Source organism: Hermetia illucens, chromosome 1, assembly GCF_905115235.1.
Source record: "Hermetia illucens chromosome 1, iHerIll2.2.curated.20191125, whole genome shotgun sequence".
In the NCBI taxonomy this organism is placed as follows: Eukaryota; Metazoa; Arthropoda; class Insecta; order Diptera; family Stratiomyidae; genus Hermetia; species Hermetia illucens.
The window spans coordinates 91,986,544-92,130,722 of NC_051849.1; the positions used below are offsets into that span (position 1 = coordinate 91,986,544).

Here is a 144,179-nt window from a genome sequence, read left to right on the forward strand (position 1 = left end):
TCAAATTCAGGCCTGTTAATATGCCTGAAACGATAATGGCGACCCACAAGTATTCCGGTACCACCTCCCCCATCACAATTTCGTCTATCGTTCCTCACGAATTCAAAATCCTTGAATGTTATCGAATGCCTCGGATTGAGGTGGGTTTCTGAAATCAAGACTATGTCAGGCTGTTGTCTGGCAGCGAAATCAAGGAGCTGCGCTCTTCGATGGATTCCTACGATGGAATTCACATTAATCGCGATGATCCGGAGACCATCCAGTGGTACCGCTGTGACTGCAGACCTAGCAGCGGGCATGCTGTTTGTGTAAATATTCTGTTATGCTATTTATTTTTGTATTGTGTACGTGTAGCGTATGCTGCATGTTTTCACACATGGTTAGTATTTTATTGAGGATAGTGTTCATCCCGCCACTTGCATCTTGTTGGGGCTTCTTAGCTCCCCCTTGTCGAACTACTTCTGCAAATGGGATCCCCGAGACGATTGGTGCCGAAGGGACGGTACCATCCAACGCCGCTGACACCTTCGTTTTTTGGGCCGATCTCGGTGCTTGCTGCCTTGTGACGTTAACATTGCGGTATGCAGGACATCCACGGTACGAAGCCGGATGCCCTCCGCTTCCGCAGTTAACACAGAAAGTTTTTTCCTTGCCATCTGCTTCAGTCAGCGAACATTCAGCTGCGGTATGGTCTTTCCCGCACTTTACACATCGTAAGGTCATTTGACAGTTCACTGCCGAGTGACCATAGCGCTGGCATCTTCGACACTGGACTATTTCGCCCCTTAGCAGGCGCTCAAAACGAATGGCCTGATCAGATCGCTTCCCCGGCTCTCCGGGCTTATCTGCACGAGGAAGTGCGGCAGGATTTGTTTTTCCAAAACGGACCTCCTCGTACTAAACCGTGACACTGAGAGGAACTTAACCTCAGTTCCCGTCTCCCGGAGCATTTTGAGCACCTCATCGGGCTCTTCCTCCGCATCCAAGCCTTTCAGAAGGAAGGTTTGCACCTTCTCTTCCTTTGGAGTGTAGGTGAAGTGAGGAGCCTTCACTCGCTCGAGGACCTCCCGTGCTTTTTTGTAATCTGCAATTTTATTGCATTTGACTTGGGCTCTCTCGGCCCCCGTCTTTTTAATAACAAAATTTGAGAGCCCCGCGCTCCTATTAAGTAGAGTGGCTAAATCTCTACCACCTAATTTATAAACATTAATGGGGGGCACCCTTTCCCCCTTTTCTTTATTTCGGGTGCTAATTGTATCCCCAGTCGGACCATTTTTGAAAATTTCACTCGTACTTGCATTATTTTTTAAATTTTCACTCGTACTTGCATTATTTTTAACATTATTTAATATTTTTTCTTGAGTTTTGTTTTTTTTTCTTTAATTTTTTGGAAACATAGACCAAAAACTCACCCAATTTTCCATCTTCACTATTACAACTCGCCTGGTTAGCATCCTCTTCTGGGACATTTCCATCGCCACCGTTGTCGCCGACTCTCGTATCGTCTGCTTTACTGCTCTCTATGTCCTCCATACGGACAGATTCGCTGTCGAGAACTTGTTCGCCCTCAAGGCAGCCCGGTTCCTCCATGATTGCAAAAGTAGTCGAAGATAGCTTAACCTTTTTTCTGGCTACCTTTGGAGACGGCGGGCCCGCCTCCCCAGCTATTAGCTGCTCTGTAAGCTTTTCATTTTTTTTTATCAATGTTGTCATTTGCTTTTTGAAATCTTCGAGTGTCTTCGCCAGCTCGCCATTTCTCCTTTCAAGATTGGCTATCCTCACTTTGGCTATTTTCAAGTCTGGATCCTCCTCGTTGCGGACTCCACGACCAATCCGAGTGCCCCTAGGCCTTATGGTGGGGGGCCGGTCTAGTCGGCCACCCGCCGGCGGCTCGCCGCTCATTCCCGCCAAGCCAAAAAAAACGAATTTTTTCTCAAAACTTTTCAAGGAAAAGTAACTTAGATAATAACTCAAAAGTAAATTAGTTTCAATTAAGTTTTAAATTATATATTATTAATTAAGTAATATAAATATCTTTTTATATTCTTGATAAAAGTTAATTTAATTTCAATTTTAAATTATTTTTATTAATAATATCAATTTGTAGACACGTCCGTTCTCTACAAATGTCAGCCTACTACTCAGATTTAAGGGTTAATAATAACAAATTGTTAAATTTATAAGCGAAATGTTTTTAAAGTGTTAAAAAAGGAGAATTATTTAAATATAAAGGTGTTTGGCCCTTATATGTAAGGGAAAAACCAGGCACGTAAATGTTTTTTTACATGCCACTTAATTCCACAGGAATCGCGCCGTCAGATCGTCAGGAGCAACCATTAATCGTCTCCTGAAATAGGCGAACTAGTGGATCAAACTAGCGGGAATTCAAAAACATCCCTTAAGAGTGAGTTCTCACTCGTGTACAAAGTGGTCCGATAAGCCGGATTCAACACTTGGAAATCATGGCTATTGTCGACGACCGGATATAAGGGAAGATTGTTTAGTATGACTTCCTAAGCGCACCGCAGTGTGAAATTCCTCATATGCAAAATGTGAAACATGAGGCATCTGCTTAATGTAGCGTTAGGCATCCTAAATAAAAGATTATATTTTTGTAGACAACGGGTAGCTTCCTCCAATTACAACTTTTGGTGTTAAACGTAAATACATATTCACTGCTTTCAGATACGGCGCACTGCTTTAGTGAACATACAGATAAAAACAACTATGTAAGCCTTCATCGGCTTAGCGGTTCATAATTTGGGCGACTTAATTGTAAATCCTTGCCAATATTATCAGATGACTCCGCGGGATTCAGTCGTCACGGTACGATTGGATTTAGATTTCACAAAATGTACATTCTGTGGGTAAATCATTTTCCGAATGTTTGCTAACCGTCTTCGAACCCATTTCTAATCAAGGTCTCTACTTCTAAATTCGTAAAGTGAATAGGTATTTTCCCAAGAGTCTTAGGTACGTCTCGATACAGCTCTGATAGAAGCTAACATTTTAGAGCTCCGGCTTGGGGGTTGTGCCAGCTTGTGGCATTTGATTGATTCGTGTTTTAAGACGAGCTACTCGGTCTCTTGCGGGTATTACCCGAATTCTGTAACCGCTCTCACTTTTCATTTGATACAGAAAGCAGTACTCTTGGGAATTGTAGTGTATCCCGGAATTTTTAATGTCAGTCTCAGCTTTTTGCACTTCAATGAGCGAGTCAATCCTATGAGACTGATCTATATTTATAAGAGTTTTCTTCTCCTTTAAGGCCCACTTGAGCAAAGAAAGCTTTCCTTCCTCCAAGGTTGCCGAAAGTGTTCGGATAGAATTTTGTGCTTCCACTAGGCTGGAGGCACCATATAGTATGTACAACGCATTATCCAGTTCATTTTAGCTCCGAGAGAAATATCATCGATTACTTGATGCAATCGCCTCTCTCTAGCAACAACTTGGGCAAAATACCTGACCAGAGCAGGATTGTGACATGGGTGGCGGAATCCATGATTGGCTCCGCCGGTTTTTGTCTCCTAACAGTCATTTCCCTGCCGATACGCCCCCTACTCCGGAGAATTCATTGTCGATCCTTTTTTGATTAACCTCAACTTCTGAACCAAGTCCTCCGCAATGTAGCTACTTGGAATTCCTTGGTCAATAAGACAGCTAACTGCAACCTTACGACCATCTTGTGCCCCTATCTGAACCGCAGCTGTGTGAAGAACAACTTTGCTTAAGCCAACATTGTTGAATCGTAAATTAAATTAAAGATACTCTTGACGGAATTTTATTCGCTAAGATTTCCTTGAAAAGTGTTAATATCAGGTGCCCGAGGATAAGGTCTAGGAAGACCATTCCTCTCTGCAACTAATTCTAGACAGAAATTAATCATGCGTAAAATGTGGGTTATTTTCCCTATTTGAGTAATCTGGATGTTGACTAACTCGGGAGCTCCAAGGTGGTTGATTTGCAAGCTGATCTCTTTGGTTTTGATGAGAAAGGGTGGCAGCTGCTCATTTGCTCTCTAAGCCAATAGTTGAAACGCCCGTCGTGTGATCGCTCTTCCTTACGCTGATTTGGCAACCCCATTGGAGCTGCTCCATTGCGATCATTCGAAGGAGGTTTTCAATTCTCAGCCACGGCATTACCACTGAAACCAAGTGAATTGTTTCCAGCCGCCAGTTCAAAATTCGGAATCGTCTGCTCACCCGATGAATCTTCTGTAATAATACCGGAATGCACTCGTTCTATAAAGGTCCTTCGCTCTCTCATAAGCTCCAACCATAACAACTAGTTTATTCCCTCGCTGGTATATCAGGTCTGGATTCTGGGCGAGAATAACTCTGTGGTCGGACAGAAAATCCTAATAAATCCTTTGAATCCTTTGAATATTCCCCAATATCGTTAATTTTTTTGCAGACGTTTCTGCTGTTTATCGATGATTGTCTGAGCGATCCCCGTAATTTGGGGCTCTATCGCCTCGAGCATGCACCAATTTTGGAGTCTTATTGACTCCTAGCACACGCAGATAATCGAGTTTTATTTGGCCCGAGCGCACACAACCTTTGGAAATTACTTCATTCCGCACGTACTGCACTTATGTAGGCTGGTAGGGTTTGCTGAAGTCGCTATTAATTGCCCCTTCTGCGCACAATATTGAGTTGCAATTTGGCCATCATTGTATTAATGGCCAAACAACTGGTTTAGACTGGTATCGATTCCGAGAGGACTACTCAGTAGGAGCGGCTGGCCCTGCTACTGTTGGAACGAAGAAACAAAGATACTAAATCAATCAATGACCGACAGAAAGACTGAATTTCCAAGAACAGCTTTTTAAGTTTAGATAATTAACGCACAGTGTCCGGATAGCTGAGCGGTTAGAGCACAAGGCTGTCGTACGGAAGGTCGCGATTCAAATCTCACTGGTGGCAGTAGGATTTGTATCGTGATTTGACATTGAATACCAGTAGACTCAGCTGTGAATGAGTACCTGAGTCATATCATGGTAATAATGCCTCCTACAGTACTGCAATCCTGCAGTGTATCGTTACCGTTTTGAATGAAGTACTCTAACACACTTCAAGGCTCTGATCCAATATGGATTGCTGCGCCAATGATTATCATTATTATTAATTAAGGGGCAACCTGTAAAAAGCAATCAAAGGAAGTAGATGCTTTGAAAACCTCTGTAAGGAAGCTGACATTGTAGTGATGTCTAAAATGAAGGAAAAGAAGACACCACAGTTAACCTGTCCTATAATGCTGAAATTAATAGCAAAGACACTGTTCCCGGAAAAATCTAACACCACGATTGAAGCAATCGAGGCAGAGATCATTACTCATATCACGCCAAAAAAACGTTGAAACGGGAAATAGTGAAAGCTGTCATCCACACGTGACCAAACAATTCATCTCGTCCTAAATGCCTTCTGGCTACGATAGGAAAAAATCTAGAGGAAATAACTGCCAATAGATTTCTAGAGGCAGCTGAAAACGAAAGAGCTCTACTTGATATATCGTTCCAGTTTTGATTCAGGAAAAGCCGCTCCACTGTCGTCGCTGCAATAAAAGTGCTGATGGACATAGCAACTGCTTCCGATGGACACATAAGCTGATTCCAATCATTGATAGGTGGATTAATCGTCACCTTGGGGACTGCAGTTACCAGTTATAGCAGTTACTATTTGGGCACGGTGACTACCGCAGATACCGAGGTTTAGCCATGACTAGTCTCCGGTATGTCCTGCTTGTCCAAACGAAGAAGAAGACACTGAACATGCAATATACTTTTGCAGACGCTTCATGACGTGGCGGACCATCACTCCCAGTGTGTGTTTTCTGGTAGATCATTTGCTGTAGTCGGAGGCAGAATGGGAGCATGCAGTGGCATTTGTAAGAGCGCCGTAACGCGGAAAGGGAAAGGGGAGTGAAAGTCACACAAGAATAAGAACATAATTGCCAGCCAGCCCAACCAGGCAATATCTAACGAGGTACAGGTAGATACTAGACAGCTACCACACTCCCCATTGCCCCTCAAGAAGAAAACCGGATCAGCTGTGTTTGACATGCCGGCCGGACTTGCCAATGTGTTGGTAGGATTGGTACGTTTTTGTCTATGTATAAGTGAATACGTGAAACTACTTTTGGTTACATGGGTGAGCACGCATTAATGCCATGGCTGACATGTTCCTTTCATTTCTCTCTTACCAATACGATTTTACGAATGTTATGGTTTGTCCTTCTTTAGCGCCAATCATGTGTACGGATAAGTTTCCGCAATACATTTGCAAGTCGGGGCATTTTAGTGTGGGTACTGCCTAGTAGATATACTGTGCCCGTGGAGCACAGTATATCTAATTAACGTTAATACGTAGGCACAAACCTTGGGTCCGCGAACCGTACACGCAGCGATTTCTACTGATGCCTTTCGAAGTCATGGATGTGTATCCATGGCTGACCAAGAAAAGGACGAGCCATCACTAGATAAAGCAGTGGCATGTATGGGAAGCGTTGCGAACCCCAAAATGGGACAGGGCGAGGGATAAATGTAGATAAGAATGTGACTAGTCCGTGGAAGTGGCTCGCGCTTTGGAAAAGCTTCAGATGTTTAAATTAATTTTTGCAAAAAGTTGTTCTGTATCCGAAATGTAGAGCGCACAAACATATACTATACATACATAACTTATGTATGCTTCTTATCATAATATGAAAACATTCTCCTTCAGCACCGCATAACTACCTTCCTACCCACATCCGTCGTTGAATTTCCATCTATAGCATTTCCATTACTTTCAACCGATTTCATTTATTGTCAGCTCATTACCAATGAGACATTTCCCATTGCATGTTTTCCGTATTCCCATCCGCACGGAAACTCCTCTATTGTCGGAGGTAGATACATAGAGTGAGTGGAACGTTCAATATGCAAATGTGGTGTTATATGCCTAACCTCTCTGACGCTGGCTACATAATCCGTCCGCTCCGTAATTTACATTCATTGGTACACACGAATGCCGTTTCTGCATAATCTCAAGTTGGCTTTAACGACACCAGTGGGTCTTCTCATTGTTCGGCACATTCGTCCCCCTTTCGCACTCTGATCTCTTCTGACGGCGGGTATTGAATTGGATATTTAATTTCGTTGGAAGATTTCTGGTTCAATAAATAATAGGGTTTCTATTTACATTAGCATTCGAGTGATGAAGAAGCTTCCCAGACGGTATTGAGGGAGCTTCGGGCCGGATATAGTACAGCAAGAAAAGAAGTTATTAAGGGGCCATGTACCGGACCAGTTTGTTACCTTGCTGGCAAACCTTTCTTTGCTATGTGTGAAACTTGGTGGATTATATATCTACGCACATATATGTATATATGCACATATTGATGTGTTATGTGCGCGATGTTATGAATGAGTAATCGTTTCGCTTTCTTCGACTGTCCTCACTCCGTTTCTCCTGCTCTGGACCTTTCCCTGTTGTTATTGCTACGCTCTGCTTGTCAAACCTTCGAGTATTCATTTGGCCTTGTTTATCGCCGTCTGCTACTTCGTATGCCTGACCACACTTCCACGCTATGTATCTGCTCTGCCGGATTAGTTGCCGTTGAACTGGTCTGGTCGCCGTCGTTTCGGAGAATTCAAATTATACAATTCCCCTATTCACCCGACCAGCATCAGGGTCTCTCCTGTGCTCTGTGTAGATAATGATAAATCTCCTGCTAATGTACGCTGGCTGGCCAAAGCGATGCTAATGCATGTTCGTTGAGCGCAATCTTGGAAATAATAGGAATTGTTGGTGTTCTTGTTTTCCATATGCACAGGGAGGAAGTCGAGGAGACAGGGGCCTCCAGTCCTATGTATCGCTTGTGAAGGGCAACGGCAAACAAGAGCGAAACCCTGCAGGGAATTCGATATGTTTTCCAAAAGGGCTCACCATTGACTGCTTTATACAAAGCCTCTCGTTGGACCGCGCCACGTCCCTCGACCGTCTACCACGGTTCAATTGCGCCAACCTTTCCCGGAGTTTTTGTTGCCGTTGTTGGTCTTCCACGCTCAAGTAAAACTCATGCACACTTTCCCCTGTTGTCGTTGGTAGTTTGCTATTTCATATTCTCTGCCTTCCCGTGGCTATTGTTGTTGTACACATTCGGCTTCTAACATTTCATTAGGGGCCTCTTCGAGTCTGCGTCACGTACAAAACCTCGTGTTTTCTTTGAACGGGAACAAGGCTTCTATGTACAGAAGTGTATTTACAATACATAAGCCCCTTCGGAGCGGGGGCGAGAGCTCCACGCGGTTACGGCAAAAGCGTTCAAAAGCAGAACATCATAAGCGAACGCACCGTGTTTATTTGAGTATCTTCATTGGGAAAAGACCCTGCTCGCCTTCACCCGTCACCCCGAGACCTGATCGGGTGATAATAATAGAGGTAAGAGGCCGAGTGAACGACGGGTTGTTTTCAAATCTTTTTACACGTTGGAGGTTTCTTTCGTCCTACAGTTTGAAGGGCGACAGCACCCTAAGTTAGCAAATTGATATTGCGTTCATGTAAATGATAATTCCAAGGAAATTCATTAGAAAACAATTAGCGGAGTCCCTTGAGCAAGTTTTTCTCTCCAAATGAAGGGATGGCGTCAGGTATTCCTATGTACGTATGAACGCATGATAGTGTGCAACAAAATAGGTACTCGCTCCCGACCAAGAATGCCAGATGAAGTCGGGGGGAAGAAAGATATTTTCCCCAGAGCTTGCAACTCAATTCCATTCCTGCTTCCGATTGCCTGACTAGCACCATGCAAAGCCAAAACCCGCTTCCCTGTCGCATCGACACTAAGCGTGATAGCGAATTCGGTTGAAATCTGCACGAAGATAAATGTCTCCTTTGCCAATTCCTCCATCCACGCTCAATCCATTTGCGTACGTCAAATACATTAAACAGCTGATACCGCGTCTGTTCAAAACATATTCCATGAATGTCCTCGAGACGCATCAACTTAAATTATATGGCAATATAAAGAGGCCGGTGAAATACTTATTAACCCTGGGTCGCCCACTGGTGTACAGTGACACATTCCACTTTAAATTTATAGTCGGCCAAGATGAATTCTGTATTGTGGAGTTGGATATTTACATGAATGACATTCAATAGAAGAGTATTAGGCGGGTGCTTATATGGGGGGAAGGCAACTTAAGGAAAATGGGTTGGCTGTACGCCACTCATATTTTAATTGCTATGGGGAATTCGTGTGCCAAAATATAATTTGGCAGCAACTGCATAACCTCCGACCATATAATGGCTTGGTGCGGTACATGTCAACAAATTGTAAACGTTTTACCTGTCCGGCAACTCACAAAATCAGAAAAAATTATGATCGCCAGCAGTTTCTTGTATGCGCATAATTAAGCAGAGGCTAACTTAGTATCGAAGGAAACGTTTCAAAATCTCGGTTTATTGCTCTATATGAAATTATATCACGTTCGAAAGCAGTTCAACAGCGGGTGGAGATACTTCGCACATCCTATCATGAATAATAATCTCTAAGATATCCGGGCTGTCCGTTGTTTAAGTACAGATGTAGACATAATTTTTTTTCAGTAAACAAAGTACGGTTAGTTATTGTTGACGTGGCCATCTAGTCCCCACTCTGACAAAGCAAAACTCCAAAATTAACAACTGTACTTCGATTATCGAATTAATTAGCTTCTGTACAAATTTATTATGACAAATTATTATTTAGAATCTTTGATTTATTTTTCAGGTTTTTTAAAAATTTAATTTTGTTCAGTTGAAAAATCTCATTTTCCAGTTTAGGTAGCTTGTGAGAGTACATGCATTTTAAATTTAGATCACATTTACCATCACTGCTCTGCAGGCTGACGGTTTCCACGAGGTCCTAAAAAGTTGTTTAAATGTAATTAATTACATAATTTTGTCTCTTCTTCGTAGTGCTGTAGTCTGCTTCGAGCCTTAACTTACATTTCCTCTAGTTGCTTACACTTCAAAATCAAATATTGTCGGCGTCGACTGAGTTTTCGTATCGTTTGCTCGTCCCCGCGACTGGGCTGCAGCTACCGCTTATCCTCTTAAATTCCCTTTTACGTATTCTCAAGTCGCTGACCGTCGCCATCCCATTGAAACTTTCATAATTTCATTAATACCGTACAACTATCTATTGTACCAGATCCTCCATTCATTTAACTGTCGAACTGCTCCAAGAGTTTCTTTTAACACCTTTTCTCAAATGGCTGAGTCAAAGTCCAATTTCATATTCCTAGGATAACACAAATCTGATTATGGCTTCATAGACCCCAAGCTCCATCTTCCTGTGTGTGTATTTCTAGTTTATGATGGCGAGGACCGAATAATAAGACCTGTTTTGTCGAACTGGCATCTGTCTTCTAGGTTGCCCATGGCGTGGGGTTTTTATTCGTTGAAACTTAATCCTACCTGCATTGTTGAATTTCACAAAGCTTTCGTTGGAGCCGAGAGCACACTACCTCTCGCGGTGTTTTAAAAAGAGAAGTTTCTAATTGCTTACTCAGAGAGAAAGCTGAAGAACATTTTTTATTATTCTGTTAAGGGAAGTTCCACTGCGACCTAAAAATAATATTGGACTTCTTTTACTGGTTATAACATAGTGACCTGCTCCCCGTTTCCATGTATTTTAACTAGCCGTCTGGTAGTAAGTGTTCTCCCAGGTGCCTCGGCCTACTGTGCACAAATGCCAGACACTGTCCCAAAATGTGTATGGAAGTTTCATCACACACCGCATAGAACCTGCAATCAGTTTCGGTAAACGTCCCTAGCTTCCTCCAGGTGGTAGTTTAGTTGGCAGTGACCAGTGAGTATTTTCACTATAATCCGCATGTTCCTCTTGGTGCGGTTTAAATAGTCCTTTGTATGGTTGAGTTCATATCTCCGCATGAGTACCCTGTACTACGCCATTCCTGGTAGGTTCGCCTATTATAATTATTTTTCTGGGCTGTGTGGAGGTGCTCCTGCTTCTAATCCAACATGGCCTGGAACTCAGCCTATCCAGACCTTATTATACGAGCTGGCCGTATTCAGTCTCTCAAGGCATTCTCACGCCAGTTTACAAGTAACCTGGTTCGACCTAAGTGCCTTAATCAGTGCTTTGCTGCCGATCAGGATAGCAATGCTCTGCCCCCTATAGTTCCTTAAAAGAAGGCACATCTGTCTACAGTGTATATTTCCGCCTCGAATATCCTACTGCGCTGACCCATTGGATCAAAGTATGTTTTCCTTGGAACATTGACCCCGGCGCACGCTCCCTCTGCTGTGAAGGAACCGTTAGTGTACCAGGCTATCAGTTGCTGGTTTAAGGCATATTATCCCAACGTAATTCAAACTTCCTGTCGAAATGAAACCTGGTTGTCATGTTATCCTTTGGTATCAATAATTCGGGGTAGCGCCTAGAATACCAATCTTCCTTTAATTTATTCAGCTCTCCGCGTTACTGATACTCCTAGCCATTCTCCCTTTCAGACCTCCAGGGATTCCGATGGACGTGTCCTCATTGCCCCATTGATATACACGCAAGCCAATCTTTGGAGTCTTTACAACTCCCTGACTATTGTGCTGAATTCAGTTCTTTCTACACAGACTACCGCCCCATAGGTAATCATAGACCTTGCTGTTGCTATTGCTATTCCATATCCAAAGTAGTATCTTCGGGGTGCAACCCCATTTTTTCCTGCTATGACCTGCAAGTCATCAGAGCCTTCGTACCTTTCCAACAGCGTCTTTCAAAGCAATTTTGGCATTGTGTAATTCCCAAATATTTGGCCTTTATTACTCGTTTCCCCTCCATGCCATGCAATCTAATGGCTGTCAGGTGATCAAGTTTACGCTTGCTATTGGATGGTACTATGGTAGTTATGACTGGATTGGTGCGAAACCCCGGCTTCCTGCACCAGGCACTAGTAACTCTTAGTCCAGTTTAGATTCTATCACATAGGGTGTTCTCATATTTGCCTCCAGGATTTATTAACTCTTCTCGGAGTTTATATACTACCATACTCCACATAAGCTGCGATAGTACGCGCCCTGTGAAAAATCTTAAGTAGTATTCGTAACAATAGAATTTGGGCTTGTTGGTACTTCTATTTGCCTACTCTCTAGCATTCTACCCTGGTTGATAACCTTCCGAATTAAAAACAGATCGGTCGACTATTTTAAACTCGCATCCGCCAAGTTAAGCCTGTCATGGTTGCTTCTGTAAGTAGTTTTCCCGGCATGTGAAACTGAGGCATCGCTTCATATAGTACACTGAGATCGATAATGCTGTACGTTTCTTTGACGTCGACGAATATTCGGTAGATTTCTTTGCCTTCGCCTTAATCCAAATTGGATTGTTGTCCCATCGTGTTGTTTGTTAGCACTCCTCGATAAATCAATCTCTCCTTTTTCAAAGTCCTCCGCAATGGTAGTAATAGCGCACTATATGCCAATGAATATTCAATTCTTTTTCAGAATAGAAATATATGCAACCCCAGTCAGTTCAGTCTGGTGTCTAACGGTGTTCTATCTTTTAATTGGCACTGTTTTCGTATAGTAGAGATGTGCGACACCAACAGATGGTTTTCTTCTTCCTTGATATGTTTGATCATCGAGAATGCTAAACACTTATTTTTTCTTAATAATGAATAAGGACAGGATCAACTTTCTTGTAAATTCGGCCATCTAAAGATGCCCAGTTTTTTCCCTTTATGGTATTGTGCAGGAAGCATATGGAACTTACTATCATATTGCTACTAGAGGCACATACATTTTTGGCCCCGTGGAGGGTGTGTCCTCGTGCCGTACCTCGGTGTACTTCCTCATTTTCAACGTTGGCATTATCAACACCCCTCCTTTTCCTTCTGCAGTAGTTAATGGTACAAAGTTTCAAGACGACTGCAGTTAGTTAACTCACCTTTTGGGAACATGCACCTTGACTAGCGTTTAAAAAAATTTCCTCCGCACTCTCCTTATACAGTTTTCTTGGGTTCGAAGTCTAAAGCAAGGAGCTTGTGGGATTTATATAGTTTGAAAGTTACTGCAAGCTTTCTCGAGAGGCCGCAAAATCGATTGATTTCACATATTTCATATTTGCAGAATCTCATTGAAAGGATTAATATACAGGGAAGTAAATGATAATGACACTTGAGGATACAATAGTTCTTTAAGGACGCGGTGTGACTTCACCTTAACATAATAATAATGACTCTTTCTATGAAAAACCGACCACAGTGCTAAGTATTAAAGTCAAACTAGACTTTTTCTTTAAATTAGCACATTACATTTTCTTTAAGTTACCCACTATAATTTCTACTCAAATATTTTTTCTAAGAGGGAACCGTAGTTAAAGAACTCAGCCCCTTGGAGCCCCTTATACTATATGTCTATCCTCGTTAGACAGTCAGAAACATTTGTGACCATGGTCGAAATTTGATCTCGCCATCACACCATTTTTATCACAGTATAGTAATTATTGTGTCCAACGGTGAAGTGGCAGCCATTATTTTTTTGAAATGATAGATTTAATCAATGCCGAAATTTCGTCAGGGATTTGAATTTCCCTGGTGTATCATGTAACAGAATTGTACCTAACCAATACTATTTTTCCTTAGTTAGATGCCTAATGTTCAAGAGAAAAAGTTTTTAATCTTCCAGTACAAGAAATGGGTAGCACCTTTACTCACAAACTAGATATATAGTCCGTCAGAACATTTGATATGATATGATGTAATTGGTGATTGTAAAAAAGAGAAGCGATGACTCCAAAACTGTAACCTTAAAGTATAATAAGGCTCAACTACTCACTCGAAATAAACGAACGACTTCTGTCCAAGTTGACCTATCATAGTAATTACAACTTTAGGCAATGACTAAAACTGAATATTATGCAATGACCTATCTACCACCAGCAGAAAGATTGGTCGTCGAGTTTAAATGTGGGAGTTCAAATTTTGAAAGCAATCGACGTGAAAGACGTTCGAGAAATGCACTGACACCTGAAATCGTAGCAAAAATATAGCTCTTCCTAGGGGTCTTAATGCCAGCAATATTTTGCTTTAAGTTTTGTGTTTTGGTGGATACCACATTCGCTAATAATTGAATGAAAACGTCAAACACGGATTTCGCACGTCGTTTCATCAGTATGGGGTGTGGGTCCCTGAGTCTACAATCACTTCAGTTGCGAAGCAAGTCAGCGCCCAAGAATCGGACAAGAAGGAGTTTTGGAACGCAAAAGTAACTTCGTTTATAAATTACTTCAAACCACTTGAATTTAAAAATTCATGAAAAAAGAAAAAGTGAAATTATTTTTCAAAAAGAGAACGCATTCACTCACACAGCTCAAAAGGACAATCGCGAAAATCAATGGCTTGATGTACGAACTGTTGCAAGATCCACCTTATTTGTTAGGTGTAGCTCCCTCTAAATTCTGGTTATTACCACGTCTCAAAAATCCCCGTATACTTGCAAACCTTACTATCATAAATTCGCCAAAATTATTTCACCTAAAAAAGTGCACATGCCTGTCCATGCGAACTGCTAAGGGTTAAATCGTTCGCAAGCCGTGTAAAGCGACGCTACTTCAAGACTTGATAGCAAACTCGAAAGACGAGGCACAACAACAACGCCCCAGGAAGGCTTCAAGTTCCAATCCGTCATGACTTGTTTTTCATTTCATTGCACACACACGGTCTATCTCGTCTTCTTCCTGGTCCCCTTCGTTCTTCTTTTACACTCGCCTCTTCCTTGGTCTCTTGCCTGTTCTCCTTCTTCGCCTGCGAGTCCGTTGGGTTGCCTGAGGAAATGTGGTGTAGTTTTGCCTGTTTCACACTCCTTCCCTCCGCTTTTCCCTGCCGCCCTTTGTCGAGTTGTCCTCATTTCGCCTTTCGGCGAGCGCGTTACATAGGCCCCGCACACGGCACGCCGAAGAGAAGAGAGAATAAGCGTCGACTGCCGTTATATACTTGCTTTCAGTTCATTTCTCCGCAACGACAATAAGTGCATCTTAAAGCGGAAAGCGGGGGGAAGCAGCGGATAGCAAACCAACAATCGACTGGCCCGCTTGGCTGCATAGATGGCACAGGGCGCGCGAAAGACTGTGAAAGAGGAACAACAACAACCGCGCCGAGCAGAGCGTGCATGGCTCGGCATCAGGCGAATTGCGAGTACATTAGAACAGATGATTCTCTGCTTTCCTATTTTTTGCTGGCGGCAGTCTCGAATACATAAGCCGCCAAAACGGAATGTTGGATGAAATGCGAGAGGAAAGCAGATACCGTAGGAGAGGAAAATTTACGAAAGCGCGGCAGATTTGTTGTACTGAATAGCCCGCCAGGGAGAGAGAACTGGAAGGGGACATAACTAAACTTGAGTTGAGATTTTTGTAAAAGATACTTTTCAGATTTGCATTTCTTTCCATTCATTCTAAATAAAAATTGAAACTGGATTTGTTATTCAGATTATGTGTATGGTGCACACATATGTATTCCCGCCTGGACAGGAGAAAGGGCGCATATCGCAAGATTAGAATGCGCTTCTTGTTCCCAAAAATGTTCTCCGCTGCCAGAAATCCTCTAGATTGAGGGGTTTAGATGCTCAGGGCATGATAAAAGAGAGACAAAGAGGTTTCGAATTTTTTAAGGAATTGCCCATCTTCGTATAAAATCAAAATCCACTTCGTGTTAATTGAGGACCACATTGAACTTTGCTCAGCCAAGCAGATTCATCCAGGAGCTTCAACGAAGAAAAGATAAAGGTACAACCAGACATCGATATTGCTAAAAATACGTGATAAATTGGTCTTTATATTAATTCGTTTATTGAAAATGACATTGGCTGGTAATGAGAACTCCGCCATGCTACTAACATAGTATGCTGGTCCCAAGCCCAGGTAAAGGAGGAGGGTTGAGGCAACGCACTCTGTACTATCCTCAGTAAACCAAAAATAAAATCCTGAGATCAGGGAAAGAGATAAATAGAGTATAGTTGCAGTTATTCCACTATGCTTAATCCTGCCTGATCTCTCTTGGTGACAGGTCCCGCGACAGGTCGACCAAGAAAATGCATACAATGTCGTTACAAACATGATCGGATTGAGTCACAAGCCTCGGAGAAATGCTAGGGCGTCCACCTCAGTCGACACGGCAGGACGGGCCCCGGTCCTGTCGAGAAATGGGCATGGGCGGCGTCAGGACGTAAGGAAGTTAGTCCGAACACAACGAACAAAACAAATACGTGCCTGCACGCTAAATGTTGGTACTCTAACTGGAAAGACCGAGGAACTCGCAAGAGCCCTTCGAAAAAGGCGTATTAATATCTGCGCTCTGCAAGAAACCCGATGGTCTGGTGCCAAAAGCTACCACATTGAACGCGAACGCGGTAAAAATAGCTATAAACTTCTCTATTTTGGTAACCCACACACTCAATATGGTGTTGGAATTGCCATCTCAGAGGGTTTCCGTGATGCCATTAAAGAAGTCGAACGATTTGATGATAGGCTGATGAAGCTCACCATTATATCAGATGATCGCACTATTCACTTCTTCACCGCGTATGCAAAACAGACAGGTCGACCTGATGCCGAGGAAGATGCCTTCTGGCAACTTCTCGGTGAAAAGACTTGTCACGTGCCTGCTGATGACTATATAATCATTACCGGCGACCTTATTGGTCATGTGAGTGAAAACGCAGACGGTAACAGGTGTCACGGGGAAAGGGGTTCGGAGCGCGCAATGAGCGTATGATCGATTTTGCGGCCATCCATGACCTTGTACTTACGAATACATGGTTCATCAAACGATTGTCTCGTATTCCTACATTTTATAGTGGGAACAGTAAATTGCAAATCGACTATATTCTCATAAGACGCCAACACTTTACCATTGTCACTAAATGCAAAGTCGTTCCCTATGAGACCATCGCACTTCAACATCGGCCGTTGATTGCCGTCCTGCGAGTTAAGCCACCGATAAAGCAGCATGATGAACGCACTGGCCCGCGACGCATTAAATGGTGGCGATTTGGTGAGAAGAAACGATCTCACTCATACGATTGCCGACTATTACGAATGTGGAAGAATCATGGAACCAAATGAAAGACACGATCCACAAAATGGCCTCTGGAACCCTCGGGGCCACCAGGCCGGATAAGCGGTACATCAACCGAGATACTTGGCTTTGGAATGACGATGTTAAAATGAAGGTCCGTGAAAAGAAACGCCTCTATCACAAATTTCTCGACGATAAAACGCCTGCTAATTTGCAAATTTATAAGAATACCAACCGCGAAGCAAAGGAAGCGGTCGCTGTCACCCGAGCGAACCATTTCAAAAAACTTTACGATAAACTGGACACTCGGGATGGCGAGAGAGATCTGTATCGACTTGCTAAAAGCCGTGATGAACGCACACAGGATATCGAACACTTCTGTTGTGTTAATGACAAGAACGGTACTTTGCTTACTAACCGTCGAGTCGCAACGGGTAAATGGAGAGAATACTTCGAGCAGATTTCAACTGAAGAATTAGCTCATCCTCCACTTCCACAATCATTGCCGATATTTGGACCAGTTCCACCTATCAGCGCAACTGGTGCTCAGAGGTGGCGGTAAGGAAGACGGGGCGGCAACCCTGTCGGCCAAACCAAAACCAAGTGGCCGAGGAGAAACTCCATAGTGGTGACACCGGGAGACGCTGTACTCACTTTGGTTTGCCGTCCGTGATGCAGTAGGCGGATGCTCCAAAGGCCTAATTAGGGCGATCAGACCCGAGTCTGCACGGGGACTCATCTGAACTGGCCAATTGGTCACGAAACCTTACCAGGGGTATACTGGTACCAGGGGAACCGGGATAGGCCCTGGACTCTCATACTTCGGGTGAACTCCTGTTGTATTTGACGATAGCTCGGTTATTTGCGGTAGGCCACCTAGTGGGAGTTTCATGGTGGTTGTGGTTATGCTCAAGCGAGAAGAGACCTTGGGGCCTCGGCGTGGTATTGCGTTTAAACACGGGTGCCGGTCTCCTTAGTTCGGTAGAAATTAGGTAATTCTTGCATCCACCAGTATGAATGCTAAGCCATGCACTTGGTATAGACTGGTACCGTTGTTGCTTGTCTCAGCGGGGCTCTGATTGTGGTCATAAAATCAATCCGTGTCTGAAGAGGACCGTAGGATTAAGTCTCCACGACAGGTACCTACGTAAAACACTCAGCTTAACTGTCAGCGCAACTGAAGTTGAGGAGGCAATAAAACAAACAAAACGACATCGCATCTGAGCTCTGGAAAGCGAAGAGCTGGGGTCCAACACTGTGGCTCAGTAAATTCTTTAATCGGGTTATTCAGGGAGGACGAACACCATCTGACTTGCCAGAAAGTACCACTGTTCCAATATGGAAAAAGAAAAGTAGTCCAGCAGAATGTTCAAATTACCGTCCGATCCAATTACTTTCCCATACCATGAAGATTTTCGAACGCACTCTTGACAACCGTATTTGCGAAATCGTTGAAATAACCGTGAATCAAGCCGGATTCGTCAAGAACTGCGGAACTACTGACGCAATACACGCTGCGCGGTTACTCATGGAGAAACACCGTGAGAAGCATCGCCCTCTTTACATTGCCTTTCTGGATCTAGAGAAAGCGTTTGACCGTGTACCACCGAACTTATCTGGTATGCTTTACGACAACACTTCGTGCCAGAAGAACTCGTGCGCTGGGTTCAATTGCTCTACCACGATCCGAAAAGTAAAGTTCGTTTCGATCCCCATGAAGCAGGCACAATCACTGTCAGCGGCAATGATCTGCCCAGAACTGAGCGATTTAAATATCTCGGGTCAATGCTATCAGCCAATGGAGAACTGCGTTATGAAATTGCTTCACGCATTAACGCAACCTGGAAGAAGTGGCGTTCTTTGTGATCGACGTATCAACGAACGTCTCAAATGTAAAATTTACCACAATGTCGTCCGTCCAGTCGCTCTCTATGGTTCTGAGTGTTGGCCAACTATAAAAGACAATGAACGGCGTCTTGCGGTAATGGAGACGAAGATGTTACGTTGGACTAGTGGCCTGACACGTTTAGATCATATCCAGAATGAGGACATCCGCGATCGTTATTGGGTTGCACCGATCGTGTAAAAGCTGCGAGAGAGGCGTCTTCGATGGTATGGTCACACAATTCGTGCCAACGAGAATTCACTTGCCAAGATTGGTCTGAACATCGAAGTCGGTGGTAAACGATCAAAAGGCAGACCTAAACAACGGTGGCTTGACACGCTAGATGGGGATTTGAAAAGCTCGAGATTGCACCCAGATCAGATATTCGATAGAGCCAAATGACGAAGTCGATCACGACGAGCCGACCCCGCTTGTGAACGGGCCAAAGGCTGAAGGAAAAGAAAAGTTTGGCTTGTAATGAGCACACCGACGTCGTGGTCGTGCGGATAGCGAATGGTCATTTTCTCAATATAGTCCTCGTGTCTTTAAGGTGCCGTCCATTTACTGACTTGGATGACAAATTGAATTGAAGGATGACCTCATAGAAAAAAAATGAGAGGAAACAAAAAATACTGCGAACATAGGAGGAGAGCCAGTCGGAAGATGCGACTTCATCAGCAAAGCCAGTAAGTAAGGACTTCCAAACAGAATAACTATAGTCCCCCACACCCGGGTACAACTTCAATCGTTCACCCCGCGGAATCGTCATCAGATATTACGTCGCGGGGCGGTGAACAAATTTGGTACAATGCTTGTGTAGTTATCACTCGCCTCTCGCTTTCCACAGTACAGAAAGCTTTGTGGACCTTTGTTACCAATGCCACTACATACTGCTTTAGTATTTTATACTGTGAAATAAATGCTCAATATGCTACAATGCATTAACTTACACTTAACTGTAAGGTAGGCCCCCAACGGCATACAACTGGCCTCCACGCCTTTCTTGCTAGCACCAACAGGTCTTATGAACAGTTTGACGCTACCACACTTAGTATCCACTCCAATATAGCACTAATTAAAATGTTTTCTATTCTACTTTTATTTTAAATTATTTCAATTAGAAAACGTGGTCAGTAGGCGTGTGTACTCGGTTTTCCACGCGGGCCCTCTATCTCCAGCCAACTGCACCGCTCGCATTCGCAACGTTCGAATTATATTTCGAATGTTAACAATTCTGCTGCGCCACATCACTACGCCCCCAGATGAACCCTAGGGGTTTCAGCGACCGAACCCGGAGACCCGATTTCTTGTCAAAGACCGGATCACTAGGGAGCCTTGGGTTCTCCCCGTATACTAGCTTCGCGGGGCTGGCAGCAAATTATTCAAGGCGAGTTGCTCGTAGGCCGAGTAGGACGAGAGGCAAGACTTGAGTCCAGGACGGATAGTCGCGTGCCATAATGGCGGCTTCCAGCGTCCTGTGCCAACGTTCTAGCATCTCATTGGATTGCGGGTGGTATGCCGTAGTCCGCTAGTGTTTAAAACCCAGGAGTTTGCCTAACTCCGAGAAAAGGGTGGACTCAAATTGCACTTCCTGGTCAGTGGTGATCACTGTAGGGACGCCAAAGCGAGGGATCCACTCTCGACAGAGGACTTCGGCACAACATTGCGCCGTAATGTCCTTCAGAGGTATTGCCTCAGGCCACCGCGTAAACCCGTCGATGATTGTAAAGCAATACTTGAAACCGTGCGAGTCTCGCAAAGGGCCAACGATGTCGAGGTGTAAGGTGTGGAGCCGCTTGGTAGTGCGTGGGAATGAGCCCACTTCTCTGCCTGGTGACCTTACCCTTCTGGTATGCGATGCACTCTCTGGCCCAGGAGTTGATGTCCTTATTCATGGAGGGCCAGAAATATTTCTCGGCGACTAACCGATTTGTCGTCCTGATGCCGGGATGCGCTAAGTCGTGAACTGCGTGGAACACTTCCTTGCGAAAGGTAACCAGAATGTATGGCCGGGGTCCCTTTTTCGAGTATTCACAACAGAGCCGAAGATGGGCGACCTCCGAAATTTGTATTTGGAGTTGGATTTGAGGCTCTGAAGTACTCCGTCATCCTCCTGTGCCTTGGCAATAACCGAGAAGTCGAGTGAGGCGGGGATGTTAACCTCGGAGACACGAGACAAAGCGTCAGCAACTATCTTGTCCTTGCCGGACACGTGCTGGATGTCTGACGTAAATTAGCTTGTAAACCTCAGGTGTCGAAGCTGACGTGGGGACGCTTTGTCGGACTTTTGTTTCAAAGCATACGTGAGGGGTTTATGGTCCGTGAACACTGTGAACATACCTGCCTTCTAGGGAGAAGCGGAAGTATTTGATGGTCAAGTATGCGGCGAGCAGTTCGCGATCGTAGGTACTGTAGTTCCGCTGAGCAGGTTTCAACTGCTTAGAGAAGAAGCTCAACGGCTGCCATACCTGATTCACCTTTTGGTGAAGAGCAGCACCTACTGCGATGTCAGAGGCATCAACAAAAATGGCTAGGGTGCATCTTGCAGAGAAATTGCTAAGAGTGTAGCGTGGACCAGTTGTTGACGAGATTTGTCGAACACGGGGACAGCCTCTTCAGACCACACAATCTCTCGTGTGTCCTTTGTTTTGGGGCAGACAAGTACGCGTTCAAAACGGACGGGGGTTGGGCGACCTTGGGCAGGAAAAGACGATAGAAGTTTAGCATGCCCAAGAACCTTCTCAACTCCTTCACTGTCTTCGGACGCGGGAAGCTTGTAATTGCTTGCACCTCGTCTGGGTCCGACTGTATTCCCTTAGGGGAAATGGAGTGGCCGAGGAATCTCACCGGTTTTTGAAGGAATTTGCATTTCTCATCGTTTAGGACTAACCTGGCCTCAAGGAGACGTTGAAAAATGCACTCGAGATGGGCTAAGTGTTCAGACTCACTGGAAGAAGCGACCAAAACATCATCCTAGTACACGAAATAGAAATCGAGGTTTCGCAGGAGTGAGTGAATGAACCTTTGAAAGGTTTGCACCGCATTGCACAATCCGAAAATCATCCGCGTGAACTCGAAGAGTCCAAAGGGTGTCCATATTGCCGTCTTTGGTATGTCTTCTGGAGCTACAGGGATTTGATGATATGTCTTGGCTAAGTCCAAGGTCGAAAAGATGCGGCAATTTGCAAGATTATGCGCAAAGTCTTTTAGAGAGACTACACTTTGTAGTAATCTGGCTGAACTTTTGGAGAAGTGCCTGAACAGTCGGTAATGTCTTCTAAAAGTACGGAAAGATTGTTGTCTGGGTGAGATGCCATTTGGCCCGACGAATTAAAGTTGGTCATGGGATCTATAAGAGACTTGTTTTGCAAGTCCACCAGCGACCCATAGTGACACAAAAAGTCTGCGCCTAGTATGGGGAAGCTGACATCCGCCAGGATGAATCGCCACGAAAACGTCCTACGCAAGCCAAGACTCACGTCCACTTGCCTATACCCGTAGGTTGATTTGGGAGGAATTTGTTGCCAGTTTCAAAGGTTGCGGAAATAGCACATGGTGTCGGGGTACGGGAAGAACCGAAACCTCCACACCAGTATCTACGAAGTAGTTGCGCCTGCTGAAGGTGTCAAAAATCGTTAGACGACGTGGTGCTGCGTTCTGGGTGGCCGTCGCCAGGACCCCCTGCGGAGCTAGTTTTTTGTGTGCGAGGCGCGAATTTACACGGGAGCGTACATCTGGTAGCTTTATCGCCGAATCTACGATGGTACCAGCAAATGCTGTCCGTAGGCTACCCCGACGACCTGCTACCCGATCGCCCTTTTCAAGCGACAGATCGCTCGCGATCTGGCGCCCGAACGCTGAGCGTCCAGCGTCGCCCGCATTTAAACCATACTGGCTGCTAAAGCGGCTGTCTCGTGCTTTAGCTCGCCTACCTCGTCCGACGGCTGTTTAACGGCCGCTATGGTCGGGCGCGCGTGCACCTCGTGCACCTTATTGACCGAAGCTGCCAGTGCCACGAAAAAACCGGAAACGCACGCGAGGACAGCCTGGGTGCTCTCCGGGAGCCGACGCAGCCAGAGCGACTTAATCAGGTCATCGTCGATCTTGCCACCCACCCAATTGCCTCATTTCGCGAAGCAATTGGCTGGGAGTTCGATCACCCAATGCCAGCAAATGATCCAGTTTTGCTAACTCGCTTACCGACAGGCGCTTGATTAACTCGGTTTTTAGGAGCGTATAGGCTGATTTTATCACGTCCGACACCAGTAGGATGGACTCCTCATCCAGACCGACCACCGCGTAATTGAAGCGGGTCGAATGTTGCCAATCCTGCTGCGCGGATGGCACCGTCCTCCGATTATAGCATGTGGCGAACCAGGCGAGAGGTGGGACGGTTTTCGGCTTTATGCAGACACGGGGGAGCTCTCTCCAGACAACATTGTCAGAAAGATGTTGAAGAGCACTGCGAGCTGGAATCGTATTGCGCATTATGTTCGGGCTCCTCTTATTGCGAGGAAGATTGAACTCGGCTGGCGGAGGGATCAGACGGTAAGGGGTTCCCTGAACTAACAACAACTTCCTTCCTCCCCTCCCCTCCCGTTGGTGAAAGGAATTCCCTGACTTGAAGGCTCCCAAAGCGGAGAGCGAGAGGGCTAGCCCGAAGTAATGTGTCAAACGGTTCCAGGCTAGTTATCTGATGACAGGGAGGTGTTTGGTTGGTAGTCCGACAGCGTGCTGTTGCGGGAGTCCAATACTCTAAGCGTAAACGCTATCACCTACCCTACTTCCAAAAAAAAAAAAACCAGTAAGTGACCTGGTCGAAGTGTATCCCGGTCAACACAAGTTTCGCAGTCCATCCCTTGGACATCTACCTGATGACAAGGTCTTCGATATTTCTCTGCTCCTCACAAGTGAGTATTTGCTCAGGGAACATTTTTGGCAGCATGGCCAGTCGAATGCCTTTGAGTGCACTAGCATAGCTAATGATGGGCTTCCTGATTCCTGCCTTCACCCCTGACTTACTCGGGTTTTCTCCCCCCTTGGGCTTAGGGTTTGTATTTTTTTGGGAGAGTTCCCGTCATCCGGGCTGATCTCCGCTGCTTCCCGCTTTCTTGGCTCCGAAAAAGACAGTTTATGGCTGTCCTGAACCTTCTTAAGAACACCTTCTGGTTTCTGACCTTCTTTCAGATGACGCAAGTACCATGTAGCACCTGCCCCACTGAGACCTGTCTCCTTCATGATGCCTGATATATTGATTTCGTGCTTTTGCTTGTCCCTACTTTTTGAGCAGTAGTCTTTTTGTGGGTATGTTGCTTGCAGTATACCAATGTTGATCTTGGATCCACTGCTTGACATCCCAACTTCTCCCTTCTTGGGTGTAATAATCTAGCTCTCAGTATTTTGAAGATGGGCCTACCACTTACTAACGATCTTGGTAGAAGAGAAGCTTGGTCCCTGGAAAGCCACATATCATCCTAGAGGAGAGGCAGCTCCCTTTCAGAGAGAGATAGGTTGGCCCCAGGGAGCTATATTCCGCGTCAGTCTATCCTATAGTGGACGGCTTGACTCCGCCGTGAACGTTAATGGAGCCCATATTTCTAAATTTACCTTGCGAACGAAGAGTGCATAGCCGATAATAGCAGGTTTCATTTTTTTGGGTAAGTAAGAAGCCTACTCCGAGCACATGGTTTACTGATCTCATTGAACGTGCGATCCCTGTACAGAAAAGAAGTTGCGAATAAGCAATACCCTTTCCCAATATGCTGGACAAGGACCGGTTTCCTCTATATATTATAGTGGCAAACTAGTAAACCATGTGCTCGGAGTAGGCTTCTTATTTACCCAAAAAAATGAAACCTGCTATTATCGGCTATGCACTCTGCGTAATTTGGAAATTTTGGTTTTTCACAAGAAGACTCCCAAATTACCTCCTTGCCTTCCGCGAATCTGCCCCCGATACATCCTAGGTTCTTAAGCCAGCACTATTCCAATGTTACCCTTAGAACTTCACCTTGCAATTACTGCAGATATTACCCTTGCAATTAGTGCAGTACTGTCCATCAGCTCCGTTAGTGTTTGGCGCTCTTCTATAATGTCGGAGCATTACCCTCCTCCTCCGACATGGCACTTCCTTGCATTTCCTTGTCCGACTTGAGCTCTAGAAAGCGTAGATCAAGGTCGTTCAGCTTATCCTCTTCTATAGGCAGCAGGTCCATTTCCCTGCTTGTCCTCCCCTTTCAGCCTCAAGGGCTTCCGCGGTACTTTCGGGTCCTGGGTAGGATTTTCACCCGATGTGTTCTCAGAAATATCCTTCCTTGGTGCACGTCCACAAATATGCTACCAGAACTTTGATTGACAAAGCAATTACGACGTTTCATTGCCTCCAGGGATTGGTCGTTTACCCTGATCGTTAGGACTTTGGCTTTGTCTTCCTCATTGCTTCTAACAACTCGCCCTAACCGCGTGTGGAGACCCATGTTTTGAGTGATGAGGAGGCGTAAAAGCTTCCCCATTTCAATCGTTGCGGCTTTGGGAAGGTAAACCGTCTCTATATGTGCCCCTGGCATATCACCTCCAACACATGTCGACAGCTCCGTTCTCTTCCATCCTGCCAGTTTGGAGGCTATAGTCCTAAGTCAGTCCGCCGTGACCTTCATCGCGCAGTCTATCAGTATAGAACCTGGTCGAAACCCCGTATTCCAATTCCGACACATTTTCATGACGATGAGGTCCTCAATTATTTCCTACTTCTCACGAGTGAGTATTTGCTTCGGAAATACTTTCGGCATTACGGCCAGTCGAATGCTCTTTACCGCGTTAGCATAGCTAACGACGGGTCTCCTGGCTCCTGCGTTCACCCTCACCGCCTCGAGATTTTCCCTCTCTTGGGCCCGAGCTTAGATCACTGCCTCCACGAACCTGTCGATATCAAAAACAACTCAGCTGTTTTGCGCGACATCGATTACTTTTGGGGCAAACGAGCCTTTCCACCGGGTGGATCCCTCTCGTGTTCTTTTCTAGTTAATGGTATTCTACTTAGGAGTTATTTAATTTGCAACCCTTAGCGAATCGTTGCGTTAAGCCCAAAGGCATTGGATAAACAAAGTGAATTCACTTCCTTAGCGGCCCCAACCGAATTCCTCCAATCGCCCTTGTTTGTACGTCGCAACGCTAAGTCTCATGTAAGCGGGAACTCGTTAATAAGCCAGACCGGCGTGAACCCGAGTTCACATAAGAAGGAAAGTGGACGAAATCGCATTGAAACGAGGAAATTTTAAGAAAAAATTCTCAGAAGCGCCCGAAAGCTCCCGGCCGCTGTGCATACATTGTCGCCTGCTGCCCAGGCAACCCAATTCGTTCGAGTGATTTCTCATCGAAGCTTTCATTTCCGAACTGTTGGAAACTTTCTTTTTGCTTTAGTTCACGCTTCTCCCCGCAACTCCTCCCGCGGCGATTCAAATGACATTTCTGGCCGTTTCTTGCACTCGCATATTTCGCGTCAGATTTGCATGCGGGGGAGAAATTGAGAAAGGCCACCCCGCGAGAAAAGCTTCCGCGCCACAGTGGAGTCGAATTCGTTGCGTGGAATTTGAGCTTTCGAACTTCGCCCTTCGTTTCGTTGGGGAGTGCGCGCTTATTTACTGCCCGTTTGGGTTTATTTGTTCTCGCGCGTTTCCTGAGGCTTTTCTGTTCTCCGTCACCGTCGCGGCGTATGTACTTGGCCGACCATTATATATGCATGACGAGTAAAAGGCACATACGCAAGTCTGCATGTTTCTTTGTGCCTTCGCTTTTATGTGCTCATTGGGCTCTTGTTTCGCCTTCCTTCCGCCCCGCTCTCGCTCCACTTTCCCCTGCCCGATCCCCCGCTCCAGAACCCACATTTGGTCTATTTATGGCAGTTAGGCAAGCGGCGAGTACATAAACGTCGTTTTTTTCGTTCGCCATCCGTCTTAGGTTGCTCGGTAAATAAAGGCGAAACGCAAACGACCGATGACGACGGCGTGCACGCTGTCAGCTGTTATGTATAGTGCCACCTATGTACTAATTCGAAGGACTATTTATCGCAGATTACCGTGTCGCCGTCTCGTGCGCGGCATTGGCCCGAGCAGGACGGGCAATTCGAAAGAAAACATTTGCCTTTGGATGGACTTGGCTGGGAATTACGGCGACTTTTATTTACCCGAGCGGCTGGTATTTGGTTCTTTGGGTTTCAGTAGAAAATTGACGTTGGCCGGGAGAGGATGTGAGTGCGTGCAGGTCTGTGCAGTTCATCTAAGCTTTGAGTTGTTATGTACTTGGTGAACAGTGGCAAGCTTGGCAGTGAGCTTTGTGTTGAGCGGTTTTCTGGCGATCAGCGGATTTCGGAAAAGTTGTATTCGCTCGCAACGGAAGGTGTTCGTGGCGTTCGTTACTCATTATATAAACCAATTAAAAGCGCATTAGCGAAGCTCAGGCGTCGTTATCGCTTCCAGGAGAGTGAAAGAGCGAACAATAGTGCTAGCCGTCCCGCTCTGGCTGATACCTGCGATCGGGTCGTTATATATCGATCTTGGCTTCGCTGTGCCTTCGCATTTGGCGGTTTTTTTTAAATTTCCTCAGTTTTCGGTACATACGCGCGCCGCGGGTAATCAGTTGTAAATAGGCCCCCTGCATATGTACATAGTGCGATAGGAGCAAGCGGCCGTCCCCGGACAGATCGCGTGGAAGCCGCTTTATTTACGAGATCAACGGACGCGGGTGCAGCTCGCAGTGAACTGTTTGATTTCACCCGTGGATTAGCAAAGTGGAAGTTGGTTGGTGAATTTATTTTTGGGTTCGGAGAATTTTTGGAATATTAGAAAGTGGCAGATGCTGCCGTAAGTGGAAAAGTGCAACGTTTGCTGCTAATCGGAGCGATCTTGAGTTTCCTGTGCGTTGGGGAAACGACTTACTGAACTATGAATTAGTGAGTTCGCCTGAAATTTTGTGGTTATTCAGTGCAAATTGGAGGGACTCCCCTGCATTCACCAGGATGTGCCCAATAATGGATAGTATTCCGAATTGTCCTTATCCCAACCACTGTGGATTAGGTTGTCGCTAGGATTTAATTCGGAGTACAAAAGCGGAACTTCCGCAGAAGGATTTACATTTCTATAGGTAAGGTCGTCTCTAATTTGATGAATTGTGCAATTTAACGATAAATCTTGAAACATTAGGAAATTGTCTTTAAGACAAAACATTGAAAATTCCCTTTCCGGGTATTTGCTTTCCTAGCTGTTCCGCGGTATGTACATTACCTACAAGAGCGTCAACGGGCATAGATGTTGCCAGCAGCAACGATAGACTGTTAGTCTCTTGTACACTATATACGTATGTATACGCTGCACGGGGTCTGTGGGTATGTATAGGGGTCACCATCCCCTTACATGTATTAAAATTTCCCCTAAGTTTATGATCTGATGGCAAAGATCATTTCCCGTAATTCTTGTTCTGAAACACAGGATTCATCGTCTATAGCTCTTTTGGGCATATATTTAGTTGTGGTGTTAGTTCATGTATACATAGCTTAGTTACAAACATGTGCATATGTTACGGTCATGTATAGGCTTTATATGCCTAGGTCCGCTTATGTTTATATAGACGGAATAAAATTTATACCCATAATACCTCATGGCTGATATTTTTTTCAGATTTTTATTTACCTAGATATGTACCGTTTACAGGTAGTCAAGGTGAAAATCCTAAAACGTGGCTCGCATTTTTGTTTTATTCAGAATTTTTTTCTTGAGCTCTAGCTTTCCAAGAAGAAGTAAACAATACAACGGACTGAATAGGGGTAAATTTTTAGGTCTCACTAATTAATTATATTTCTACAAAAATAGTATTAACATGTTCGCTAATCTGCGCAGTGTGAGCGCTACAAATATTGCATCGTAAAGTTAGGCAGATTTTCTAAGATTCAGAAAGGACATAAACGCAGATATCCCATTGAAGATAAATATTGAACCCAATGTTTGTGCCATTTCATTCTTAGAAAAATTAGTATAGATTGAATGTGTAAAATTGGCAAAAGTCACCCGCGATTGGTAGTTATAATTTTATCTGTTTCTTATTTTTCCTTTAGAGCAAGAGTGCGTAGTGATCAGAAAAGTTTTACTAAGGTATTATACTTATGCCGATTTTGCATTTTTGTTGAGCTTCTTTTATCTAATTGACCATGTCAAGTAGGTAGAACAACATACGAGGCACATTCAAAAAGTAAATGTAGGCAATTGGTGTAGATTCAACAAAAAAATACAAGATTACACATGTAGGTTATGTTTTGATGACTTTTCGAAGAAGTCTCCCGCCAGCTTCTTCACGCGTCATACGGATGATGGTGCGAATTTCTCATTTGGCCGAAGATTGGATCAACATTATTCGCAAGAGGTGATCCTGAGTAAAGAGTTTTCAACAAACTTCCCAAGATGGTGAAAACCCATCTCTTATGGCCATGAAAGTCCCAGTATAATTACTTTCTGGACATGACCCGTATTTTAATTAAAATCTATGTCACCTCTGCCTTTTGCGAGAAACATTACTTTTTCTTGAAGGAATCTGCGATAGAAAGCCTTCAATTGCTTATAGAAGTATACGGGCAGCATGCTCTATCGAAAATACAAGTTTCCGAATGGTTCCAACGTTTCAAAAGCGGTGATTTTGACATCAGTGACTAAGGGCGCCCCGGGCAGCTAGTTTGAAGATGCCAAGTTAGAGGAAGCGCTAAAAGAAAACTCGTGTCAAACTCAAGGAATTGACGGAACAACCATTTCCAAGCGTTTACATGCACTTGGAATGATCCAGAAGGAAAAATATTAGGTTCCGTCCGAAAGATGTGGAAAGACGACTTTGTATGTGTGAACAGCTGTTCGTTCGGAAACAATGAAAAGGTTTCTTGCATCGTATAGTGACTCGTGACGAAAAATGAATCTTGCGCGATAACTCTAAGCATAGAAAGTCGTCGGTAAAGCCCAGCCAACCACTCCACGGCCGAATATTCACGCATCCAAGTTCATGCTCTGCTCTGGGGTTAGCTAGGCGTAGTTTACTATGAACTGCTAAAATCGGAAGAGAAGATGTCAGCCGATCGTTATAAACTTCAATTGATTTGTTTGAGACAAGTAATAACGAAAAGATGGCTACAATTTGAGCAAAGAAATGATAAAGTTATTCTTCAACATGGCAATGCTCGGCCACAGGTTGCGAAACCGGTACGCTCAAATGGAAAGTTCTACCCCACCCACCATATTCGTCTGACATCGCTCCGTGCGACTACTACCTGTTCCGATCGATGGCCTATGCCCTGGCAAATGACCACTTCATGGATTGCATCCAGAGATGACTAGTTTTTTCGCAAATCCATGAGCTGCCCGAAAGATGGACAAAAGTTGTTGCTAGCGACGACCAATATTTAACATGAAATTGTTTTGATAGTTTCTTTATACCATGAACCATCAAAATTTACCAAAAAATTCCGATTTTTAATTCACACACACCTAATAAATGATTCACTTTTTTACTCGATTTGTTGCAGTCATTTTTTTTTCTTTTTTTGATTTTATAAGATAACGCGTAATTAGATAACATTAGTATGCTAGTGTATTGACTCGTTTCACAATTTGCTTTTAACAGGTGAAACTAATTTTGTTCCATGCCAGGGTCATAGGGAAGAAAAACCAAGTACGGGGATGAAAATCGTGGGTCGGACCCACTGAATGAGTCTTATTTTGCAAAACTTCTCTATTTCATGCCTCTGAGAAAGTTTCGTCTGTCCTTTTCGACGAGCTTTCGTCGTTCTGGCTAGACGATTCAAAACGTGAGATGCTATTAATTAACACGTTCAATCCGGCTTGTAAATAGAACACCATTCCAAGTTTTTAAGGTTTACTGTCTGTCTGCCACATTCATTTTTCTCAGAAGTGATTACACTTGTTGACCTGAAATTTGGTGGAAACGTGACAACTGTGAGCGTCTGCGGATGCAATGCGTGAATGGTAACTCTACGTTGAATTAAAGGGGAGTTCCCATACGTTACAAATTTCATTTCATCGAATATAGTAGAATGAAAGTTCCTGATTAGTACTGTACACTAGTAATCGAATCAGGCATTCGTTTTGGGGTTGGTTGAGAGACGAGAAATTTTGGTGTAAATATAAACATTATTAAGAAAGTTGGTACTCCCTGAGAGACAAAATGTCGGTAACACATCGACTTGAATATCGGGTATATTCAATGGGTATGCGCTACGAGTTATGTATAAATGGAACCATCGTGAACCCAAATATTATTATGTAAAAGGTCAACGAAACCGTTCATACCTGAAGCACCGAGCTTCCTGTTTCCGACTTGTTTGGTGTTGTGTGCATGTATAAAACAAAAAATTTAATAAGGTTCATTGTCCTTCTATCTGTCACACTTTTTGCAGAAACAATTAGACCTATTGGCACATGGTGCATTGCCAGCAATATGCTCTGACCGATTTCACGCATCGGAGAGTAATCGGACCAGTCCCAGCACTCAAGCATTTAGGCCCATTGTGCTGCATATCTACTCCCTTTAGACAATAACCGTCGAAATTGCGGAGTTGACGCGCTAACAATTTTGGCTATCGTACCGTCGAGAGAGTAGTTGAAGAGTAATATAAAGACCTAGTCACAAACCAGAAACCTCAATCGAAAAATCATGGTTGAATGAAGTAGTAGAAGTGGTTGAATTGTAGCCATTGAAGTAGAAATGATTAGTACAACTTCAGACTAGCAACGCTTTATCCACTTGAATAAAACACAATCAAAGTGACTTCAATATCGCGAAATTCAAGACGTATAGATTCTTTCTGTTAATAATAGTATGCTTTTTTTGAGAATTCGTAGTTATGTCGTGTTCTGCGAATTATATAAAGGGACACTCAACATCTGCGAGCCGCTTCGGTCACACTGCTTCCAGGGCAGAGGTGAGGCAGCGTCTGACGATTTGCCGTAAAGCCGTCATCGCCTGACATTTTTGTAATAGTATGTTACTATAATTGTTAGTAATTGATTGTAAAACTCTCCTTAAGTTTATCCTAATCATGAAATTGTATAGGGTATAACATAAAGTATGATCCGTCCAGCTTGTGGACATGTTTGTGGATAGAAAACGCTTCCTTCACAATAGACATTTATGTTTTTTGTCCCTGATAGGGATTTGCAGAATTATAAACCAGCTATCCAAGTTTTCTTTTCATTGAAAAATATTCAAGTAATAAATATGTGATAATACATTTATACCAACTTGAAACTCATTAATAAATTAAAATCTTACACAAAGAAGGGTTACGCTTATCTCCGCCCGCAGTCAACGTGGTAGAAACAAAAAAATACAAGCAATCAAAGACAGACTCAAGTTTGTTTGTAAATGGTCGAAGAGAATATTTGTAAAGTCTGAATGGCTAAATAATCTCTTGGTGTCTCAGGGGAACCTGTTGTTCCCAATCTACCATCGATGGCAGTATTTGGTAAGTATTCGGTGTCATATTCATATGTAAGCTTCGTATTGTCCCTGCGAGGTTCTAACCCAGACTTCGAAGCCAAAGTGCAGTGTAGTATGGGACGTATATTATATAAAGGGGATGAATGACATGCAGAAGTAACATCATGGGATGTGGAAACAATCTTGATAACTGTCACAATAAAGCAGAAAGGTTCATGGACCTCTATAATTTTCACCGCAATGCCGGGACATTGCTCGACCACAGAACGGCGTGTCATAGGTTTCCATTTACTCCTTAAGAACCACTTGCAGTCAATACTAGATTTCGGGGCTGACATCGACGCAGAGGAACCCCAACAATTAATGCTCATTTGTTTTCATTTACGTGTTGTGTCCGCGTCAATTTCAAGGCGCTTCCACAATTTGACTGTCACCTAGCAGCGGGAACGACGACATACATCTTGCATAGACCGCCAGAGAATATTGATGAGTACTGGTCAGCTATGGAAACCGGTTTTATTTCTGACGGAAGTCAACTGATCGGTTACGCCCTGCAAGGACGCCAACTTTTATTGGTAGCTGTAGAAACTCGGGAGAATGATTGGGGATTTCGGCTTCGGGCTGATTATTAATTTTTTGATGTTCCGGTGAAGGACGCTAACAGTAGGTTTCTCACATTTGGTTGGGGAAAAAGTAATGTCGTATTTTGTCAATAGATGGCAACACTTAAACATATCTTGTGTTGTACTTATCGCATTTTTTGACAGTTTTATGATCGTACTCAAGTTATAGCGCGTCAAAGAAAGTCCACCGAGGAAGAAATTCGTCATATTTTACATTTTTACTACCTGAGAGGTAAAAATGCAACGAAGGCGGCCAAAAAAATTTGTGGAGTTTATGGCTCCGATACTGTAACGATTAGCATAGCACAGCGTTGTTTCGATCGATTTCGTTCTGGTCTAGTGGATGTCGAAGATACTGCAACGATTCGCATAGCACGGCGTTGGTTCGATCGATTTCGTTCTGGTCTAGTGGATGTCGAAGATACACCCCGTACTGGTAGGCCAATCGTCGTAGAAAATCATCCAAGTAGACCGGCATGCTCACAGCATTCACTCGATTGGACAGGAACTGGGTATAGATCATAAAACCGTTTGGAACCATTTGCAGAAGATTGGATTCCAAAAAAACTCGGGTTGGGAGCTGCTCAACTATGGCCAGACCCTCAATTCGGTCCTCCACTGTAAGCAACTTGACTGTTTAAAGCAGGCGATTGACCAGAAGCGGCCAGAATTGGTCAATAGGAATGGTGTTGTGTTCCACCAGGACAACGCTCGGCCTCACACATCTTTGATGACCCGCCAGAAGCTACGGGAGCTCGGATGGAATGTCCTATCGCACCCACCGTATAGTCCGGACCCGGCACCAAGTGATTATCATCTCTTCCGGTCCATGCAAAACGCTCTTGGTGCTACTAAGTTGGCCTCAAAAGAGGCTTGCGAAAACTGGCTGTCTGAGTTTTCTGCAAATAAGGAGGGTGGTTTTATAAGAGGGGGTTAATGGACTTGCCTTCTAAATGGCAACAAGTTTGCGAACAAAACGGCGCATATTTGGCTTAAATCGGATAATTCTAAGTATGTTAAATAAAGCGTTAAAATTCGATCACAAATACGTCATTACTTTTCCCCCAACCCAATATAGCCGTCGAAGTTTTATCTTTGCGGATGAAGTGGGAAGTTAGCGAGGCATGTGGACATGAATTGTTCCTCCAAGCAAGAAAGAAATCATCTATGCCGTTGTCATACTAGTAAATCTGCAACTGGGTGTCCTTGGTTCCTCAACTAGAAGGAGTAGACCTGTTGTAGTAACAAGGCATCCCAAGGATAAGAATAACTCTGGCGAATGAAAAGACAAAGATAGTTTTGATAACCATGTTGTCTCAACAAAAACATCGTAAATAGTCAGACTTCCAGTGAGAATTAGTGCCTGTAGGAAATGATTGGCTTAGATTTACACAAGTTGCAAAAGATTCATATCTTGGCAAGGTCGTCATGTTTAGCTTTTTCACATTTTTAGTAAACCAAACGGGGAGCACGTATTCTTTACAACCCCAGCCAAGCATTTTAACTTTATGGAGGAGTGTGCGAAAAAGCGAATGACCTTATTTGCTGTCAGTATAGTCAGTGTGTGTCCAGATAGCTGAGTGATTAGAGCACAAGGCTATCGTACGGAAGGTCGCGGTACAAATCTCACTGGTGGCAGCGGGATTTGTATCGTGATTTGACGTCGGATACCAGTTGACTCAGCTGTGAAGTCAAATCAGGGTAATAATCTAGGCGATCACATTGCCTCCTATAGGATACAGTAATCCTATAGTGTACCGCTACGCTCTTGAATGAAGTGCTCTAACATACTTCAAGGCCCTGATCCAATTGGATTGTTGCGCCAACGCTTATTGTTATATAGTCAGGAGGGTGTTGCTGAGTTCTGAAAAAGGATGCTTTACAAACATTAAGCTGTCCTGTAAATGCGCATGGCAATGAGATCTAAGCATAAACATTTAAAAAAGCCAGCAAAAAGGGATAAATAAGCGAACAGTCCTACAATAATTACTATTCAAGCACTAACCCTAGCTTTAGTACTACTGTATAATGAACTGTTATGAATTTAACCTAACAGTGGAGGGTAGAACATTTTAACTATTAAGATTTAGGAAGACTCGAGGGATCTTTGTCATCAATGAAATGGGTCCTTACAGCTCGCGAGCATAGGGATATCATTGAAGTAAGTGGGGTTGCTGGCAAGATCAATGCTAATGTAAATCGTGGCGTCTACAGACAGAATTCCGAATGAAACGGCAACGCAATTTTGGTTTTTCAAACTTTAGTCAATATTGCAATGCTATTTTCTGTTGTAATCTTTTGCTGCAATATATACTTTTGTATGTATGTATATACATATGTAGATCCTCTTGGCTTCTTCGTTACTGAACGAGGGGTATTTTTGCCACAACATTGTGCACTGGGCTTGGATGCATGCTACCAGTGCGTTCCGATGACGAATCCGTATTGACGTGGGCGCTAAAGCTAACGACATAAATATCCCATGAAGACGGCGCCTAGCAACGTGGTTTTTAAAACCGATGATTGGATGGACAATAATCTAGACAAGCTTGCATGTTTTTGCCACCTGATTTTATTCGAAATAACAAGGCTATCACCTGAGCTTGGTTGAATTATTAACCGAGAAGGACCTGCTTTGATTTCCTCCCCTCTTAGCTCATTATAGATTTTCTTATAACTGTTTCTGAAGATGCACTTCAACTCACGCTAGGGAATGGACATTATGACGAGCCAATTCCATTTGGTTGCACTCATATAATTAAGCGCAGAAGAAAGTTGTTGAATGCCTTCAATATGGGTCTCCAAGCGTCCTTGAATGTAGCAATTTCTGCTGGAAATGTAATATTGCATAATGTAGGGCTTTTCTTTCCATATCAAATTGGTATATAATTGGGAGTTGAAGCGATGATTATTTTCGCAAGCACTTCAAAGCAATTCATCTTGGCAAAAAGACTGCGTACCCCTAATATTATATACCAGGTTACAATATGTTTGTACGTATGTATGCTTCATATCCGGTTACAAGGGGATTGAATGTAAGTAAATAACAGAATCCACGAGGACTGTTCCATACATCCTAAACCGCGACAGCCAAGCTCTTAGAAACAGGAACAACAACAGAGTAAACGGCGTTGTAGCAACAACACTACCGTGCTCTCCTCTACCTGCACCATATGATTATATGGTCGGAATTGCAACCCCTCAGCCTCAGCATGTGACCGAATTTCCTTTTCTCGTTTGTGTTCCTTTTTCTCGCACGTTATACCACCGTGCACCCGGCTTGGCTTAGTCATGTCCGTGTATATTTATATCCGTGGCTATATACTGCGGTGGATGGCTGAGTCCGCTTTGGGAAATCATCTGTTCTCCTCGTTTCTATTATACAACTTCTGTTGTCGCTCCCCGCACCACATTGCGCCCCTCTTCCATCCTTTATTTTTTCACTTTGTTGTTCGCCCTCTTTTTCGGATCTTTCTTGGATTCTGTTCTGTTGCTTTCCAATCATTTTGGGAATTTTTCATGTCGGTGGCGGCTTCTATCGCATTTCATTTCGTTTCGTTGCTCGGGTCTCCCTGAGTTTTTTTCCTGTTCGGGTTGTGTAGCTGCTGCTGTGTTGTTTCTGTCCGTAATGCTGTATTGCATTCCTAGTGTTTTTTTGTTGCTGCTTCGTTGATGCCTCAGCTGATGATAATGGGCTTATCCCTTGTGTGTTTAATGAGAAATGCTGATGCATGGGTCCGATGAATAGAAAATTTGTCGCTATGGATCGGGTTTTCGTGTGCGGGAAATGTATAAATGTTCAAAATTAAAAAGGCGGTAAAATAAGTCCGGTTTCTGGAAAATTACAGAAGTTAGTATTTAGGGACTTTCAGGGAATCTTGTTTGAGAATCATTCGCGAATGAGAGATTCTCCTGAAATCGAAAAGTATAACAGCTTAGCTTGAGGTTTGAATTTGTGAACAGGATCATATATGTACGTATTCCGTGGATTCTATAGCGAAACATATGTGATGCATACCTGGTTTTCAAAAGGATCCAAGGAAGTGGAACTCACATTGCTGAGGATTTCAAGGGAAAATATGGTTGTCAAGCACTTATGGGCAATCCTTTACGTGTTGTCGGTGTGTTAGCGAATAGCAGGAAAAGGGTTCATGTAACTATGCTCAAATTAACCCTTAACCCACCAAGGGGATAGCTGAAAGATCCCAGAGGGTGGTTCTAGGTCATTCTGCCGTCATTACAACAAACCCATCATGACATGTGACCCAGATTAGTTGAAAATTCATATCGTATCAATATACCTATAATGCCTGCTTCCAAAAATATAAAAAAAGTTGTTTGGTACTTTGTGCAACAAATAAACCTTACAAAAATTTATTTTTAATTATTACTTTTTTTGTACAGTTATATTTTTAATTTAATAACATTCCAATACAAACGATTGAAAAAAAATTAAAACAGGATGAGGTTTTCAAAGAAACCTTGGTTGATAAAAAAATAAGGAATTTGTTAACATGTTAAGGGTTAAACTAAATGAAATTCACATAACAATCAGAGGCTTGTAATGCTTTTTCTAATAAGGCAATCTTTCGAGGAAACTGCTACTGGGCATGTTCGTAACCGGAAATGATATTGCATTCTATTTTTCGTATGTCATCATGCCTCCTTTACCACAGCACAATCATCTTGCGATGTTTAAGAATCGAATAATTTGCCGGTGTCAATACAACTGATTCACTGTGGTTTGCTGGTTCAATATATACAGGGTGTCCTGTTTATGATGGTACAAATTTTAGTAGGGGATAGTCCCACTTGTTTGAGGAAAATTTTTCCATGGCATGGGCACATTTATTACCGTTACATGGCTATAGGGTTTTTCTTGAATAGTAACAAAAAGCTTGACCTTCCTGAAGAAATCACAATTTTCCACTCCCTCAATTATTTAATCCCAGATTTGATACCATTTTCGGACATGTCATTTATATTGACTTTTTTCGTGGATAACGTTATCTTCTTCCTGTGTCGCAGGGGCCATGCCATTCTTGTTTGTATACTGTAAGCTTTGCCTCTTGACTTGATGCTGGTGAGGCAGTTGCAACAACACCCTCAAGGTAAGTGTGGGCGTTGTTGCTTTTGATCCGATGTCAGCAAGCGGGGCATCCATTTTGAAAGCACCTTCATCATAAATAAATGTTCATGTTCAATAGTAAACACTGCCTTCTTATATGACTTAAAGTCAGTAAGAGTCAACTATATCTTGTTATTTCAGTTTTTATTCGGATACCAGTCGACTCAGCTGCGAATGAGTACCTGAGTCAAATCAGGGTAATAATCTCGGACGAGCGCACTGCTGACCACATTGCATCCTACAGAGTACTGTAATCCTGTAGTGTATTGTTACGGTCTTGAATGAAGTGCTCTAATACACTTCAAGGCTCTGATCCAATTGATTGTTACGCCAACGATTATTATTATTATTAAAAATCATTTGCATAATGTGCGCTATTTTGACTATTTGACGGCCAGATCACTTCGCATCATTGGTGCTTTTATAGCCACACTTAAATTCGCGAAACCACTATTCAACCGCTGATTTTAATGAGGCAAAGTCCGGATAATACCACCAATGATAAATCAAGACACGAAATTGCTTCGAATCCATTTGTTTAATAATAACGAAAATAGCGCTAAAAAAACAAGATAGGTAGAATAATTTGGCAGGAATCGTTGTCGTTGGTATCAATTTGATAGTTCTTTTGTCAGTAGAAAACAGTGTTGAATGAAAATTCAACACTGTGTAATTCTGAAAGAGACGAAATCATAGAAGTGATTGTGATTTCAGAGAATCTCAATCCGAAACTTCCTCTGCAACTGAGTTCGCTAAAAGCATTTCGAACATACTATGACAGTTAAACGCCCGCCGTGAAATCTGTTCCAATGTGATTTAGAACGTGTGAGTTCAATGCGGTCGTGAGTGCGAAGTGTGCGCGCTTTATCAAATAAAATAAAAATGCTGATATTATCAACCTGTCTAAGTTTATAGTACTCTGCCTTGTTTAGTAAGACCTGCAGGTCATCTAGTATAAAACTCTCGTAAAGTTTAGACAAGGCCACTTAGAGTTTGGTTCCTCTCTTTGCTAGGAAGATTACTCCTCCATGTGGTCGGTACATCACCGAGTCCAACATTGTTTATTAGTTGCTGCTCCATGAGTCCTCTGCTGAACACAGGGTGAAATTCCTTTTGGTTCCGTTATAATTTTTTTATTTCATCTTTGTTTTATTTGTTAATGTGATTCAGTCTCTCTTCCTGATAACCTTTTTTAAGAGGAACGTTGACTATTCTCCTCGACTGTAAACTATCAATCTGTCAAAAACTTTCCTTACTCAGGTTATCATGGAGTTTGATCTTTTCCTAAACAGTTGTCGGTATTTAGAAATGTCCGAAATATTGGATGGTTTTCACATCCTCTAGAATATTTACATACATGTGCACTTTTACGTCAAAGTGGGAAGGTATTGATGGGCGTCATTTTCATATTTTTGCCTTTTCTGTGGACGATGAATGAAACGATTGAATCCTGGGGTTCATTTTATTTTTTACTGATTGGAAGATTTCACAGGCCCCCTTAAGTCGGCCAGGCAAGTCTGTGAGTTACACCTAAATATTTCAGCCGCCTGTTGGACAGAAAATATCACCCACGCAGCAAGCCGGACGACACCATTTGTTCAATTTGGCCAAGCGAAAGCGTTGAGACCTAAATTAAAGATATTTCTGTGTTGAGCATGTAATAAAAAATTTTTACTAGCGATGAAGATGCCAATAAAATTCTCGCTCACCCGCCTAAATACACTGTGTGCAACGGCCGTCAACAGGACGCATCAACGCACATACATACCGGTTTTCTGTATCTCCTTTCTGTCTAGCCCGTTGGCCGAATCGTTTTTTATTCGATTACTGGCCGCCTAAACTGTCCAACTGCGAACTGTTCAGGCGTAACTGACAGGCCGGACTGAATGTGGATGGCGGCCTTAATAGATAATCGTCAAAATTGTTGCACCAGGAGATGAAATACCAAAAACGCCCATCGGGAGGTGGCACAGCGAAATCTAGCAATCTAGCGTTTACTATGAGCGACCGTCGTATGCCACTTTTTCCAAGGACTTCTCTTGGGAATTGTTGGACAATTGGAATGTGCATGGAGGTTTGAACTTTTCATTTTTGTTTCATTAAGATGGTTTCGCTGCGTATTAATGGCAAGTGTTGGTTTCGAACTGCCTTAAGGTGTTTAGGTGAGACAGGATTTGTTTTTCCGTTTAAATTTGGAAAGTGTTGCTCGCCGTTCCGTGCAGGGAACTGTTGGTGCGGACGAAGTAAGTGATATATCTTTTGGTAAATATTCGTATTGAATAAGGCGCAAATCAATATTGAATAGCCGTTCATTTGTCATTGAGATGCCAATGCCAAAAAAAATATGATTTTTCGCTCTGAAAAAAATATTAAACAAGTCATTACATACAAACTTAAAGGCAAAGAGAACGAAGAAGCACTTAGACAGTGCAATCACACACGAAAAATATAAATGCGTTTAACACAGGTCTATCTATCTATTTATATCTGAAAGGGAGAGGGGAGAGGGGGTTGCAATTGTTCGATTTGTTAGTTCGGTTCTTAATTGCTCTTTAGTATCATATTTATTTGTTATTCATTTCTTTCTTAGCGAATTTATTATTTTATTATCGTTTATTATTTCCTTTTATTCTCTTATTATTTTCTTTTTATTCCAATATTCTTTATATTATTAAATTTGTTTTTGCTTGTCAACATTGATTTCTTTGAATTGGTCTAGTATTTTTTTTCATTTGGGGAAATTTCAAAATGTTGCTATTTTTTACTTTGGTAAAATGTTCACCTGTTCAAAGAATTTAAATTTGGACCCCTGGATTCCGTTCTAACATATTTTCATAGTTCTCTTCATATTGAATACAATTTTAAACCCACTATTATATGCACTAGTCAGTTCCGATACAACAAGCAGCTCCTGAATTCACATTAGATTCAATTTAAACCGAGCGATTAATTTCTATAAGCTCAACGCACATACAAAATTTTTATCAGTGGCGTCATGGCAAAGCCCCAAACCCTTTCATATCTGAAGCGCCGAGTTCCCAGGGTCTAACTTGTTGTGAATGGATGAAAGATTTTTTAAACACGCGGACTTACCATCCCCTTATAATTATACGATCCTTATAAGAGAAAAATGTAGAAAAGGGCAACCCTTCACCAATATTAGATTCTATCATTTTTGAATAAAATTTGTGTGCGCGATGAAAGGGCAAAGGATCGACCTACAACTTTTATTGTTTCTTATACATAAACGTATATCAACCTAAGTGTCTTTAAGAGTCAGCCACGAATTTCGCCAATTCACATTTCCCAACGATACAATCGGATTACAAGTGCATACATATACAGTCTGTCAAGTAAGAGCGTTGTCATGTTAATTTATAAAAAAATTTATTTGATGAAACTTTCATATTCATATATTCATTGTTCACATTACAAACAATGATGCAATTCGGTCAGTAATGTGTCCAGTCACCATCGGCGCCGATAATTGCCTGGCATCTCCGAGGCATACTTTCTACTAATTTGACGGCGTATTCTAGTGGCAAGGATCTCCAGATCCGACGAATTTCGTAAGACAACTGCTTGAAAGTGTATGTGCGTCTTCCACGAAGCTTCCGTTTAATATATACCCACACATTTTCAATAGGGTTTGCATCGGGCGACTGCGACGGCCAATCCAATGTAACGATGCCAGATTGAGTCTTCCACTGAGTACAGACCTTGCTGCGGTGTTTAGGATCGTTGTCCTCCTGCAGAATCCAATCTTCATTTCTTGTGATGAACCATCGTTTGGCAGATGGCAGTAAAGCCTTTTTGTAGATTTTTATCATTTTCCCGGCATTTAGGTTGCCAGTAAAGAGGTGCAAAGTGCCGAATCCCTGCTTTGAGAAGCAGCCCCAAAGATGATGAGATTATTCCTTGTTTTACGGTCCGCTGAACAAGCCTATTTGTGGAAGTTGACCAGGCTCGCGTGAGGACAGAACGTGAACATTCATCAGTAAAAATGACATTTTCAAAATCTCTATCAATATTCTCATGCGCCCAAGCGAGTCGCTTTGTCACATGTTTTTCAGTCAACAGAGGCTTCGTCATTATGTTGCGCCAGATCATGACAACAAAGATGGGTTCGGATAGTTTCGTAAGATATATCTAAACCTATTGCCATTAATTTTGCTTGCCCTTGCCGCAGTGTTAAAGCAGGATTCCGCGAAAACAGATTCACTATTCTTTTTTCATCTTTTTAGGTCACTTTTCCTATCGAGCCACGTTGTGATAAATCATCGACATTTTTAGTCATTTTATATCACATGCCTTCGACTTTCTCATATATTTAGTAGCCGCTGATTGCGACATTTTGGGACCTTTCGGGTGGATGCAAAGGAACATAGCCTCGTAGCGCGACGCGTTTAACGTGATTCTCTTTCAAAAGATCAACGACGCTCTTACTTGACAGACTGTATATGCACATGTATAAAATAAACCAAGAGAAAAATTCAAATCATCCAGGTTGCACTGTGTAACATGATATTTATAGGAGCCAATGGTGCGAATTTTCGCAGTGTATATAATTAAGTTCGGTAAGTTTGAATGGCAAATTCGTAAGCGATTTGGTGAAAAATTGTTATATTTAAATTCGGCGACAAATATCTCACTATACACCGCCTGATGCAACGTTCACGATATATGTTGACCCCTTTTTATATTTCATGTCTTAACTTTACAACCCCCTGTACGCGGGAGCATATAAATTCTGCGACGCACAAACGTGTGTTAGCTTCAGATAGAGAACCCTTCCCCAGTGGTGTAGACTTCCACTGCCTCTCGTTCCCTCCCTGAATGAGTGCGTTCTGCGTAAATCTATCTTCAATGCCTGCATGAATCCAATGGTTTGAGAATTCCACATTCGAGTATTGTACATGCAGCTCAGAGTAATTTGTAGTTTGTCTGCAACAACGGGCTGTATATAACACGCAATCTATTCATTGGGGGAAATAGAAGTACGGACGGCGATAAACTTGGGATAATGAAGGAAATGATAAGAATTAGTATCTATTCCTTGGGTGTGTAATTTTTGTGTTTTGTTTGATTATGATTTAACAGCCGGAGAAACTGTTGTGTTGCAGTAAAGGGCAACAAAAGCCGGAGGGAAGAGCAGCGCACAGAATGCTTGCAAGAAACATTGATTTCACATTATCAATCATCTGTGAAAGAAAAATTTCCTTGGTTGCTTTCTGTAGAGAGTGTATACAATAGATGTAATTTCTTGCTCCCCCATTACTTTGATTTGGCTTCCTGGGTGATACTCCCCTTAACGCATTCATAGTTTGATTTTCTTTTAATCTACGTAAAAACCGCTTCACATAATATCGTATACATAGTTTTTTTTAAGGGAGCTAATTTTATTTTCTTTTTCTCTTTCAGATTCCTCTCAAATAATGCCACCGTTACCGGGCGTTTTGGCAATGCTTTCGCCGTCGCAGTCCGTATCAAAGTCGTTTAGTTCGGCCGTAGCCTCATCGAGTGGGCCAAGTTATACTGCGGAAATGTCTGCCGCAAGAACTGATCTCGTAGCAACGAATAGATTGAGTAATGACAATAAAGTCAATCAGACGTCGCCTATTGCATTAGCAATGACGACCTCGACATTGCCTTCCAGCAGTACTGCCAGCATGATGCCATCAAAAAGTAATACTGCCAATTCTAGCAATTTAAATAGTGCGGCTACCCCCACTGGGGGCAGCATTACAAACGAAAGTTCTAGCAGCTGTAGTGAATCCCACTCAACATCTGTTTCGGACAATTCGAAAGCCAGTTCAAGTAGCGATAGTAGTAGTGATAGTAAGTCTAGCTGTAATAGTGATAGCACTAAGGCAAAAGAAAATGAAAACGGCAGTTCTGCGAACAATGAGACCTGTGATACTAAGGATAATGAAAACGCGCTAGTGGAATCGTCCGGCACCAATTCCGCGGATGCTGATTCGGACCTTAGTTCTTCGAGTATGTTCGGCCGGCCGCGACAGATTTTACTCAAGAATGTTAACGCGCATATTACGTGTAGCCTGTGTACAGGATATTTAATTGATGCAACTACAATTGTTGAATGTTTGCATTCATGTAAGTATTTTGTATTTTATTATACCAATTGCATTTAATATTATTTACAATTCTGGATTCAAGTCGAAAATATGAAAATAAATTTTAAGGTTTCCCAGGATATGAGCAATTGAAGAAGGATCTTTTTCTAAGTGAAATATTTTTCCTGTGAGTGGGGCAGTTTAATAGGTTTTCATTCCTTTTTCATATGAAGGTGTCGTATGTTTAGCTGAACTCAATTTGGTAAGCTACCTGACATCCTCGAAGCGAAATATAATTTAGATCGTGCCGCAGTAAAACGGCTATCTACTTTTTTGATTCCAAATTTCTTTTGGGTTGTTTTTCCTTTTTAAAGTTTTGTGTAAACACAAAACCTTATTAAAATCGGTTTACTGTCTGTCTGTCTGTCCGTCACACGCATTTTTCTCGGAGACGGTTACAGCGATTGACACCAAATTTGGTAGAAAGCTGGGAACTGTGAACGCTCACGCATACAGTGAGATACATCCTTTTACGACGAATTTAAGGGGGGTCCCCATACATGCAAAAGGGGGGTGTAAATTTTTTTTTATCAAATATAGTCATGTGGGGTATCAAATTAAAGGGTAATACTTTTTGAAGCCGGTCTTAGTTTTGACATTTATTAGAAAGGTGGGGAGTGAGGGGGGGTTGGAAGTGATAATTTCTTTAAGGGGTCATTCTCAGAAACTACCCAAGCGAAAAATCTGAAAAAAATCAGGAGGCTGCCACTATGTGGTGCCTGGGCTCCGAAATACCTTCCATACTGATATCTGTCCAAATAAAGTTAATAATAGTATATTACTATAATTTTTAGTAATTGGCTACGAAACCCCCCTTAAGTTCATGCTAGCACCACGCAACGTAACAATAAAGGGTATAGCATAGAGCATGATCTCACCAAGTTTGGTGAAAATCGCACTATTACTAACAAAGTTATAGTACGTTATAATACGTCGCTTCTTTGCAAATGAAAGTGGATATTCTCACATAATATATGCATATATTACGTACTACGTACTAAGAAATACACAAAACTTTTCGTACCTGAAGCGTCCAGCTTCCGGTTTCCCGACTTGTTTTTTGGATGAGATTAGTGGGTAATCAGTTTTGCCTTTCCAGTTGAAGCTAAAGGTAGGTTAAATATCATATTCTGAGTGAATTTCAAATAAGTCTTTGTCATGTTGTGATGTAGCGGTGAAAAACATGTGCTGAAAAATTGTTTCACTTTTCATACTTGTTTTCTTCTTGGTTCCTTCGTATTTAGAAAATTTAACTGGACATGTTTTTGTCACATGAACTAATGAAATATTTCTTTTCAAAGACAAAATATGTTTTGTTCTCCGAAAATGTGATCAAAAGTTCTCGGAATTTATTCAGAAAATTTAAAATACAAGATCATCATCATTATTGTCCTATTCAAAGTAATAAACATCGACGGCAACGCACTTATGTCACGTTATGCCACATGTCACATTTCGTCACCAGTAAACACCATCGTTGCATGAATGAAATCTTTTTTAACGAACTATAGAATCCTTTTGTCGTTTTTGTTTCTTGCTCATTTGCCTACTTGTCCAGTTACTTTGGACACACTGGAACTAAACTAATGTTTTCAGAATACTACGACAAATATCTCCGCGAAATTATTGAAATAACCGTGAATCAAGCAGGATTTGTCAAAAACTGCGGAACTACTGACGCAATACACGCTGCGCGGTTACTTATGGAGGAACACTGTGAGAAGCATCGCCCTCTTTACATTGCATTTCTGGATCTAGAGAAAGCGTTTGACCGTGCGCCACACTAAATCACCTGGTATGCCTTACGACAACTCTGGTGCGCTGGGTTCAATTGCTCTACCACGATCCGAAAAGTAAAGTTCGAAGTATGGTGGGTGTATCAAAACCGCTTCGTGTCTCCGTTGGTGTTCATCAAGGAAGGCGCCCTCTTACCCCTCCTCTTTGTTTTTGTGATGGACACCGTTACACGGGATATCCAAAGTCCAGCGCCTTACACACTGCTTTATACAGATGATGTTTTCCTAGCATCTGATAGCAAAAATGATTTCGAGCAACTTATCCAAAAATGGAATGATCGCTTCATACAGCACGGTCTCCGATTGAATCTAAACTAAAGTTTTTGACAACCGATCCCCATGAAACAGGCACAATGACTGATTTGCACAGAACTGAGCGATTTAAATACCTCGGGCCAACGCTATCAGCCAATGGAGAAGTGAGTTATGAAATTGCTTCACGCATCAACGCAACCTGGTGTTCTTTGTGATCGATGTATCAACGAACATCTCAAATTTAAAATTTATCGCAATATCGTCCGTCCTGTCGCTCTCTATGGTTCTGAGTGTTGGCTGACTATAAAAGACAATGAACGGCGTCTTGCGGTAATGGAGACGAAGATGTTAATTTGAACTAGTAGCGCCACACGTTTGATCACATCTGAAATGAGGATATCCGCGATCGTTATGGGGTTCGAATCGATCGTGGAAAAATTGCGAGAGAGGCGTCTTCGATGGTATGGTCACGTAATTCGTGCTAACGAGAGTTCACTTGCAAGATTGGTCTGAACATCGAAGTCTATGGTAAGCGACCAAAAGCCAGGCCGAAACACCAGTGGCTTGATACGCTGGATGGGGATTTAAAAGCCTCGAGATTGCACCCATATCAGGCATTTGATAGAGCCAAATGACGAAACCGATCACGACGAGCCGACCTCGCTTGTGAACGAGACAAAGGCTGAAGAAAAAGAAGACAAATATCTCCAAGGCCGATTGTATATAAATCGGCCTCAATAACCTACCTCTTAGTCGTGAATAGAGAGGTTATCTAGCAGCTAATAATATTAATCATGGAGGAGGGCTGGGGCTCTTCTCCAAATGATCTGGCATGGAGTTTGGTCTGAGAGCGATTTATCCGGCAAACGGAAACGACAGCTCTGGAAGTCTTGCAAAGAACTCTATTTTCAGCCTAGGTCATAACTTTTGATGTACATCGTTTACGTTTAGGCTTGCTGTTTCATATCACGGCCGGTCAGTAGACTATATCAAGTTGGTGATAGCATCAAAAGCATAATTAATCATATATATTGTTTAAGCCAAATTCGTACTTTTTACATTCAATTTCAAAGTTTCTTCAAGTAATTTTGAGCTTTTTGCAAGCAAACCCTTACAAAAGTCAAACGTAATTTCGTGTCTTCCCGAATATGGGAAACGGTGTCGCAATTGGATTGTGATACTTCGTCTGACGGAGTTTTATTTCGTATGAAAGCTATTAAAATTGTTGGAAAATTGTCCAAATTGCAATGCATTTTGAGGACTAATTTGGATTTGTGGATTTTAGGCGGAGAACTGCTACTGAAAATGAAGTGGAAAATGATTTTTCGCATGTATAGAGTAGTGTGTGTCCGGATAGCTGAGTGGTTAGAGCGCAAGGCTGACGTACGGAAGGTCGCGGTTCAAATCTCGCTGGTGGCAGTGGGATTTGTATCGTGATTTGACGTCGGGTATCAGTCGACTCAGGTACCTGAGTCAAATCAGGGTAATAATCTCGGTCGAGCGCAATGCTGACCACATTGCCTCCTACAGTGTACTGTAGTGTGCCGTTACGGTCTCGAATGAAGTGCTCTAACACACTTCAAGGCCCTGATCCAACATGGATTGTTGCGCCAACGATTATTATTATTATTATTATTATAGAGTAGTTTCGGAGGTAGTAAAAGTGGATTTTTGAATATACGTCTTGAATGCTGTTGTGTTGGATGGCAGAGGGGATAGGGATAGTTTAAACGTTAAATGTGGAAAATTGTAACCGCTTCTTATGAAAGAGTATTTTCAATGGAGTTTCTGCCAAATAAAGACACATTTTAGGCATGTTCTCATTGGACTCTCAAAAATTACAAAATTCTTCGAAAATCGACCTTTATCATCTCATCAACATCAACATCGATGTCAATAGCCCAGCCCGAAAAGTACTCTTCCCCCTGATTAAAGTCCTTGTGTAGCAATGCTTCGAATTCATGTGTGTGTATATTCAGTTTCATTTGGTACAGCTGATTAGTGGCACGTCTGTAGCACGATACACGTCGGAAAGTTTCCTCTAAAGTCCTAGGTAGTGCATTATTTTTTTAGTAGTGATTCTGGTGACGAATTCAGCATTATCCCACCGAACACTGTCTTGTAAGGAGTTGTATGTGATCTTGGGATGCAATCAAGCCAGTCGCTATATGAATAACGGCATTCTGACAGGTCTGAGTGTTCGTTCATGGGGCGGCACGTAAGTTAGCAGACCAAATGGGAACTATTTAAATTTTAAATTTACTGATCACTTTGTAGGTTGTCAGTAGGCCACGTATCTTTTTCCCAGGAACATCTAGTTGAAATTTTGAGGATCCAGTTTCCCAGATATGGTACAGGTATGTGTCAATGCTTTTGAGGCTTTTAGGGTATTTAGTGATGTGGACAAGTTGATTGCTTACGGATATATCCAACAGTATCTTTACCTCCTTGGTCCGTATGATGAAAACAGGTGCTATGTATTTGAGAACCGATAGTTTCAAGTATCGGTCGAAAGTATCAGGTGGAGCAGTGCTTCGAAGGCAGGCAGAAGGCAGGAACATGGGATAATCCGCTGGGTGATAGCTGCTTTAAGGTCGAAATTATTTTTCTTTCGACCCAGATTTTAGGAATGATCAGGAACGGCATTGAGAAGTTTAAGGACATAGTTAAATCCTCAATGACTGTCATCTGGTCAGCTGTTCAGTTGCAAATCCTCTTGATTTTTTCGAATTTCCTAATGCGGGGGGTGTTCGATGAACAACTGGCTATTAAATTAGCAGATGCATTTGATGAAGTAGCTAGCAGTGTTAGTGATGAATTTTGCTGCAATATTCTCTCCATGTTGAGCACAACTGATGTGTACTCTAATAGTGAAACAGTACTCACTGATGCTTTTATTTAGATCTTCAATGCCCACCTATATACCACCTATAGATCGTCATTTCTTTCGTATGTCAGTGGCGGTAGAAGTGGAAAAAATTTGGCCGGGAATTCGTTGCATCTTGCAGCCGCTCTTAGTGAGACTTGTCTAGAGGTAATTTCAATATTGCCGTTCCAATAGCTGTTTTTGGATCAAAGAACGCGAATGAGCATGTTTTTTAAATTTGTCGTAGTCTTGGTTTTATTATCATTAATTATTATAGTTAATGAAGATGATATGCTTAGCTGCTTATAGATTTGGAGGCCTGTTTAGTGTTAAAATGATTGGTAGATGAGAAGAGCGTCAAGGCGGGTTGCTAATAACCTTCATTAATCGGGCCATTGCCAGCAATTTTAATGTCAAGGGGGTGGTACGTATATTGGCAATAAAGTTTGGGGTGTCGTCGTTCTAAACCGACTTCCTGTCTTCGTTGGAACGCCGTAGCTCAGGGTGGTCGTTGAAATCATCAAACACAAGATGATATTCACTATTTGTGAAGGAAAAAAAGTTGAGTTTCTATCCAGCTGGCCAGCTGCGTGTGTCAAAGTTAAAAATGACGATCTCGACATTCCTGGATTGAATAGATATGCAATAGTATCTATCGGCATTGGAAATTAGGACTTTTACGAGAACGTGAGAGCTAACTGCTCGCAGTTGGTGGTGAATTTCTTCTTCTGGTGGTTCTGGGTTGAATACGTTTATGAAGAATGCTTGTTGGCAACTACTTTTCCATTGATTGCCGGTGACAAAAAGATTCTATGACTTATGTTGATAGAGCCCGGAGCAGCTTTTAAGGTAACACAATCCCCCATAACATTTGCATTGCACAGAAGAAAATTTGTCAGATTTTGGTTGTTCTGGAAAGGGTCGCATTGGTGTGAATAAATGGCTACTAGCAAGAGCGAAAGGCGTCAAATATGTTGTAGCTAGAATTTGATTCCCGCTTTTATCAATGTTAAATATAGTGTTTTGCCTGTCATCATGGTAATCTTTGTATGCTATCTCCTGACTTCTCCTAACATTCACATTCTACTTACCCATTTTTGGAATAAATTGGATTTCACTTAAATTTTATATTAAAGTTCCTTATGTAATTAATTCAAGATAGTGTCGTTGTGAAGGACATTACATTACAATTACGTCGAAGACGTTGTTTTCACAATTTTTACCACCACCTCAGCATATTGTTCGTGGACCAATCAATCATAGCGTGTTACGTTACTGATTCAACGTACCATCTTCGTCTCCATTACCGGTAGGCGACGTGTACCATCTTTGGTAGTCAGTCAAAAGTCGGAACCATAAAAGACGACAGGGCGAACAACATTGCAGTAGATTTTGAATGTGAGATGCTCGTTGATGCGTCGGTCACAATGAATGCTTATTCATCCAAGTTACGTTGCTAAAAACGTAACAAGGCCTCTTAGAAAAGCGATTAGCAGCTTGGTAGTCTAAAAAGTAGGCCAGGCGAACTATTGAGACTGATGCTAAATTTATACCTAACCTTAAAAACGGTAGTGCTTTTACGCCTTCGCTTGGTATGTTCAGTTAATAGGAGATTTAATTCTGGTACCAGGAACCTAAATTGCTAACATATTGTTCTCGACCTAGACGCCTGGTTCTGATAGAAAAGAAATCCTGCTATCAGATTCCAGTTCGGTAGTTGAGTAGTAATTCGCCAATTGGAATCAACGCTGCCTATCAAAGTAAGAACCATTTCCCTTGCAAAAGGTGATAACGAGAAAATTATATCCTACGCAAAAGATTGTATGGGATTTTCGCTTTTAAATCGTTCAAAGAAAAAGAGTGGGCAATTTTTCTAAAGTCGAAGAAGGTCGCTTATGGTATGCAGAAATTCAACATCTAGATCGTTATATAACGCGAATAATAACTCTTGAAAATTGTTAATAATGATAAGTCTAATATTCGAATATTTTATTCTCAATTTATGTGTACATAATCTATCTTCTGAGGATTACAAACCAGGGTTCGAAATGATTTACAAGATAGTCCATCCAGAATTTATCAAACATAAATTCGCGTATATACCTACATCTCATGCACTCTCCAATATTAATAATTTTGCATTCACTCATCCCTTGGCAGTCGTTTTTTGAATTTCGGTTTGATATGGCCGAGGGGGGAGTAAAAGCAGGGTATCAGCTTAATCCTTGGCAACTGAGAAAATGTAATCAAAGCTGAATTTTCAAAGCTCGCTGGGTGGCATTTGTATGTATTGCAATAGCTAAGCGCCATGTAGGCCTACAGCGACACGAAAATCCTCCTTCACTATCTCGTCTGCTATTTAATATATAACTCAGTGTGCAAGCATGAACCAGGGACTTCAAAGTCCTATTCTCCTTCTCTCATTTATCCATTTCACAAACAGGAGACAGTGAAAATCTGTCGGAAGTTTAGTTGTTTTATAATGTTCAAGAAAATGGAACGGCCACTCGTGGTAGTTGTTTTGGTCTGGTTGGGTCTTGTATTCTGATTCATTCGCTATCCTCAGAAATTTCTTGGTTACGCCAAGCTAAGCGTACATTTGAACATCCTTTGAATACCAGGAAAGGCAAAGGAAACATCACAGGAGAATTAATAACCCGAGACACAACCATAGTTTATCTTACAGCGGTTTTCAATTCATTATGAAATGAATCCTATCTTGAAGATTTACTCGCAAGTGCCGGCACAATAACTTAGGGAAGAAATTTGGTGCGAGAAAATAAGGCATATTACACCTTCTATTCATCCCCGCAATTCGCCCTTATCATGGCCACGTTCGTGCTGAGGAAGTAAAGCAGGGGGAGGGCTGCTAGATATCCTGTGGAATTTCTCACTGCCTCTCGATTTGAAGCATAGTGAAGCAAGCATCCGAGGCCTACGTTAAAGTGTAAACAACCCTCTACTCCATTCAGTTTGGTCCCTTTCATTCGTCTCGTGCACCTCTTCTGCCTAGTCCTAGACACTTGCGACTTTGGACGCTTTCATTTAAAGTGAATTTATTTCACCCCAAAACGTACTTTAAGGTAGCTTTAAAGCCGATGGGAATTTGTCCTATTTTTCTCAGTTATTGAGTAGGCGGAAACGGCGAATTTAACTGCTTTAAAAATTTGCAGAGGACTGCGATCCTACATAGGTAACACCATTTTACACTGGGTTGACTTTTCAGTATCCTTGTTTTATGCATTGCTGTTAATTTAAACAAAATATTGCCAATTAATTTAGCCTCATTTGAGTTTCAAAGTACGATTTGAAAGTCAAAAGTTCACGTGAAATGTTTCGTTGGATCAAGTAAAGCTTATCAATTCTGGTATGCATACTTTCTTTTTCAACAAATCTGGTTGGCACCGCCGTTGAATAATCAAATTGTTTCTAAAGGGGCACTACAGTTCTCGTTGGGTCTTCGCAATTTTGAGCGTGATACTCATTTTGAAGTTATTTTTATGTGAAATTGCTCGAAGATCCAAATTGAACCCTCAAATTCTCTATAATTCATTTTGCAGAATAATCTTTGATTGACTGTGGAGGATTTGTCCGAGTGACCGGTTAGAGTACATCACCATGACAAAAGGTGTATGTTGCACGCTCTTGTTAATGCTTGGACATGTCTTTGGATGCGCATATTTATAGAGTATGGAGTGGATTTGGTTCATAAGACTATGTAAAATGTTTGAGGCTTAGTTACAGCGAAAAAAAATTATTTGTTGAAAGTGAGTCCCTTACATGCTGGGTATATATTGTGATCTGAAACAACACCGCTCAACCCGTACGTTTTCTCAAGGATACTGACCGACATTGCAACTCCGATCCGGGTCGTGATGTATAAAATTTTTCATTTCGTGAGGGGTTGCATTTCAGATTGATATACTATTTCCACCTAAAAGTACTCAACATTTTTTTGTTAAAAGTTACTAAATGAATCCATTTTTATGGCTAGTCATATAATTTGTTTTAAATATGCATAAAGATAGAATATTCGGGTCAAAGATTTTAATCAGCTGCAGATCGCTGGCGGCGCTATGATCTAAATCGTTATTATATATTTAAGATTAGATTGCAGGGAAACACTTCGATGAAGTTGGCTTTAATTTGAAGTATAAATGAATAAATTAATTTGAATTATTTATTTTAAAGATTAAAAGATGAATCGTAACTTCTCCACCAAAAAATATTTTTTTTTATACCCCAACGTATTTTTTGCTTGACTTCACATTTCCGGAATTGAAATTCATGGAAAAATCTTTTAAGCTGTTTAAGTAAGGTACCTAGAAAACCCTTGGCTAACCGTAAAAAATTTGATGATGAATTCTTCTGAAACCATAGCATGAACAAGTTAAACATTTCCAATTTTTCTCCCCAATCCCAATTTTCCGAAATTTCCTACATCATTTGGGGCTGCATCATTTAAAGGTCCAGATTGTTATGGCCATTGCCATCAAATATATTTTTCGAAGCCAAGTTTCTACCCGCGTTGTTTAGGGGGTTGCTAGACAAGCGAAAAAAATCAGGAAGGCAAGCAAATTCTTATAGACGACAACGAACCAGCAAGTGAACGAACTTTTTCTTCCAATCTTCCTACTTTCTTCGCAAAAATGGAATCAAAGTCAGAAGCAAGAAAACTTTCTTTTCGGGAAAGGACAACAAAGGAAAGTGAAATAAAAATCCTCAAGATTTTCGCCTGTCGTTTGGTAGAAAAGTGAAAGTATATGTCTGCATGCTCCTGGCTATGTCCTGAAGGAGTTATCTTCCCACTAAATGAGAGAGATGGAGGTTTTAGGGGCTAGCGTACCACTATGTAGCACAGGGTAGAATTCTGTCAAGTGGAAAATTTGAAGAATGTTTCGATGAGGTTTCATGGGCAACCTCGTCGTTAAGTTCGATTTGATAAAAGGACCGAAAAATGTGCTCGAAGGATTGGAAATTTCAATTAAACGTAAGGGGTAGGAAATCAGGGTGAATTACTGTGAAAAATATTTTTGAAAATGAAGAAAAGCGGAAGAAAGTTGTGAGAGACGTGAAGAGTGAGGGTGGAAGGGAGATTGAAAGACTAATGGATCTAATTAAGGACGGTCGTGATTGGATTCAGTTGCTTAAGGGCCGTTATGAATATTGAAAAATTTCAAGAGGGGCTCAAATTGGTGATTGCGATTGTAAGACGGTGGGTAGTCGAATGATTTACACATCTGGACAGTTGTATGGTTTGGCTCGAGAAGTATTATTGTTTTGAATGACGTTGTTATGGGAAATTGAAGTTGTTGATTTCCAAGGGTTTTAGCATCATGATAGTATGGCACTAAAGATGACTTGAGTATGAGAATTTAATCTTATCTGGTGTGTCGTTGTCTGTGAAGTGGTAGAAGGTAAAATGTATTTAAAGGGAAAGTGGGGTTCCTGCTTAGTAGATCTATAAAATCATCTCACCGTTTAAAATACATTTAATGGCCATTATACATTCACGCATTCAGCTAGATACTATGCACCTGGAATTTTATTTTTCAAACCTAAAATTCCCTAAATAGTTTGTTCGTAACACAACTAATTAATTAATAATTAATAATTTTCATGAGGTGTTATTGTAGACATTCTCGTCGATATTATTGCGATGACGTCGGGCGACAAGCACGGCACAAATCCTCTCATATAACCATCAAATTTAAATTTGATTTGCACGTCATGGATGGCGGTTCCTCGACTACAGAGTGAGTATCCGTCATATTGTTAGGCTGTACGTTAAATAAATCCAAGGCAGACTCTCTAAATTATAGTCTTATCGAACTCATTAGCTAAAAAGGAGAAATATTGTTTTTGGGAACCAACCGTTCCTTTCATCTGTGTGTTCTTTTCTGCTCTCGTCGGCTCGCTTGCGACTCCAGTGTACAGTTCAAATTTCACGCTGTCGAGATTGATTGTGATGGCAGTTAACGTCATTCGAAATTCGACGGCGCTTTTTTGGCTTTTTACAGTTAATTAAGACATGCCATAGAAATCCTACCTCAGCCGAACCAGAAAACCTGATTGTCAAAGACGAAAAACATGGTCAAATTACGAATGGCATGAACTGTCGTGTGTCCGCATAGCTGAGTGGTTAGAGCGCAAGGCTATCGTACGGAAGGTCGCGGTTCAAATCTCACTGGTGGCAGTGGAATTTGTATCGTGATTTGACGTCGGATACCAGTCGACTCAGCTGTGAATGAGTACCTGAGTCAAATCAGGGTAATAATCTCGGGCGAGCGCAATGCTGATCGCATTGCCTCCTAGTCTAGTGTTCCGTAACGGTCTTGAATGAAGTGCTCTAACACACTTCAAGGCCCTGATCCAACACGGATTGTTGCGCCAACGATTATTATTATTATGAACTGTCAACAAACTGTCACCATGCCTCGTCGGTGCACCAACATAACTGAAGCAAAGATAAATGTTGAAATTACTTTAATATTTTTCTGCATATCACCAAGGAAAAGGTTAATGTACTTCATATCGAAGGCAAGCAGTGTTTGTGGTTCCGTCGTCTTTGTCCTCTGACATGTGAGGATGAGCTTAACCGAAAAGCATTCTGTATAAAACAGTACAACTTTTACCCTATGAGGTTACTTTGTTTAATTCGTATTTCTGTTTCATGCTTCCAGCATTCACATCTGCTTTTTAGGATTACACTAGGCCTTAGCTGTGAGGCAATTTTCCCACTATATACGAATTGCAGAGCTTTATGTTTTTTACTTATTAATTTCATTCAAGCATTCGCTTTTATGAGCTGCACATCCCACTACTGGGACAGGACATTTCCCCCATGGCATTTGTGAAAAATGCAAAGAAGATGTGCAGCTTGGACAAAAGACGTTCTATGAAAACAAAGACATGAGAGTACTGCTTTTAGGTTGTTTTCGTCTCAGGTGCAGGAGCATAAACTCTTTTGTAAGAACCAGGATTCCTTTCTCTGCGTCGAAGAAAAAAGTGTAACCTATGCTTTTGTATGTTTTTGCAAGATTGAAGGAATTATGCTATTTTGTTAAAAAAAAAAGAAGTACTTTTATCTTTATGTATGCTGAGAGGATAATATGAAAAGTAAATCATTGCGCAATCCCTAATATCACTAGAAAGAGTCGTCTACTCGTCTACCTGTGAAGGTGAGGCATTTCGGTTATCCTCACTTATCAATCCTTAATGAGTTCTGTTCGTCAAATTTTTATTTTTTGCGGACTCAGTTCAGCAGAATCTGTTCTTTTCAAGAGCCCTTACAAACTGCTTAAAAATATTCAACTTAATATGCAATGGAGGAAAGATGATTTTCTTTGGTTGAATTGAATGTTTAATGTTTCCGTTCTCTTACAGCACATTTTTCTAAAACACATGGTGTATTTTGTCTTTGCTATCTCAGAGGCGCAAACATCAAGGATATTTGGTCCAGCCACTTTGCTGTCGAATGTAAAAGTTTACCATTTATAAATCCACAGAAATCGCTTCTTAATGTTCATGATAATTTATCTTCTCCAAGGTCAAAGTTAAGCTATACTTGTTAACATTGTCGACTAAGCAGAAATAACAAATATTAAGTGGTTATTAGACTCTCTCCAAACCATCGAAACGAATCTTAGACAAGTTTTACAGACTTGATGCGGTGCTTCGAATCAAAATATCCAAGGTAATAATTTTTTACAAAGTCGTTAACAGTTTTCTGATTTCTTTGCAATATGTGGTGCCACGTTTATTTTTATAGGAAGGCCTCAAACCTCTCTCCGTTATTTGGTGCACTCGTCGTTCTCTTATTTCCAGCCTCATTTTTTCTCTTTTTATTCTTTTTTTCGTTCATTCGTGGAAGAGCTGTTACGGGCCCTGGTCTATTCCATCGCTCCAAATGAAGTCCTTTTCTACCGCAGGTAGGTACACTTTCTGGGCTGAATTATCCTCATCTATACGATTTAGGTGGTCGCCCACCGGGCGCGTATTGATGGATATGAATGAACGTATACATATAAATATTGTAAAACTCAATATATTTTCTATTTCCACTATTAAAAAATACTACCTTCATTCACAAATGCACAAAATAAGATTACCTTAACCCACTGTTTCGGTGGGTATATTATGTTTGTGACATTAGGAAGAAATCAAATATTCCTTCATTTCTCGGAATCATGAAGGGTGTTCTTCTACGAAATCTTAAAGATCATCTTCTTCTATTCATTGCGGTGATTTCAGATCCCGGGATTTATGAATAAGTAAAGTAGCAACTCTGCAGAGACTGCAATGAACAATTTTGCGAGAAGGCCGTTGGTCCAGGCTAGCTTTACTTTGCTTGAGCACGTTGATGGTCAAGATGATCTCACTTTTATTTAGAGGACCCGTCCGTATTAGCATGTTTACGAACGTTTAGTTATATTTTCGCAATCAACCAAATCTTGTGACATCTCTATGGAACGTGGTTAACAATTTCACCACCACCAGAAATAAACACACTATCGATGACGGATCAGTGATTATCAATATTCTCAAGGGGGCTGTTTATAGCTTGTGTCGTTTGCGCAGCAAGAAAGCTCATAGACGGCCCGTATTTAATTTGGGTGGCCGACGCTCTATTTTTCCATGAATAGGCACAGTAACGACTCATAAACGAGTATAGGCGGATGGTCCCTGTCGGCACATGCGGAAGAAACATCGTAAATCTACCGTGGACGTGTGGTCTATTTGATTAGAAATTAAAAGTTCATTACAGGTCAATTGAAACAGAAGCCCATAGCTTTATCAACAATAACTTTGTTGTTGTTACGGTCATTAAAACTATGCCCTCCATTATATGTTTGAGCAAGGTGTTTTTAAAGACCACCTTAGCATTTAGAATTTCCAGTACGATCCCAATACCATCCGAAAGGCCATCTACCATCAGACCGGTCTGTTAGTAACGCATGTACAGCCCGGCGGCCGGAACGTGGATGGAATTCGGCTAGCTTGTCAGTTTGGACCGTTCAGTCGGTGATCGATTGAAAAACGATTCGGTCATCCGACCGGCTGGAAGAGAGATAAGGCAAATCATGTCTGCGTTGATGCATCATGTCGACGGTTGATTTACGTCCAAACGCCTTTCACCGCCAAAATTGAACACATGGTGTCGTCCGGCTTTCCCGTACGTGGATGGTGTCTTCAGTTCAACAGGCTGGACTGTGGACTGTTCAGGCGTGACAGACAGGAATGCTTGACCGTGGATGGTCGGCTTTAGGAAGTCCCTTCTAAACTATGTGCAGTTGCTCATAGATTGTATCTAGTCTAGAAGTCACAAGAACGCATCTTGTATCTAGTGCCACTTGGTTTTCCAGTGTACAAAAACACGATGTCGTAAGAAGGAAACAAGTACTCGAATCCTATCATCCCATTTTGCGTAGTCTGAGAATGTTTATCGCCGAAATTCTCACTACAGTTGCGAAAAGCTTGTATTGTGGTGCATTTTAATATCATTGTCGAGGAGCGTGCGGACATTCCAAGAAAGATAGCCAAAGATCATACCCGTGAGGCCAATCCGCATCCAAGACTTTGTTGACGGTTTCCACATTTCCAATTTGAAAGCCCGTAAATTTCCATCCCTTGTGGCCTTCTCTTGCAACAACCAGGAGTCACTTTGAGTGTATTCTTGATAAGTAGCTCTATGAGTCATACATGTGTTCAAATTTGATTAAATTTATGTTTTAATAAAATAATTCTCTGGAAAGTCATCTTTAAAAATGGGCACAATTTGGAGAAAAGAGAGTGTACTTTTCTTGCTATTATTGTTAATAATATTTTGCTTATTTTCATTATCCTTATGGCATATTTTCTAATAATTCAATTGTTGCTTTAATTTTCAGTTTGCCACAGTTGCATCATGAATTATTTAAGGAAGGATCAATACTGTCCTCGTTGCGAAATGATGATTAATACAACAAAACATAACAATATCAAGTAAGTATTCAAATTTGGTGTTCGATAATTTCGCTATAAGCTTCTAATTATCATATCAGTTGAGGGCAGCTTACGCTCGATTTGAAGTTCAACTCACGTACCTACCAAACTTCACTAAAATGAGACAATGGATAGGAAAAGCGCTATAATATTTCGTCCATGAAACAAAAATAACAACAATTGATGAAAATGAATAGCCAATCCCATCAAGATAAAGGATTTAAAGTATTTCAATCTTGCCATGCCTTCAAGTGGAAAAGGGTTATTTTTTCCAAATAAATGATATAACTTTTGAACACGCCGGAAATGATATCCAAATTTCTACACCAATTATAATTTTTCCTGACATCAGAAAATTCAACGGAACCTTTTTCTTTTATCGTCTCCTTTACCTAACTGCCTCCTGAATATCGAATTTCCGTCATTCATGTTTTACATCCCTTTCAAGAGCCCCTTTAAATGAAAATAAACTGCTCCATTTCGTTCGTACCCTTCTTTTAAAGATTTGTGTAGTTTTTAGTCCGAAAAATGAGAAAAGGGCGACTCTTGGGGGTCAGTTGAAACCCATCTTTGCTAGTCAGATAAATATTATCATCCATTTTGGTTGTGTATTGGTATTTATGTGTCTGCCGTGAGCACATTAAAGCAAGCAACTGCTCCAAGTCTGCAAGGATGTGATGAAGGTTGAACTGGTAATCCTTAAAAATAAAAATGAAGGTGACGATATGAATGTCGTCACGTTTTCGTTTGTGGAAAGGACGCTCTGGCCCGAAGAGCGAATGGTGTTGAATCATGAAACGGGGCAGCCTTCGTGGTCATAGAAGGTGTAGATGCGGTTCAACTAGATTACGGCTTCAGATCGTCCTGTTTTGTTAATTTCACTGTCCTTTCCGTTACATTACATTTTTCGATTATTCCACAATGTACATGTACTTCCAGACTCATTTTACACACCTCCAAATTGAAATGCCAGAAACCTGAGTATTTCAGTGCTCCTTCTCTGCTCCTTTCTTCCATCTCATTCCTTGGCTGCCTAGTGAATATTTATGAAACGATTTGCATTTATAGCGTCAAAGAGGGTGGGAAACTTTAACGAGAGTAAAAACGAGGATAAGAATTAGGGTAAATTTTTATTTGAAGACGAGAAGGATATTGGAAATGAGAAGAGTAAAAAGAGGAAAGATTTGTGTTTACACAGAATGGGCAAGCAATAAAATGCTTAAGAACGACAGGAGATACGCTTTCTCGTCCTTTGTGCAGCCTTCACGGAGGATTAGCATTGGCGAAGTCCGAAGGATGATGATTTCTTGGCAAGTTTTTTGCAAACTTTCGCTTTGGAGGGTGTGTATCATTAAAATTTGTTTGGAGGGCTACTAATGCCCAATGTGAAATTTTAATTTAGACGTCTTGTTTGTTCTTATTTTCACGGATTTTTGAAAGGAGTTCGAATGATTAGGGGAAAAGCCCGCGATTCTTGAAAAAGCTGAATTAATTTGCATACATTGTAATCAGAAGAAGAAATTTCCTTTTTATTAGTGGCAAATAATATCTATGCTATTTGCGGACATTATTCAGATAAAGGTGGAGAAGTTTGACTTACAATGAGTTTGCTTGGTGTGAATATTAATCAGGATTTGATATGGAATGTTAGGTTTAATTGAAATTTGGGAAAAGAGAGGAATATTGGAAGGGAGAAGTCATATTTGAAGACGATATCAAGTGAGTTAGGTGCGAATAGTATTGATTACTTGGTGACCATCTGAAACTATTCAAAAGTGAATAAAGAAGATTCGTTAAAGAGTTTTTACCTTAAATCTGTAATATGTTGCTAATAAAGCGTGCGCGATTCAATGCGGTCCTATCTTATGATTTCCTTAGTATAGAATAAGTTGCTTGCACACATATATATCCCATTTGTATCAGATTTATATTTTCTCAGCTCCATTCCGCCACAAAACCGCAATGAGAGTTCCATGAGATCCGCATTCAACAGTTTCGAACGTTCAAGCCAATTAATTAACCTCTAGCTATCAGCATGGACCCTAAAACATAAATCTATAAAATTTTCAACAATCAGAGTACATTTGCAGACAACCACTAACAACTCCATTCCACCTTCCGGTACCAACTTCACACTTCCTTGCGTCGTCTCCATAGTGCCTTTTACCAGTTTTTCGCTTCTTGCTTCATTACATCTTTTCATTTTGCCTGTTTTTTGCGTCCACTACCAAATGCTAGACAACCCACCTCAGTTCAGAGAGGAAATCTTTGCATCTGGTTATTGCCGCTGTGATCATTCTCCCTATAATTTGCTAATTAACCCATTTGAAATGGACTTGCAAACAAATTAGAGTAACAAGAGAATTGCAAACACCTTATATTGCGGGCACGTCTTCGTCTCGGCGAGAAGTGTCGACGAAAATGTTATTGCGGTTCTGCCCTAGCTAAAGACCATACTCCTTGGTACCACTTCGGCAATGATGCCTTGGAACTGTTGAAGTACAAACAAACTTTCTGTCGTGGAAATGTAGATATGGACAGCGAGACGATGACATGGACTTTGTGTGGATTTGCACGTTTGCATAAGCGTCTGTTTCGAGAAAAAAGTCTACGCTAAGAGTTGTAAAAAACAAGAAAAACTAGACCTGAGAGGAGTAAGTTGTACGTCGTCATCGTCTTCCTCGTAATTTTCAAGTTTCGCGGTCTTTGTAGAAGGCTCTCAAGGTGTGGTACATACGTAAGCATAAGTTTGAGCACAGTGTTCTAATTAAGTATTAGTACAAACTACCATTCTTGATTTATAAGTATTCTAAATGTTGAGTTATCAATCTCTATTAATGGTTTGTGACCAAAGCGCCTTCCGAAAAACTTTTTATATACTTAGGCCTCTGTATGGTTGGCTTCAAGTATAAATTAAAGTTTGCTTTTAACTCTTGATATTTTTTCCGTTACTGGGAGGCAAAAGGCTACGCCTACTAAATGATATTTTCTCTGCCAACTTTTATTGATATTAGTTTGATATTGATTATTCATTGAATAATTTTCAAAGAGCCTCAGGATGAATTTCTTTTCCGTAAAATATTTGTGAACTAGAATTTAAAAGCATCATTCAGAGGGATTTGTATCAAGACTGAAAGTCGGATATCAGCCGACTCAGCTGTGTCAATTCAAGATGATAACGGTGTTGAAATAAAGTGCTAAAGTGTCCTAAATCCAATTGGATTGTCATGTCATTGATTTTCATTATTATTGCCTACTTACTTGCGAGTTTTTGATAGAATACATGTATATTCTCGATTCTGCTCTCAAATACTACGCTACTGAGTTAACAATAAAATAATTCCCACTCTGCCACCTTCACCATCTAAGAAACAATCTGTTTAAGAACTTCTGATCGAAACTGTTTCTCTTCTGTAGAAAAGTATTTGCATTTACGAACCAGCACCTAACTTCTCCTTTGCATTCTATAAACCGTGGTATAGCTGATAGTGCGTATTGTATGGCCAGCAGCGACCACGTTCCAACGAGATTTGTGTGTCTGGATGCGGTCTGGCTTGGTTTCATCCGGTCTGACCAGCTCTCTTACATCTCGACACTAGCCTAGTAAAACTACAGTCCTATACATCCATTCAGCTCATACATATGTATGTGCTTTTGTAACTTCTAGTAGCATATCAAGATACCATCTAGAGCTCAAATCCATCGTAATCTCACTTGCGGCCAGAGTCTCTAGTTGTTTCCCCAAAAGACGACCGAGAAGTGCCCTGAAGAGCTTGAAAGGTAGGCAACACCTCGTCATGTGGACGATTGCGGAGTCTACAGTAGCCAGATTTTTCAATTGGCTGAGATTCAAGATGCTGGCTTCAGTGGATCTGTAATCTTACCCAACGTTCAATCTCTCGGAAGTCGCTAGAACTGAATCATAAATGTGTATGTTTAGGTGGCAATCGATTCAAAAGCAATAATGAACATCGGATTGTGTACACTGTTTCGAGCAGGTAATTAGCCACTGTTGCATTTGTACATAATGCCTGGAAAAACATAATATCTTCTTATAACATTTTCCCGTTGAACCATTGAGATGCAGGTATTTCTTGAAAGTTTGACAAATTTCTTTCGGAGTTTTGTGTTTTTTGGGCTTCTCTAATGTTTCCTGGGGAAAAAGCAAGTCGTTAGCCTGTAGTTAATTTAATTAACAACGAAAATCCAAATTTGCTTAGCTCTACCACAGTAGCTTGTAGGTGGCGCCTTGATTAATAAGTAACCAGAATAGTTTAGAGAAATTGAGGGTTTGCTGAAGCTGGGTCTAACAATAATCCGCAAGTTGATATAATGTCCATATAATTAAGCTGCCGTACAATCATCTGTTAAGTAACTTGAACCTGAACCCTGAGCCAATTCTATCTCATCTACCATATAATCAAGAGCTATCCACATTATGGGTTACCTGTCAACACTACAACTGCCACTAAAATGGGAGAGAAACATCTTAAGGGCCAAGATATTGAAAGCCGACATTACCGCCAATATCAAGAATTGTTGACATACAAATAAACCTTTCCTCGATACCTGCAAACAGGTTTCCTCACCGCTCTTTGCCACGCCGAATGGCAGCGCCAAGTGCTGATATTTCATAAGATTTATCAATTGATTTCAAATGAATATTGAGTTGTGAATAAGTTGAGAAGAGGTTCGTTCTTATTGCACCCGGGGTACATCTGTGTACAAGGTGAGCGGTACTTGTGGTGCCAATCAAATTGATAATAACTTACAACAGTTGCGCGGCAATAATGAAGATGATGACGGTGGCAATGATGATTTCATTTGCTGAGATACAGCTTGCTGGAAGCACTTAATACTGAATGTTATTTGACTTGAATTTATGTACTTTAGGAAGTAAATAATGGAAAATGATTTGAATTAGTAAACTTCATGACAAGTTAGATAGATGTATGTATGTATGTCGCTTTGATTGTCCTCAGTCAGTTCAGTGTTTATATGCAAGGCGGGCAATTTTTGTTTAGCATATGCGATTTATATGAAATCTTAAAAGGTGTTATTCAATGAATTGCTAACAAGCTGTAAAGAATAAACTTCAATAACAATTTATGTTCGGATGGAATGCCTATGACTGGCAAATGGACTGCCAGATAGGCAATGGACTTATTTTAATGGAATTATTTCATGTTCTCTCGTTATATTCAGTTTGCTCTGAAGATACTGTTCTTTTATCGGCTTATACTCTACTTTCAGTTGGTGCGCCATTTTATTTATTCATTGATTGCAGAAATACGTAATTCTTTTCGTATTAGTCATTTAGTACTGCGTTTCCGGGTGCCGAAAATAAATACATTGCAAATAGTTACGAAAACACTCAGGAAGAAATTGAAAGGAGGGCGGTATGGAATGTATTTTGTTTGCAAAACAAAACCTTATTATCATAAAATCGGTTCAATGTCTGTCACATGCACTTTTCTCAGAAACGGATATACTGCTTGGTATGAAATTTGGTGAGCAGGTGGATACTGTGAACGCTCAGACATGCAGTGAGTAATATCGTTCTACGTTGAGATTAAGGTGGAGGGGTCCCTATACATGCAAAAGGGGGTATAACTTTTTTTTTCACCAAATATAGTCGTGTTCGGTATCAAATGAAAGGTCTTGATTAGTATTTTTCGATGCCGGTCTTAATTTGTTAGAAAGGTGGGGAGTGGGAGGAGTGGAAAGCGTTTATTTCTTTGACGGACCTATTCTCAGAAACTAATCGAAAAATCTGAAAAAAAAATCATGAAGCTGACTCCATAGGGTCTCCAGGCCTCAAAATACTTTCCACATCGATATCAGCTCCAATTAAGTTAATAATAGTATAATACTATATTTTTGGGGAAATCGAGTCAAGACCCCCTTAGTTTATTCTAGAGTTATAAAAGTTAGTTAGTAGTATAGAATATAATATGGAGCATATTATCCCCAAGTTTTATCAAAATCATACTATTACGAACAAAGTTACAGTAGCTCAAAATTGACTTTACCGTGTAAATTTACTGGAACTAAATATCAATATATCACACTAAAGTGAGTAGTCTGACATACTAAATGCATAACATAACGGACTACATACAAATGAGATAGTTCCGCATTCAAATTCACTCACAGAAGAAGCACACAAAACCTTTCATACTTGAAGCGCCGAGCTGCCGGTTTCTCGACTTGTCTCTTGTTTTTTGTACTTAAAGTCTGTTACATAAGAGCGTGGTCACTGTTACACGTAGATAAAAAATCAGAGCGTCCTGTTTCTTTTTCTATGACATAGAGGGCACCTCAGTCCTTCATGCTTTTTGTAAAAAGTCAGCTCTCTGTCAAATTTAGTCTTCAATTGAGTGGTTTTTCGAAATGAGTGCTGTTTACGCCTCTCGCTTTGAGGCAATTTTTCTATGTTTGCATGAAAAAGGACCCAAATTAACGCAAACTGCTGCTGCGAAATATATGGGAAAGTCGAAGCAGTTCGTTAGCAAGTGGATAAATCGCTATAAAAAGGTCGGTAACGTTGATGATTTTCCTGATCGCGGAAGTGCAAGCAAAGTCTCAAAAAAAGACGAAAAAAAGATTCTCGTATTGTTCTCGAAAGATCCAACTTTGACTTTACGTGGAGCTGCTGTGAAATTGAAAGCAAAAGGTGTTGACATATCTTACGGAACGATTCGCAGGCACTTGTTTGCCAATAAACTGAAATATCGCAGTACTTTGGAAAAACCAGTGTTGAGTGCAAAACACGTTGAAAAACGAGTGGAATGGGCGAAGGAAAACTTGGACCGCGATTGGAGCAACGTAATTTTTTCTGATGAATCCTCCTTCTGGGCATTCCGAGCATCAAACACGCCTGGACAACCTCCACCAGTAGGATGCTTCAACGGACTGTTAAACACTCCGTCAGGGTCCATATTTGAGGGTGCTTCTCAAACAAAGGTTTCGATACTTTGTTCTTATTTACCGAGAATTTAAATGCCGAAAAAATGAATAAAATATATCAAAAGGCTTTGTTACCATCTGCTAAGCAATGGTATATCAAGAAAAATGAAAGCTGGATCCTTCAAGAGGACAACGATCCGAAACATCGGAGTCGAGCGTGTAGCGAGTGGAAGGCGCAAAACGGAGTTGTCACTTTAGATTGGCCATCTCAGTCACCGGATACAAAATCCATGGAAAATGTGTGGGCTCTGATGAAAATGCAGCTTTGCAGACGCAAGCCATGTAATTTAGATCAACTTTCTCGACAAATTCGGAAAATTTGGAGGTCTTTTCCGGTAGAATATGCAGAAAAACTAGTGGAAAGTATGCCCCGACGGTGCCAGGCCATAATTGACAATGCAGGAGATTGGACTTGCTACTGAGGTATTTGCATTGAGTATTGACGACCAAATTATCAATAAATTTGCGAATTTTTGAAAAATCAATTGTTGTTATTATTTAACAGTGACCACGCTCTTATGTAACATACTGTATGTTCGATAACATACAACTATGCTACACCGTCCCTGAAGCCCGGAGTACGAGAATTGAGAAACTTATATTGAAGCACATCGGCCGTCTCATCTTCCTTGAAACCCAATAAATAAGAAAATTTATTGACGGCAAGAAAGTGTGTAAAAGATACGGTCACAAAGAAGCAAATTTTTTATTACAATATAATTTATTTGTCACTAAATTTCAAGTTCGTACAATTAAATTTATTATTGCCGTGGTGCTTTTGAAAAATAAGCTGTGCTGTGGTTTGTTTGTTATTCGAAGAATAAGATTTTTTTCACGAAATCCCTAATATCTTTCAAAACTATTGATATTTTTGAAGTATTGATTTCAGTGTTCACATAAACATAAGTACACAAGTGATCGGAAATAATATTTCTGAAATAGCTAGAGAAGAATAATCTTTCTCTTCCTCCTCGTTAGCATCTCTACTTTCATTCTCACTCACTTCTGAAAAATTGGATATGTTGGTATAGTTTTGGCACCACTTTGGTCGTTCTGTATATATGAAGTTGAGTGATTTGGTTAGGCATTAGAGTTTTCAAAACAATTTGAAAGTGGAAGGCCAAACTATGAATTTTCGCCATGTTTTACTCTTTCACTTCCGAACGTTTATGAAGCCTGTGAAAAATTGTGCGGTCAATATTTGAAAAAAACGTTCATTGCAAAACTAGTTTAAGGGGGACGTCTTAATATATGTATCAATCTTTCTATTTGAAAATATAGGATATAGATAGGTTCTACGCGATATAGATAGGTTCTACGCTGTTGTGGGACGGGGTGGTTCAGAAAGCGAAGCCAGGACGGATAGTTCAGACGGGGAAGGTTTTTCTTTAAAGAAGGGGCAACGGGTGAATTGACATTGCACCTCTTCAAGGGCAAGACAATCACAGTTACGGGAGGGTGACCAGATTACGGAGCAGTACTCGAGGGTATTTCTTACGATCGAGTTGAAGAGAGCTGAGAAGGTTTGGATGGAGTCAAAATTAGAGGAGGAGCGAAGTATAAATCCCAACAATTTTGCTACTCGATTGGGGACTTCGACGCAGTGAGTGTCGAAGGAGATTCCAAGGTCTTGAATTAAGAGAGTAGAGAAGGAAGGGGATTATTATTTACGGGGATCATCCCGTGTGAAGGCCGTTTTTTCGCCTTTTTGCGATTTTTTTTTTTGAAGAGTTGAATACGATACGTATTTTTCACAATATATTTATTAATATGTTACGTTAGTACGTAACAATTTTGTCGAATCGATATCATCGCTCATTATTGAAGTACAGGGCACATACATACGCGCTAGAGGACGCTCTGTGTATTTTAGAAAAAAACTAAACAGCATTTCAACGTGTAGACTATATCACGGTTCGCAAATTAAGATTATTAAAGAATATTGGAAGGTAAATTTTTGGTGCCTTGTTAAACTAGTTTGCGAACCGTGGAAATATGTTCTAAGTAGTGAAAATTTTAAAAAATTTCGTTAGATAGATTTTGGGCTATGGTGGCATCCGATTTTCAACATATATGTAGTTTCAAGAAAAACGCACTCAAAAATGGGAATGTCACTATTAACCATAAAATCTTAACTGACCATTAATCTGCTAAACCTTCGTAATAATAATCGTTGGCGCAACAATCCATATTGGATCAGGACCTTGAAGTGTGTTAGAGCACTTCTTTCAAGACCGTAACGGTACACTACAGTTCACTGTAGTTTAGTCAGCATTGCGCTCGCCCGAGATTATTACGCTGATTTCACTGAGGTACTCATTCACAGCTGAGTCGACTGGTATCCGATGTCAAATCACGATACAAATCCCATTGCTTCCAGCGAGATTTGAACCGCGATCTTCCGTACGACAGCCTTGTGCTCTAACCACTCAGCTATCCATAAATCTTTGGTTTCTTCAAAAAACACAAGTACAGCTTTGGCGTCGATTCTCACCCCTTGAGCGAAATCATTCGAGCGTCGTTCGGACCGGTAAAATTGGGCTTCATTACGGCGATCGACATAAACCGAACAACTGCGAACGACTTTGCCCAAATATTCTACACTGTATCTGGATTCAATTCCTCGGATTCGACACATGGGATAACCTCCTTAAGGGAGTAACACAAAGAGTGACACTTTCTGACATTGTTTTTCTGATTCGACCGAAGATAGTTTTGCAAGTTTTATGCACTTACGATTAGCCTTTGAAGGAATCGCTTAACCGTTTAAATGCCAGTCACGCGCCGATTTGTTTGCTGTTATCAATTTGGATGCCGAATACTCACCGATGCGGAAGGGAGGCGAGATACAAAGCGAAGGTCACACACTAATGCGGGCTGGCGTTTATCGCCAAATTTATTTAATATAAAAATTCAAATCGAAGTTTTTTCGAAATAATAAAAACTTGTTGTTTCTTTTTCGTTGGTGTGAATATTTATTCTTGCAAATACCGATATTTCGGGAACCATTTGTTCCCTTCATCAGTGCTAACAAGTTTGTTGTTACTATTAACCAAGTTGTTGTTAGCACTGATGAAGGGAACAAGTGGTTCCCGAAATATCGTTATTTGCAAGAATAAATATTCGCACCAACGAAAAAGAAGCAACAAGTTTTTATTATTTCAAATAATTAATCGTTGGAAACGCCGCATAATTTCACTCAGAAGTTTTTTCGTCAAGGTTATGAAATGTGAGCGAAGGGAACGACTAGGGGTTTTATGTAGTATAAAAAGGTAACCAGCACCATTATCATAAAATAAAGATATAAAACCCGTATTATCATGGATTAAGATATCTTTCATTTGATCTTTTTTCCTGATCCTTACACTCAGAGTAAAATGCTTAAATAGTTGCCAATTGAGGTATATTTTAAATTGATTTCCTCTTTAAGTTTTCTGTTAGAAAGATTTTTCTTCTATATTATCGTGATATACTAAATGTCTGATGACATGATCCTATGGACCCTGGTTAGCCAATGCGATGTATCTCCTCTTTAAAGCACTTAAAACCGAATCAGCTCCATCAAAATCAGTTAAACGGGAAAGTGATTAATCTCCGTTCTATGTACACCCATCCATTCCTAACCTAACTGAAAACCATACATTCTGATAAACATATCCTCAAATGAGCCACATAGCCTCACCGACTGTATCATTGACACAGTTCATCAAATCTCAATGATGATGACAATCGTTTCATATCACTTAAAATCACGTTATGTGGCGGCCCAATTCTGTGACACTCTCGTTTTGAAGTCAACCCTGTATTCAGTTCTGCTCCTATTCCGTGTTTTGTTTTTGTAATACCGCCCCGCTATCAAGGGCCATCAATTCACATACAAAATTTATCAAAATGACATGTCGTTCGTCCTAACGAGCATTCATGGAATAAACACACAAGTCAACTAACAACTGGGAGAGCATAGGAGGTTGTGCGGCCTGGGGCAGGGCTGTATTCAGGAGAGGACAGATTCACATCAACCTAGAAGACAATTTCCTCAATTGAGAGCCGCCTCAAAGTGTGTATTATATACGCACATATTTTTTTAGAATTAGCCTTTTGAGAAATTTAGGGTTCTTTAAAAAATTGTGTACATGTGTAGTGTGTTTTGTTTTGAGATAAATGTCAAAATGCGAGATTTGAATTGGAGAAAGTGTAATCTTGGCAAAGAATGGGCTAGTACGTCAGCGTTTATATTTATATTTAAAGTTTCAAAAGTTTGCACTTCAATGAAGTATATAACAGAAAAAAGTATGTAGTTTGGTTTCGTGGCTTAATCACGACCCAATATGTAAATATTTTTCTCTAACTTTTTTTTATATATCAGCAAAAAGTAAACATCATTAACTTCGTGTGTATTACTGAAACCTTTAAATGTTCCTCCATCAATAATCTCAACAAGAATCCATTTTCAAAAAATTTTACGTACGTGATGCCCCATATCATTCTACTCAACGCGATATATAAAATCAAGTCGTTTAAAAATGTAGAGCACATCCTTCTCCCACGGTAGTATGGTCGAGCGGAAATTCTTTTTTGTTAACGGGGGTGCTAATGTGTGAAAAATCAAATCAAATGAAAATTTGTTTTCCCATTCGACAGAGAATGAGAGGCCTCGGCCGTGTATCTCATCTCTTTATCGGCAACCCTACGGCGAACCCCAAAAAGTCATCCACACTAACTCTCTAAATGGCATTTCATGTGATTTCCTCCCCTTCGCCTCCATGTTTGATGCCTTATCATTCCTTGATGTATTCACCCTCCGGCGGTAGGGTTGTTTTTGAACGCCAAATCCCCACATATCTTGGTATCTTTCGCTGCGTCTCGTCTTTCACTCGATATTTTCTCAGACGTACAGAAAAATTTTGAAATCTGGAAAGTAGCAATAAAGGAAACAAGCATAGTAGATGGGGTGAATTGTTATAGCGTATAAATGTATGCTTCTCTCGACGCCCCTTCAGTCACAACAAGCAATGAAGTAGAAAACAATACGATCTTTACAGCACCATGAGACAGAGAATGTATCCTAGAAAATATTTTCGGAAGTGTGAGCTCTGTAGGTATGGTAGTAGCGGACAGTCCCAGTAACGGTCTTCAATTCAGTCGTATTGGCTTTTATGTGGTCAGCAGACGGTAAAGGCATGTCAAGATGTGATAGCCATCCAAGCTTCCCTACATTTATATCCAGTAACTATTTATTGAGTAACAGCAAACCCAATTCCAGAGATAGCATTTTGTGTGAGATGAAAATACCTTAGAGAACATTGATAGGAAAAAAATATAGTCCTTTTTCTTCTTATTAAATGGATAACAACGCGATGGTCGGACGTTCGCTAGGGTAGATAAACGATGCGATGACTAGAGGCGGTAATCTGACGACCTTTCTGTCAATCCGGTTTTGAGGGGCATTGCTTTATGGGACGTTATGTCGGAAAAATCAGATATAGAGACATTCTTTTTAGTTTTGTTTACATTTTTATTGTTATTGGAAACTCGAAGGTTTTGCAATTAATCAATTTGAAGGAAGCTGTAGGAGTGGGAAAGCGTAGTCATTAAGGGTGGATCTCTAATATATAATGAAAAGTGCTGACAAATAGGTAAAAGAGTTTTCAAGATAATTTTTCCAATAACACGCAGTCCCTAAAAAAAAGTTCCTTTATTGTTTGTCTCTGATTTTGATTCATTCTTTCAATTTTGTCCTTTTACAACGGGCGTTATCAAACTGCTGTCGTTCGATTTTCAGCGGTGGAATTCCAAGAATATTCTGCTCATACACGATCCATGTTTGAAATGGTATTGAGAACAGCATGATACATTTAGGTAGGGGTACATTGTGCAATTCAGAGCTAAATGATCTTGTGGATTGAAATGTAGGGAGGAATAGGAAGTTTTATTTTTTCTGATCAGTACACTAGTTCCAGGTTTCGGTCTCTAAAAGTCCAAGTCGTAGCTTGGATGAAATTTATTTCTATAATGCTTGAGCCAGTTCATTGACCTTTTATTAGGGTTAAGTACTTAAATTTTGTTCTACAAATATAACGGTTCCGCGAACAAGATCGAAAATTAATCTTCATTTGGGCTCACATTTTTGTGGGTAGAAGGGGGATTCTAGCAAAAGTTATTGAAAATATAAAATGTTATGAGTGTTATGAGGTGTTATGAAGTATTCTCAATATTTAAACATAGGCAATTTCTCGATATACATTAACAATTAAGTCTCTTTTTACTTTTTGTTCTCACAATTTGAGATCTTTTCAAATGCAAATTTTGATTTTAATCTAAAATTAGTAAGAATTTTCCCTTTTGCTCGATCAGTTATCTGGTTACATATCGCTACTTTGGCGCCCTTAATTACTGAATTTCAGGAAAAAAACACTTTAAAAAAACTTGGGCATTCCGATAATAATCTCATCCTTTTCCAACTTCATTATGGGACCTTTTTCCGATAAAATGTATAGGCAGCATAAGTACTTCTCGGAGGGAAGCAATCACACGTTTATGTTGAATTTCTTCGGGGCCGTTTTCAAGTGAGCGTAACGTTTGCTGAATATTTCAATGAAATTCACGCCGGTGTTTCACGTCTTTCTTTCAAGATGCACATATGTGCGACGATAGAAATACGGCAAATATGAACGAGAACAAAAAAGTAAAAAGACGCATCTCTTTCTCGTCTTTCTCAAGTTCTATTCAATGTGAAAAATGAGCCAGCGTATGGCCTCGTCGAGCCAAAGGAGAGGAACATTTAAATACCTTTTGGCCTGACTTCAATTCTAACGATTGCTTTTGCGAAAAGAGTCATGAAATCAGTTTTTTGACTTTATTGTCCCAAACCAACAAATTACAGTTCACGATTCCACGAAAGAAAGAAATTTCCGAACATATCGCAAGTAGTCTAATTCATTTTAATTTTTCCCTGACAGGAATTCCTGAAAGCGTGTTGGATATTTTCCAGATTATTTTTTGAAAGACTATAAGCAGGGCCTGAACTAGGATCCGTGTCCGATCCTAATCAAGCAATCCATTTTTTTTTCGAAAATGGTCTTATTTCCGATATTGGGAGAAGCAGGCATCAAAAAGTTAAGCAGATTTCCTTCTCAGAACCTATCCATCTGGAAAATCTGAAAAAAATGAAAAATTATAGAAAGTCAAAGTTTTGTATTTCACTTAACTTGTATTGCACTCTATGGCGTATATGGTGCCATAATCATATAAAGTGAACTCGTATAAACGGCGGAGTTGGAGTCTGGAGACATCAAGGAAAATTCGAATTTTTAGCTGTGTACGAGTGGAAAAACATGCAAAGATAGTTTTTCGCACGAGATGAACACAAAACCTTTATATCCGAAGCGCCGAGCTTTTTGGCTTGTTTACACCAACTCTCTACAAGGAATTGAGTGTGCTATCTATTTTAATAGTTTTATACAAGAGCATCAACTTAAAAAATGCGTTTATATGAATAAAAAATATTCAATATTTTGTGTATTATGTACTGCCAAATCTACTCAATGAAAAATTACAATCATTATTTTGGCTAAAGCAAAAGATATGAAATTCCGCAGTTAGTAAATCTTACCTCCTTTCTTATGTTATGAATAAAATATGATGCAATTTTTAGGCATCCAAGAATGGAAAATGCGGGTAGAAAGTTTCGCACATAAGATGAACACAAAACCTTTATACCCCAAGCGCCAGCTTCCGATATTCCGACTTGTTTCCTTTTATTTTTGATTAAAATAATAATAAAGTTTTTGGCGTCATGGAAGGGTGGCATGCCACCTTATCAGTGCGTACATCTAAGGGTGGTAATACCTCAAAGCCTATCCGTATATGGAGGGGCATCTTTCATGGGGATTCGTTGAGTCCCCTTTGGTTTTGTATGGCACTGAACCCCCTTTCATGGCTACTGAATGAAGCTAGAGGGCATGGTTTTGCAATAAAGTATGGCCTACGTGCTAAGTGCGAACTGACACACTTGATGTACTTCGATGACATCAAGCTGTATGCTGGTACTGACGACCATCTTAAAAGTCTGTTGCGAATAATAGACATGTTCAGCCGTGATATTTGGATGGAGGTTGGATTAGACAAGTGTCGAATCCAAGTCATCCGCAAAGATCATCACGAGCCGCATGCCGGACATAGCATTGGTGACCTCCACATCGAAGCTATGATCGAGACAGACTTCTACAACTACTGGAATTCTGCAAGGAACCCATGCTCGAGCTGGTGATCTGAAGGCTGCTCTGTTGTCCGAATTCCTACAATCGCTTTGCATGTATTCGCTATCCCTTCACTGGCCTATGCATTCGGAATATTGCCGTGGACGAAGACCGATCTGGAAAACCTCTAGCGGCGGATACGGACAACTATGTCCAAATTCCGAATGCATCATCCAAAGTCTGCCATGGAGCGGATGAACCTGTCTCGTGACATTGGAGGTAGGGGCTGCGCGCTTATTTTTACAGCAAAGAGCTGGCGAGTCCCTTGTATGCGGCTGTCTGTAAGGCAGACTGTGGACTGACTCCACTTAACTTGAAGGATCGATCAATGCAAGTCGAAGGCAATGCAGGGTAAACCTGTGAATTGTCTTTGGCAGCCATTTGTCGAACAGATTGCTGTGTGCTGGGGAGCTCTTTGCTGAGACGGAGGGGTTCATGTGTGCCATTCAGGACGGCGTGGTCGCCACCCGAGCTTATAAAAAGCTCATCATAAAAAAACGGGTGGAGAACGGCCAGTGCAGAATGTGTGGTTCGGCGTTAGAGACATTGGACCGTCCTATTTCTGGCTGTACAGTTATGGCACCGGTGCAATACATCACCAGACATAATGCTGTATGTAAGGTTATTCATCAAAACCTTCCATACAAGCATGGGCTGATCAGGCGAACATGTTCGGTTTACCAATATGAGCCGCAAGCAGTACTTGATAGTTCTGCTTACAGCATGTATTGGGACCGGCAAGTTCTGATTGGTCGCCATACTCCACACAACAAGCCTGGCGTACTGTTAGTTGGCAAGACGGGTCGCTCCGCCTATATTATTGTTGTTCCTATCCGCCCTAATAGCAACATTGAACGGAAATGCGTGGAGAAGAAGGTGAACTATGAGCCATTGGCTCGGGAAATCAAAGAAATTTGGCGTCTCGAGCGGGTGGTTGCAGTTCCCATAATATTGTCAGCTACAGGTAGCGTACCTAAATCTCTCACGGCTTCCCTTGATGTGCTGGAACTTTCGCACAGTCTGGTTCAAACCACGCAGGAGTATAACATTCTGCCTACGTGCTCGATGTTGCGGGGAGTACTCGACGGATTCTCCTATTGACTTACCATCGGCCACTACTACCAGCGCCCCTTTAGCTTTTAAGTAGGTAGGATCATCCGAGCCTAAATGCTTGGCACTTAGTGCTAGCTGCTGCTAGAAAATAAAAGCCGATCAATACACTATTGTCATCTTAATGGTAATTCGTTTATCTCTCTGTCGTGGAGTCGATGAGCTCCTGAAAGGCCTTTTCCACAACCTTTGTTGAATTAAATTTGTTCGCCGGTAGGTAGTTGTCCAAATTTTGAAATATGTGCTAATAAAGTAATGAAATGAGTGCAAGATCTGGCAAATATGGTGAGTTACACTTTGTTGATATGTGGTCGAACGTTGTCGTGCAAAAGGGTGGGATACGATCAATTGCCGAATTTAGGTTAACTGTAAGATTCCGTATCATTTCCACTAGCCGAGTAGAGTAGACACTTGCCGTGATCTATGTGCCAAATTTCGTGAAGCTGCTTTCGATAGAAGCTGAGCCAGACCACAAAACAGATGCATTAGTTTCTGTCAATGTCGGGTTTCAGTCGACATTTTGGTGGTGGTCTTCAACGCATCGTTATCCACTAGAGTGTCAGGGGGCCTCATTACTCATCGCTGGCAACAAACATTTCAAACCAAATACTTGCTGTGAGAAAATTAACTTGAGCCCTCCTTTAATGTTTGGTATTTCACCAACAGCTGTTCAATTAGCCCAAAAAATCGAGACAAATAGATTGGCTTACAGGAGTTTGCTTGTATTGAACCTATTGGGTAGTTACCCATGAAGAAAAAGAACAGTTTTGGAATGTGAACTTCAACAGAACATTGACATTATGTATACTGCAATTAAGTTAAGTCGTAGATTGTATCTCATTCGACAGGAACGTGAAGGTGAATTGTCATGCAGAATATATTAAATAAAACGCGCTAAAATTTATGAAAAGTTTATCAAGTTTTATCACTTAGTTGATTAATATGTTATTACTGGGACATATAAAAATAGGTCTTCTTCTGTTTAAGTTAATGAATAGCAGAAGTCCGTGTTTTAGAAAGAAGGAATATACAATCTAGGACTTGCGGCTGTGAAAAGCCGAAAACGCGTTCTGTCTGCTATTCCACTTGCAACTCCGACTTGAGGTTCCTTCTCCTGAAATGTCGCTTTATCCATATTTACATTCAAGTATGAACTGAGCCGCTACACGACGTCAGCCAGGTGATGAGGTTTTCTTTTGAGCAGGCAAGCACACAAATTATACCAACGAACAAGGGTGAGTCAGTCACTCAGTCAGCTCGTTGTACTAAAAAGGAACGACATGAAAGGAATGGGAATAAGAAGCGAAGGTCTTCCTTTAAGAAAGATGTTATGTATCCGTGCCCGGAGCACATAAGGTAAAATAAAGAAGAGGCAAGCTAAGGTAAACGTACAAGATACTTATAAGGATTTATAACGGGCTCTCGCTCAATTCTTGATGAGGGTCTCGGTTTGGTTGCTTCACAACAATTTCTATGGAGGGCTAACATAATCTTTTTATGTACTTCGGACCAGTGGACATCAAGTTTACTGTCTTTGTATTGGTTAATATGCGAATCGGAATGTACTTGGAGAGTTATATTTCGTAGCTTGTGGAAGTGATTCGGCGCACTTTGAAATCCTTGAAATATTCGCGAAAGTTCCCATATATGTATTTGGTATGTAGATGGAGTGGAATATAGGGTACATGACACACACGTAACGTATCATCATGTTTCCTTCCTGGCGTCGTGGTTGATAGCATGAATCAAAATGCGATTTTTCCTGCTACATTTTTGGCATGAAACGCTTCACTCCAAACATATTTTCTTGTATAGACTCCGACGTGGATACGTGAAGCACGTATTGAAGAAATCAGTGAAATGTGAAAATGATAAACGTCGCAAAGAATACCAATTTCGGCTTCAGTTCTGTCGCCGATGGTTGTGAGTTAGTCACACAGCGAGGATATGAGTTTGAATGGGTTCTCATTCAACTATACCGTCATTGAATTTATGTCCTCTTTCGTAACCACTTAACCGAAAAGAGGTTGTTTGACCCTGGCAGTGAAGGATTTCATTACCGTGGGTATTGCGGGGTGAATTTGATCAGCTTTTGATGTGTGGTGAAAAATGAGATGTTAAAGAAAGCATTAATCAATACAAATGCTTTTATCTTTATATTATACAACAATTATAAGAATTTCCGTAGTTCATAATTTCGAAGTGTTGGCGCTCACGGTATTGAGATTAGTTGTATTTTGAAGTTTGAAAGAAAATAGCGAGAGCTTAGTTTTTTGGTTTTTATTTTCAGTCCGACTGCGAATATGTCCGTTGGTTGTTAATGTAGTCAGCAGAGGAAGCTCCAGAACAGACAACCTAACTAACAATTCTGCTCCCTGGACTGGAATTACTAGATGTACCAATCCTGCAGAAATTGTTGTTGTTGTGAACTGCTCCATTCATATTAAGTTGGTGAAGAAAGATCTGCCATAAATATGTTCGATCGGATCATCAAAATTCTTATGCCCACCTGTAATCTCATTTGTCATGCAGTATATATTGCCAATAATATTATTTACGACAATTTCTGCTTACATAAACACTCTAATGGTAAAGTTTTTTGCCGCAATTTGTGTATTTTGTTGCAGAACGTCACGGTCAATTCCCTTCATTCCGATCATTACTAACTTTAGTTTTTTACATTCCTGAGTTCATTTTTACGTTTCTGCATCTGTCATGGGACGGTATTTTCGGAGGCATGAATCGACGCCCGACAGACAACACTCATATTAGGCCTACTACTACTAGCAATAGTTTTATCCACCTTCTGCCCCTTATTCGAATACGAATAGATACCATGAAGGGCTGTTCGGGGTGTTCGGCATATTAGTATTCGTAAATACTATAATAGTACGAATAAATTCGCCAGATGATTTTCCCTGAATATGAATGCATTCGCATTTGAAAAAGTGAATAGCTCGGTATTTACATAAGTGAATACGAATGCGACTGTATTCTGGCGTCCGAAAGTGGATACAAATGTATCTACAAGTACGAATTCTTTTGGATTAATATTTCTAAGTGTGAATATGAACAACTGTACGTAATAGTGAAAAATTGTTCTTACTATACTATACTTACTTACTGTACAGGACAATGAGCTTGCCAGTCCTCATGTATTCCTCGGAGACTTGGGTTCTTAGCAAGAAAAGTTGCGAATTCTTGGCCGCGTTCGAGGGAAGAATCCTCCGGAGAATTTTTGGCCCCCTACGTGAGGCTGGACGATTCCGTAGCATGACCGTCATGTTGTGGATAAAATCCGGCTCAATAAGTTGCGGTGGGCGGGTCACTTACTCCGTATGGATGAGGATGATCCAGCTCTGAAAGTTTATAAGGGCGATATCTATGATAGAAAAAGAAAACGAAGCAGACCCTGCCTAAGATGGACGATGGCGTAAGTCAGGACACCAGACAGCTTTTAGGGATATCGAATCGAATTTATGATATTGATTTTTTATTCCATTGTTGATGAAGTTTTGCTTTAGATTTATTGTTAAGACAATTCTGTACAAATGATAACTCTACAATGCAGTGCCATCGAAACTACGAAAATTTTGATATATTAAACTGTGAAATAATATAAATTATGCTTCAAAAAGGATAAAATAAAATGAATTTATAATTTTGATCTAAAAGTTATTATTGTTTTGTCTATCGACCTTTGCTTGCAATTCTGCCCGGCATACTCTGAACACAAGATTCAATGCATTACGAAATTAATAGATTGCCAAGGCATATTTTGTGTTAAAACTCTCTTCGTATGGTTTTGCCTCTGCCCCTTGTTTCAAAGCACTCCAGTCATTTTCGATTAAGTTGATATTAGAAGAGTTAGGTGGCCAAGGAAGAGCGGCGATGTTTCGGCTGGACAAAACTTCCTAGATAATTTGTAGAGTTTCCATTGGCCTTCATTCCTTGGTTAAATGGCAGAAGATCATCATTTCAAACTTTTAAATATTGTTGCTGGTTTTTGCTGGCTCTCAAAAGGTTCAAGGGTCCAGGAGTTTTTTTCACTACCACTCTCTAAATGATCACTGAATGAGGGTATTTAACAGCTATTTCAACGCAGGAAGGATGATACCTTTCCCCTGATCGAAGTCGAACGGAAACAAACTGGTCTGTCAATGCCTTCGAAGTGGATTCATTACTAAACTGTAACTGAAAAACAAAAAACCAAAATTAATCACAACTTTTTTTTTGCAATAGCAAATACTTTAAAACTACTTTTCATTCAAGTCCTACATTTTTCCAGTGCAGTGAATTTTTTGTACTGCTTTGCGAAATTCAAATTGATTTTTTTCATCATCTTTTATGAATTTTGGCCTTTTTGTGGAACGATATGATTTTAGATCAGTTTCAGCACATTAACGCTTCAATATTCGAATGAATAAAAAGACTTCACAGTTGCTTTGCGGTCCTCCAACTATATGGGTTAAAATGTGTATTTGTGTATCATCAATAAAACGTTAATAAAGAAAGAAGAAGCTTTGTGGATGGTTTTCAGCGCTTCACACAGCATACTCCGCTCTCTGTTAGATGTGTTCTATTTCTCATGTCTCACTAGTCCTTCAAGTAATCTCGTTTGAACATTTAAGGCCAGCCCTACAGTAAGCGACCGTAAGGTCCTCCTACATGCAAATGTAAAATCCGATTATGGAGTTGGCTGAATTTTATTGTGTACGGTGTAAGTTTCTGCTTTGCGAATTTCATTCCATCAATTTTTGGATATGCAACTGTTTCCACTAGCTTAAAAATCCCAAGCTGTCATAGGGCCAGGACGTTTCTGTACATGAAAACACAACACTGGCTTTCAAAAACTTTACCAACTCATTTCCCTCACTCACTGCATTAACATATTTACCCCTTTCTTCTGTAGCAACACATCCCCTATAGACCTATCTTAAATCATTTACATGCCAACACGACATTCATCCATACACGAGAAATTGAGGATAAGCCTCACTCATGCATGAGTTTTGGTATCCTTTATGGTGGCTATGCAGTGCCACACTTTTGTATGGGGAAAAAGTTTTCTTACCAGTTTCGAAGTTAGAATTTGGGGAATATTTGTTTCCATTTGCTCGACTGCTACCCCTTTCCACCGACTGCGATTATTCAAGGTACGCCTGAGATGACGATAACAAGCAACGAAATGGAATAATCAGGTGAAGGGAGAAGTTTCATGTTGAAGGTAGTAAGTACTTGTGCAACCTTGGCTGAAAGAGTGAATTATATTACGACCGACCAAACTGCAAAACTTTTCCTTGAGTGGCTCTTGTCCTGCCAACGTAAGACTTCTTGCAAGGATTTCTTTGATTTGCGACGGAATAGTTGGTGAAGAGTAAACACGTTATGGACAACAGTGAAAGGGGTTTCTAAGCGATGAAAATTACATTAATTGTGACTATTCCGATATTTTATTAAAGTTTGACTGGACTTTGTTTCTGGGAAGTTTGATAAGTTGGTAATTTGTTGCTGAAGTGGCGTTGAAAGAGTCGTGCTATCTTATATGTTTTGCGTACCATTTGGGAGCGTTGATTTGTTCTAACTAGGTAGGTAGCACTAATTACAAACGTGAATTCAAATACCAGCAACAGATAAACCTTCCCTTCCAGATTGTCGTAAAATTCTTTCTTCATAATGCAACTTATTCACAACATTCACATATCCATAAAAACTGAAATTTAGTCCATCTTCCGGTTTATTATCAACATTTAAGTATTAAATTAACTTCATCTCTCTTCTTTCGCTTCATATAATCATAAACCGAAAATAATCCCCCATCATGCAAGAAAGAACTACATCTCATACATAACATTTCTATTAACCCGAAAGTTGGTTCTTGTCTGTCGAGATCTGAGTATCTGACAATTGAGTTTTTTCTTGAATCCAAGAATCCAAGATTTCGTGGCGTGCGGTACAAACTGGTTTACCTGTTTCGTGCCGAGAAGCGATAAAACGCTGCGGTATAGGTAAGAAGCAAGAAGTGGGCGTTGAAAGTCGAAATCTTGTTGGCTGACTTGGAGGAGTTTTTTTCTTCATGTATAATCCCCTGACGCTTTAGTTTGTTCAAGTTCAAAGTAGCGAGTCCTCGTTCGTTTATTCTTTGGCGCGCGTTTTCTTCGTGGCGTTTATGCTCTGTAGGCAACGTAAGGAGGAAAACGTGCATTTATATGCGTAGAGCGCAGTTCTCAGCGATAAAAACTAGTGTAAATCTTGAAGACCTTCTGCTTGAACTCTTGACGCTCCTTATCAGCTGACGTTTTTCAATGGAGCTTGGGTGTCTAGACTAGAGCAAACATTGGGCTGTTAGGGCTCGTTAACTGTAATCTTCCTACTAGGTAAGTTGGAGATTATGTGTAAATAATGCAAATGAGAGGCAGCTTTTCAACACGGTTTGTATCACCTTATTCATTAAGAAATTTATTCAATTCAATTACTCTGCCCTAATGTAAGAAACGATTCCCTGAATCGGCGAATATTCCACTCATGTGTTAACGGAAGAAATTCTCATCAATTTAATCATCATCAAGAAGGCTGCTGGTTCTGGCCGTATCTTATGCTCTTGGGCTCCATGGTCAATTACTATCGAATACTGATACTCTTTGGGCGGTCAGTTTCTACTCAATGCCATCTATTTCTGAAAGATAGCATCATTTTCTTTGCCAGCGCACCTTATAAATACGGATTAATCAGTGAGCACCTAATAAGTAACTCCATATAAAAAGTGCTTGAGGTCCCACTGTATCTTACCTCCAATAGAGCCTCTATTAGATCCTCTCCGGTTATGCTCACTATAAATTTAGTGGCCAACGTTACGTCGAGTCTTGGACAGCGGCAGAATTTATTGTTATGGCCTTTTCGCTGTGGACTGAGCTGTGGTTTGAATGCCTTTGGCTCAACCATTCGATGTTGAGCTTGGTTACTTTTGCTTGGTCTCTCTGTTTGGTGTGTGTAATCCGTAAAAGCTGCTGAACCACTTCTTTCCAAGCAACGGCAAATAAATTTTTTGCCTTTACATCAAATTCTCAAACTGCTATTTATTTGTCTTACATAAGCAGAGTGTTGTGTGGAAATATTTGGACAAGTCTGCGAATATAGACCGAGGGGGGTTGTTTTTATTCTAATATTTTAGAATTGTTAGAACTCATTTGAAAAGTGGCTGCTGAGGGCTGTCGCTTTACTTTACATTAGTCTCTGCCTTTTAATGTCATCACATTCTCCAGAACCAGACTAGTCAACCCTAAAGGTTTTGCGTTATTTTTGTATTGGCCGCGAGTCATTCATGATATGATGAAAGTTTTGTCATTATCGTACAAACTCTCACATCATGCCTTCCTTGGCAAGAATAAAAACTTTCCCCTTTGACTGTACACTCGCGCACGCCGGCGATTCGATGCCAATTTTAACTTTTGTGATAGTAGGTATTCCACCTCTCTATTGCTGCTGACAGAGTATCGGATCGAAAAAAATTAGTTGACCAACTTTTTGCCGAATGGCTTTAATGTTCACCCGGGGAATTGAGATGTGTAGTTGGATTTTCGGATAAATGATGCGAGTTTTGGAATTTGGGACAATTGGAGTTGATTCGTATTAGCTTTGAGTTTCCTTGTTGTTTGAGGTAGAGTTTTTGCCCTGATGGTAAGCAATCACGATGATTTTTGCCTCTTGAGCTCTCTTTTACATTTACATGCAGAAAATGGGATGCTCATGTACATTTAGTAAACTTCTAGGTAATAGTGCGATAATAGTGAGAAATGTGGTTTTGAATATTTCATTCGAAGTGTTTTTCCTATATATCTATATTCCGAAGTTTTAATTAGAACACTTATAAGTCAAGTGATAGATATTTCAACTAATTTTGTTCATAACATATAGTCGAACAGATTTTACACGGAATGTTCAATGTTTGGCATTCGGTTGGTTTATTTATATAGGGATTCATGTTCTTTACAGTGAATTTCTTTCCTCTGACTGTATTTTAGTCACAATTCAAAAAATCAGGATTCTGCAACTCTACAGAGTTGACAATTGTACAATAATAGAGGTCATCAATCGTCATTGCTTCGTACAGAAGATTCAAATTTTGATCGAAAATAAACCAAGAGCAAATCAATAGGAATACCGGTAGCCCGGCACTTGAGATATAAAGGTTTTGTGTTCACCTTATCTGAACAAGTGAGTACATAGCTAAGAATGCAAGAGACTTGTTAGCACTGATGAAGGGAACAAGTGTTTCCCGAAATATCGGTATTTGGAATACCAATAAATAACACTAGCGAATAGAAAAAGCAAGTTTTTATTATCGGAAAGCATCCCGTCATATATTGCCAAACAAAATATGCGTATGTACATACGAATTAAAGACATAAATATTGTGGACAAAATTGATCTAACGCATATTTACGCATTTCCACTTTGCTTTGTGCACGAAAGCATCCGTATATGCACGTCCATCTTATTGAACACTACTCGCAAATTCCATTAGCATATAGGTACACACACACATGTTTGTCTCCAGCAATTGATATTGCTATTCAAATAACTAAAAAAAAAAGAAAAGCGACAGTGATATACGTCCTGCAATGCAATAATTTTCTGTGAAATGTGATAATTTAACTTAAAATAACTTTGTTAATAATAGTTAGATTGCATTCAAACTTTCCAGAGTTATGTCCTATATTATTGCCTAAACAAATGCCCGTTTTGTACTTTTAGGATAATACTAAGTTCTCGGGTAACTTCCCAAAATGTGATAATAGACTATTATTAACTTTATTTGTTGGGATATCGGATTTAGGCCTTGTGGGGATATCAGATTTAGGCCTAGCTTTTGTAGAGATGCATCACTGACTTTTTTCTAGATTTTTCGGTTAGCTAGATTTTGAGAACGAGACCTGCTTCACTTTGTGGGGCGCACATTTGAAGCCCTCACTGCTCTATGTTCCCCCCAATATCAGAAACAAAAGTAGTAATCGAACCCTTTCATTTGATACTCCACATGACCATATTTGGCGAAAAAAGGTTTTATACAACCCATTCACATGTATGTGGAGCCTTGAAACTCAACGCAAAAGGGCGCCACTCGCTGCATGTAAAGGGACATAGATCACATCATCCCATAAAATTTCGTGACAATCCGTTTAGCCGTTTTCGAGTAAATCGGGTGTGACGGACAGACATTGAACCGATTTTAATAAGATTTTGTTTCACACAGCGGCGTAAGCAATCAATTGACTCACTCTTGGTCTATGGAGAATATTGTATGGGAAATTCATTTTCAGTCTTTGTATAGTTTATGATTAACAATGCATCCACAGTAATATCAAAGTGCTTAAGGTAATATTGTGTGTCCAGATAGCTGAGTGGTTAGAGCACAAGGCTATCGTACGGAAGGTCGCGGTTCAAATCTCACTGGTGGCAGTGTTATTAGTATCGTGGTTTTACGTCGGATACCAGTCGACTCAGCTGTGAATGAGTACCTGAGTCAAATCAGAGTAATAATCTCAGGCGAACGCAATGCTGCCCGCATTGCCTCCTATAGTGTACTGTATTATACCGTTTCGGTCTTGAATGAAGTGCTCTAACACACTTCAAGGCCCTGATCCAATATGGATTGTTGCACTAACGATTAGTATTAAGGTAGTATTACAGCATGGTGAATTGAAAAAATCGATTTTTTTCCTTTACATATTTCGAAAGTATTAAAGAATTCACTTGAACTTCTTTACTTTAAAATCTTTATTTTTATTTGAAACGTGAACATAAGTAAATGTAAATTATGATATACTTAATAATTTAAACAGGAATGAATGAAGTTGTGTCCGACACACAATTGGTTTGACTCTCTTCTTCTACACAATTCCCTACTGATCACCAATTTTCTCCATCAAAAATTGTTTTTCGATGTCATGGCCACCAAGATTCACACTTGCGTGCGTCCGACACGCAAGTTGCTTGCTCCGCCACAGTATAACAGGTGATGTGATATCATATCACTTTTTGAAAGTAGTAATATCACAAATATCACCTCTAATTACCTTAACACTTCATATGATCTTACATCATCAACATCGGCAGCCTGGTATCGTTTGACATATTACTCCGGGTCAGCCCTCCCGCTCCTCCGTTTTAGGGTCCCTTTGAGTCAAGAGATTACTTTCACCAACTCGAGGAGAGAGGAGGAACGAATTCAAAGCAGCCCCACTGTCCGGACCCTCTGCCGACCAAGCTAAATTTTATTTGCGAGAAGGAGAATCCGGAGATTACTTTTACCAACTTGAGGAGAGAGGAGGAACGAATTCAAAGCAGCCCCACTATCCGGACCCTTTGCCGATCAAGCTAAATCTTATTCGCGAGAAGGAGAATCCGGAGGTAATGGGGCAACATTTGTAGCGTTTTTCAATGTTTTTCTAAAAATGTTGGGCAGAGAGAGCTATTCTGTGTTCGCAAGGAGTTGCTGATGAGTCCCATCTCACTTTCTATGAAAAAAAAGTTGTTATCGGCCTCGTCGACACAATCAGTATATCATACCTTGCCTATTTTGTCCCGAAAAGACTGAAAGCCTTTATACCCACTTGGAACTTGGGTAAGGAAAACTCCGCCATGCTATTAACATAGTATGCTGGTCCCAAGCCCAGGTAAAGGAGGAGGGTTTCAGGCAACGTACCCCGTACTATCCTCAGTAAAACAAAAATAAAATGCTGAGATCAGGGAAAGAGATAAATAGAGTATAGTTGGAGTTATTCTACTATGTTAAATCCTACCTGGTCACCAAGAGAGTGACAGGTCCCGCGACAGGCCGACCAAGAAAATGCATACAATGTCGTTACAAACATGATGATCGGATTGAGTCACAAGCCTCGGAGAAATGCTAGGGCGTCCACCTCAGTCGACGCGGCAGGACGCGCCCCGATTCTGTCGAGAAATGGGCAAGGGTTCTTGACGCATGGACGGCGTCAGGACGTAAGCAAGTTAGTCCGCACACAACGAAAGCCGACCCCGCTTGTGAACGGGACAAAGGCTGAAGAAAAGAGGAACTTGTGTAAGGAAATAATCTCACCATTCGCTTCAGCTTCAGTTTCCGATAAACCACGCAGTCCATCTGCCTCTTGACCCGTTTTCCGCACAGAGTTGATCATTCAATGTAACTTAGCGCTCTTCACAAGGAATCACTTCTCTCCCTTACGCTTGTAGGTGGCCTTACGTTTAGCATAGGGGGCGACGCAGTCACCATCGCGGCGGACTGTGAAACAATACTGGCGATGCACTCCCTTGTTAGAGCAGGACGGGCTAAGCAGCCAATCATGAGAAGACAACTACTGATAAATAGTAGACCCAAATTTTTCCGTCAATTCAAGATATTTAACTGATAGCTTTGACCCTATAATCTTGTGGCCAATCACTAAGGCGACCCAGGGTCGGGATCCTCTTTTAAATCAAGATTACTACTTTAATCACATGCAACATCGTTTATATAAACGACCAGGTGCGCTTCTTTTGATATGTCAAATCTTTAAATCCTATCCTAGGAAAGGTTTCAGAGGTCTGTTCCAGAATGTCCAGACGGTCTTCTAGCGTTTCATAGAAGAGGAAGTAGCTGCCTGCCTTACAGAACTAAAGACATTTCTAAGGTTCAGCTAAATTACAAAGCTAATGTGGTGGTTAAATAAAAACATTAAAAATAGAATTACTGATGTCACCAAAACAAAAGTAAAGAACAAGTTTAAACTGATGAATAAACTCTTGAGTTAACCTACATACACTGTGTTACAATATGATAGGTTGCTTCAATTGTTTGTATTCCAAAGCCCTTGCTTCTGGATACGTCTATTTATTTTCTTTTCTTTGGTCATGTGCTCCTAGCTACAGTAGGGACACTTCCTGTACGCAACATTCTAGCTGACACAACCGCGCAGAATTTTATACAAAACGGTCAAAATGATTTTTTTTTTATAAAAACACTACTAGTACCTGTTTCACGAACTTTATTTCAAGAACAAAGGTTTATTTTTTTGAATTTGAGTGAACCCTGAGTATTCTCCTAGATGGCAATGTTCATAAAATACAGAGGACTATGGCTTCGTCCAGGGCAGAAGCAATTCATCAAACGCTGTCTTAGGGAGAAACGTTATCGAAGGGGTTCCTGTATGTTATTGGGGAATGAACTAGACTCTGTTTTGAAACTCAAATAAGGTTAATAGTATAACTATATTTTTTAGAAATTCTGTGCAAATCCCTATAAATCTAAGTGTAATCTCGCGGTGTTTCTAACGATTAAATTATTTGAAATAATTAGAATTTGCCTTTTCTTGTCTAGTAATATCTTTTTAACCTTGCAAATACCTATATATCGTGCACCACTTGTTCCCTTCGAAATTCTAGCAAACAGAGCATGATATTCCTGGAAACCGCATTATTACTAACAAAGTTACAATAGGTGAAATTGCCGTTTTTATACAAATTAACTGCTACAGTGCCCGACAAAAAAATGTTCGCACTGCTAATGTGGAATAAGGATTTTTCAGGTTTATTATGAAGCTAGAGAATAAAGTTGGGCTTCATGTGAAGTTGTTATCAGTTACACTAGCAGAAATTCTATTTAAAGAATATGGTGGAAAGAAAAGTTAAAGTTTTGAGGAAAAGGTACGTTCGTTGAAGACTTGTCTGCTACTAGTAAAGTACAAAAAACTCGTCGAAAATAAACATGTACACAAACAATTTGTTAAACGATTTTTTTAAAGAAAGCAGATAAATGAAGGTACCTTATAAATGTCGAATTAGAAGAAATTAATTTTCGCTTTTTGCTTATTTTCGGTACCCACCTCTGCAACTCGTGCGGGCATTGATTGGTATAAATTTTCAGTAATGTTGTTTAGAATTTCATAAAGCCATATCGTTTCTCAAGTTCTTTCTAGATTTGCTTTGTTTCTTATCGATCTTCGTTGCCTCGCCATGGCAGCGTTAATTTAAAACAGATAAAAAATTTCACATGATAAAAATTGCGTTTACTTACATCATCCTGTAACATTACTTCATCAAAGTGCTGATGTTGTGCTTCTACCGTGGGAGCAACACAATCTCCGATAATTTTTTTGTACTTTTCTGTGTTGGCAATACTCCTTAGAAATGAAAAACGACCAATTCTCTTGGATGTTATGCATCCCCATATCATTACTGTGGGACAAAGGCGTGCAGTTCGTACAGCACATTGCGGGTCAAATTTCTCCTCTCTTCTTCTTCGCACTGGAGACGGACTGTCAGATTTCAGTAAATTGAATTTTGACTCATCACCACAGGCCTCCAATCGTCCACAGTCCAGCCACGTCTTCCATTGTCCAATTCAGCCTTCTTCGCGCATACCCTTCGTGAAAATTTGATTTTCTCCTGGTTTTCGAGCTCTGAGCCCTAATTCATTCAATCGTGGCTGAACCGTTTTCACACAAACTTGCATATGTCAACTTTCCAGCGATTCAGTGCGTGATTGAGGACCAGTTGCAAATCTATCTTGCAAGGATGCTTGCTGTAGAACCATAGAAATTTTCATATATAAGAAGTACACAAAACCTTTCATAATTGAAGTTTCTGGTGTCCCGATCCCATATAATCGTTTTGAGTTACTCATTTATGTTAACATTTGTCCCCTTCATATTCGAATTGCTATTAGTTTTTCTTTGGAAATCTTGCATGACAATTTCCTTTCAATTAAATCAAAAAACTCCATAGAAGATATCAACTACTTCTAAACAATATGTAATTCTATCACGACCGAACCTACATCCAATCTAATCTAAACGAAGGCTACCCTCATCTTTCCATCGTAATCAATTCACCCAAGTTTAGTGCGCTTGAGGGTCTTTGATATGTTTTTCTACCATTCCCCGTTCCTTGCTATTCCGTGGGCGAGCATAAACATTATTCTTTCAAGTTTATTTAAAATTCATAAAATCTGTTTGTTTCCTTACATATGGATGGTTTAGAAATGAGGAAAACAACATAGCGAACCGTAACGAAAACATTTTCTCGTGATTTCTGAAAATCTAAAGCAAAAACTTATACCTTGTTGTACACGGGAAGGGGAGAAATAATTGAACTTTCATGAGCTCTCTCGTAATAGCAAAAAGGAACATTCGCCCGAAAGAAAGCTCCGAAAATCAAATAAAAAATGTTGTACTGCCTTAATGCATATTGTATGGTCCTCATAATGCAGCGGAGAGTGCTGAATCCAAAACGATTACAATGAATGCGGGAACTCAAAATGGATGGAAATTCATTATGAGGAAAAATGTTTGAAATTCCAACTGAAATTCTACTTCTTCGTCGAGTACGTTCTGTGAAAGGAGGAACACATAAAAGAGAGGGCATTCAGGGCAAAAGTACATGTGAAATTCAACTCCATATATTCCAAGTAACCCAAACAATCATATTTGTCGCATACATGCGCAGAGCTGGGTAAATGAGTCCATATGTCGTCGGGAATATCTAGCGGAAAGTATGGGGAAGCCACTGTGTACTCGTATATAACGAAGACTCGAGCCGAATATGGTATTACCCTTGTGTATATTTGGTGTGGAGATAGCATAAAGCGCAATACATGGCTGCCATGAGGGCTCTTAATTATACAGAAAACTCGCATTTCTTCCGTTTCCAATAGGTTTCCATTTATTGTGACGTTCTCTTATCTGCTCTCGCTTCTGCAGACTATTCGTTCCGTTACGTTCCCTGAGATCTTGCGTGTTTACTTAATGTTTTAGCCGTAAGCGGTGAGATTTTGTCTGATCGGTCTATTTTCTAGTACGCTCATTTAAATTCGTCCATTCTGGACCATTACAGCATCTCAGTTGAAAAGATCCACGCCACAAGAAAAACCCACCATGATCCACTCAGGAATGGTTGTAATCACCTCAGCATACAACGTTGGAGCCGAGCCACAAAACGAAATCAAGCAACACATACGCTATGTGGCCTGGCGCGACTGCTATAAATGCAATTACCTCATCGTCATGTCAATATACCCACGAGCAATCCAACTCGCTCGTCGCTATCTAAAGTGGAGCGGCAATTGATAAATTGGGAAAGTGTTCACCGAAACGCTGAATAGCGGCTCCATGCCTCCCTATGTACCTCGCATTCCCAATCACACCATTCACAAAACACATTGAAGTGAAGGTTTCGTGTCAATCACTTGACAGCGAACATGTTTTCCTCTGTGCTCGTTATCGCACTTATCCGAGTGCTTCTGTGCGCCCTATTTGCTAGGATGGAAAATCCAACAAAAAATAGTGAGACGAAACATTTGTGGAGGAAAAATAAACACAAGGAAACGATGAAGGTTTATGCGTTGAGGAATAATGTGGGTTTTTATTTTTCAGATTTAGAGCGTAAAACTAAAAGTGCTTACTACCGAGTTTCTTCCCTTATTCGGTGATCCTTCTGAAGTTAAGGAGGCTAGCTGATAAAGTCAGCATTTTTTTCAACCAGATCATCAATCATTATTTATTAAAACCGAATACTGATTCCATATCTTTTCCCGTTTTCTATTTCCAGATTAGATACAACACTCCAGGCCATAGTTTATAAACTTGTTCCGGGACTTTATGAGAAAGAGTTACTGAGGAAACGGGCTTTCTACTCAACTCGTCCGGAAGAAGCTAAACTTGCGACCCCCGAGCAGAGGGGTGACGATACAGAGCACTTGATCTTCGGTCCTACTGACAACATGTCGCTTTCGCTGGAGTATGCTGACATTGAGTAAGTTGTTTGTTTAATGCGTTCATTTGACATAGAAAAGTAAACCAAATATTTGAGTGATCCTGAATTTTTATGAATATTTATCAAACTTTTCCGCTTTCTGCTTACAGAGAACTTGCTGACGAAGATGCTTCAGACCTTCGCAAGCCGAAATATTTACAGTGCCCTGCCAACTTCACTGTAGCTCACCTGAAAAAGTTTGTGTTCGGAAAATACGGTATTGATCAATCTCGCTTCACCATGGATATCATGTACAAAGTTAAAACAATCGTTTTGGCCGACCATTACAAAATGATGGACGTGGCCTACATTTACACCTGGAAGCGCGACGCTCCCATGAAATTCTTCTTCCGTGTCAAAGAATTGGAGAATCCGCCTAGGAAGAAGAAATGTCCGAAAATATTGCCTAAAGCAATCAAAGAAAACTGCTTGGAGAGTAAAGAAACCGACAATAAACAATCCTCTTCTGTCGAAGTCGAAGGAATCAAGGATGAGAAAGAGATCAAAGTCGAGATCAAAGAGGAACAAGTTATTCAGGACACGATTGAAAGTGAAATGGATATCGATATTCCCACTATCGTTCCAAATTCAAGTGAAGCGGGATCACTACTGGGCGACTGTATGGTAGCAGTTCCCATTGCAGTTAAAACACCTCCTTCAACATCTCCAGAAAAACCTGAGATAAAACGCGAGGAAGATATATTCAAAGAAGAATCAAATCATGTGCCGCCAGTATCGCAGTTTACTCCAGAAAGTAAGGTCGGAGCTGCTGAACAGACATTTTCCCCGAAAAATAATTCAGACAAAACAAATACCGATCATCGGCCGGAAAAACTCAAAATCACTCTAGTTAACAAAGGAAAGAACTCAGGGAAAGAGGACGACGCTCCGAAAGGCAAGTCAAGTTTGAAAAATAAATCATCAAAGCATTCCCCTCCTGAATTAGAGGACCGCAAAGTTGAGAATATTAAACTGAAAATTGATCTTTCTAAGCAAGGTAGTGTGACAATAATCAATATGTCAAGCCCAGATTCTGGCAAAAAGGAGGTTGTAAAGCCATTGAAGCCTGAGAAGGAGTGGAAAATTAAAATCAAGAAGGATAAGGATAAACAAACCAATGGTACAAGTGATAAAAATAAATCTTCACCTCACGAAAAGACTGTTCCGCCAATCACCATTGAATTGGGAAAATCAGATTCACGTAACTCCGGTGCCAGTTATTCATCAAAATTCGAAAATGATGAAGATAAAAAGAAATCCGAGTTTCTGAATTCCATTGATCTCACTCCTATAAAATCAATTACTTCTCCCAACAAAGCTGATAAACATAAGTCGACAGTCGGTAAATCATTGAGCAATTCGTTGACGCCCAGCTTTTCTTTGAAGAAACCTCTGATGCCACCGCCACCCCCACCGCCTGCCCCCAAAACTTCTTCGGCTTCAAAGCGTAAAAGCAAGGAACCTGTGAAAGCAATTGTCAAGAAGCCAAGACTAGATTCACCAGCTTTTAAATTGCCACCGCAGCCTCAAATAAAAGTCCGTTCAAATCTTTTAGAGCCAAAAAAGAGTCCACCTGGAATTACTTTCAAACTTGCCCCCTTTCCATTTGGTGCAAATAGTGAAGTCGCAAAGCATCTAGAAACTTCCACAACGTCTACTCTAGTTGCTCCACTCGCACCGAAATCAGAATCAGATACAGAGCGGAAATTGGAGGATGAAAAGCTAATGCCTGCTCCACCGCCGCTTAAAATGCTGGACGTTTTTAAGAGAAATGGTATGAAGCCCACCAAAAGTACGGCAAAATCAAAAATAGCCCCGACTAAGCCAGGAAAAACCACCAGCAGCGATGGTTTCTTACGTCCAATCGTCACTACGAGCATGGCTCAAAATTCTAGAGTTCCTATTGTTTCAAACATTATGGGTAATCGTACACCAATTGCACGTCGCTATGCTCCTATTTTACCTAAATCAGGTCGAACCAATCCCTTTGCTAATCTCCCAAGTGACGTAGGTTTCCTTCCAAATAATTCGACCGAAATCAAGCCGATACAAAATGGAGAAAATAAGGAAATCAAAGTTTATGGTCCACCAGCTGCGACAACTTCAAGTCCTGCTCAGAAGCCGACGGTTTCAATTGCCACCTCAGTTTCGTCTATGAATCAAAGGCCAACATCAAAGTCATCTGCAAGTGGCAACTACTTGAACTACGCTCTATTTAATTCTACAAAATCTAAAATGGGAGAAGTTCCGCTGGGTTGTCGTACACCAATCTATACCCCGAATTCACCTATCTACTCACCGAACTCGCCACAGTATATGCCTAACTATAACATCCCATCGCAGCCTGTATATAAATATACGAAAACCCAATCAAGCGCCACCAATTACTTGCAGAACATTCTGGGAACGAACAAACAGCTATCGAGCCTCTTCCCAGCTCCGCCAGTCAAAAAATCTTCTGATCAAGCATCCAGTAAAACTGAGGGCAGTGAAAAAGCATTGAAGCGGAATAAAACCCCACCGATCGTCGGCAAGATGTCTCCTGAGCCGTCGGACAAGCAGACTCCGGTACAGTCACTTCTGAACTCCTGTAATATTAATATTCCGTCATCACTTTCGATTACAATTAGAAACGAAGATGATGATGCAGATTCCACTAAATCGTCCAACATGAAACACTCGAACCCCGTCAATAACTACATCGAAATTTTGAAACTACCAGATACGCCCCTAGTAACCAACGATGCGCCGAAAATTGCTTCGCCCAACCATTCTGACGTAAAGACGATGATGCAGCCAAAGTCGCCAACTAGCTTGAAACTTCCTGGGGTCACGATTAATCCTTCAAAAGTAAGTCCACCTGCCATGAGCGCATCACCCACGGTAAAGCCTGGCGTTAGTAGTCCTAATTCTGCTCCCAAGGCAAAATCGCCCGCATCTTTTGATAGTGACAAAAGAAGCTCGCCTTCTTCAGTGCCTCATAAAAACGCGAAAAAGACTCCCAGCCCTGAGAAAAAGACAAACGAGAAATCTTCAAGAAAAGCTGAAAAACGGCCTGCTTCTGATCTTGCGAAGTCGCCAAAGGAGAAATATGAAATTTCCTCATCTGCTTTGAAGAAGTTTCGTCCAATTTTGCCCAGATCAAAGACGCCACCGGTTCCCGGAGTTGGTCCGGTCACGTCATTAACACCATTACCTACAAAAATGGTCCCAAAATTGAGCACATCCAAATCGGGGGCAATTAAAAGTAAGAAAGGTTCTCCGAAGACAGCAAATCAAGTGAAATCACAACAAAACTCCGGTGCTAAGACACCCGACTCATTTGTCGACTTGACAAATCAAAGAAAGACTGCTACTCCCCCCGGTTCATTATCTCTTATCACTAATCCGCCAGCTGCTCAACCAGGCAACCTCCCTCCTGAGTTGACTGCATTTTTGGCGCAGCAGCGTCAGCTTCAACAGCAGCAACAACAACAAGGGCCTTTCTCTCCTATTGGGGCCACGAATGCTGCCAATTTTCTGCCGCATCTTGCTTCCTTTCATCCAGCTACAAATCTGAACATGCAACGCGCCTATCTAATGGAACATTTGGCGCGTATGCAGAAAGCAGGGGTAGAAGCGCTCGAGAAGTACATGCAGCAGCAAAAGAACAACAATACGAATTGCGTGAAAAGTCCAAGCACTAGTCCCGGGAATAATGGCACAGGTGCCGTGAGTACTTCGTCACCAAACAACGTGAAAAATTCTACGTAGACGTAGGTTCATATTGGGGCAAAAGAACGAGAAAAGCAAGTGTGATAAATGTTGTTGGCAGGGAAAATTATAGTTTTGAAAAAGAGGTCTCCGAGTGCAGAGCGCCAGTATGTTTTTAGCCTTTTCCGACTAGTTCAAAGTGACCATAGCATGTTATTGGCCCAGTTGAATGTCTGTTGCGTAGTTTCTCCAAGTGTAATATGTACGATAAATGCGCATAACTATAAACTTAATCTCTAATCAAATAATATTTAAGTTCCACAAGCAATAGACTGTACGATTTGGTTAAATCCTCTAAAACGAATTTCAATTCCCTCACATTGTGATGACTCAAGAAATTGTCACGAAAGTTTTCCAAAAAGAAATTTATATATTTGAAAGTCGAACCATTGTATGGAAAACTATAAAATGGGTTGGAATTATTCCCTCGTTTTTCCTTGAAATGTTCCTTTCAATCGTTGGGACAAATCCAACCCGCTGCGCATGTGACGGCATGAAATTAAATCCATTACCATATTGTTTTCGTTTTATTTTCCTCCTCAAACTTGTTTGGAATTTATATATCTGAATTAATACCAGCCGAATTTGTGTACATAATATTGTATTAATTTATTACGTTATATTGGTTTCCATTGATAGTTATATAGAATAGAATGCATATTCACCCATTGTGTCGTTACTGTTATCTTTGATGTATCTTTTTCTTCTTGCGAATATGCAACGCTGTCTCCACAGTCGCTAATGATTCCATTGTAATTTCACTCACGTTTACGCCTAGAAGTTGTTAAGTAATTTTATATCTGTAAATTCTGAGATTATTTTTAATATTACCAGTAAAGCAAGACTAGTGTTTACCTAGGCCATAATATATGCATTATTAATTTTACAGTAACTTTATTAAATACATATGTATACACACATGTAATCTAGTAACTATAAATAGTTACGATGGAGTATCTCTAATGTACATAATCATATGCTATTCGTCGAATAAAATTTAATTTTTATACGAATGAAATATAAAAATGATGTTTGTATTTGATCACGAGGTCATTTGGAAAGCAGAGAATAAATCTCATTTTGCTGCGAAAAGGTAAGTAGAGGAGTTTTTTCTAGGTGTCCCTCATGCGAATGGCACAAAGTAATTTCCCCAGTAATACACATTCAGGTACTACTTTTCGGAACATAGTAGTGAACTGTGGCAAATTGTGCAATGCCTGTGGCTCTTCTTTCTCGTGACTGCAACGGGTACAACGTTTAGGCATACTACTCAACCCTCAATCCCCTATACAGCTATATAAGACCCATCATCTTTTCTTACCTGAAGTTCCACTGAAAATGGGTCAAATCGTATTCAAAAGATAACATACACCCTCGTCTCTAAAATTGTATCCTTTTTTTTTGTGATGTATCTACACATTTGGTGTCACAGCACAACGTACTTTTCCCGAGCGAGTGTAAGACATTCTACATGGTGACTGAAAAGTGTTAATTTCTAAAGCAGATTGATTAACACGCTGACTACGTAGCAGAGAAATCAAAAACTGTGATGTAACCATTAGTATTATGCATCCTCGTTTTTTAAGGTTTTGTGTAAAACAAAACCTTATTAAAATTGATTCAATGTCTGTCTGTCTCTCTGTCTGGCACACGCATTTTTCTCCAAAACGGCTAAACCGATCCGAACGAAATTTAGTGGACAGATGGGAGCTATGAAATCCCACGCATACAGCGAGTGGCATAAATTTAGGTGGAGTCTAAAGGGGGGCTCCCCATACATCCAAAATGGGGATTCAAAATTTTTTTTCACCGGATATAGTTGTGTAGGGTATCAAATGAAAGGTCTCGATTTGTACTTTCCGAAACTGGCATAAATTGCAAAGTGCGTGAGTAAGGAGTCAAAATGTACGCACTTGAAGTGAGACAGGACTCATTTTCGGAAACTACCCAACTTAAAAATCCGAAAAAAATCAGGGTGGTGCGCCTAGATGGAATCTAGGCCTCAAAATATGTCCCATTTCAATATCTGCTCAAATAAACTTACTAATAGTATATTACTACTTTTTAGAAATTTACTGGAAACCCCCCCTTAAATTCATCTGAAAACTTCGAATTTTGTACCAGCATAGAGGACAATACGTGCTAAATTTCGTCGAAATATGGCAATTAACGCCAAAGTTATAGCAGTTCAAACTTAGCAATTTCGCCCGAATTTACTGCTTCCAAAGCCATGCAAATCAGATGCTGACGTCATAATTACCCGGAATAATTGACATTCGCTTGAAATATTAAATATTAAGCATTTATGAAGAATCTATTTATCTGCAGCCCTTTTTAAGGTTTTGTGTAAAACACTTATGTGGAATCTAATCTTCGAGAGATGTCCCATTCCGGTATCTGCTCAAATAAACTTACTAATAGTATATTATCAACTTTTAGAAATTGACTAAAAAACTCCCCTTAAGTTCATCCTAAGTGTACTAAATTGCACCGACATAGAGGACAGCCGCGTGCATACACATGCCAAATTTCATCACAATCCAACTAGTAATGGGAAAGTTATAGCAGTTCAAACTTATCAATTTGGTGCTAATTAACAGCATTCTAAGCCATGCAAATAAGATGCTGACGTCATAATTAACGAGAATAATGAAATATTAAAATTCCATTCAAGAAGAATCTAATTCTCCCTAGCCCTTTCTATATTTGATGTTGGTTAAATTCTTGGCAGTTGCTAATAATATTAAACTCAGAGTGTGAAGCGTATGAGGTTGACTATTTCAATACAGTGCTTTCCATCAAGTGATTTGTTTAAATTACTTTCTAAAAAATAGAGGCCAATTGAATTTTTAACTATGTCACACGGAACCGTCAGTCTCATAGCTCCTCACATCTTCTTCTTTTTGTTCAGCCTTCAGTTCACAAGCGGGGTCGGCTCGTCGTGATCGGTTTCGTCATTTTATTTGATCAAATGCCTGATCAGGATGTAATCGCGAGACCTTCAAATCCACATCCAGTGTATCATGCGACCATTGTTTTGGCCAGCTTTTTGGTTGCTTACCATTGACTTCGATGTTCTGACCATTACTGGTTGTTGAATTCTCGTTAGCGTGAATTACGTCACCACACCATCGAAAACGCCTCTCACGCAGTTTTTCCACGATCGATGCAAACCCATATCGATCGCGGATATTCTCATTTCAGACGTGATCAAAACGTGTCACGCCACCAGTGCAATGCAACATCTTCGTCCCCATTACCGCAAGACGCCGTTCATTGTCCTTTATAGTCGCCAACACTCAGAACTATAGAGAGCGGCAGACGGACGACATTGCGATAAATTTTAGATTTGGGACGTGCGCTGATACGTCGATCACAGAGAACACCATTTGGGGAATGCCACTTCATCCAGGTTGCATTAATGCGTGAAACAATTTCATTACGCAGTTCTCCATTGGCTGATAGCATTGACTCGAGATATTTAAATCGCTGAGTTCTGGCAATGGCAGTAATTTGCCCTTCGAGATATTTAAATCGCTCAATTCTGGCAATGGCAGTAACCTGCCCAGAACTGAGCGATTTCAATATCTCGGGTCAATGCTATAGGCCAATGGAGAACTACGTTATGCTCCTCACATAGGGAAACACAAAACTTTTTATACCTGAAGGGTCAAGCTTCCGGTTTCCCGACTTGTTATGACTTTCCACTGTTTATAACTGATAGATCACCAGCTAAACCCGGCATACCCTTGTTATACCTGTCTATATTTGCAAAAACTGCAGATTTTCTTCAGGTACTCGAAAAAGTCAATCAATCTAATGATATGCTTATTAAAATCGATTCACTGTCTGTCTGTTACACGGACTTTTCTCCAAAACGGCAAAACTGATCCAAACGGAATTTGATGGAGTTTGTGGAGTTTCATGTAAAGGGGGGGATGTAAAAATGTCTTTCATGTGGGGTATCGAATGAAAAGTCTCAATTAGTACTTTCCGAATCGATTAGTTTTGACGTGAATTCCAAAGTGCACGAGTAAGGAGTCAAAATGTGCGCTTACAGTGAGACATGACTCATTGTCGTTAACTACCTAACCCAACAATCCGAAAAAAAATCAGGAAGGTGCGTTTAGATGAAATCTAGGCTTCAAAATCCGACAATATCTATTCAAATAAACTTACTAATAGTATATTACCAACTTCTAGAAATTGACTGGAAAACCCCCCTTAAATGTATCCTAGGACTAGCAACCAACACCAGCATAGAGAAAAATATTTCATATAAACATGCCAATTTTCATGGAAATCTGGCTATTAACGCCAAAGTTATAGCAGTTCAAACTTAACAATTTCGCGCGAATTTATCATAATTAACGAGAATAGTTGACATTCGAGTGAAATATTAAAATTCCATTACTGAAGAATCTACTTCTCCCCAGCCTTTTTTAAGGCTCTTATTAGAATCGATTCGACGTCTTTCTGTCCGTCTGTCTGTCACACCCTATTTATTCGGAATCAACTGAACCGGTTGTCACGAAAATTAGTGAGAGTTTGTGGTCTCCCCCTGCACACAGAATGTGGCAATGCAGGGTTTCAAATTATTAGGTTATTGCAGATGAAGTGATCGATTTGGTACTAAAATTTAAAACGACTGTAAAGCTTACAAAAATTTATTTAATTGATCAAAATAGGTGCCAGTCGATTCAAAACACTTCTCCCATCTCGCTGGGAGAGAGAATATATGCCAGTTTCGTAGAAGTCCAATTTTTGGATGTTGATAAACTCGTCGAATGCAATTTTGATGGCCTCTTCATTCCTAAATAGTCTTTCCCCCAGAAAATGATCCAAATGCTTAAAAAAGTGGCAATCGATTGGCGAAAGGCTTGGTGAATATGGTGGATGAGGCAGAGTCTCATATTGCAATTCGTTCAACTTTTGAACCGTTGTTCTGGAAACATGAGGTTGTGCATTGTCGTGAAGGACATTACCTCTGTTGACTAATCTCGGCCGTTGAATACTGAAATTTTGGTGCATTTCCTCGAGTTCGGCACAGTATATCTGTGCATTTATCGTTTCTCCAGGTGCCGAAAAGAATAGTGGATGACTCCAGCTGTAGACCACCAAAAAGTCACCATTATCTTCTTCGGCATATGCTTTGGTGGCTCATCAGCATCTAGCCATTGTGCTGATCGGCGAAAATTATCATATAATATCCACTTTTCATCGCATGTCACTAATCTATGCAAAAAGGAATCGCTTCTGTTGCAGGAAAGTAAAGAACTGCAAATTTCCTTCGAAGGGCCATGTTTTGCTCTGTAAGGGCATGCGGAACCCATTTGTTGAGCTTTTTCACCTTTCGAAGTTGTTGTGCCGGGAAACTGTCGAAAAGTGTACGCCCAGTTTCTCTGCAATTCCCCTCACAGACTGACGTGCGTCGGATCCGACTAGCAAACGCAGCTCATCGTTGTCAATTCATGATCCTGGATGTCTACGTGGCTCACTTTGAAGGTTTACGTCGCCTGACCGGAATTTTTCGAACCACCGGCGTGTGGTGTGGCTCTTTTCCATCTTTTTTTTTCCTTTTCATTCATTGTGATGATTAAATATATTTATACTTCATTATCCGACACCAACAGCGCCAACTGGTGGTGGTTTGATACAGCAAAATCACAACTAACTCCACTTGATTGCCAAATCGGCCATTTCATGTGCAACAACTTAATAGTACTTTTCGAAACTGGTCCCATATTTGGTATCGGGTGAAGCATAGGGGGGTGATGGCTCAAAATATGACGCCCAAAAAGTGTAACAGGTCTCGTTCTTAGAACCTATCCAATCGAAAAATCAGTGATGTCTCTACGAAATCTAGGCCTCAAAATACATCCGGTTAATAATAGTATATTTCCAAATTTTATAAATTCATCCGGCAACCCCCTTTTGTCCATCCCAGAAGCGCAAAATTTGGCATGTAGTAAGGGATAATGCACAATTTGGTCAACTTTCAAGAAAATTTAACTATTGTTAACTGAGTTATAGGGGGTGAAACTTTGCCATTTTTTGTGAATTTCGTGAATTCTTCAACGTGTATGAAGTCATCATCACATATGAATTCATCAACACCACAACGAAGTGAGTTCATATGAATGGGATCGCAAAGAATTATTTTGTTTTAGTTTTTTAGCTATTTGTATTGTACATTAAGGGGTTATATACAGTTAGAATTTTCATAAAAACGATTTTTTTTTATTTTATTTTCTTAATGTACATATATTTAAGAATACACACAGAAAATTTCATATCGTTCCGGTGAATATTTTCGAAGTTACATGCAAATTTTAAAAGGCGTTTCAGAGCGGTTGGAAGCATAAGGCCGGAGCGGCAGCGCTTACCTGGAACGCTGTGTCCCTTTTGTGCACCTACCTATTCTAAATGTTCCCTTCTAATGTATTTAGATGGGTAAAACATCAGTGTGTTATTGTCGCTTTTATACCTGAAAGGTGGTAGTCAGTATAAGCAGCTAAGCCAAGCAGTAAACTTGTGAGTTCGTTAAAATTCTATCTGTAATTTGAAAATTAAGGCTCCTAGAGAAATGAGAAAATCCCTTAATATACGTAAGTCGAGACCAAAAAAGCGAAAAAAATGTTTTTAATCCAAAAACAGCCGAAACGGATGAAAGTAGTTTCAGTGCCTCGGCAAAAAAATTTAAAGAACAAGAGGAAATCTCAATTCCGCGTGATCCGTCTGTTGAGTATCGCATTTTAAATTTTATAACAGTGTTTGCAGCAATTTCTGAATATGTCAAATGTAAGACCTGTGACGGAAATGTGAAGTTTCAAACTGCTTCTGGCCGAGGACTTGGTTTTAAAATTATTTTGCTGTGTGATAAGTGTGCAGATCGTAACATAAATTCTAGTCTTTTTGTCGCGCACTCTTATGAAATAAATTGACGATTTTTATTTGTCATGAGAGTCCTCGGATTAGGGTTAAAAGGTGCAGGAAAAATTTGTGGATTAAGGAATGGCATCACTATTATATTATATGAAGGCAATAGGAATCACACTTGGACCCAATGCGCATTCATATGCTGAAAAAGAAGATGAGCAGCGCGGGATCATTTCCGATATCAGAGCGCGTGAGAGCACCCAAAATGGAAGAATGGCTCGCAGACAGCATCAGCTCGAGTTATTAGAAGCTGCCGAAGCGACGGAGGGTTTATTATATGGTCCTGGAATAGACGACTCTATGTAAGTTGAAAAAAAAAATTTTTCATCTTATGTAAAGTGCTTTTCAAACTTTAAACGCGTTTTTCTCAAAATGGTGTTTTCAAAGTCGGTGACCAACATTACTCAAAAACGGCTAAACCGATTGATCTCAAATTTTGACACAAGCTTCTTAAATATATTTTTTAGTAATTGATCGAAGATTTTATCTTACCGATTAGTACTTTTTTTTTTTATAAACAATTTAAGGCCGAAATTTTGGCCGAAAATCAATTTTTTTTTTCTAGAAGCCACCATTTTGTCAAAAAAATTTATTTTGCTTATTCCTTCGATTAATTACTAGATTTAACATTACTTTAACGAAATCTGTTTGGTTTTTTAATTTCAGAGATTCCAGTTCAGTGATATAGTGGTCACCGCAAAACGTCTTTTTTGAGAGGAGGTTTCGGAGATCAGCTGTAGCTCCTGTCCAAATAAATATTTTTACTAGTTTTAAGTCTGATATATGTTCAAATATTTAGATCAATAACTTTAAAAGGTTTCTCAAAAAAAATTCTCGAAAATTCGCTTTTTTTCGGCCTTCTAACTGTATATAACCCCTTAAACCAACCGTATTTAATATATGTACGTATTATATATGTACATATGTATGCTTTTGTGCACGAAGTAAATCGGAAATATGCGTACGAACAATTTATAGATGTACGTGCATGTATATATACAGTATTCAGAAAAAGGCAGGTTGTTTGTTTAGGGTGATAATAACTATGTAATATGTGTTGTAGTTTGGAAAAATATGAAGGAATATGTTGGATTTGTTGTTATATACGGATAGCAAAATGTGCGTAGAAGTTTCTCACATAAAATGAACACAAAATCTTTATACCCGAAGCGCAAGCTTCCGGTATTCCGACTTGTTTGTATCTGTTGTAGGTTAAGTTCTTCATATTTGCTAATAGTGTTAAACTCCGAATGGGAAGCGTACGAGGTTGACTATTATCAATACAGTGCTTTTAATCAAATGATTTATTAAAATCAGTTTCTAAAACATAGAGGGCAAGTTTTTAACTATGTGCACGCGGAACTGACGTATACTCATCGCTTCTCACTTAGGGAAACACAAAACCTTTTATACCTGAAGCGTATAGCTCCCGGTTGCCCGACTTGTTTCACTTTGCATGTGGGTGTGAAATTATCATGTTAAAACAAAACATTTTTTTCTTTCTTTCTTTCTTTTTCTTTAGCCTTTGTTCCGTTCTCAACCGGGGCCGGCTCGTTCAAAGCTGGACAATGTAAACACAATATAGCCATTCAATCAATGCATTTTGTAATCATAGTCTTCATTGCAATTGATGATGAATGATGGTTTATTTGGGGCAATTCTCAACCTTGATCGAGCGTTCAGCTGTTGAGATATTTCAACAGCTTTACTGGCTGGCAGTTGCCGTACATGTCTGATTGATCTTCCATTGTTCGATTTTTTGGATGGTATTTTAAATAATTTTCAGAGCTTAATGTCTCACCAATAACTAATTATAATCAGAGTCATTATTTGTCATGACGACTGGTTGAAAGGCGTAGGGGACAGGACAATGGGAACAGCACCAAAATATTTTCCATTAAAACCACGATCGGTTGAACGGTCTCGGAATCTATCAATCACACACGGATATATGTATATATCAACCACATCCATTTTTAAGGTTTTCTGTGAAACAAAATTTTATTAAAATCGATTCAATGGCTGTCTATCATACCTGATTTACTCGGAAACGGCTGAACTGATTATCATTAAATTTGATGAGAACATGTGGTCTGTGTGTCGCTTTACATGCAGCGGGTGGCATTATTTTGCATTGGGATTAAGGGAGCTCCCTATGTATGCGAAAAGGGGTGTAACTTTTTGTTTCATCAAATATACTCACGACGAAATGAAAGGGCTCGATTAGTACTTTCCGAAACTAATCTGACCGACCTAACCGAAAAGTCTGAGAAAATTCACAATGTTGCATCTAGGCCTAAAAATATATCCCATTCCGATATCTACTCAAATAAAGTTAATGATATATTATTACAATATTTGAGAAATTTGCCCGAACTGCCAGTTTTGGCGCTCGTATAAGGGATAATATAGGGCATAAGTTTGGGAAGTTTGAATGAACCCCAGCTATTATTAACAAAGTTATAGAAAGTCAAAGTCTTCCATTTCACGAAAATTTATTGCACTCTAAGGCTTATATGACGTCATCATCATTTAAAGTGAACTTATATGAATGGGGCGGTCCTTGGGGCCATTTTGATTTTCCTTTTTTAGTTATTTGTATATCAGTCTGAATTACTCGAAATAGACATGCATATGTGTTTGCTTGCGGATAGTGTCCAGTAGGATAGAGATGCATGTACGTTACTCGCAGTGGTACTTGTTTTGAGTACATATATGTATGCTTTTGTGCACGGAGTATAATGGAAATGCCTGAAGATGCGTTAGATCAATTTAGATGGGCAGCACTTGTGTATTTAGGATTAGCATAATATGTCTTTGATATGTAAGCACATATGTATGTTAGCAATTAATAAAGGAATATTTCGCATTTTTAGCTATGTACGAATGGAAAAGCGTGCGTAGAGAGTTCTTCACATAACATGAACACAAAACCTTTATACCCGAAGCGTCTAGCTTCCGCTATTCCGACTTGTTATATAATAGACTAGCTGAATCCGGCAGACATAGTTCTGCCTGTGTATATTTGTAAAAACTGCAGTTTTTTTCATGTACTGGAAAATTACCATATTTTACAAAAGGCGTCGCTACAAATCATACCATTTGAAAGCGTGCTAGGAACTTTATGGTTGGGGAGGGGGAGGCCCCCTCTTAAAACCTGTTGAAAAATTGCAGTGGTCAGCGAAAGGAGGGACCTTTTTCTTCCTTCTGCGTCTTCAACCCCTTCATCTTCGTGGGTTTCAAACTCAAACTACTACGATAATATCAAAATACCCCCGATGTGAAACGCGATTTCTTTTTAATGTGAGGTAACTGCTGATACTTTTCAACAGGCTTCCATTCATGCTACCTCCTTTTCTCCGGGGGAATTGAGCTTAAAGTTAAACCGTTTTGACATGAAAATAGCTCCAATTTGGGGCATCATACCTTTTTAACCTTGAATGTCCGTTACCATTTTTCAAACGGAGTTGAAGAGAAGGATATATTCTGAAATTATAAAAAAACCAGAGGGAAACCGGTATGGTGTGGGTCTACCGGGGTTTTCCGGCGTTAATCAGGTTATAAAAGCAAAGGTAGTGATGTATACCGGACGTAAAGTACGTATGTTCAGCTCCCCTCGAATACTGCCTTGTTATGGTGAAGAATTTGCAATTCGCTACTGTACTAAGCGTATCCAGAACACATGAATATACAAAATAGCTCCCGAAATAAGTGGGGAGTCGCACACTTCCGATCCACCCACGACTTTCAGCATTCAAGTCGCAACTGAGGCAAGGATTATAGAGGTCTCATCAAATTCGTGTTCTCCCGCGCAAAAATCTATAGAAGACATGCTTTCCACTTCGGTAGAAAGCCTGCACTCAGTGTTCACGATGCGGTCAGTCAGAAAAGAGAGTACGTTTACTCCTATATTGCAAGGATTTGGAAACCGGACTACGACCGCTCTGTCGGTGGCACTATCACCTAACTCTTACAGAAAATGAAACCGGTAGGCTCGACAGAAGAAATCATCAACTGCAGGCTCAATCTTGTATGTCAGAACTGTCTCTACCGGCACTAGTGGAAAAAGCGAAGCGAAGGAAAGCTGATGATGTGGACACAACTAGTCTAACACGGGCATGTGGAAACAGATCCACGCAGCGCTGACACCGTAAACTTGGGAAGGCTCCCAGTCGACGACAGCCGGAGGTAGCATTCTACGAAAAAAGGCGGAACTTCTTAGGAGTGGAGAGTTGCTGAACCACCAATTGTGGCAATATCCAGAGAATTTCGACAAAAGGTGAGGACAAGCTGGTTATCGCGTGAGACCAACACTTAACCCAGCACATTTTTCAGTTAGCGACGGTTTTCATATTAAGCTACGTCAACAAACATAAAAGTTAATGCAATTAATTTGCAGCATGCCAAAACCTCTTCCTTTCTGCTGGCACCAAGGCTGGCAAAGTTGTAGAACTGCCCTTATACACCCATCGCCAAAAAAATTTCCCGCGCTTGCTTAGTTGGACATTTTTTGCATTCTACGATATTTTTAACAGAAACCAAAGAAAACTATGGATGCATACTGCTCGGAAATATTATCTACTACGATGGGGAATAAAATACACATTTCTTGTAAAAATTGTCGCTCTGAATTAGGTTTTCCTTCATTTTATGTGAGAAATTTCTACGTACATTTCTCCATGCGGATATATGCAGCTACAAATCCAACATATTCCTTCATATTTTTCCAACATAAATATTATCCTAGCCTTAAACAAACAAACTGCCTATTACCGAATATTGTACATACAAATGCACGTATATAAACTGATCCTACCCATATTTCCGATTTACTTCGTGCACAAAGGCATACATACGTACATACATAGTACTTATATTGAATACCGCTGGTTTAATGTACAAATATATATATCTGAATTAGATTCTCCCGTAAACTTCATTAGCATGTGGCGCGGCATTCGAAATTTATTTCGAATGTCGCGAATACCAGCGGACAGATGACGTCACTGGCACTCTCCACTCAGTTCAGACCTCGCTACAAGAGTGAAGAACAGAGTAGGTGACGAGAAACGTCAGATAAAAAAATAATAACAATAAGAAGAAAGACAGTTTGCAGTCATTGTGAGAAGAACGAGTTTCGTGTAGAAAGAAAACAGTTACAGACGGAAATCACTATAATTTCTAATATCTCGGAGTTATAATAAGAGCACTTTTTTGAAATTGTGTATTGAACTTTGTAAAATACGAAAAATATGTCAGAAACCTACTTCGAAGAATAAAAACTCTTAGATTTGTCAAAAGGAAAAGAATACAAGCTCCTAAAAGCGCGTATATTTACCAACATGCACACATAAGTCTGGCTGGAGCAATTGATATTGATGTACAAATGACTAAAAAACAAAAGCAAACTGTTTCTTTGCGAGCCTTCATTCATATAAGCCTACTTTGTTTTGGTATTGATGAATTGGCATGCAATGATGACGTCATACATATTTTAGAATGAACGAAACGAAAAGTTTCAACCTGTATAACTTTGTTAATAATAGTTGGATTTTCTTGAAACTTGACCAAATTGAGCCTTATGTTACACCAATGCCAAAATTTTGTCCTTCTGGGATGAACTCAAGGGAGGTTGCCGGATAAATTTCTAAAATATGGAAATTTACTATTATTAACTTTATTTGTAGTGATATCGGAACCAGCCTGGATTTCGTAGAGATGCACCACTGATTTTTTTCAAATTTTTTTGGTTGGGTAGGTTCCGAGAACGAGGCCGGCTTCACTTTTTGAACACACATTTTGAGCCCTAACTTCTCTATGTTTCACCCAATATCAGAAACATCATTTTGGAAAAGTACTAATCGAGCCCTTCCATTTGATATCCCACATGGCTATATTCGGTAAGAAACTTTACACCCTCCTTTCACATGTGTAAGGGAGCCCCCCTCAAACTCAACACTAAATGGCGTCACTGACTATATGTAAAGGGATTTACAGACCGGACCTACCGTTTTCGAGTAAATCGGCATTGAATTGAATAAGGTTTTGTGTTCACACTATTGCAAGCGACTGTAATAGAAAGAAGAAATCCAAGAAAACCTGATTAGACGAAAATTCAATGCACTTCTTGGAAAGAAAGTGCGGCTAACTAGGTGACCTCCCTTGGGCGACAGAATATCAATTGGTAACTTTGAGTCTCATAGTTTTAGAGTACTTTGATTATTACTGTTATCCGAGGCAAACACGCTGAGATGGTTCCCTAGTTGAACCGAGAACTGCAAAAATTTTTTTTGCAAAACTAAGAAAAATAAAGTCTGGTTAAACTTCAGCAACTCAGAGCGTGAATATAAATTTCTTAAAACATTCAAAGCGAGAACATAATGTAAGGATATGGAAGGCGGGAAAGCACCTAAAGATTATGCAAAGGGGTGAGTTAGTCAAGCTGGAGCCTCTTGGAAAGCTGAGTGGAACTTTCACGGGCGCGAGAAATTCATCTGTACAGTCTCTCTTAGAAATACACCATTCGGGAGAACAGGTGATACAAGTGGAAGGTAGAAAGTTGCCGATTTCTGCAATCCTTTCAAAACGAAAGTGTCAGAAGAAAAATGGAAATAGAGAGCACTGGATACCAATGATTGCGACAGCTGCTATACTGTCATTCGAGCACTTTATAAAGCCTGACATGGACTGGACAACTAGATCCTGGGAACAGAGTTGTCTCGGCATTAGAACAGAGGCTCCCGGTTTCGAGGATCTCTGATCGAAGAAGAACCTAATACCCTTTACTGATCCAATAGTACAGATTTTTGCTAATATGAATTCATGGCTATTATACCAGAAATATATAAGGACTCTATTGCAACTTTGCTGCCAGTAAATGGGAAGAGGCTTTGGCATGCTGCAGGTTGATTTGACTACCCTTTATGTTTGTAGGGATAAGTGTAGTCTAATGTGGAAACCTCTACCACCACTAACTGAAGAGTCTTCTTCATCCAATGTCCCTGATTTTATCCCTACCAATTTTCACCTTCTGTGGCAGCGCTTTCCTTTGTTGTCGTCTGGGACGGTGTTTCCACATACCGGTATGTAGACCAGTTGCAGTCACATCATCAGTTTTCCTTTCTTCTTCTTTTTCTGATAGAAGCGGAAGATTTCAGCGGAGCGCTGATTTCTTAAAGTCGCGGGTGGATTCGAGGTCTATGTCTTCTTACCATTTGGAGAGTTACGATCCATTGCTTATATCTTCATGTGTTTTGAACATCCTACCACAGGCTCCTCCACTACGACAAGGGGGAGGAGGGGAATGAAACTCATTATAGCACCTTACACAAAGAAACATCGTTAACCCTTGTGTTACCACATAAAACATACAATTTTGAAATTACTTTCGTTCTTGGAAAAATTACTTAAAACTCTCTGAGATCTGCACGATTGAGTCAATTTTCTATCAAATTATGCATCAAACAATTTTTTTTCAATTTTTGAGCAAAAAAATACATGCTATTTATGTATTGTATCTTGTGCTTCTAGACTGGATCTTCAATTGCCATCATTGCGAGTTGCCATATGAAAAGTCCCTCTTGGTTTTTCTATTTAGGGATAGCTTCATTATTTTCGTAATAAACGATGTAAGCACCAAGGAGGGTAATAGTAAGGATGTTGAGAAAAAAACCGAACGACCATTTGTGTGTTCGCCGTTGAGCGTACACTTGGCCCATGGTATCGACGGGTTTTATTATAAAACATAATAATTTGTGGCTAAATAATCATCTCAAAAATAACTAAATGTTTTCTTCTAAAAGCTTTATACCCGCATTAGCCATTTTGTTTTGTAAATGCTACCTCAAAAGTTCAGCTCTTGTCGCCTCTTCTGTTGTTTTGGATGTAAAATGCCCGAAGAAAATTTTATTTATTTTTACAAAAGACTATTTACAAATACATGAACACATGAAAATACCGATCGAAATACGGAAATATCCGAGCTGTGTTAGTAATATCTGCTTCACCCTTATACCTTTCTTCTTTGAGTAAATTAGACATATGGTACCAAAGTAATCTGCCTTCCGAATATATAAATTCGTTTTGAAACTTTTCCAGAACGTTTCTCAGATATCAAAGATTATAGAGACCCTTCCTTTTACTTATTTTTTCAATTTACGAAGCCTCGCATTAACTGAATTAAGAACGTACATTACGTACGTAATTCAATAATACAAAAGTCATTATATATTATTATGTCCCGCTTAAATATCTTTGTGAACCATATCTTGTGAACCCTATCTGTTTAATATATGAACTTATTTTGAATATACTGCAAATTCATCATCATCATCAACGGCGCAACAACCGGTATCCGGTATAGGCCTGCCTTAATAAGGAACTCCAGACAACCCGGTTTTGTACCGAAGTCCACCAATTCGATATCCCTAATAGCTGTCTGGCGTCCTGACCTACGCCATCGCTCCATCTCAGGTAGAGTCTACCTCGCCTTCTTTTCCTACCATAGATATTGCCCATATAGATTTTCCGGGGCTGGATCATACCCATCCATACGGATTTAGTGACCCGCCCATCGTAATCTATTGAGCCAGATTTTAGCCACAACTTAACGGTCATGGCTCATAGATTTCGTCGTTATGTAGGCTGCGGAATTGTCCATCCTTATGTAAGGGGCCAACAATTCTTCGGAGGATTCTTCTCTCGAACGCGGCCAAGAGTTTGCAATTCTCCTCGCTAAGAACCCAAGTTTCCGAGGAATACATGAGGACTGGCAAGATCATTGCCTTGTTCACTAAGAGCTTTGACCCTAGGGTGAGAGTTTTTGTAAGCTGAATAGGCTAGGTTGCCAACAACCGTGCGCATATTTCATCATCGTAGCTTTTATTGGTTGTGATTTTCGACCCTAGATAGGCGAAATTATCAACGGTCTCAAAGTTGTATCTACTATCTTTATTCTTCCTGTTTGACCAGTGCGGTTTGATGTTGTTGGTTGGTTGGCTTTCGGTGCTGACGTTGCCTTCATATACTTTGCCTTGCCTTCATTGATGTGCAGCCCAAGATCTTGCGCCGATTACCGCCTGCTCGATCTGGATGAAGGTAGTTTGTACGTCTGGGGTGGTTCTTCCCATGATGTCGATATTATCAGCATAGGCCAGTAGTTGGGTGGACTTAAAGAGGATGGTGCCTCTTGCTTTTACCTCATCATATCAACTGCTGAAATAATTTCCACCTGAAACAAACCACTAGAAATAGCGAAATCATAAAATATATTGAAATCGTAGCTCTTCGAAATTTACGAAAAAAATCTGCAATTTTATAATTTCGGAAACGAAACTAATAGCTTTCCCTAAAAAATTGTATTCACTTTGCCGCATAGAAAGATGTTATAATGAAAAAAATACAACTTGCATATTTTTCCTTGTTTTTTTTATAGACATTTTGTAACATCACTCTCAAAACGATGTTTAGAAACAACGAAGGTATTCGAAACAGTGAAGAAGCTCTGCTTCCTTTTGTTCGCTACAGCAGCAAGCTACTGAATATCAATTTCTCAAAAGTTAACGAAACTTACGTTCATCTGGAATCATCTGGAAATGAATGTGGTTTATTCTTCACAGAACAGTGATAAAACTGTGGCGTACAACAACGTACTCCGGTATTGGTCCTTGTTTATATTTGTAATTAGCCTCGGAGAAATGCTAGTGCGTTCACATCAGTCGACGCGGCAGGACGAGCCGCGGTCCTGTTAAGAAATGGACAAGGGTTCTTAACGCAGGAACGGCGTCAAGACGTAAGTTAGTCTGAGCAAAACCGATACGTGTGTGAACGCTAAATATTGGCATCCTCACTGGAAAGACCGAGGAACTCGCAGGAGCCCTTTAGGAAACGGGCATTGATATCTGCGCTCTAAAAGAAACCCGATGGACTGGTGCCAAAAGCCGCGACATAGAATTTGATAGCTCACACACTCAATACGGTGTTGGCATTGCCATTTCAAACGGTTTGCGTGATGCCATTAAAAAAGTCGAACGATTTGATGACCGGCTAATTAAGCTCACTATTATATCAGCCGATAGCACTATTCACTTCTTCACTGCATACGCACTACATACAGGTCGACTTAATGCCGAGAAAGATCTTCTGGCAGCTTCTCGATACAAAGACCTGCTGATGACTATATCATCATTGTAAGCGACCTCAATGGTCATGTGGGAGGAAAGGCAGGGGGCAACAGGTGCCATGAGGAAAAGGTTTTGGAACTCGCAATGAGGTTGGCTAGCGTAAAATCAATTTTTCGGACAAAACGATTGTCTCACCTTCCTACATTTTATAGTGGGAATAGTAAAACGCAAATCGACTATATTTTTATAAAATGCCGACATTTTATCACCGTGACTGAAAAACCATTGAAAAACATGCATTTTGTCGATGAAAAAACGACATGTTCGAACATGAATAACCCGAAAACTACTACGTATACGAAAAATTTTTGCTAAACATTTTTTGCTTAGAATCGACCATTTAATTGATTTCTGTAGTTATTTCGAAAAAAATATCCACCCCGAAGAGGGAGTGCTACACCCCTCCGGGGGGAGGCGTACATCGGCTTATATAATTTTTTTTTCTTTTGCCACCCTCTACCCCCACCCCAAATTTCGTGTCAATTGGTCTTGACTGAAAGAATTTGGAGGTCGTACCCGATTTTCGGCTTTAATGACTGGACTAGTATGAAGATGTCAACCGAGAAGCAAAGAAAACGAGTTGTCACGCGAGCATTGCATTAGAAGTGTCTCTTCGATAAACTGGATACTCGGGTCGATGAGAAAAATCTGTATTGACTTGTCAAAAGCCGACAACAACGCACTCAGGTTTTCGAACAGTTCGGTTCTGTTAATAACAGGAACAGTACTTTGCTTACCGACCGACAAGACGGATAGAATAATTCGAAGAAATTTCAAATGAACAATTTGTTTATCCGTCACTTCTACAAGCATTGTCGACATTTAGACGAATTCCACCTGTCAGCGCTACTGAAGTCGAGTAAGCAATATAACGAATGAAATCAGGAAAAGCAACAGAACCTAACGATATCTCATCTGCACTCTGGAAGGCGGAAAACTGAGACCAAACGCTGTGTGATCTCGAGCAACTTGTCCAAAAAGGGAACGAACACCTTATGCAATACGGTTTCAGATTAAATCTGAATTAAATTGAATTTATGACGACCAAATTTCATGAAACGGGCACTGTCATTGCTCCTTGTCCCAGGCCAGGACTGAGCGAGTTAAAAACCTCGAGTCAATGGGGAACTGCGTTATGAAATTGCGTTACGCTTTAGCGCGATCTACATCAGGTGGCGGTCCACAACTAGTGTTCTTTGTGATCGATGTATCAATGAACGTCTCAAATTTAAAATTTACCTTAATGTCTTTGCCCTCTATAGTTCTGAGTGTTGACCGACTATTAATGGCAATGAACGGCGTCTTCGATGGTATGGTCACGTAATTCCCACTAACTAGAATTCACTTGCCAAGATTTTTCTGAACATCGAAGTCGACCAGAAGGCCGGCTGAAACAACGGTGGCTTGATACGCTGGATTGTGATTTGAAGGCCTCGGGATTGAATCCCAACCGATCACGATAAGCCGACTCCGTTTGGAAATGGGACAAAGGCTAAAAAAAGAAGAAAGGCGTTTCTGACTGGTGACCATCCTTTATTGAAAAATGTTTTACAAAAACTATTTTTTAGAATTTTTTGAGTGTTTTATCATCATAGAATTATACCAGTTCATAGCAGATTTTTCATCAATAATCTTAATATTTTATTTTTCCACATCTGTCATTATTTTTAATTTAGTGCATTCACTTTCCATTCAAATAAATAGTTAAAATTTCGTCTAATAAACCTAGATGAGAATGTCAAAACATACGTTCATTTCTGATACCGAGTTGGTAAGAAGAAAGCAGAATTCAGATATAGCGAAATTTCGTATAATTTTATTTCGAATTAAACACAAAAAAATAAGAGAACAAAAATTCTTTGAAATACATATTATAATTCAGAACAAATGGCCATGCATAGGCTAAATTCACTTCAGGCATCCTAAAGATCCAATGTAATCAAACCAAGCAACCATTCAAATTATCCAGAGGAAAAACTCCCGATTTCTTTTGCCATTCCCGTTAATGAGGTTCACAACCTCCCATTCACCTCCCAATGAGCAGCACCTAAGATCTCCAAAAGTACTAGCAGCAATAAGGGTGGCACTAACAAAAACTGAGCAATTGTGTGCCACCACCCATTTATCCGGCTCAAGCCTTGGGCGACCCTCATTAGACCATCGATAAATTAAAAATTAATAAAGTCGCTCCCCCGAAAAGCCGGACATAAATCATAAAAAAAACCTGAAAACTTATAGATACATGTCCGGTCCATTGAAATTTACCTAGAGCTATACATAGTTGCCTAGGCTCGAACGGTGCCAGTGCGGTGGGTTCTTTTCCATGATGACGCCATGAGCGCACCTTTGTGTTTGCTTACCTTCCATTTCTTAATCCTAGAATTCTGAACCTTATAAAGGGTGATGGTTCTGTATTTCAGTGTGTTACGGGGAGAGTATAATGCATTCTATCAACAAATAAACAAGTTTTTAAGAACAAACAGAAGATTTAACTTGATCCAGATTGTGATATTTCCCCTGCAGGGATAGCATTTCCTCGAAGTCGATAGCCTACATTCACATGGGTACTATCAGGTTAAAATATACTTTTTATGATGTCGCCTATTTGGTAACGAGGCCGAGCTCCGTTCGTCTCAATAGCTTCGAAGGAAACGACATGAAACGCACGAACGAAAAAGGTAAAGGTAAAAGCAACTGCAAAAGGTGAGTACCATCAAGCGTGCAGTTCATTTGATCTCATGTTCTTTCGGTGAATGGAACATGAGATGGGGCCCACCCACACTTTGGGCCATTCAGGCTGTTTTCCTTCTGCCGAGTTCGAGCTCGAGCTGTATATATTGCCGACTAAACAAGGCATCTATTATGTACTCGTGTACAATGTGCTCTTAATGCCGCTCATTCGAAAGTATATAGCGTTCACCTTTGCGTTTCAGGTCGAGTGGCTCTCGAGCTCTCCCTCGCGTTCGGCGGCCCGCGGCCTGGCAACCATGTGAACCAGTAGGTGTTCAATTACTTCGACGTGCTTGGTTTTTAACGATGGAATTTCATTAGCAACGTTTTGTGAAAACCTGACATCGGCAAGTCCTGGGTTGTGAGTGAGCTTCTTATCCTCGTTTGAGTGAGGCTCATGAGGTCACCTTCAAATACAAAGCAAATGCTGCTCCCTTTGATATTTTAGTCTAATAGGCATTTTCCCAGCTTTTCGAGACTTCTTTGGTGGGCGAGTGGCCATGAGAATGAGGTTCCAATTAACTGTCATCGTCTGTAGAAAATTGAAAACAAATAAGCTCGAAATGTCTAATTAAATTTATGAAATATGAGGACACACTTCTTTATTCATTCTAATTAATTACGCCGCTTCGCAGATGGATTAATTTGGATTCAACTTTCAGTTACTCGGGCCATCAGGCAGAATGACCTTTAAGTGCCATTTAACACTTATTTCATCACCGCCACCTTCAAATTTTTTTGAAACCCTTTTGAATGCCGGTCCCTACCAACTTTTCAGCTTAGTAGCCAACACGTACCGTCATAATTAACTTTGGAACTTCGTTAAAGAACGGGATATTCATGGCTTGTCTGAAGGTCGGAAGGTAGGGTAAGAAAAGAAAGGAGTGTCCTGAATTCGCGTTATCGCACAATAATAATTAGAAAAATTAAGGCTGACCGGACGAGAAGATATTGCGGATCAAACGAGAATAATTCGAGAAACGTGAAAAGAAAAGAAAATTTTATATCTTCCTCAAATCTCATCTTTTTGTAATAAAGTCCATTGTAAATGAGTTAAAAAGAGATGTCATGTCACTGGAGCTACTTTCTTGTGGTAGTTTTTATAAGGGCGCACAAGTCTGAAAGGGAGAGCGACTCGAAAGAACCCTTTTCTCGATAATTTATCCTTGTAACCGTATCTCTATATCATCAATTGTTCAGGGGATTCACAAAAAATATGAAAGCCTCAGGGGAAACCTTCAAAATAGGAATAGGACTATTTGAAAATTTATCCCTTCGGTGCAGGATTCAAGATGATTATGATTTTAATGAAAGATTATGATTTGTGTGAACTGTACGCTGGGGTCTTGGTCTGTCAAATGAGGGCGAGATGTGTTAGGAAACTATAAAAAAACAAAATAAGATTCAAATAAATATATTTATATATATAAAAAATTTGCTTATGATATTGCGTGGAGCAGTACAAACATTTCTTCTGTAGTCTGCATTTTCTGCAACTAAGTGATTGGCAAAGGACTTTGAAACGTGGGGAAGGCAAGCACTGAAATTTTTTTAAGGAGAACTTTCAAGGAAATTTCTTTTCAATTTGCAGCTTGACAAATTTACCAAAGGTGATTATAAACCTCAAACTTGTTGGAGAAAGGAACTGGTAGGTTTTGTACTTTTCTTATGTGAGGAGCTATGAGCGCACATTTGCGCGATGCGAAAAGTCTTCGGTCCGATCAAGAGATGGCATCAGCAGGTCTGATAAGTCAACAACATCAAACCGCACTGGTCAAACAGGAAGAATAAGGATAGGAGAATACAACTTTGAGACCGTTGATAATTTCTCCTATCTACGGTCGAAAATCACAACCAATAACAACTATGATCATGAAATCCGCCCACGGTTGTTGTCAGCCAGCAGAGCCTATTTCAGCTTACAAAAACTGTTCCACTCGAAACGTCTCACCATAGGGTCAAAGCTCTTACTGTACAAGACAATGATCTTGCCAGTCCTCATGTATTCTTGGAAGACTTGGGTTCTTAGCAAAAACAATAGCGAACTCTTGGCCGCGTTTGAGAGAAAAATCCTTCGAAGAATTTTTTGGCCCCCTACATGAGGATGGACATGAACGACACCATGACCGTCTGGTTGTGGATAACGCTCAATCGGTTCTGGTGGGTGGGTCACTTAATCCGTATGGATGAGAATGATCCCACCCGGAAAGTCTATAAGGGCAATATATATGGTAGAAAAAGAAGACGAGGCAGACCCTGCTTAAGATGGAGCGATGGCGTAGGTCAGGACCCCATTCAGCTTTTAGGGATATCGAATTGGTGGACCTCGGCGCAAAACCGGTATGTCTGGAGTTCCTTATTAAGGCAGGCCTAGATCGGATACCGGTTGTTGCCCCGTTGATGGTGATTCTATAAGCCTATTCCTGACTAGCTACCACCATTCAAGCTGATTGCTCTGTTAGTATACATTTGAACGCTTAATGAAGAAGCCACCTTGGTTGGGTATGTGAAAATGGAGATAAATGTGCTATGACCAATACTTCTATTTGAAAAACCTAATACCATTTCAAATCAAAGAAAAAATGGATTCGACTCTGAATCTCTTTTCCCATCGTAATCAACAGTGGGTTTGTAAATTTGAAAAAGATTACAAGAGCACTAATGAAAACAAGTCGGAATACCGGAAGCTCGCGCTTCGGGTATAAAGGTTTTGTGTGTACAGCCATAGATATTATACTCACCCTAAACAAACAAACTGCCTATTTTCGAATACTGTACATATATATGCACGTATATGATTGTACCCATATTTCCGATTTACTTCGTGCACAAAAGCATAAATATGTACATATGTAGTACGTTAATAAATACAGCTGGTTTAATTACAAATATATCTATCTGAATTAGACACGACCCGCAAACTTCATTAGCACGCATATACTATATATATACATACACACATGTCTGTTTGGAGTAATTTATATACAAATAACTAAAAAATTAACAAAAAAATGCTTTGCGACTTCATTCATAGGAACTTATTTCGTTGTGGTATTGATAAATTGATATGTGATATTGACGTCATACAGGTTGTAGAGTGCACGAAATTCACAAAAACTGGCACAGTTTCACCCCCTATAACTTTGTCAATAATATTTGAATTTTCTTCGACTGGGGCCAAATATCTTTGTGGCCGTATCGATGATTACAACCATCTGAAGGGTTGTGAAGATCAATTGTTGATGCTGCATCTGCAGTTCATCTGCCAGTTGCGGTTATTGCGGCATACATTTCCCCCTTATAGGGTGTTGCGGGAACCTGTACTGTGAATGGCTTTAGTGTTAACTATCACTTGATTGTCAGAGGGGATTGTAAGTGGTGTAGTTATTCGAGCTCGGAGTACCGTACCAGGGAAATAGTGATCCAAGCCTATATTGGCCCCCCGATATTTTCTGACATTCATCAAGGCTGAGGGATGAAGGTCTTCAATCAACACGTCGTCAGTTTTGTTGAAAGTGATTCCGATTGGAGAGGCTCACGTTTGTTTGTCGACCGCTTTCCGCGCAAAGCAAGTGCTTCTAACAACCATTTCGTGTGACACTGCTAATTGAATAATCCACCGAACGCAGTCATTTGTATTTTGATCTAAGCTATGGGAGCCAAGGTATCGTCTGAATACGGGGTTCGTCCCTACTTGACTGTTAAAATCCTTCCTAAAAAAAAATAAAATGATTTTAATATGATACCTGGGACAGGCTTCGAGGGTTCGTTTTACTACCTCGTTAATAACAGCAGGTTTCATTTTTTGGATGACTAGGAAACCTACTCCGAGCACATGATTTATTGGATGGCCGCTATAATATATGGCGTAGTGGTTTTTCTGTAGGAAATCGGTCCCTGTCCAGCGCATCTCCTGCAACGCTGTTACACCAGCCCTATATTGCTTGCTTGGCAGCTCCATCACCGTTCATCAGGCATTGCCCAAGTTTTATGCTCTATCGTGGGTACCAATCCACTGTACACTTTGACCACCAGATGTTTGACTTGGAACCCCTATTTGCTTTCATACAATAGGTGGGATAACTACAGTGGGCTCGAGAGTCGCATTGGAAGATTCCACGTCAGAGTGGTATCTCTCCTGATGTTTGTGAAGACACCGAGAGCTTCGTTCTCCAATTCTTCATCACTGTTCTCCGGAGAAAAAAGATTTTTTACAAGCGAACACTTGTAGTAACCACGAATACGATATGGAGTCAAAGGTGGTGGTTTCTGGTGGACAGTGATCGATTCTTAGCTGTCCTCTACAGGCTTGGGGCCCGTTTGCGCATCCTTTTTGCTCCTCAGCTATCAATTTGTGAATATCAAGATGTTTTGACATGTCTACGCAGAAAACGTGTTGTAGATTGTAGGAAGACAAGTAAGAGAGGTTATTTCTTGGTGATGAGCAAAGTTATCTCCTTGTTGAAAAATTGTGAAACTAATTTCGGATCGCAATTATCTGGTTAAAATGATTTGCCAATATCCTGTGAGTGCTCTTGATCCGCTTTAGTTTGAAGTTGTGAATCTTACCAACTCCTAGCGCCTTCTAGTTACCTGTCTTTTTAATGGCTACTTCAATGTCGACTTTAGTTATATCAGGCAAAATAATGGGGGGCGGGGGGCAAACGCATAAGTTGTGGGAGTAACGCTGTTTCTAAATTGCAACGGCTGGGTTGGCTCCTAACACTTCCCCAGAAAGCTCTTTTCATACCTACGGATGCGACTAGAGCATACCGCAAGTTTCTGCTTCAGCACCTCGAATATTTGGCATATCATTGGAGAGATGGTAGTTTCCAATGATGTTGGCAATGCGTCTGTGCATTTTTGGTAATAAATTTCCAAGCACGTCTAGGAGAATCTCAGCATATCCTGTGAATGCGACCTAAAATGCGATCAAAGCCTCATTATAAACTGGGTCAACATCCCCAGTTACTAAGCTTCTCCTGACTACTGGGTTCATGGAATGCCTTACAGGTGGAGACTTGAGTTGCTCCTTTGACTAGTCCGGTAAATTGAAGACTCTAGACCGAGCTCAAGTGAAAGTTCTTTGATAGTTTGTTGCCTAGTTGGAAGGCAGGGTTGTTATTCACTTTCACCGGATTTGGTTGACGGCGTTCTGTTCTGGACCATGACTTAGTTCCGGAAAGCGAGTTGTGGACGCATAATTTATTCGATGTCTGTATCCTGACGGATCCCGTTCCAAATCCGTGACACGGTAATAGGCGCGGACGATCAATTCGATAAAACGGGAATAAACCAATGTTTGTTTAGGATGAGCAGAATATTGATGCCTTGAATATCTCTTGGAGTTTGGAAACATATAAAGAATCTCTATTCTTAACTCATATAAGGTGCACACAAAACCTTTATATCCGCATAGTTAAAACGGCTGAGAAATGTTTTGCGGTTAAGTATGTTGTACCTGAATTTTGGTTGGAATCTTTTAGCTGAATTTCATTGATTTCAATACCTGTTTTCCTGCCTTTTAAACTGCGGGTTGGAATCACATGTTGTTGGTTAGTTGCGCTTATTTCTTATTTCCTGACAAGATTTTGGTTCGATTTCGCGAAGGTGGCATACTCGATTAAATGGAGCCAGTTTCCTGGCAAACCTAATACAGTTAGTAAATCTTTCGTTTGATTTCGCAATTCCATTTCGCTTTTTGTGGTCGAACTCACTTTCCTCTCGTCACACTTGCACACATACTTTTCCAACCCGATTTGGGTTTCCTACTTTCGATTCTATGTTATTGTTCCGCCTTTGATTGAATTTGAAGTCCGGCTCAAACTTTGAAGCTAAATCCCAATGCAGCTAAAGTATATATACATACGTGCAGAGAATACTCTTGCATCTCCTACGGGCCAACAAACAATAAATAGTTTAAGCAATAGCTAAGCTCGTTCAATTTTCTTCCAGTTGAGTGTAAAACGCAATTTGTCATTGAGTAGAAGAAATGATGGAAAGAAAGTTTGCATAAAGTAAATTACACGATATGCTACGAGTACATTGAATGATATATTCCTAAGTTTATCACTATAAGTAACTTCCAATACTCCATTGTTCTTGTAGTTACATAGGACACGTCAGACACTTATTAAAATTTTGCATATTCTTGGAACTGCACAACTTTCTGTTTCGTCATTACTAAAACTTGAGAAACAAAATGTGCTGTCCTTCTATATTTCATGCACACATACTTACATACTGCCAATATGCAATGCTTCCTTAAATCCTCTCGAATTCCCGATGTATGTACACATATGTAGGCATTGAAAAACGTTTATTCGGTACGTTAATCCTTAAAACCTTCCAGCCCCAAATCCTTCTATTGCATTAGTCATGTCCGGTCGTTACCTTTTGCACTGCCCAGTCAAGAAACATTTCCATTCGAGTCCAGGCAACTTTTAGCATACATACCAACTACACGCTCAGACGGAGCGGCCAAAGAGGAAGGGTGAGGGAAATCCTGTTCTCAAGGCTCATCGGGGAAACTTAAATATCTGAAAGGGTTGGAAATAAGCCAGCGAATATACACTTCATATGTACGTGCAATCTTTCAATTAAATCGAAAGGTTTGCTCAACGTCCTTCCTGCCGTTATACGTCCATTCAACATTTCATCTTATGGCTATGATCCCTTTATGAAAATTCGCTCGGCTTGGAAGAAAGAGAAAAATGTGTTTGTGTTGAAATTTTTGGCGAACAATTTTTGAACGCATTATCCGTGGAAAGAATCTCTTTCGTTCGACTTTGGTTTACAAACAAAAGGGTTTCGGTAAATTAAATTGAATAAATTGCTGTTTGAAGGTAGGGATTTATGCTCTAAGCCCGAAACGTTTAACACGTCAAATTGTAGGAAGGATTTACATAGCCCTTTGTAGTTTCACTTCAGGGAAGGAAATGCCGTTCAGAGTGTTGGTCGAATATTAGATCTTCAGGGATCCTGAATAAATAAGACGGGATATTGATTATTTTGATTTCTTGTAAGAGGTAGATTTGTTCAGTACAAAGCTATATACATATTTTAGTTGCTGAGCTTAAATCACCTAGACTAGACCCTTGTCGATACAGGGTTTATCTTACGATACTGGAATATATATAATTAGAGTAAATTATTGTTTACTGAGTTTATCAAATTATTTTTTTTCCTTAATTCTGAAATTATCTTTTAATGTAGAAAAAGACTATTCTCCGCGGCAAGTGAAATATGGCTCAACTTTTGCAAGGAAACGTTACGGTTTCGCTGATTTTTTATCTGGCCACATAAGTCAAACCGTGGTGTTTTTGCGTTAAAGTTGGGAGTATCATCCAGAGCAAATGTTACTTTTCCCGTCAGTAATGTATATTGCGAGTGTCATAGAAATGTTTTGAGGCAGAACACGGAAACGACATCACCTTTTCCCGTAACATTGACGGTGAAAATCTATTTCACTTTGCGAATGAATGTACGGTGTTTATACGGTGGTTGCCGGCGCTGGATTGAGCCGTCTCCCATTAGAGGATTAGTATCATAAAAACTATTTTGTAGTTTATTTTTGATGAGAAGTGCATACTGTATAACATTTTAAAGTATTTATTTATTTAAAGTATTTATTGCCCTGTGAGTTGGAACTTATGAATACACTCACAGCCTTCCCTGCTTGTTGTAAAAGCCGACTAAAAGATATGGAAATTTGTGGGCCAGCAACCTACAAATTTTGAAACTTTACTGCTACCGAAACGTCAACAACGCCTCGGATAGGGACTGGCCTCACGGCAACGACCTTTGGCTAATGAGAATGTGCTTTCCTACTCTAGAAAGCCAAGTGGTAGCAGACGCGAATCCGGTGTCAGGCTACTAGTGACGGCTGCCACAAGGCGCGCTCTTTTGGCCTGGGAGCCGGTTTCCGACAGACTTCTAACTGCAAGACTTCGGTCCAGGTTAAAAAGTAATACAACTGTACCATACTATGCACCAACGGGGACTTCCGATGTTGGCCTCGAAAGGGATCACCATCAGATGGTCGCTTACGTTCGCTTGCGTGTTACGTCCGACACTTCTGGCAGGGTTGGGAGCCGCGATCCAGTTTTCGCTCGACAGTAAAAGAGCCGCCAGCAAAACTGCGTTTTCTCGGGTGCTGCACAGGTCTTCGGCCACGTCACGAAGGGACGTCATAAGATCTGATTCACTACGGAGTCGAAGAAGCGGATCGATGAACGGAAGAGGTTGAAGACCCTACTAACCGCCGCGAGTGTTGGCGGACGTGACGCGCTCGAACTCCGATATCGATCGAAATCTTGAGAAGTCCAGAGTAGTGTACGCCGTGAAAGGCGAGGAGTTGCTATTACGCTGGTCACGGAAGCGGAAGATGTCGCAAATCGCAATGATTTCGGAACTGTATAGCGCATCACCAAAGAGCTTTCGATGGTTCAGTGAAAGACGCCAACAGCCAACTTCTCATCTACGATAATAAACAACTGGAGAGGTGGAAAGAACACTTCACCACGGTTCTTAACCGTATTACCTCCAGTAGGGTTCCTAACATGCGGATACGGACTGCTCCTCCAAGCAGAAGAGAAATTATCTCGGTCATCAATATATTCAAACGGAGTGAAGACACTTGGCTTGATGGTTTCCCCGCAGTGCTATTTATCGCTGTGCCTGCAGTTGCTGCAGATCTGCTACTTCCACTCGTATGGAAATGTTGGGAATCCGAGGCCTTTCCCAAAAGTGGAAGACGGGAATGATGGTTAAGATCCCAAAAACGGGAACGCGTTTGGAGTGTGACTGTGGCGCGGCAGGATGATGTCGCGAATACCGGACAGATGATGCCACCGGCGCTCCACTCAGTTCAGACCTCGCTACAAGAGTGAGGAACAGAGTAGGTGGCGAGAAACGTGAGATAAAAAATAATAATAAGAAAAAAGAGTTAAGAAAATAGTTGGCAGCCCTCGCCGTCAAGACCAGCGTTATCGCCGCAGGATTCGAAGCCACCGCCGTGACTGCAGTCCCCGCCGTCAAGACCAGCGTCATTGCCGCAGGATTCGAAGCCGCCGCCGTCACTGCAGCCCCCGCCGTCAAGACCAGCGTCAACGCCGTAGCCGCCGCCACAACCATCAACAAAACAGGCACCGCCGCGTTATTATTATTTATAATTTTATTAAAATTTTGTTGTTTTAACAAAAGTGGTAAGAATAAAAACAAAATCGCCGCAAGAGACGACGTCGAGGCATTTGCATCGGCATCTTTTCGCTTGCTCTCCGCTCTTTTAGCGAGTTTTTTGCTTTGGGGTGCGTCGTTGGTGTCGCTTTATTTTTTTCGCTCGTGTGTGCATTTGTGGGTTCGGCCTGCCGTGTCGACTAGATCAGTTTCACCGCGTCTTCGCTGTAACACTCGCGTCAACACGACAACAAAGACGCGGCAGGCCCATCGGACCCGCAAGTGGCCGCCCTCGTCGTGCGCGTCCCTCCGTTTTGGCGGCGGAACTCCGAACTGTGGTTCGTGCATTTGGAAGCACAGTTCCGGATGTCCGGGATCACAGCGGACGCGACCCGTTTTCATCACCCGGTGGTCGGCCTGGACGAGGAGTCCATCGTGCTCGTGTCTGACGTAGTGAAATCGGCTTCATATTCACTGCTCAAGACTGAATTAATCAGGCGCCTGTCAGTAAGTGAGTCAGCAAAACTGGATCACTTGCTGGCAGGCCTAAAGTTGGGAGATTGGACTCCCAGCCAATTGCTATGCGAAATGAAGCAATTGGGTGGGAGTAAGATCGACGACGAGTTGATGAAGTACCTTTGGTTGCGTCGGCTCCCGGAAGGCACCCAGGCGGTCCTCGCGTGTGTCTCAGGTTCCTTGGAGGCACTGGCAGCTGCGGCCGACAAAGTGTACGAGGTGCACGTACGCCCGACCATAGCGGTCGTTCAACAGCCATCGGACGAGGTGGGCGACATAAGGCGGGAAATAGCCGCCTTAACAGCCAGTGTGGCTGAGATGCGGACGACGCTGGACACTCAGCGTTCGGGCGCCAGATCACGAGCTCACTCGCGGTCTGCCACCCGAAAAGGGCGATCAGGTAGCAGGTCGTCAGGACAGTCCACGGACCGAGGGATTTGCTGGTACCATCGCAGATTCGGCGATAAAGCCACCAAGTGTACAATCCCTTGTAAATTCACGCCTGCCGCAAAAAACTTGGTCCGCGGGGGGTCCTGGCGACGGCCACCCAGAACGCAGCGCCACGTCGCCTAACAAATTACGACCCTCTCAGCAGGCGCAACTACCTTATCGATACTGGTGCGGAGGTTTCGGTTCTTCCCGTACCTCGGCAACATCACCTATTTCCACAACCGCTCAAACTGGCGGCAGCAAATTCCTCCCGCATAAACACATACGGGTATAGGCAAGTGGACATGAGTCTCGGCTTGCGTAGGACGTTTTCGTGGCGTTTCATCCTGGCGGATGTCAGCTTCCCCATACTAGGCGCAGACTTCCTGTGTCACCATGAGTTGCTGGTAGACTTGCAAAACAAGTCTCTTATAGATTCCACGACCCACCTTAATTCGTCGGGACAAATGGTATCTCACCCAGGCAATGATCTTTCCGTTCTTTTAGAAGACATTACCGACTCTCGTGTTCGGGCACTTCCCCAAAAGTTCAGCCACAACTCGTTCAACAGGGTATCTGCAGGCCCTCAAATAGCTGTTGGCCTTCCCCACTGCATATGGTCCTTAAGCCAAACGGCGAATGGCGCCCATGTGGGGACTACAGAAGGCTAAATGCACAGACTGTTCCTGACCGATATCCAATTCCACTCATCCACGACTTTGCGCATCACCTCGCGAATTGCCGCATCTTTTCGACCTTGGACTTAACCAAGGCTTATCACCAAATCCCAGTAGCTCCTGAAGACATTCCAAAGACGGCAATATGTACACCCTTTGGACTCTTCGAGTTCACCCGAATGACTTTCGGGTTGTGCAATGCGGCGTAAACCTTTCTGTTTCGTGTACTTGGATGCTGGTTTGGTCGCTTCTTCCACTGAGTCTGAGCACTTAGCCCATCTCGAGTGCATTTTTCAACGTCTCCTTGAGGCCGGTTTAGTCCTAAACGTTGAGAAATGCAAATTTTTCCAAAAACAGGTGAGATTCCTCGGCCATTTCATTTCCCCTGAAGGAACACAGCCCGAGCCAGACAAGGTGCAAGCGATAACAAGCTTCTCGCGTCCAAAAACAGTGAGGGAGTTGAGGAGGTTCTTGGGCATGTTAGAGAGAGATCGTGTGGTCTGAAGAGGCTGTCCGCGCGTTTGACAAATCCCGTCAACAACTGGCCGACGCTACACTCTTGGCATTCCCTCTGTAAGATGCACCCCTAGCCGTTTTTGTTGATGCCTCTGACATCGCAGTAAGTGCTGCCCTTCACCAAAAGGTGGATTAAGTTTGGCAGCCGTTGAGCTTCTTCTCGAAGCAGTTGAACCCCGCTCAACGGAACTACAGTACCTACGATCGCGAACTGCTCGCCGCGTACTTGAGCATCAAATACTTCCGTTTCTCCCTAGAAGGCAGGCCGTTCACAGTGTTCACGAACCATAAGCCTCTCACGTATGCTTTGAAACAGAAGCCCGACAAAGCGTCCCCTCGTCAGCTTCGACACCTGAGCTTTATAAGCCAGTTTACGTCAGACATCCAGCACGTGTCCGGCAAGGAGAACATAGTTGCTGACGCTTTGTCTCGTGTCTCCGAGGTTAAAATCCCCGCCTCACTCGATTTCTCGGCTATTGCCAAGGCGCAGGAGGATGACGCAGCACTTCAGAGCTTCAAATCCAACCCCAAATACAAATTTCGGAAGTTGCCCATCTTTGGCTCAAACCTCTCTTTCTGCTGTGAAGACTCGGAAAAGGGACCTCGGCCATACATTCCGGCCACCTTTCGCAAGGAAGTGTTCCACGCAGTTCACGACATCCAGGCATCAGGACAACAAATCGGTTAGTCACCGAGAAATACTTCTGGCCCTCTATGAATAAGAACATCAATTCCTGGGCCTTAGAGTGCATCGCATGCCAGAAGTGTAAAGTCTCCAGGCATGTAAGGAAAGAAGTGGGCTCATTCCCCCGCACTACCAAGCGGTTCCACACAATACACCTCAACATAGTAGGGCCTTTGCGAGACTCGCACGGTTATAGGTATTGTCTCACAATCATCGACAGGTTTACGCGGTGGCCTGAGGCAATACCTCTGAAAAACATTACGGCGCAATCTTGTGCCGGAGCCCTCTGTCGAGAGTGGATCCCTCGCCTTGGCGTCCCTGCAGTGGTCATCACTGACCAGGGAATGCAATTTGAGTCCACCCTTTTCTCGGAGTTAGGCAAATTCCTAGGGTTTAAACGACAGCGGACTACTGCATATCACCCGCAATCCAATGGGATGCTAGAACGTTGGCACCGGACGCTGAAAACCGCCATTATGGCACGCGATGATCCGTCCTGGACCCAAGTCTTGCCTCTCGTCCTACTCGGCCTACGTACAACCCGCCGAGAGGAATTTGCTGCCAGCCCCGCGGAGCTGGTATACGGGGAGAACCCGAGACTTCCAAGTGATCCGGTCTTCGACAAGAGATCGGGTCTCACAGAATCGGGGTTGGTGCGTCTGCTGAGAGACAATCTCCGACGCATCAAGGCCACCCCTTCCACCCAACACTCGTCCGCACCTGTCTGTGCGCCTAAGGAACTGGACACGTGTACGCACGTCCTGGTCAGGATGGATGCCGTCCGGAAGCCGCTGCAGCCTCCTTACGAAGGCCCGTACCGCGTTCTCGAGCGTGGAGAACATTTCTTCCAGCTCGAGATCGGTGGACACAAAAAGGCGGTCTTCCTGTCCAGGCTGAAGCCCGTGTGCAACCCTAAACAACGGTGCGTTCGCTTCAAGGACTGATGGGGAACACAGTTCCGGATTCGGTCGCTGAAACCCCTCGGTTTCATCTGGGGGCGGAGTGATGGGGCGCGGCAGGATTCGCGGCATTCGAAATTTATTTCGAATGTCGCGAATACCAGCGGACAGATGACGCCACCGGCGCTCCACTCAGTTCAGACCTCGCTACAAGAGTGAGGAACAAAGTAGGTGACGAGAAACGTCAGATAAAAAATAATAATAAGAAAAAAGAGTTAAAAAGATAGTTGGCAGTCATTGTGAAAAGAACGAGTTTTGTGCAGAAAGAAAATAGTTACGGACGGAAATCAGTATAATTTCTAATATCCCTGAATTATAATAGGAGTACTTTTTTGAAATTGTGTATTGAACGTTGTTAAATACAAGCTCCTAAATGACAATTGTAGAGGTTTCTGCGTACTCCCTGTCGTCACAACGATAATAGCTAAAATAATCCTGAAACGCATCAAGGAACATTTCGGAAGTTTGATAGACAGAAAACAGCCTGGCTTCCGCTCCGGATCCTCCTGCATTGACCACATCAACAACCTATGAATCATTTTGGAGCAGTGTACTACGCAGATGACATGTGTTTGCTTTCCCACCAGATCAAGGATCTTAGCCAAATGTCTCTGGATTTGGAAAAATAGGCAAGTAGAGTTGGACTGAATATAAACGGTTCTCTGTCAGATGTGCCATCGCACTCTCCCTACCTGCATTTGTTCGCAGAGCATCAAACACGTCGATCAATTAGTATATCTAGAAAGCGTGATTTCTGCCTTCAGGGGCATCGAACTAGATGTTGCCCGACGCATTAACTGCCCTGTCTAAACTCTGGAAATGCAGTTACTTCAACACCAAGATCAAGTTGAGACTGTTCTGGTCTAGTGTTCTTTCCGTGTTACATTGGAAGTAGCAGATGGAAAGTGAATTCCACTAATACTTGAAAACACCAGCCTTTCGTCAATACTTGTCTGCGTTGTATCATCAGAGTGCGCTGGCCTGACATTATTTCAAACAACACTGGCTTGGCACTCGTATGCGATATCATAGGAAAAAAGAAGTGTCAGTGGATAGGGCACATAAGTGCGACAATTGCATTACGGGCTACGCCATGCAAAAGGAATCCACTCTCCCAAGATGGCCGACGAGTGGGTTGCCCCAAGGGCACTTGGCATGGAACAGTAGAGGGTGAGGGTAAACGTCTCAGGACGGCGTGGGAGGATCAGAAGCACATTTCAGGTGTGGTTGACGCGCTATATTCCACTTGCGGTGGAGGTGAAGGGCAACCATGTTATTAAACAAAAAGTAAAAATTTGAATTTTACTCGAACAAACAGTAGTAGGACTTTAATTATAATATTTTTAATCATTATCATCATGTGCGTCGGTTTCCTCCTCTCCACTATCAGTTGCATATGGATCGCTATAATTACCGTCCGGTAGTATTAAATCGAAAGGAATATTATTATTTCTTTCTATTAGTTAATTAATTATGCTTAAATAAGGATTCAAAGGATCCAATCCATACTGCATTCGGTTTTAGGGAAATTTTTCGAAAAATTCAATCAACCCAATTCTTGCCTAAATTCTGCTTGTTTTTTTTTCTTTGCTCCTTGCACAGTCCAGTTGCCATTTCCTTATTGGTATTTTATATGCCACATGGAGTAAGGATTCAAAGAACGAATCTTTGTATAGAGAATATATAATATAATACAAGCAACTTCAATGTTTCTAGGTTTTCTTTATACACTTTATTCAGTTTTGAGAGGTTGAGCCAAAGATGTAGCAACGCATGATTGATATTGTGCCAGTGGCAGCATTACATACGTTGCCACCGATCATGGTAAATAATATGGTGTGCTTAATTTTCACTGTGCCGTGTGAAGTTGGCGCTAGTGTAGCTGTCAACTTTTTAACTTGACTTTCAATATAGGAAATTTTTTTCTTAGTGATTTTTAAACTTTCTCATTCCTTGTTTGAACAATTGCAAATTAGTTCAGGTAAGTGCATCATTCTAAGTTAATTCCCACTGCCCTCTTGTAAAGTTCCCTTGTACGAAAATAGACAGTGCCTTTTCCGGGGTGTCTGATGCGTCCCTATTCCTGCTACTGCGTTGACTAATACCAGTTGCATATGCCAGCTCTTTGACCGATATTTCTTCCTTAGCCCCATAGTTTTCGTTACTTTCTAAAAATGCGGTTCTTTCCGATTTGCTGTAGACAACCTTTACTTAAATTGGGTTTTAAAAAACTCAGAGATATATTCAATATCCTTCCTGAATTTATCCTGCGAACGAAAAACTTTTGGGGAGCTATTTTCTCTTAGATTCCGCCATCGGGTTGTATAATTCTAGTGTGAAGCTTATTTCGAGTTGTTATCAGCAATGTTTGCAATCAAAAGGGGTAGAAAGATTCAACTACAAAAATAACATGTCATGCATTGCTATGGCTTAAAATTACAGTGAAAGTAACACATAACAAATTTTTTTCAGGATATATTCGTCTATTGTGAGCAAACCGCCGGTCACAGATGAAAAGCGGGCACTCGCCATAATGTCCTTTACATGTGTGACAAATTTCAAAATGTTCGGTTCAGCCAGCAACATATTTATAATTAGCTGTAGCGATTTCTACCTGAAATGCGATTCAGCCGTTTCCAGCACTAGCTATAGCAAGTTGAGTTCAAACGCCTTACAAACGGAATGGCGCAGGTAGGCGCACGTTTTTTTCTGTCTTTAACTACATGATAACAACTTTATTTATGAATATCTAAAAACATTACACTTTGACAGAGCTTGACAATATCTTTTTTTTAATAATTTGACACTCGGAAAACGCATAGGAGGTTTCCTTTGAACATTTCTAGTAAATCTTATCTGATTTATATTTGATCGAAAACTATAAAAAAAAGTAAACTAAATATTATACTTTCCATTTGCATGTTAAAAACTATTTCACTATCCATACAACGATTTAGAAATACAATTTAAAAGCCAACGCGATAAAAAAGCAAAAGCGCCTAAAACTATCACGTACTATTTAGACAATCTCTAAGTTCAGACTGACCGCCAAGAGGAGTGGCGGTGCGCCGTTTTCATTGTTGTCTTTCAATGTACGGATTACTATATTTAAAAAAAATTTTAAAGGCTAATTTACAAACATTTTTGTTTTCGCCTTTTGTCCGAGGTTTTGACTCAAATACTCCTACGTACGCCTCTTCTTAACTAAACTTATGAGCACGTCGCCAGCTCTTTGGAATAAAAAGCATGATCAGCAACATGATTTGTTGACCTAGGGCATTGAAACTTATCCCCGAAAAATCCAGTGACGTCTGAAGTCTAATTATCAAATCACTGACCACCCTCTTGTTCTTCCCCTGCACCAGTTCAGCAGTGCTGACAGTCAAGTTTTCATGGCTTATCACGAAGCCTGGGAAAACCAACAAGTCTGTGAACTCGGAAAGCACAGGGAGTAACCAGACCAAGCGCGGAAATTTTATCAACAAGTCAGCAGGATGAAGCCTTATACACCTCGATGCTCATCCTGCCGAAGCAAATAGGGAAATCTGATTTCCAACAGATTGGGCATATTGGACCGATGAGTTGAGTGTTTTGATAAACTGCTCAACAACCACCCAACAGCCAACTGAAGACGGCGGATAAATGCTACCACCACCAACGTTAGCGGTCAAAGTGTAGTATAGTTTCCAGGGCAAAATGTGGATTGGTATCCACGATGCGAGCATAAAATTTGGGAAACCCCTGCTAAACCAATACCAACAGCTCTACTACCAAACACTATCTCCACCTCCACGTGATGATCGCTGAAAGTTCTTTCTTCATGAAAAATTGCAGACGGAGAAGGATGAAGACGGTCTCCCGCGCCTAAAAACGGGATAAAATGTACGAACTGGTCGTCCAGGTTGAGGGTTGGGTAGGGCTGACAATCCTACACGGAAAACCGATGTTACGAAACAAAGGAGCCTCGGACAGGATGGATTTTACAACCACGAACCCGGCAACGAGAATGAAACAACGATTTGCTCACCTTCTCATGGAACGTGCACTCCCTGTACAGACCGAATGCTGCTGAGCAGCTAGCCAATACCCTGTCAATATAAGCGTTGCAAGAGATGTTATGGACAGGGCCCGGCTTCCTAGAGAAGAGCCGCTACACCATATATTGTAGGGGCCATCCAGTAAACCATGTGCTCGGACCTCGAATTACGACACCTCTGACGATCAGGTGAGAGTGAATAGTTATGGATAAAATCTGGCTCAACAGGTTGCAGTGGGCGGGTCACTTAATCCGCATGAATGAGAATCATCTAGCCGGGAAAGTCTATAAGGACAATATGTAAGGTAGAAAAAGAAAACGTGGTAGAGCCTGCCTGAGATGGAGCGATGGCGTAGGTCAGGACGCCAGACAACTTTTAGGGATATCGAATTGGTGGACCTCGGCCCAAAACCGGGATGTCTGGAGTTCCTTATTAAGGCAGACCTAGACCAGATACCGGTTGTTGCGCCGTTGATGATGATGTTGATGAATTTTCGTTCAAAGGTGGGACTTAAATTATAAGAACAGACGGAAACTGAGAGGGAATGAGATTCTCCTCGGAAACTCGAGGGTTGCCAGTCCTTACATATTGCTATTGAGGGTAGCCGGGACAAATTTTAGTGTGCTTAATGATAGAAATAGACTGAACTGCGGCTGTATATTTACTTCCTCAGTCTATATAGTGAAAAGCATCGCTATGGAGTATAGAGCCGATAGTTTCAAGTTTTTGTTGAAGAAGAGGGTGGTAAGTTCATCTATATATCCCTTGATCAGCGCGCATTTGTTGAAGAGGTTGTTTCCGGTGGCGATCATAAATACGCTTAGGTAGCATAAGAGCTCTGATAGATAAAAGCGGGGTAGGATCAGAGGTAACACTCCCCCTTGATCATTCAGGCCATTCAGACCATTCAGGCCTATTGTGTCTAAATTCTGTCTAGGATTGTTTGCTAGCCGGACAATTGGTGATTTATTGATGATTCCAGTGCAATGCAACTTAGTTCGACAACCCATCATCAATGAAGCAACAACCGGTGTCTGGTTTAGGCCTGTTTTAATAAAGAATTCCAGACATCCATGTTTGATGCCGGGGTCCAACAATTCGATATCCCTGGAAGGTGTCTGGTGTACTAGCCTACGCCATCGATCCATTTGAGAGAGATCTAGTCCGTCTTCCTTTTCTGCCTTATGTAGATATTTCACTTATAAACTTTTCAGGCTGGATTATACTCATATATACGGATTAAATGATCCGCCCACTTCAATATATTCAACCGGATTTTATCACCAACCAAATGGTCATGGTATAGCTCATAAATTTGGTCGCTAGATAGGCTACAAAATCGTCCATCTGCATGAAGGGGGCCAAAAATTCTTCAGAAGATTCTCCATTCGGACGCAGCCAAAAGCTCGCAACTTTTCTTGCTAAGAACCCAAGTCTTCCATGAATATATGAGGACTGACAAGATCATTGTCTTCGGCACAGAAAGAGCTTTGACCCATGGTGATACGTTTCGAGCAAGAAATTGTTGTAAGTTGAAGTAGGCACTCTTAGCTGTTGACAACCGTGCGCGGGTTTAATCGCCGTAGCTGTGATTGGTTGCGATTGTGATTAGTTGTGATTTGCGACTCTAGATAAGAGAAATTATCAATGGTTTCAAAGTTGTCTCCTGGCATTACCGTTCTCATTTGACCAGTGCCATTTGATGGTTTTACTGATGCTGACCTTACTACAATATATTTCGTCTCGCCTTCATTAATGTGCACTCCAAGATCTGGCGCCGTCTGCCCGAGCTGAACGAAGGATGTTGGTACATCTCTGGTCGTTGTTCCCATGATGTCGATGTCGTCAGCATAGGCCAGTAGTTGGCTGGACTTAAAGAGGATCGTGCCTCTCGCATTTACCTCAGCATCACGGAACACTTTTTTACCATCCTCTTCGCTCTTATATCATCGATTTCTTCTTCCAGGACCAGGTAAAAAGGAAGCATGATAGGGCATCCCCTTGTCTTAGACCGTTGTCGATGTTGAATCGGCTCGAGAGTGATCGTGCTGCTTTTATCTGACGTCGCTTAGTCTGAGCCCTAAATTCTCACATGACCGTACACAGTTTTACCCTGGCCATGCTATCATAGACGACCTTGAATTCAATGAAAAGATGGTACACGGCCAATTGTTTTCCATCGCTTGCCGCACAGGGAAATCTAATCTATTGCTGTTTTGTCTGAATTGAAACCTCTTTGGTATGATCGTATGGAGTTATCCCGCCTTGCGAGATAGCGGATAATAATATGTAGATGGTACTCAGCAAAGTAATACCTCTATAATTGTTGCGCTGCGTGATATCCCGCTTTTCATGTATGCGACAGAAAATGCCTCGTTACCAGTCGATGATTCGCTGTCTCACACCCCGAGCATAAGTTGATGAACCCGTTGGTGTAGTTGGTCGCTTAAACCTGTTCGGTTGTAAATGCGACTTAAGATTGAATGAATTCGTTGGCAGCATTCGTACGTAATCTTCAATTTGCGAGAACTCGTCCACATCCTGGCTGTTTAGCAATTCATCAAAATACCTAATATGCCCATAGGGACGGAAATCAGATTTCCCTCTTTGTCATGACAGAATGAATATTCTGCTGATTTGTTAGTATAACTTCCGCGCCTGGTGCAGTTGCTCTCTGTACTTTTCTAGTTCACATACCAATCGATTGTCCCAGGTTTCCTTGCCTGTGAAGTTGCTTTTCGACTCGACGAAATTTGTGATTGATCTCTGCACGAGTCTACGTTTTTCAAATTCGAACCCTTTCCTTAGCAAATTGTAGGTGGTATCAAGTTTAACAATCAATGCTTCCCTGTCATCGTTCTCTAGATCGGAACACCAAACTCATGGTAACCGTTGAGATCGCCTAGCTCACGCGATGTCGACCGGGCAAGAAGAAAGCCATGTTGGGTTTGCATCGGGCTGGGCAGTTAGATATTGGTGGTATGTACTATATGTACAGGTTCAAAATTTCGATCACTATATTCCGCAATTGAATAGTTAGAGTCTGTGTTTCAGGCGCTGCTTATAGCACTGTATTGTTTGGTGAATTATCAAATGATGGAATGATATTGCATTGGAGTTTGTGTTGAGGGGTTGTGGACACCTACGAGCAGTTTTTAAGGTAGCATATTTCTTTACAGCAATTGTGACAATTGGATACATGATTTCATAGCATATACAGCAGTCGGCGAGGATGAAAAGAATTGACAGCTCTTGTGCCAAAATAGGTTGCTCCCAATTTTTATGAAAAATGGAAGACCTATACCGCTGTATATAAATTGTCTGCCATACATTGTAAGGAGTTTGCCAGGTCTGCCCATTGCGAAAAACATGCAACCAACGTGAGTATTGGCATAGTTAGAAGATTTTTCGTTTGGTGTAGTTCGCTCATCATGTTGCCATGATTGAATAGGTTTCCTAGTTGTCGACTTATTTCTCAAGATACATCTGGAGACTTATATGTAGAAGAAGGTGGCATCAAAGATCTATTTCAAGCTTCCATCACTCACTACTAGGTAAGTTTTTATTCATAGCATTGTGAAATAACTAAACAAGTTACCCATCAAAGTTACCTTTTTTGTCAATTGTGTACACCTTACTCACCACGTAGAGGGTCAAATTTAAAACAACATTATTATTCGTTTTGAGAATGAAGAGGGGTCCTAAGTCCGCATCAACTTAATGCAGGACCGGACCAATTGAGGAGCAACTTACTCCTTCTTTTCTGGTCCACGGACCCCTCGCTGGGCCTGCACCCAAACTTTTTAAAAAAAAAGTGAAGTGACGGCGGCTTTACGGTTTCTTACCAGGACAGAGGCAAATCGTCAGACGCTGCCTCACCTCTGCCCTGGGAGCAGCATTCTCAAAACGAATATTTCAGCCATGGCCAGCTTTGGTCAGCAAGGCGGATTTGCGCTCAATATAATTCGTAGGCATGTCGTGTTTTACGAATTATATAAATGAGCATTCAACATCTGCGAGCCGCTACGGTCACGCTGCTCCCAGGGCAGAGGTGAGGCAGCGTCTGACGATTTGCCTCTGTCCTGGTAAGAAACCGTAAAGCCGCCGTCACTTCACTTTTTTTTTAAAACATTATTATGCTGTTTTAAATTTGAAGCAGTTACTATATCTACATGAAAGGTGTATTCAACACCGAATTATATTTTTTCACCAAAGCATTGTTACAGTAATGTGAGACGATGTTTCGTGCCAAGAGCCACTAGTAGGTCGCCATACCACGGATAAAATAATTAAACTTAAAAGCGAGATTACCCCACACACTCATGCCGTACAAGAAAAATGCAATACAACATAAAAAATCCGTTTCCCGCCGATACGGAAAATATTCCAGATAGTTTGAGAGATAACTTAGCCATTGTTATGTGTTATAAGATTTTCCGGGAAACTCGTCATTTTTCCACCGAGCAGTTCAAATTGCCTAATGAGAGCTCGGTGATTTTGTTTGAATAGATCTTTATAATCCACGGAGTAATGAGGTAAAGTACGACCATTTAGAATATCATTTTTCCAAAATCTGTCTGACCATGGTCATGGCATTTAAAAGCATACCGCTACTGCACATGGCATTTAAAAGCATACCGCTACTGCATTGGTGTGGTGACCAATTCACTACATGGGCTTTTCTTATCTTTGGCTTCCCAGATTTCTTTTGCACATTTTTCTCACCTCAGAGCACATATAGCACATTTTGCAACTTCTTTCGGTGGACCACTGCTTTTCAGTATATATATGTAGTAAAGAAACTCTTATGTATAGATATACATATATATGTATAGAAAACGAATTGTGAAATAATATAAGAGCCAGATTTATTTCAGCACTCATCACTATCCCACTTGTAGTGACATGTAAACACTTCACAGTGAAAATGTATGCGTTCAGCGCAGAAGTTCAAGTGGTTTAATATGATACATTCTCCTGTTATCAGGCAAGATTAGTACTCAAGTGTGGCACGCTATCCAAACACATGTAATTCTTATTCGAAAGAACATTAGATCGATTATGATAGTACACGTTGCTCTTGGAAACTTTTCACAATATTTCTACGGGTATCATTTGATCAAATAGTTGGATGGGAAGAATGGAAGATAAAACCTTGATACATACACATATAGAAATATACTTAACTTCGAGAACATGCGTTTGCAACTTTTGGTTCTCTGTGCAGGGAGAAATCAACTATTGATGTTTTGCATGGTATTAGATCTACTTAAGTTTCACTATTCTTTCCGCAAAATAAAAGTATCTTCGGCGTCCAAAAAATACCAAGACAAAAAAGGAATACAAAACGAGCTTTTACGTAAAAAATATTCCTCACTGCATTCATAAACAGGTGCTGGCAAATGATGATGATGATTCCAAGGAATTGATAGAAAAATTACCAACAACTGACTGCAGCATGAATGAGCGCTAAACGTTCCCCGGATCGAATGAATATAAGCGCAGTTAGGAAGACGGACTGGTAACTTCAGATTAAGTTGCAGATTAATAACACCCTCAAAGTATTCCTACTAACAAGTGCGGAAACCGCAACCTGGTCGCTTCAGGTATGAAAGGTTTTCTGTATTCCTTTTATAAATACATTTGAGTGTGCATTCGTCCCATTAGCACGTAATATATGCATATATTATGTGAAAATATCCACTTTCAAGTTATATTGACATTCAAAGTCTTGAATTCGCAAAGAAACGGCAACTTTGACCAATTATAAATTTGTTATTAATAGTGTGATTCCCACCAAACTTGGTAGCATTATGTTCCATGTTATAGACTACATTTCGTGGTGCTAGGATGAACTTAGGGGGGTTTCGCAGCCAATTACTAAAAATTAAAGTAATATACTATTTTTAACTCTATTGAAAGGATATCAGTATGAAGAGTATTTCGAAGCCTAGGCACCATTTAATGGCAGCCTCTTGATTTTTTTCAGATTTTTCGGTTGGGTAGTTTCTGAGAATGGGTCCGTTAAAGAGATGATCACTTTCGATCGCCCGCTCTCCATCTTTCCAACAAGTGTCAAAACTAATACCGGCTTCGAAAAATACTAATCGATACCTTTCATTTGATACCCCACATGACTATATTTGGTGAAAAAAAATGAACAACCCCCCTTTTGCATGTATGGGGACCCCCACTTAAATTCGACGTGAAAGGATGTAACTCACTGTATGCGTGAGCGTTCACAGTTCCCACCACCAAATTTAGTGTCAATCGCTATAACCGCCTCGGAGAAAAACGCGTAAGGTGGACAGACAGACAATAAACCAACTTTAAGAAGGTTTTATTTTTCACAAATCCTTAAAAAGGCGACTAAGAGGTTTAAGGTAACGTAAGATGGTATTTACAAATTTCAGGGTCGTTCTTTTGCTAATGAAATAATAGGCTTTTCCTTAGTTTTAAAAGTGGAGGCATGTTTTTCGGCAACGATATTGACGCTCCCTGGGCTTTGACTGTTAGATTCCTGTCGCGACTGAAGATCATTGCAGTAGGGTAGTACTATGCACCAGTAGAATTTCGGATCCCAAACAAAAGGAGTAATCTTAATAGAACTGGTAGCAATATATGCTGAGTTGTTCTTAAGCGCTGATTGATTTTCATGGGCGCCTGTCATTACTTTTGCGTTTGCGAGTTCCTTTGCTCAAGCAGTCCACAAAAATCATAGTTTACTATAGAATTCGAGAGATTTTTTACAATTCTAAATCATATTGCGCGTACTATGGATTTTAAAACGAACCTAAATTGTACACAATCTTGTAAAACTCAACCTTTAGTTCATGCAATGGTTGAACAGAATAATGATTAAATGATGTCCATAACCATAACTTGCAATATAAATGAATCAGAGTTTAGACATATCAAAGTGACGTAACACACTGATACTATTTTTGTGACCAACAATGTAGTGCGTTTTGCCTAGATATCCGGTGGGCATTTAAAATGCGATGACATTCAACACTTTAGCTACGAATCTGCTTAATTATTGATCGCGTAATTTTGTATAGAGTAGGTGATTGCATTTACGCAAGGACTGTTGGACTCCCACAACGACACGCCGTTGGACTACGAACTAAACACCTCCCCGTCGTCAGACAACTTTTTGATACCTTTGATACCTTCCTACATGCTAGCTCTCCTGTTCATCCGTCTTAGGGGGCCTTCAAGTGAAGGGATTCCTTTCACCACGAAAAGGGTAAGAAGAATCGAATTGCTAGTTCAAGGAACCTTCTGTCACCGAAACCCTACACCGATCCAGCTCTATCTTCTTCGCAAGAAGAAACCGAACATAATCCGCAAAACGGCTCCACCTGTCAGCACTGCTTAGCATCTTTCTGACAGTGTTGTCCCAGGAGAGCGTCTCTGTGTCTGCATAAAGTTTTTGACAAAAAAATGGAGCGGCGGTGTCCACAATCGCATTGAAGAATATACAATCTTCTTTCTTCTTTTTCTTTAGCCTTTGTCCCGTTCACAAGCGGTGATCGGTTTCGCCATTTGGCTCTATCAAATGTCTGATTTGGATGCAATCTCGAGGCTTTTAAATCTGCATCCAGCATATCAAGCCACCATTGTTTCGGCCGGCCTTTTAGTCGTTTACCATCGACTTCGATGTTCAGACCAATCTTGGCAAGTAAATTCTTGCTAGCGCGAATTACGTGACTATACCATCGAAGACGCGCAGTTTTTCCACGATCGGTTCAACCCCATATCATCATCAACGGCGCAACAACCGGTATCCGGTATAGGCCTGCCTTAATAAGGAACTCCAGACATCCCGGTTTTGGGCCGAGGTCCACCAATTCGATATCCTTAAAAGCTGTCTGTCATCCTGACCCACGCCATCGCTCCATCTTAGGCAGGGTCTGCCTCGTCTTCTTTTTCTACCATACATATTGCCCTTATAGACTTTCCGGGTGGGATCATCCTCATCCATACGGATTAAGTGACCCGCCCACCGTAACCTATTGAGCCGGATTTTATCCACAACCGGACGGTCATGGTATCGCTCATAGATTTCGTCATTGTGTAGGCTACGGAATCGTCCATCCTCATGTAGGGGGCCAAAAATTCTTCGGAGGATTCTTCTCTCGAAAGCGGCCAAGAGTTCGCAATTTTTCTTGCTAAGAACCCAAGTCTCCGAGGAATACATGAGGACTGGAAAGATCATAGTCCCATATCGATCGCGTATATTCTCATTTCGAATGTGATCAAAGCCACTAGTCCAACGCAATATCTTCGTCTCCATTACCGGTCGTCAAAAATTCAGTTTTGTTTAAATTCAATCTGAGACCGTGTTGCATGAGGCGATCATTCAATTTTTGGACAATGTGCAGGTTAGACTGAAAACCTCCATGTCCGCTTAGAAACTGGACAATCAAATAGTCAGTTTCACGATGCTTTCGATTCAGCCAAGTGCCTAAATTACCAATGAGTTGTACAGTCAAAAGAGTTGAAATTCATTCAAGGTGAGTTGCGTTTCTTAGAAGCAACCCCTCTCTTTATTCTCTCTTCTTACCCTTGTAGATGGCTTTATGTTCCTTAGCAAGGAGGATACAATGACATAATGTGATTGGTCGAAAGCCAAGAGACCATCCTGAGTGGCCGGAGACGACCAAGAAGAGAAACCTACCCCAAAACTTAAAAAAAAGTTTGCGGAATTGACCGTGAAGGTCCTTCCACAAATACTGAATCCCCGCTGAAAGAAGATATAAAGAGCGAAAACTAGAAATGGAAAACAAAAAAATAACGGCTCGACCGCCCGCGCACAAAAATTTTGCGGGTGCGATTATCATGAAGGAACGATATTTGAAATAACCAGTTCAAAACATGCAGTAGGCTAATAAACGGAATCGAAACACCAAATTGCTCGATTTAGTTCAGGATTTTCCTGGCGAGCCAGGTGACCAATTGCTGCCTTTAATGAACCCGACAATGCCAGCTATTCTTTGGGCTCGTGGACACAGTTCACTCATAACGCCGAAGACGATAGAACGAGGCGCCCCGCGCGAACTCTTTTCCATCCTGGACTGCCTTTGGCTCGAAACTCCCACTTGCGGGGCAATGCAAACCCTTGGGGACCACTCACCGTTGCAACAAAAGATTCATTGTCATACGGAATTGCGCAATTGCGATGAAACCGAAAACACGACTCGCCTTTTGCCTCTCCTTTCGTCATTAACTAACAAATTTACCTGAACAATTTAAAATTCTAGGCGAGAATCTTCTTAGCACCATCAAGGCCTTCACCTTAATATTACAACTCAACTGCACAGCACCGACGTCCACTCAACACCAGTCCCGCCACATCGTCGCATTCGTATTCGTAGGCATAAAATTTCCCTTTAGCCAAAAGTAAGCGTTAGAGTTGGAAATAATAATTGTAAATAACAGTAACAAATCGAAATTTTCGTATATATTACCCTTGAAATATTTAAATAAATGGGGGGGAAATTAAAAATATGATAGTGTTTTGATAATAAAATTGTGCATATTGATAATAAAAATTATCATTTTTGTTTTGAAATAAATGAATGTCGGGATAGTAAATAGGGATATAAGGGGGTTAGGTAAGCAAAACGAAAATATGCTGCATATGAAGAAAGAATTCGTTCGTCGCTGAACAAAGCTAAATGATGTAGATGGTGAATTGCCACGAACACTACAAGGGCAAAGGGAATCACTTCCAGGATCACCATGAGAGTTGGTTCAGTGATAGGTAGATGGCATGTGCAAAGCTCCCCGTATCTGTATCAATATTCCGTGTCTACTTATGCTTATTCAACAGTACGACAACATTGTCTTAATAACCGACCAGACGCGACTCTTCTGGTATGTCGAGTCTTAGCAGATTAACATAAGAAGCGTTTCAGAATTCCGGCCCTAGGATGAATCCCAGCAGGTATCGCTGTAGCGAGTCTACCTCTGATGAGCTCTTCGAGTGCTTTCACCTACCGTGCCAAGCATACAGAATGGCCAGTATGCAGATGGCCGCTCAAAGTCTCCTTTCACTTTGCTTATTAGTGCAAGCCTCGCCACCCTCCAGCGTCGTAACATGTGAATACGGACTATTCTCCCCAGAAGAGAAATCATCTCGGCTATCAATATACTCAAAGGGAGTAAAGCCGCTAAGCTCAACAGTCGGTCCGCAGCAGGCTAGTTTCTCCTCTGAATTCTTCAGCAACATCCTGTGGATCATTTTGGAACGGCGTGCAGGATTTAGATCTTCGCTTGATTTCGAGAAAGGGAGTGTATCTGGCGTTCTCTACACTGGAGGGGCATTTCAGAAAAATTAATAGCTATTATCAGGGTGACACAAAAATGGCGCAAAATGTGACATACTACATCGAGGTTAAATTTCAAATTTATTTGAAGTCCAAGGCCTCTGCCTTGGAGAGTTGGCCCTGCGCCGATATTATTTCTTCTTGTTATCGATGATGAGTGTCCGAATAGCTGAGTGGTTAGAACACAAGGCTATCGTACGGAATGTCGCCGTTCAAATCGCCTGGTGGCAATGGGATTTGTATCGTGATTTGACGTCGGGTACCAGTCAACCGAGCTGTGTATGAATACCTGAGGCAAATCAGGGTAATAATCTCGGACGAGCGCAATGCTGACCACATTGCCTCCTACAGTATACTGTAGTGTACCGTTTGAATGAAGTGCTCTAACACACTTCAAGGCCCTGATCCAATATGGATTGTTGCGCCAACGATTATTATTCCGAGTTATCACAATCTCGACAGATGCCGGATTTTACCCAATACTAGCACTAAGTGCCAAGCATTTAGGCTCGGACGATCCTACCTACTTAAAAGCAGGAGATCAAGGCAAGCCGTGAGGAATTTAGGTACAAGACCTGTAGCTGACAATATTATGGGAACTACAACCACCCGCTCGAGACGCCGAATTTCTTTGATTTCCCGAGCCAATGGCTCATAGTTCACCTTCTTCTCCACGTATTTCCATTCAATGTTGCTATTATGGGGGAAGCAACATCAATAATATATGCAGAGCGACCCGTCTTATCAACTAACAGTACGTCAGGCTTGTTATGTAGAGTGTGGCGATCAGTCAGAACTTGCCGGTCCCAGTACATGCTGTAAGCAGAACTGTCAAGTACTGCTTGCGGCTCATATCGGTAAACCGGGCATGTTCCCGTGATCAGCCCATGCTGGTATGCAAGGTTTTGATGAATAACCTTACATACAGCATTATGCCTGGTGATGTATTGCACCGGTGCCATAGCAGTACAACCAGAAATGAGATGGTCTAACGTTCTTTCATGATGAGCTTTTTATAAGCTCGGGTGACACACATGAACCCCTCCGTCTCAGCAAAGAGATCCCCAGCATACAGCCATCTGTTCGACAAATGCAAATCGTCAAATGGCTGCCAAAGACAATTCACGTGTTTACCGTGCATTGCCTTCGACATCCATTCATCGATCCGTTCTTTGTCCGACTTCACCCCACTCAGAGGATTAAAAGATCGATCCTTCAAGCTAAGTGGAGTCAGTCCACAGTCTGCCCTACAGAGAGTCGCATGCAAGGCACTAGCCTGCTTTTTGCTGTAAAAATAAACGCGTAGCGAGTCGACTTGGCGATGATGTTGTGCCGCCACGTCATTCACGCCCCTACCTCCGATGTCACGAGGCAGGTTCATCCGCTCCACGGCAGACTTTGGATGATGCATTCGGAATTTGGACATAGTTGTTCGTATCCGGCGCTGGTGGTTTTCCAGATCGGTCTTCGTCCACGGCAATATTCCGAATGCATAAGCCAGTGAAGGGATAGCGAATACATTCAACGCGCATATTTTATTTTTTCCCGAGATATTATTATTATCGATTACACTTTCCATGCTACCTTGTCCGGAAGACGTGCAGGAATTGAATGACGATGGCATCTTTCTTCAAGAACCTCTGCTACGCAGATGACATCTATTTGCTCTCTCACCGGGTCATGGCCCGCGGACTTTCGGTTTTGGATTTGGAAAGAGATGCGAGTATAATTTGATTGAAGGTAAACACCAATAAAATCAAGGTTTTCAGTCTGACGAGTCATCGCACTCACCCTATCTGCATTGTCGTGCAGAGCATCCACGGCGTTGTTCAGTTTGCATGTCTAAAAGGTGTCGTTTCCACGCATGGTGGCACCGAACTGAATATCGCTCGATACATTAATAATAAT

The 144,179-nt window shown here is 41.1% G+C and overlaps 1 protein-coding gene across 2 annotated transcripts; it reads left to right on the forward strand.

Moving 5' to 3' along the window:
• The first annotated feature begins 27,177 nt into the window (after positions 1-27,177).
• On the forward strand, positions 27,178-96,108 carry LOC119661261 (polycomb group protein Psc-like). 2 transcript variants are annotated; one of them, XM_038070514.1, is made up of 5 exons: positions 27,178-28,079; positions 43,602-44,294; positions 59,122-59,215; positions 91,135-91,338; positions 91,449-96,108. In XM_038070514.1, the coding sequence occupies exons 2-5, from the start codon at positions 43,616-43,618 to the stop codon at positions 95,089-95,091; spliced, it is 4,620 nt and encodes a 1,539-aa protein (XP_037926442.1). In that variant the 5' UTR covers positions 27,178-28,079; positions 43,602-43,615; the 3' UTR covers positions 95,092-96,108. The 2 variants fall into 2 exon arrangements, with proteins under 2 accessions (XP_037926442.1, XP_037926443.1); XM_038070515.1 differs by lacking the exons at positions 27,178-28,079; positions 43,602-44,294 and adding an exon at positions 57,061-57,162.
• The last annotated feature ends 48,071 nt before the right edge of the window (positions 96,109-144,179 follow it).

Bases quoted from the DNA above. Each gene is read 5' to 3' on its own strand.
- LOC119661261 (XM_038070514.1), top strand. From the start codon at position 43,616: ATGCCACCGTTACCGGGCGTTTTGGCAATGCTTTCGCCGTCGCAGTCC. The intron at 59,216-91,134 runs GTAAGTATTCAA...TTCTATTTCCAG, and splicing joins ACAAAACATAACAATATCAA to ATTAGATACAACACTCCAGG. The intron at 91,339-91,448 runs GTAAGTTGTTTG...TTCTGCTTACAG, and splicing joins CTGGAGTATGCTGACATTGA to AGAACTTGCTGACGAAGATG.